Raw genomic sequence first — 144,179 nt, 5'->3', positions numbered from 1 at the left:
AAAACACAAGGTCAGTGAATGTAGGATCTTTTGACAAGTGAAAGGGGACTGGGGATCCGATGGGGAGAGGGGGTATTGAGTAGAAATTTCGATACTATATTATGTCATAATATTAATGTTTAATGGCTCATATTACTAAGTTATACTTTTATACGTAATTATTTTTTTTTCGCTTGATCGCTTCTCTCGCTGGCATAAAATCATTACAGATTATATTCCGATAGTAAAGTCATATACCCTACACTGTAAAAAATGAAGTGCTAATTTAGCACTTACAGTGCTTGTATAGTGACTGCACTAAGAGTGCTGATTTTCTAGTTTAAGTTTGAACTAGAAAATCAGCACTCGTAGTGCAGTCACTATACAAGCACTGTGAGTGCTAAATTAGCACTGTATTTCTTACAGTGTATGTACTTCCTTACTCATATTGTGTGATACGATTAAAATGCTGAACTTTACTACGTGCAATGGCGTTCTCACTCTCCTATTGCTTCGCTCCCTTACACACAAGACCCTCTCATTCCGATTTCTGGTCTCGTTCCTCCATTCCCTTGTCTATATTTAAACTTCCGTAAAAAGATTATGGTACAACAGATATGTCGTGAGAGGAAGAAAATTACAAACTAAAATTGAACATCTGCAACTTACCAATTTCATATTCAAATTTAATTCACTTGCTCCATCTACAAGAGAAAGAATGTAGGAGGGAACATTCAAACACGGGTCATTGCCTGCTGGATAAAGACGCAAAGATAAACATTTTTATACAATCATTTTATCAAACAAGTGGAGCGCCTCTGGCAGGCTCACCTGTATTACGCGAATCAAAATAGCACAAGTGCTGACTTTGAAAACTACTATAAAATAATTATTAACAAAAACATCATTCATATAATGATAGAATACCACATTCATTGACCCTAAATGACATTTGACCTTGATCATGTGCCCTAGGACTTGTCAGTGATAATTGATTACCCCTATGTCCACAATTCATAAACTATATAAAAAAAATGAAAATTATGACAGCAATTTAATAATTACCTCCAACATGGCCAATGTTCATTGACCTTAATGACCCTTTGACCTTGGTCATGTGACCTGAAACTCCACATGATGTTCAGTGATACTTGATTACTCTTGTGTCCAAGTTTTATGAACTAGACCAATACAATTTCAGAGTTATGATGATAATTCAACGTGGGAAGTGGTTCAGAAACTACCTCGTTAATCGTAAACAATTCGTAAGCATAAATGAACAAAATTCTTCTCTACAAAATGTTAACTAGGGTGTTCCCCAAGGCAGCCTCCTGGGCCCTCTTTTATTTATAATCTATATAAATGACATCCAGAACTCCTCTGAAATATTCTTATGTCCTTTTTGCAGATGATTCAAATGTACTCTACTCTCATCCTAACCCCGATATTTTAATTAATGTACTGAACACTGAACTGGATAAATTGGTACAATGGATTAGGGCTAACAAATTGTCAATTAATGTACAAAAAACGAAATGCATGCTTTTTAGCAATTCTTTAGAACAATTGCCATTTAATATTAAATTGGACAATATAGACATTGAAGTTGTTGCTACAACAAAATTTTTAGGTCTCATAATAGACAACAAATTATCTTGGAAAACACACATTGACTTTATATGTCGTACAATTTCACGCAATATTGGTGTTATCAACAAAGTTAAGTTTTTTCTTCCAACTTCCTCCCTAAAAATGCTTTATTCAACATTCATTTTACAGTATTCAAATTATGGAGCAATTGTTTGGGTAAATTCACACTCAACCTACCTAGATAGAATATTGCTTTTACAAAAGAAGGCATTGCGTGTTATTTTCAACTTGTCCTGGAGATCTCACACAGATGAGTTGTTTTTTAACAATAACATTCTAAAAATAAAAACACTGTACCAATATAACTTAGGTCAATTCATGTATCAGTTAGACAATAATATGTTACCACCCATATTTAACTCTTCATTTAACAAAAACAAAACTCTTCACAAATAAGAGTCCCACACGTCAATCAGATGAATTCCATTTACCACTACCCCGGACCATCCTTGCAAAATCAATTTTTACTTTTGAAGGCCCTAGACTCTAGTTAACTACTAATAATAACATCAAAGAATCACCAAGCCTTAATTCTTTCAAATATAAGTTCAAAAAATTTCCTCAAGATAACCATTGAATTTAATTCTTCATCACTCAAACTTTTGTATTTTTTAAAATCAAACATGATTATCATGTTACGTACACTTTTCCATCTCTTTCGTTTTCCTGTTGATCAGCGAGGTCCGTCTGTGAGTGCTGGGGCTGGATTCTGGAGACCTTTAATCTCTCTTTTTCTTATTTCCTTTTCTATTTTAATTTGCTCTATTTCCTTTTACTTTAACTGGTTCATGCTCAAGTTGTTATTTTGATTTTTATATGCTATGCAACTACAAGAATATTTATTAGGAGGCTGCACTCTACAAGCTCCGCTTTTTAGCAGCCTCCTCCATTTCCAACCTGATATGTAATAATCTTGAATATAATTTTTGTACAGGGATACTTGAAATATGTTTTGTTATTCATATGTCACAATGTACAAAACAAACTGTAATTGTTGAAAATGGAAATAAACGAAATGAAATGAAATGAAATACCCCAAAACTACCAAAGTTTATTGACCTTAAATGACCTTTGATCTTGGTCATGTGACCTGAAACTCACACAGGATTTTTAGTGATAGTTGATTACTCTTATGTCCAAGTTTTATGAACTAGACCATAACATTTCAGAGTTATGATGGTAATTCAACAAATACCCCCAAAATGGCCAAAGTTAATTGACCTTAAATGACCTTTGACCTTGGTCATGTAACCTGAAACTCGCACAGGATGTTCGGTGATACTTGATTACTCGTGTAGAAACTGTTTGTGGTGTTTTTAGCAAGTGAACGTGAAAAAATTGCGATATCAGATCAATTTCTTATGTATTGTATTTTTTTGCAATTTCTTTGGGGTTTTTATCTTTTGTTTTTCATTATTTTTCGATGAACTTTGTCGGGAACCCTTTTGAGATCATAAACAGCATAAAATAAATCCATTGAGACCAGCAAAGCTAAAAATGATCATACATTTATGATTTTTGGTTGAAAACACAATTTGCATTGACTTTGTACACGAAATCACGTTTTTGAGCAATTTTTGCTCTGACACGCACTAACAACATGTTGCGTTCTTTGTATTGGTTCGTGTATTGTATAAAAGCTATAGGCGTATCCCGCCACAAGCCTTAGCTTTTAGGGTATATGTCTTCTTCTTTAAACCTAACATGTACATATTTATATTTTTCATAACAAACTGATTTTTGTATGAATTTATGTTTACGAAAAATGTAGATATTTGTGAAATGGAAGAAAATAGATATTTATTCGAATGACATTTAATTGAATTGAAAATGTTGCGTAATTTCGGAACAGCGTACCCGGGCGTCACAAATTTGGTCTCAAAAGATGCGCAAGACTTGAAAATAAAAAGTCAGCGAGCGGCGCGGTCAAAAATTTCGCGCGGCGAAAATATTGCGCGAATCGTTGAGGGAGGGGGGGGGGGGAGCTCCGAGGCCCCCCGGCCAAGATAACCATCAGGGTAAGATTCGTCATTGCCCAATTAAATTCAACATTGTGCGCATACAATATCCCTCAAATCTTGCTACGATTTTGCCGAGTGATGGGGTAATGCTAAAATAAAAATAAAGGGAAGAGAGCAAGCGATGGAGGATATTTAGAAGAGGCAAAAAAATCCACTCAACTGAGAAAGGTGGCGCACTTTATTTTATTTAAAATGAATATTGGACTTTCCTGATTTCTTCATGAAGTGGCTCATAGCGTTTTTAAAATATAATTCTATAAAACTACCCCTACATTAACAGGTTTAGACTTATGGCCTTTTTATTGATAAAATGATAACAATTCACTTGGAAGTGTGAATTTAATCAATCTTCTATAAGAGTATAACACAATTCTTTAAACCGATCGTATGAGGGAGTTGGTAATTCGTATTTTTAGCACGCTTTTTTAAAGGAAAAATTATCATTAAAATAATCTTTATTTTCTAACATATTAACTACTCAAACTGGATAATGGATATTGTATTCGAAATAGGACTAATTTGCTTGAACGTTTGAACACGTTGGTTTTTAGCAATTACGGTATGTTTTGACAAGGAATTGATCGGTATGTTTGTCACACTCTACCCGGGTGTAGATTGATATAATTATATTTTTGCTCGGAAGATAAACAATAATTACAGTAGTCTTTGCATAAAGCCCCGTGGAGATTTAGGTAAAGATTACGTCTCTTGAACATCTTGAATATAGACATAAAGCGCTAAATTGGATGGCAAACTATTTTGCTTATATCACAAGTAAAGAAGAATATGTCACTTCTAAGAACCCTAATTAAATTAGAGCAAGTAGTTTGCACATGAAAGATAATTTCATTTGGAGCTATAATGATAACTTCAGCTAATTATCTAAAACTCTATCGGGTGATTCCATACGTGTCGTACGGGTCATTTCGAGAACATTTGACAGTTTTTCGACAAGAAAAACAAAAAATATTCCAGTAACTAAAGGTGATCATCAAGTACTATCAGAGTGTTAGGAAAACCAAGACTTAACATGACTTGAATTCACAGCATTTATAACACAGATTTAAAATATAATGTGTCGTACGGGACGCAGAAAAGTGTTTTTTTGGAAACCTCAAGTTTGTACTCTAAAGTCTGTGAGTTGGGCAGATAATTTTCATAAAAGCTGAACTCATAAACATTCATGAATAAATAAAGCAAATTAAAATTTTCGAGAACATTGTGGCGTACGGGACACTCAAAATGTGTCGTACGGACATCTCTAAATTGAAGCCTTACTTTCTTACTTAATGTCTCTTGGACTTCTTCAATCACTTTATTTGGACAATGAAAATTATAATCCTATCAAACTAAAGACATGTATTATGTTAGAAACCGCTATTGGCTGAATATTTCTGTCAATATATCATAAACAAAGTACTGTGTCGTACGGGACACTTGTGTGTTGTACAGGCACTTGCGCGTTGCACTGGACAGCCTGTATAAAACAATGAACTTTTTATCAATCAGAAAGGGAGCATTGCCCCTAAATTATTCCTTTTTAATGAAAAGCCTTAAGTAGTCATTCAGTTTTATGTACAATTGGGAGCAATATATCATCATTTTGTCACGATGGGAAATGTACAGTGCTTCACAGCATTTTTAATACTGTTTAAGAGCTTAAAAAACTTGAGGTTTTGTGTGAAGTTAAATTTTAGTGAATTAAGTGATGAGTTCCAATACACTAATTAAACAGTGTAAGAATGAGACTGTGTTTGTGTAAATTATGGAGCTAAAATGTTATGATTTTTCATATAAAATGTAAATACATGATATATGTCACAACTGTCACTTGTAATTCCACAAAATATTTAAATAAATGCGATTTTACTTTTTTTTCTTTTCTGCATTTCATGAAACTATATGGTTTGTCTTATTTTCAGATTTTTTAACAACATGGTTTGTCTTTTTTTCCAGATTATTTAACAACTTGAGAAAAGTAAGCAGTATCAATACTGTATATAAAAAATAGTGATCATCAAGGGAGGTCCAAATATATTTTTTTTAACATCTTATAATGATTTCACAATAGTATGCAAGAGGAAAACATCTTCCATGCTAGGGTTAATTAATTCTAAATGTTTTCTTTTCATGCTCAATTACAAAGAAATTAACCAGCTCTGACCAGTGAAAATCACCACTTTAGTTGAAGGGATTCACAAAAGAATAGGCCTACATGAAGTCAATTAAAATGGTTAGAATCACCTATTTCATGTTCTATGGAGATAAAAAATAAATACCTATTCAGTTCACTTAATGTCAAATCAATTACTTAAATTAAAATAGGCCTACTGTTAATAGTTTCTGAATCCAAATTCTGCAATGAAATGCAGCATATATTGTGTGTCGTAAGGGACATGTCCCGTACGACACAGTGTGTGTCGTACGGGACAACTTTAAATAGGACAATTATTGAAAAATGAAGGGCAGTAATTAGATCCTTATAGGATAAATCGATCACCCATGGGTCAAAGATAGAGAAACTGATATTGTAAGATTGCTTTATCAAAAATGAAAGTGTAGAAAAAACTTTTGCATTTTCATGTGTCGTACGGGACATTGCCAAAAATAGGTTCGTAAAAAAAATCAGTGCTGCCCCTATTATGGATCATGAAAATGTTGTAGATATTATTTGGAACCATCAATGATACATTATTCCATTGACCTGCAATATTTTCAATCTTCTCGTGCTTTGCCAATAATGGTTTCAAGCAGTGTTTGTACTTGTACTTTAATCAGCAAAATTATTAAAAATTGAAAATTTCATTGTTTCCCCCCAAAAAAAACTATATCTGACTTCACTTTTGGCTAAAACTCATAATTTTCATAAAATGTAGGTATCATAGTAAAATATTACACTGCTTATGACTTATTTAAAGCATGTTGAAATTTTTGCTATTTTTGAAGTTCTTTTGTGGAATCGCCCTACCACGGGACGAGGGGTGGGGCGAGGCGAGTGATTCCCCTTTAATCATCCAGAGATGAAAAGGGAATAGAAAGGGGGGGGGGAGAGAGAAACAATGCATGTTAATCAATATAACAATCAAAATATTAATCAATTATTAATTCTATAAAAAGTAACCTTTTAATGCAAAACGTTAATGTCACTTTATGTAGAATTTGAGATCCTAATCGTATACTTCCCTCTATTGATCAAACATGCACAGTTAGCCCGCTTTCAGAAGAACGTCAGAAGAACGGAGATCAAGAAGAAATTTTGTTCAGACTTTCTGTTGGCAATACAAAGATAGCTAAAAAGAAATGAAACAGGAAGACCGTGTTCATAGTTTTGAATTATTGCATTCATTTTTTTTAAATTAATAAAAATAAACACCCAAAACAGGATCATTTAAAATTAATCCTATTGTCATGAAGAGAGTCTTTAAGTGTTTGGAATTCACGGAACTGTGAAGAATAACAAGGGGAAAATAAAAAATATGATGAGAGATTGAAGATAAGATATAGGTGAAATCCGAGCCTTAATTCTGGAATCTCTAATTCATCAAAAAAAAACAACCAAAACACAAACAAACAAAAAGATTGCATGAAATTTTCTGCCTGTAGACATGTTTATGTTTTATGCGTATATGTGCACTGCAAAAACTCCGGTGTTGATTTAACACCAGCCCGGAATCTATACATGTCCACACCAGAAAAGCGTGAAACAACACCAGTTTGGTTTTGGTCTAACACCGGATAGGTGTTTATACAACACCAATTAGTATTAAAACAGCATTGGTTTGATTCCAAACTGGTGTTGTTTCAATACTTCTCTGGTGTGGACATAATAGATTCCGGGCTGGTGTTAAATCAACACCGGAGTTTTTGCAGTGTGCAGTAGATCACACACATCCGCAAACAACCCACATACACACATCTACACACCCTCTCACACATACACGCATACCCACCCACCCACCTGCACATACACACAAACATAATGAGAAATGGTGAGAGAGACGTATCATTTAGAGAATATTGTAAAATAGGAATCAGTTAATCACTCATTGACTTAAATACTTAATCAACCTAAAGAATACATTCGACGTCGTATACTACCATAGATATGTAATATATATTTGAGAGTGAAATAAATATCAAAATCAATCAAAACAATGTGTTCAAAATTCTTTTTCCCGTCGGAATTGGCCTGTTTTGATGCCATCTTTCAAACTTAACCACGAAATAACGGCATGTTTGTCCAATATCACATCCCTCCCTGGAGAAAAACCAAATTCAAAATTCTGTTCAATAAGATTAATCATTTTGAAACAACCTGTGGTGTTGTGTTTCCAGGCTGACGCTCTAATTTGGTGTAGGTTATTCAAAAATTAGATGATTATTCCCAATTTCTGATCACCTAGCCATGCCAGTAGGAAAGTGATACATCTTTGACCTTTTAATTTTATAATCTTGCCCAGACACAAGATATAACCCCGCGAATAAAATTCGAATGCAGAGGAACAACAACGCACACAAATATATTCATTTTCTTAGGCATCCATTATAGCTTGCCTGAAATGATATTTTTAAGTGTTCTTTAAAGTTATCTAGGTCACTCGAAAGACCAATGTAAGCTAAAACTCTTTGATGAAATAAAACAATTTACACAATCTTGAAAAAATTAAAAACCAACTACATGATAAATATCTTATCATGCTTTGTTGCTACTTACTGCATCACACCACGGAAGCTACTTCAATTTCATGTTTATTCAGCGACGTTGGGCAAGATTTTGTTATTACTTTCTTTAAGAGGAAGTCCAAAGAGTAAGAAGTCCCAATGCCCTTCATGAAGTAAAGTGAATAGTCATATTACCGACCGGAAACAGATCATGTTTCGTCGAACGATTTTGCCCCATGTCATTTCCTGCAAATTCTACTTTCCTTTTTAAATCTGAACTTTTACATTAAATTGAATTGAAAGATAAATATGAATTGACCTTTGGGTAAGAGAAAATGCTACATGCGAGCCCATAGAAAGTTGTTTTTTATTGCGGGAGGGGGGGGGGTGGATATTTTTAATGTTGTATGCAAATAAAAATGAAAATAAAAAAGAGAAACTACATCGCAATTGCTACAAGGAAAATTTTGACAAACAAACAATTTGAATAAAAATGCAGTTTTTCAATATTCCAATGGTCATAAATTGACCTAAAAAATTGCAACAAAAAGATCTAAAATGTAAACCAACAACATTGAAACAAACATACCAACAAAGCAAATAGGGAAAAATTGAATAATTTTAGAATAACATAAATAATACATTTTATCTTACTGTCAAGCCATATGCTTAAAATATTAGTCATTGGTGAGCTTATGCTATAATGTGTTTACGGTTTATCTTTTTTTTAGATAATAATTTTAAAACATTAATCGCAATAATGTTAAAGAATGTGACAGCTGCGCTTATATTTTTCATGTAATATAACATGAATTGTATCTTAATGAATGCAGAAGCAAGTAATGAATTGTGTGCAATTAATGAATGATATTTCAAATTTATTAGTTTGTTAGTGTACCGAATGATAAACATATCGTAACTGTGGGTATTATCTACAAAGAAATTATATTTATTTTGTTTTCGTAATCCTTAATACTATTTAACTATTCAAACGATACAGGGAAGTGTAAAAAGTGATAAAATCACGTCTTTCGATAAATAATGGCATGGTCAGAAACAATCATAGCGACAATTTTCATGAATTGAGGTGACTTATCTCTGGCGCCCTCAAGTGCCGACATTGTGCTCTGTTGTTGTAAATTTTGCGTATGAGTATTCATTTTCTTTCTCGTCTTGTTAAAAAAATATTTCCAAAATAGATAAATAAGAGATGGTCTTTAAAATGATCACTTGATTAGTGAGTTCAAGGAATTAAATTTGCAATATCTATCAAGACGAGACACATGTGAGATTTTTTTAATGATATTCCATAAATTCAAATAATACGAGGTCATTCGTCACACTCCTTCTGAAGTAGTTCCTTTTACTACTCACAAGTGCTTTGTAAGTTGTTTATACTTCTGGTTGATCGTGCTCATCTTACAGATTCTCATGTTTGTGATTTTCAATTGAAAACCTTTACTTGCATTTTTCATTTTTTAAACTTTTTTTTCCCCAAATAACTCAATATCCCTGAATGAATAGTTTATTCGATAATTAAAAAAATAATACTTTCAAGTTATTGTCACATAGAGCCTTAATTAAAAGAAATGCAAATTACGAAACCACTTTTTAGACATATTTTTTCAGGAAATAATCTTCGTTTGTACCTTACTGATATGCAGTCAATAAGAAAGTGTTCAAATTACCTTTTTTTTACAAAATGCAAAATACATTACCGAGAAAAACAGTTTAAATATCATCTAAGGAAAAAAAATTCAGAATTTAAAATTCAAAAGCAGGTATTTTAGATGGCATATTCCAAATCAATTCTCATCATTAAGCATCTACCTCAGGGTTTACATGGTTGACGCCAAGTGGAGGGAGTGGGGTGGGTATAACCACACGATAAGACAAAAAAAAAGAGCGAAAAAAGAGGAGTAGAATAAAAATAAGAAGTCTTTAACTGAGAAAAAATACGCCCTTTTTAGTTTGTCTTGCTCCTCTATCAAAATATCCTAGCGACGCCCTGATCACCGAATTCATTAATTGTCTGCCTAATTACAGCTCAGACTACTATCATTAAAAACAAACCATTATCACCACCGTCGATGTTTCTTCATCCATGATTAGTAACAGTTAATTGGATTTTATTATTGTTGTTTGGATAGTACTTTTTCTTAGAACATTTTCTTTAAAATCTGTATCTGTGCATGTTTCTCCACATTTCTGTTTCTTGTCATGCTTTAAATTCTCCCCAAGTTCTATGCTGGACCCATCGTTTCCTTATATCTCTAATGGGGACCAATATCTGAAAGCTTCTCAGAGAGTGTGTGTGTGATGGTGTGTGTGGGTGTGTGTGTGTGAGAGAGAGAGAGGGAGAGAGAGAGAGAGAGAGAGGGGGTATAGAGAGCGGGGGGGGGGAAGTCAGAGCATGACAAGATGGGAATGAGAAAGATATGTAGAAAGAAGGTGAGAAAGAGAGGGGGAGAGAGAAGAGAGAGAGGGAGAGAGAAGAAAAATAGAGAGGGGGAGAGAGAAAGGAAAAGATGGAGAGTATTGTGAAGCAACCTGCAATTATTACTCATTCCATACGCAGACCGTCACTGACCGGTGATTCATTATCCAGATCAAATTACACGATGTCAAAAGCGATACACCATCAAACCTCCATACCTACCAGTCTCTGTCATTATCCCCCCTTCCAACCCCACCCTGCATCACCATCATGATGGCTTTACCATTCTTCTTCGTTTTGTCGTCTATTCCCGTCTTCATGAGATGTGACGACCTGAGACGGCAGCGGCAATCTCTCGACAGCCCCGCCCATCGCTCCCGCGGTCGGCACTACCGACAAAGTGTCCTTGATGAAAGATGGCACAGCGGCTTTAGAAGAAATGATGAAAGGATAGTGAAGGAGATTGCGAAAGAGGAGGCGGGGGAAGAAGTGGGATAGAAAGTGGCGTATCTAGAGAGGGGCAAATGCCCCAGATGGCACTTCATTTTCATTAATTATCTTTTTTTTTCACAAGAGTAGGAACAATGGTTTACATTTAAAAATCAATATCATATTATGAGTTCAGTCCAAGTATTAGGAGAATATAAAGAAGAAAATGAGTGACATGACTTGTGATTACATACCAGAAAGGTGAATATGGATGGAATTTCATGTCGGACTTTATAGTTTTGGAAACATCACCCTTTGCAAGAACCAGTAATATATTTATAAAAAAACATGTTCATAGATAAAGTACATCGTTTGGATTGAGGTGGATCCAATATGGAGCGAGATGCAAGTGGATGGGGGACCGTGATAGGTGAAAGAGTATTATATTCTGTAAATACAAAAAAGCCCAAATAATTACGCCCTCGTAAGCAAAAAGAAGGGTTAAGCAAATTTGTTTGATAACAGTAACACCTTTATCACCTTGTACTTTCGGGGACGAAATATGACCCCCAAAAAACAGGCGTAAAGTCATTAGATGACTGCGACGTGGTTATATATGACTGAGTTATTTTTTGAGTGAAGAAACACAGTTTAGTCATGCATCAACATTTGAAGTTATTATGGGGAATGTGTAATAAAATTGCAGTCAGATGAAAAATCATCACCACACAAACGAGTTTTTTTTGTAAACAAGAAACACAACGAGAAACAAGATCGAATAGGGATTTCGAGTTGCTCCATTGGACCTTCGATAAAACAAAATTGTTGGGAATCATACATTCAAGCTAATATTTTCTGGACAAAAGGGAAAAAATTATGAAACAATGTCCCCACCTTAAATTATGGACCCCTCGCAGCCGTACAAATGCAAACCATAATTTGAAAATGGTCTAATCGGAGATTCGACAGTTTTCCGCTTGTCTGCAAATTGAAAATACAGATGCGGTATACTGTCTTAACGCATGACTGCAAACGGGATGAAATTTGATATCCTTAGATGAGAACGCCTTTTGTTTGCCACTCCGAAATCAGAACATGGGAAGCATGAAATCGAAATAAACTAATGTAACTATTGTAAGTCTATACTATTAAACATTTATGAAATATCATGAGTCATTATCATTATTATTAAGAACGCTTATCCTTTCATAACAGTTGATATATTTGAGTATGGAGGTATGTTTTTTTTGTATTATTTTTCATGCTGTTAGATTTAACACCGTCGGCGGAAATTGGTGATCAGGGTTCTTCACATATATATATATATATATATATGTGTGTGTGTGTGTGTGTGTGTGTGTGCGAGGGTGAGTGTGTGTGTGTGTGTGTATGTATAATGGTAACAGAGAAAGAAAGAGAGAGAGAGAGAGAGAGTGGGGGGGGGGGGGGTGAGGGAAACAGCGCGGGAAAGGTATATTTTCAGCCGTGACACGATGGTTTTCAGCAGAATAACGATGACCGTTTGGGATTCATGAGTGGTTGTTGAGTTATCTTGGAGACAGTCAATGACTGCCGACCGTCAAGCGTGACCCATCGATAGAAAGCACGGAGAGCTGACACGATAGAGTCATGACATTGAGGCAGGGACTCACCCCCCCCAGTCAATATTTCTTGCTGAAGTCTCGTAAAAAAAGCATGATTATCATGATTATCAGAGCAAAGTACTAAATCACCACTCACTGATAATGCGAGAAGGGTTGCCACAATACTTAGTATTGGAAAAGGGGTGGGGGCACCTATCCCAGTTCCTTCTCACTCCCGAGCTGGCATTTTAGCGTGGGGGTTAGGGCAGCACTCCTTCCCATCTCTTTATATTCTTTTCTGGCGACTCATGATAGAGAGCATGAAGACATGTGAAGAGGTGCCATGATACTTTACATCGGAGCAGGGGAGTGGGGAGGGGGTAGGACACCTTCCTATTCTCCTCCTTTCCTGATTCACTTACAAAAGGCAAGAGGAGTACAGTTGAAAAATAACTGGGCAACTGATCAGGTGGCTAGCCAATCACCTGGATGGGGAGGTTGGCCCCTCTGTTTTGTCTTTGTCCCACTACATGGGCACTTTGTCATTGCGCCAGTGTAGAGATACCTAGGCTAGAATTTGAATTGTCCCCAAAATTAATTTGCAGTGTTTGCGGATATAGTTATGTTTTGAACCCACCTGATCTAAGTGAGACGAATCATAACATGTCTTAATTAAGTTTAGAAAATCATTATGAAATTCTGGAAGAGGTCACAGAGCAGCTCCTACCCACTAAATGCCCAGTCCTTACTAATTGAGAAAACATATAATGTTGAAAATGTATTTGAACAAAGAAAATAATAATGTGGTTTTTAAATTGAAGTGGGTCATGATGCGAGTGAGGTCACCATTCTTTAATTGCATTACAAACACTGGGAATGTTTACTATATTGAATTTTGGAGGGTTGTTATAAACTTTTATGTCAACAAGGTGCTTTTAACCAAATCAACAATCACTTTTATTTTTTTGACCATCAAAGAATATGCGTTTATCTAAACTAAATAATGGACAAAGAACCACGTAAATTTGTTTTCCCTTCTCGCACTTTTTGAATTATTGACGGAAAGTCTGATACATTAGCTCTCCTGCATGAAAAATTTCGCGAAACGTGAGATATTACCCCGTTTCCTTTCCAAAAATGATGCGATACAAAGATTTTCAACGATTTCTTCCTGTGTTTGTCTTAGCAAGCGACACCGCTGTATAAACACCAACCAAGCAGGAACACTCAATGTTGATACATCGTTATACCTTTCCAATCATAATTGCCGTATAAACGGAGCCCTAGAATTTAGCAGGGGCTAACCAGTTCGTCATCATAACCCGATAAATCAAGTTTTCTTCGATCAGAGCGTTTCTGGTGGAATAATATAAAGAATCAAACACGAATCCATTTAGTCGTTTCCTCTATGCGTGAGCTTCAAAAGGGCTCCAGATTTCCCCTTCCCCTTTACCATATATATTTTCTGTTTAAAAGCGCAAATGCCGATTTTCCTTACACATATATTTTGAAGGCATTCGTCTGCAGCCAAACTTAAGTAAATGTTTGACTTTTTCTCGCATGATTCTCACTGCTAAATGTGTTTACTCACTCTCAACAAAAGATATATAGGAGATTCTCATGGCGACCCCGCATCTATCATCGATCCGAGCTCTTTCTTCCCCCTTTCTCGTTAGTGTCATATTTGGGACTCCGGTGTAATATCAAATAACGGACAACCAAATATTAGAATTATGATGAGAACACTATATTTATTGTAAACAGCCACCTATTCCGCTCTCCTTTCCCCTTCTCTCCCTAATACACAGTTGGCAGTCATCGCGATATGGTATATCTAAATTTGGAGAATTGTACCAAAAGGTTTATCTACTGACTCACTATCATCGGAAAAGGAGTCACAAACAAGCCCCCTCTGTGGAGAGTTTTTGTAGTGAAGGTAGAGTGAGATGTAGGTGCTACATTATGTATTGAGGCCAATTTAGGAATGCGAGTGGTGTAAGTTGATCAGAAGAGAAAGTCTTGCAATGTGCGCGGAAGTGCGAAGAGAAATGGAGCCGCGGTGGACGGGGAGACGGGGAAAGAGTTCGGAGGAAAATCCCGAAATTTCACCATGACTTTGCACAACTCACTTCTTATCGACAGACATGCAGAACGTTCTTAAAGCAGGGAAGTGGGAGTTTAAAAAAAATAAAGAAAATGAAAAAGGGGCAGAAATTATATGTTATTTTCTGAAACCATCATGTAAAATGTATCATAATTATTTTTTGCTTGCTCGCTTTCCTCGATCGGGACTTTTTTATGAGACATATCAGTTGTACCAACTAACTTTTAATCTAGTTATTTTCAACTACCTCTACGTCATACATTACAGCAAGACATAGAACACATGCAAGTAACAAAACACTTGACTCTATTGGATTCTATTAAAACTTACTCTCAATTACAAATTCAGCGTAAGCCCGAAAATCAAGCGTAATCATGGCAATGGGCTGTTATCATAATCGAACTCAATGACACATTCTCTGAGAATCATTAGGTTGGTTTATAAACAAACCAATCCATTTTGGTTGATTAAACAAAACCTTCATTTCAATCTTGAAGATTTTTTCTCATGCTTTAACCATATTCAGAAGTTACAAATTAATTACATTTAAAGGTCTACTTAGAAAACAAATTCAAATATAATAACGGAAAGTAATCTGTCTTAATAGATGATACTTTCATAAAAATTTCAATTAGTTCTTGTAATCTAAGATATTTTGAAATCCAAGCTTTCTCTTTCGACCTAACGATTATAAAACCCAGTTTTCGTTTTATCTCTCTAACGACCCTCGAGATAGAAACCTACAAACCTTCATCATACCTTTTCTTGACTTCTCCCTTGAAACAAAAGTCATGTCGGCATTGATGGAATCATTGGATGATGTATAATAGTCATCCATCAACGCGACGTCCCCATCGTGTTTTGGCCGTAATCGTACACCGTGGTCAAACACGGCGCGGTTGACGAAGGTCCCTTGTTTACAAACCAGGGTGAAATCCCCCCGCTTGGTGGGAGTCAAAGGAGATTGTTGGTGCGGATGGCCGTAAGAGTGAAATGACTTCTGGGACCAGAAGATTGTTCTCAAGAAAGATATCATTTTGTGAGATATTTTAATCAACGGAGGAACATGGTCGGGATATTGAGAGACAGAGAAGTAAACAGGCTGTGTGTTTGATCGATCTAACAGAAGCAACAAGCACCTACATTCCACATTTTTTCTCTATCTCTATCTCTCTCTAATGGTAGCCACGAAATCTTTTGAAAAAAAAGTTTTCAAGAATAAACACCAGAGGTTAGTTGCTGACTTCTACATACGTTCGATTAAAAATTGCAGATAGGTGCCATTTAGATTTCTGATGTTCAATTAAATTTGTAAGCATTAAAAAAACTAAGTGACATGTTGAAGCTTTTAATTATCATTCCTGTAATCACATTATTTTTTCAACTCTAAAATGCACATTACACGATATTGTATAATCATGAATAAAATGAAAATGAAAGCACATATAGACGAAGAGGCTTAACGGTAACAATGTATCTTTATTGAACATTATTGTGATTGGTCCCGAAAAGGACTAACCAGACTACACAAAATCTAATTTTGTCTTTGTTGCAATGATGAAAATGACACTGTATTAATTAAATACAGACCTACATGTATGTTGTTGGTGGCGAGAGTGGTATCATACCCTTCAACTAATGTATATACGATCGCATATCTAATACAAAAAATATAGGATAGAGCAATAAAGAACAGGTGAAAAGGTCTGAAAGTCCATTATCTAACCTTACATTAGGCTGTTAAGTCCTCATAAGCAGCTAACATGAATCCCTCTTACTATGATATTACTTATACATTCAGTTGTGTGAGGATGTGGGGTGGGTTGATGTAAGGTGGAGTGGGGTGGGTGGATGTTTGGGGGAGAATGTGATTTGTATCACTTCAGACATCAACTAAAAATGAGCGTTAGATATACATCAAAACCTTTCTGCGATATTTAGTAGACTGGACGGTTGCTATCTAAGGTAGATATGACGTCATTATTTTCCAGGATGTTTTGCTTCTATTTTATGATAATGGGCTTTCGATCGTTGGAATTTCGTTCATTTATTTATTTATTCAAATTTGTCTCTTGATATATTAATCAGTTGATTAATCAATTGACTTCTATATTAATTGATTGATTAATCGATTTATTATTTAATCATTTATTTATCATTATTATCATAGATTTATTTATTTCAAATTTGTCTATGCTATTTAAATTTTTCAAAATCAAAATATTCAATGGTTTATTTATGGTTTGATCAAACAATTGATTGCTTTTTTCTTTTCGTTTTTTTCTTTATTAGTTATTCATTTATAAAAAGATTTGATTTGATTTCATTCATTATTATTTTCATAATTTTTTATTCATTCATGATATTCATCATGATTATCTTTTGGCGGGGGTTGCCAATTCATTTAAAAATGCTGTAAGTACTCGTTCACTGGTCAACGTATAATATCTGAATATGAAAAGAAAGCCAGTGTATGTTTCCTAGGGAATGTTTCAGCCGTTGCCATATATGGTTGGATGAACATTTTTGATGAAGGGCGGAGAAGGTCGCTTTTCATCACTACCTTTATAACATATCAATTCATATTCTACTGTTTTTAATATGAATTATGATTTAGGAAGGCTCACATCAGTATGCAATCCATATTTTATAATGACAATTTTGATTATTTCAACGTATGCATGTATGCTTTCTTTTATTATAGAAACGAAAAATATCATGTCTTAGGTATTTCATAATGATCCTGTAGTAAGACGATTGAATCTGCTAAAATATTTTGCAAATTGTAGATACGAAGCAGATCAATGTTATCATTAGCTTAATTTAGGTCATCGATGTATATATGATGATGTGTATCTCTAAACGTGTAGTGACACAACTCTTTGGGAACCAGTACTGCTTAGCTTCACTTGACCTTCGATTAGATATATTAACACCTTTAAAGGTCATGTGATAAATGTAGGTCATGATGAATTAAACTGATGAGAGATATCAGGAGTTGGTGCCACGTGCCTGATAATATATAACCCGTTATCAATGACACTTGGTTGTCAATAAAGGCATCAGAATCCGTCATACCTTTAATTAAACCCTCTTATGTTACGGATAATATGGCTCCGGTGTTGGCTAACTTTTACAGCTTTTACGTCGGGTATACGGTGTGATAGAGGGGATATGCTCACGTGTTTTCATTAAGGCATAGCACGTCGGAGTGATGTGATATCTATTAATTATCTCAGTTACCAGTCTTTCCGCCTCGTTTGTGCACGATACGGGATTTGCATGACATGTGAATGAAAGAATCGAAAATAAATACTCATTGGGAAGCATAAACGACGGCGATCCTCTCCTCTCCGTCGAATAATGATCTGATAGCGACCATCTGTATTTCATGTTGTATCATGTTGATGGGGAAAATGGATCAAAACTGGGCTTGGGCGACACCTGCACCCAGTTAAACCAAGCCTTCCCGCCAACCAATACGAGATATGGATAAGGAGCAACGGATCTGTCTTCGGGGTATTTGGTGTGCTCATTGAAACAGAGATGATGAGCGGAGACGATTCTTTTCTCTTTGTCTCAATAACCTAGCAGTGGATATCATGCTTTCTTGCACACCGCATGATGTAACATGAAGACACCAAAGAGTAAAGTGGTCACCCCCGTAACCAAATCACAACACGGTTTCAAAGAGCGTTCCTACTCGTGGTTTGTTTCTCATATCTGTCCCCTCTTACAAATATCTTAATCATACACTAAAAAAGTGTTGCACTATGGTGACTGGCTTTAATTCTGAAGTCGGTTCATTGCGTAGTAAAAGTCTTGCAATTCAAGAATCAACTCATCATGTGTTTATCGATTTTTAGCATCATAATGTAGACTTGAAATAAATTAATTTCAGATAACAGAGTTGTTCTCGCCAGGGAAAGCGTGAACATCACAGCAAGCAAAGGTGTATGGACATAACGAGTTAAGGCCAAGTGAATACTTAATTAAACAGCGCACAGAGCGATGACGATTTGAAACCAGAATCTTCGTAGTAATTTTGAGGGGGAAATCACTCTTGCGTCTTTTTACGTTTTATCGTCTTCTTGTTAATTCTCTTACGGCCATGTTGAGGTAGAGTGTGTTGGCAAGCCACAGCAGACCCAGCTAGTGGCTAAAACCCCCCAACGATTATTCATCAGGCAATTCGATCCTCCTGGGGGAATTGGCCCGTTTTGCATCTGAAGACGGTGGCTGTTCATCAAGGCATTACCTTCGTCTACTTGCCTCATATTAAAGGGATCTTCGCATTGATTGGCCCAGGCTTGTGCTAATTTGAGATTGCTATTTCTGTAGCCAGCGAGCTCTATCGAATTTCTCGCAGTTGCTGTGGAAGTGACATCCGATGCCCACTGCACGGGACGCAGACAGAGACACACATCGCTTTGCAAAATAACCATTAATCATATCCCATTACTGGACTCGCTCTCTCTTTTCTCATCTCTCCATTTTCGTCCATGTCCCCCCCCCCTCTATTCTGTTCTTACCCATCCGAATGTCATCCTTAAAATTATATAAATCAGATAGAAAAAAACTAATTCTGAGCCATTCCTCACTTTCCCTCTACCAATGGCAGTTTGTATAATACAACGTTGTGACTAAAAGTAAGGGATTGGTTGTCAATGGTGAGAGAGGGGAGACTAAGCCTGCTTTAAAAAAGAAAGTTTGGTTGGAGAGCGCGTATCACTAAACTATTGACCTATCAGGTTGCCGCTCGTCGATGGCTGTTTGAAGCGATAGGGCGCCCCCGTCAGGGCTCGAGAGGGAGTCGATGACGAAAACCAGACGACCCGAGCCCGAAACACCGAATCCATTCCGTGCACAATTAGGCCGGACAAAAACAGGTGTAGTAAACAAAAACACTCATGAGGAAGAGATGAGACCCCCCGAACATAAAGAGGCTAATGGTTGGTCAATTATTTAGGTCATCAATTTAAGAAATTGGGCCAGGGCGGCGGAAGGAGGGGGATGGAAACAGGAGGTTGAAGCGACCCAGGTGGGGGATCACGTAACCTGTGTTTGACGCCTTATCCTGCTGAGCGTCAAGATAGTTACCCTCGTCCATCTAACTTCAGGGACCCCAATGTCTGCACGCCATCTCCTTCCCAATATCTCACCTTCCCCTTTTCAAAATGAGACTGGGGAACCAGCTTGGAGGGATAGTCTTCATTTTCTCATTTTTTTCATAGCCAGAAAGAAATCGGCGTAATGAAAGAATGAAGACTTTCTATTCTCATCAATCGCAAAGCATCCTAACGCAAATTGAAAGCCCGTTTTTCTATACTCTTATGACGTCGGGTGATATCTGGTGATACAGAATGGTAGAAACTCTCTAGTCGTGTAGAGCTGAGTTTTCCCCTCTGACACACCCCATAATTACTGCAAGAATCGTTATCCAGCCTATTTGGGTCAATGTAGGCAACTAGGTCGATGTATTGAGAACAAGGAGACACCACACTCATACCGCACCTATATCAGCTAGAAGCCACTATGACCTATGTTTGTCTAAATATCTATGCCAAGTACACAAACGTTCCAAACCCAAATATTCTCAAACATTGCTCTTAGCAAATTTACGTGGTGTTATTGCTCCTTCACACTTGCAAACGTAAAATAAGAATTGTCATATTCAATTGTCATAACAGGAGCAAACATTGCGCTGCGAATAGTATTGTATATTTAGCGTATCCTCGGCGAAACTGTCGATATGAATCATAATGTTCGACTCGTTTGAGGCCACACAACGTACCATTTTGAGGGAATAATTTATTCCAGTCGTTCCATCCATGTAATTTGTAATCAATTACAAAAAAGTTCGTTAATGACAACAAATTATTCTTTTAATATTGAAATGATTAAATAAAATCAAAACGTTTATCAGATATAATTTCTTCGACACTTAAAATCAGTACAACTAGTAAAAAATCAATTTTTGTTAAAATGTTACTATTCACCATCGTTTAGTTATACAATGATTCTAAATTATTAATATAAATGTTAATAAGTATACAATAATAACTACACGGTACCAAGAGGAATAAATTATTTGACACATAATATTTAGAAATTTAGGTGCAATAATTTTGTGTATTAGTTGCCAAATTATTCCTCTGTACACATTTTGTATTAACTTGGGATATTTCTTTTACAAGCAAAGCCAATCATTAATTTGCGTATTATTTAGTTATCACGCTCTATGCTTGTAGAGTACTTATACAATCGAGGGGGTGGGGTGCTGGTTAGGGAGGTTCTCATCGATTGGTTCAATATTTATCAAAAAACATCCCGTACACAGCTGTGACCATTTATCAAACATTTCCTAATAGTCTTATCTACCGTATGTTGTACTAACATTACTAATGTGTATTCATTTCACGTCTAAAGCGAACATTATTTTTAAATTTACTCAAGATGTGTATTTATTTCATTTCACGTCGAAAGTGAAAATTATTTTAAAATCTGTCCATGATGATTGGGTATCTTTTTGTACTTCACAGAACACACCAAATTACACATTTGTACTTAGATAATCCATGTCTCAAGTCGACATCACTGTATAAAATTGAATAACCAAACAGTTGTATTACATTTGAATAATTTTGCGATGAGGTATGACGGTCACCTTGTATTTGATTTCTCTTGAAACTTTATTTTCATTGAACTTTCAACATCAATTCAAAATATAAAACCGAAAAAGGACACCACAATTATCTATAAAATCTGAAATAATACCACGTGGAAAAAGCGGGGTGAATATATTTACCCCTGGTAAATATTTCCACATGAGCATCCATCTTTGCTCCCTATGTGTGTTTTAATGAAAAGCTCACATAGGAGGTTAACATACTTTTTCAGACCCTTTTTCTATTGTACACCTCTTTCTTAAAAAAACACTGGTTAACGAAACGTGATAGTATTGCATACCAATGACCATGATAACTCTATGATTGAGATAATCCCACTCTTTCTCAATGATTGGTAACATTTTACACTTAATGGGAGAGGTGTCACCATATTTTCCAAGTTAAATTGTACTCACTCTTTCATTTTCACTCGAAAAGGAGGGTTGTCCTCCATTTAAATCCATGAACATGTTGAACTAGTGGAGATTTTGCTCTTTTGTGAGTGGATTTTCAGCCATTTACAATTATTAATTCACTATACATTAATAATAATCATATTCTATTTTGATATAATATTTGAATGTTATTCATCACTTGACGTCATCTTGGGATTTGACGATGAATCTGCTCCCGAGGATGGAAAACAAATAAGTTTAATCATAAATTGATAAATAGGAAAATACATAGCTGTGTAATAAATGTTGAAGTATTATAAATATATTTTCGTAAAAAATTTGATTTTTAAAAATTAGATATACATAGTTACACAATTTCATCAATTTTCTTTTGTTTTGAAAATATTTCGATAAGTTAACTCCAATGATTTAATCAAATTTTCATCTGACGTCAAAGAAAGCTATAATCAAATTATAGAAAACTAACTATTTCGTATTCATATAATTGATGTAAAAAGATTATTTATTGTTAACCTAATCATTATTACAATTCATTAAAATTATGTGAATATACACATTTTGTTATACATAACATCGTTAAATGTCAAAGTTCGCCGTTCGTATCTCAGTTTTCTTAAACTTATTCCATATGCTTTTTGAAAATGTTTATGAGGCCCTTATGAAAAGAATAAACCTTGTATAACTACAAACAAAGAAACAAATAGAAAGTGTGGTTCATACTTTTTATTTTGCTTTTGACTTTTTGTTAAAATGATGAAAACCAAAAAAAAAATCTAAAATCGTTCTCATATGCGGGGATTTTGATCTCATATTGACACATGGTTAAGCCAATAGAAAGGCAAAGGTTTGATGCTATAAAGCTCGAATATTATTATTTAATTGTGAAATATGCTTAGACACTTATTATAGACCAGTTATTATTTTTAAGTAGATTTGTCTCTTGCATTTCAACTGAAACATTTCAAAAGTTTTACCTAAATCCATTTCTATTTTTCATGGGGTAAGATGTATTAATTCTTCATCGCAAATCTCTTTTATATTTTTCATCGTAAATCTGATTTATTTCTTGGTGTGCAATTTATTTATTTTTTATTATTTTATATCTACGGTATATAATATATGCATAACTATAATCTTTATTGTCTTATGGATGATGTAGTTACATTATGGGAAGTTGGGAAGATCAATAATCAGCAGTGATTCGGTTGGAAATTCGGTTGGCATGTCAAAATATCATGATATCCTTGGGAAAAGGTGATTGACCTTCAATTCAAAGCATTTTGCGAGCAATCAAAGCAATGCATAAATAAGGTATTTTCAGTATTTATAATTTGAATTTGATTTATAAATAACAAAAATTTCACAACCAGTTATGAGAAAGATCGACTGTGCATTAGATAATAAAGTTGTTATACACTTTTAAATAAAACAATTACTTTTCACGGCGATGAAAATTTTTGTTTAGTACATAATTAGATAAGCTTTTCAAGTGTTCCCCTGAAATACGGAGAAAAATAAATACAACAACATTGATATGCTGCTAAAATTTCTAATGAAAAAGTCATTTCATAGGAATAAAAATCAAAATATTCAGCGAGTTTCCTGACAGGGACATGACTCGGTAAATGCCATGACCTACCGATCTATCTGATTTTGGTTGTATTTTGGTCCACATCATCTTTTGGGCATGTTATGCTGTAGGTTAGGTGGTCTACTGCCAGAGTACGTTGCAGATGATCGTTCATTTAATCCTTGGCTTTCAAATTTTGATCGACTGCGTCAATTTTGAAGCCGCTTTCACTAAAATCGACACTCGAGAACCCTAGCAAATCCTTAAGTTATCGCCTCTCCACCCTTCTCAGGTTCAACGAAACCTTTTCAATATAAACTGCTAAAGAAACTTCTGCCTGGTAAGTTTAATGAAAACGAATACTATGAAAAAAGAGAAGAAAATTGAAAGAAAAGAAAAATAAAGATTTCAGAGAAAAGTATAGGTTCTTTTTAGCGGGGTGTTTTTGTGTGGATGCGATATTGTCATGGCACACCGCTCGCACGGGCTTTCCCCTTGCAACTTTCACCCTGCCGGGGTCAGGGGATATCGCCGAAAGAAAGGGTGGCAGGGAGAGCTACCCGTAGGTGTTTTTATAGGAGAAGGGATCATGCGACCAAACTATTATCGCTGCCTTTCTTCGTTTCTCCATCTCTCTTAGCTAAATCGATCAGACCCCGAAGGAAAAGTGAAGGATATTAAGAGAGAAGGGGGCGACAGATTGAGGCGAAGCTCCAAGGCAGATTTGCCAACCATCATTGCTTAATCGTCATTAGGAGAGTCTTCAGAAAGAGCCCCCGAGAAAGTGTAAGAGAACGCCGAGATTAACGCAGAAAAAAAAAGCGAAACAGAAATGGGAATTCAGTAAGAGTAAGTCCACAAAACTTTTTTTCTTTACTTAACGTTGTTAGTATTAATATTCCTAAGGTCATAAAAGGTATGTTTTAAAATACATTTGTTTTTCAATTTCCAGCGGATTAAAAAGCGATATCTTCGCCGTGTTAACTTTGACTCTCTGATTATTTGCTAAGCAAGTCTGTGTGAAGATATGACTGCTTGGGGGTCATCTTATTATGTTTGCTTTATACTGCTTGGTGAGACCTTCTAAGCCTGAGGTCTATTACGATATGTCACGTGTAGAATGTCGAAGATATATCATGTACCATCCCAACTTACAATCGGTTCAAACAATCCCGGCACAAAAATAAAAGAGTCGGCAAACCTCAAGACCGAATTTCCCTGTTCTCTCTTTACTCCCAGTTGCATTGCCCCCTTGGAATCTATTTCATAGAGATAAACCTATATCATAGTACTTGATGTTCTTTAAGGTTGGATTAATGCTGTAAAGAATCAATTAACACAACGCAGTAGCAAGTACAAATTAGACCTAATTGTAATCTTAATTAGAATGAAAAAATACGCTATTTTTAAGCAATTGCATATATATTATATTAGAGGGATCCAAGATATCAAGGGTAAATATCGGCGCGATATTAATCAAACCCGGCCAGGAGAGAAAGAAAAAAAAAACCAACCAGTTTATTAATGCGTTTGTTGTAATTGATACTAAATGAATGTGCAAAATATAAAAAATTAGCGACGAGAAACTAGAATAAAATTCATTAAACTTAATTTCGTTTAATCAAAAGATGCGCATTGTTTATGATCGATTAATTTTTCAAACGCACAGTATTGATATCCTTACCTTGCTTACGTTGTGTTTAAATTAAATCACATTTTGAGGGAAAAATAAGCCATGACAGCAAATTAGTAAAGAAAACTGTAAAATAACAATATACAAAAAAAATTGGTTTCCATCCGTATGTGGAATATCAAATAAGATATGATCGTTATTGAAACTTTCCCACACTTGTAAACCTGACTCACTAATCAAGTTATTTTTTTTTAACATTTCATCCACATGTCTTCGAATTCGTGATCATAAAAATGATAGTATAACATTTCATAAATATTCATAAATGAAAAAATAACAGTTGAAGTTACACAATTATTATTAGCCGTCATAATATTATCAACAGCTCATCAGACTTTTTTTATGTCTCTGGATTATTTCAATTAATATACCATAATACTTTATCATGAAAATGGTAAGCCACATTCGGAGTTGAATTAATGATGGGCTCACGTTTGTGGGGGAAAATACCTACGAGGAATCATTTCCAATAGAGGTATCGTTATCAAAACGGTTCTATGAGAAATTGTAACACAAAAAAAGGTAGTGAGATTACATCGCCAAATATCTATGTCAGATTTATACAAATTTGGGAACCACAAGACACACATTTTTTAAAATATTTAAATCTAATAGATAATCTTAATAGACAAAAAAAGTATAATGGGAATTGGATATATTTATTTTCGTATGCTGCAAGTTGGTGCTAGTATTATGGTGATATACACATCTATTGTTGATATTAATAATTTAATATTCCTCCTCAGAATCGTGTTTCATAATTTGTTTTCAAAGTGGTCGTTATATTCCAACAAAAATACATTTGTGCGGATAATTCAATTAAGAGTAAGGTACGAGCATTATGAATCCGATTTCAAACATAGAAAAAGAAAAACAGTGGGGAAACTCGTGTTTAAATATATCAGTATAATCGCGGTTCTCTTTTCGTCATACAAACACAGAATAAGATTTGTGAGTGTAACTCAGCGGCGTAAAGAGGCATCATATTAGTGGGGGCATGGTTTTTGATGGCGTAATAATTCTGATTTTAAAAAGGCAAGTGAGCGAAGTGAGTGAGCCAAGCTCGCCAAATCATGCGAAGGAGTTAGCATTGTTAAAAAGTCAAATCTACCAGAGGCGCAAGGAAATTTGATGGAAAGTATTACGTTGAAAAACAAAATGCAATTTATCCATTCGGTGATTTTTTTTAAATCAAATTGCGAAGATTAACAACTAATTTAATATTTTATAAATAAAAAAAATTGGGGTTATTAAGCTTCTCATTTTCATGTAGGTTAAATGTCTCAAAACCATCCACTTTTACATTTAATGAACGGAAAATATCTTAATTTTTGCGTCTCACCTTTATTCCGGTAGTTTTGTGCATTTATTTTTATATTATACCCATTAATCTCCTCCATAGTTAGTTAAAGTGTGGCATGCTAGAATCACGCCATCTTGATATCTTTTGAAATAATTTTTTACTGATTAAGGAAAATTATACAAAATAAAAACCGCCAAGTAGAGGGAGAATGAAAAGTTGAAGACGTAAATATATCACAAATGGCTTGTATTTCCAATCCTATTTTACAGCTTTGAGATGTTCAGAGGGGGATTAAAGTCCCGGGAAGTTACGGAGGAAATTTAAGCTCGGTGATCCATGTCCCTTGATCTCGAATTAAATCTAAGGATCAAATTGGGAATGAAATATCCTCCAATAATGTCACCAAGAACTCTGAAGAGGATTCAAGGCTGTTCTAGAATATTAGGCAAAGTCAAGGTTAATTCACCCCAACTCAATACGGGGTATTTAGTGTAGCAGGCAACCCAGAGACGATGGAATAGAATATATTCTCCGACCCTTGACCAAAACGAAAATCCGTACCGGGCTGGAGTGGGATGTAACCTCGCGATGTTTCCCAAGCTCGCTTCTTGCATTTCTCAACAGATTGAATAATAGCTTGATAAAATAAAATCCACCTCATATAACTTTCAGACATAGGAGAAAGGCAGTAATCCGGTCGGAAGTTGCTTTTTTTCTATTTGATTTTGCTTGAAATTACTTGATATTGATCGAGAAGGAGAATGAAGGGGAAAAATTAAATTGGCATACAATAAATAGAGTGGAAAAGAAGAGAGAGGGAGAGAGAGAGATAGTGTGGGTGTGTGTGAGTGTGTGAGAGAGGTTGTGTGTGGAGGAAGAGGGGATGAAAAAAGCTAATAAGACCTCAACGACTATTACTTTTACTACTACTACTCTTACTACTACTCCTACTACTACTTCTACTACTACTACTACTACTACTACTACTACTACTACTACTACTACTACTACTACTACTACTACTACTATTACTACTACTACTACTACTACTACTATACTACTACTACTACTACAACAACAATAAAACAACACCAACAACAATAACTACTTCTACTACTTCTACTACCACTACTACTACTTCTACTACTACTACTATTATTATTACTACTACTACTACTACTAATGCTACTGCTACTACTACTACTACTACTACTACTACTACTACTACTACTACCACTACTACTACTACAACAACAACTACTACTACTACTACTACCGCTACTACTACTATTACTACTATTACTATTACTACTACTACTACTACTACTACTACTGCTACTACTACTACTACTATTACTACTACTACTACTACTACTACTACTACTACTACTACTACTACTACTACTACTACTACTACTGCTACTGCTACTACTACTACTACTACTACTACTACTATTACTACTACTACTACAACAACAACAATAACTACTACTACTACTACTACTACTACTTCTACTACTACTACTTCTACTACTACTACTACTACTACTACTACTACTACTACTACTACTACTACTATACTATCACTCCTGTTATTGATGGTAAGAAAATAAAACGAGAAGAGAATGAACAAATGAGAGAATAAGAAGGTGAAGAAGAGGAGTAGAAAGGAATATGGAGAAGTTAACGATCAAGAATAGTATGCACCCCGAATAGGGAGAGGGGCTTAAACTTTATTTTCTTCATTTGATACTTTCAAATAAATCCACCAAATATATCTGTTCTCTTCTTCCATGCAAGATTTTGCACCTATTTAGAATAAATTTTAACGACAAAATACAAAACCCGTGAAATGTGATATCGACAATTCATCTGCGGCTTCAAGTTTTGTTTGAACTTTAGAGAAAATCGAGACTAACTTGTTTCCATAATTGAGAAAGTCACATGCATAAGCTGTTTACGGATCTACTTAAGTAACACTGAAAAACAACAACGAATTCAATCTACCACATACGTTGAATCCAAGGACATAGATTAGTAACGCAAATAATTATAATTCTATTTATTACATTTTGGTTCGCAAATTTGATCAAAATTGATCAAACGTTATTTTGTGTTCTATGAACATGGGAAATATAACGAGTATGTATTACTGGAAGTAAACATATTCGGCTATTACATAGATTTTGAAGCGAAAGTTTAAAAGCATTACTTATTGCCAGGTAGCACTTGATTTGAATTAAGGACCTGTGGGTTCTGAGAAAATTTCCATTTCTACTGAGTTATAGCAAGTGTCAAAACAGGCAAAATATAATGGGAGTTTACGTTATCAAAAGTATCACCCTGCGAAGGCAAAAGCAATAAACATGTAGAGATTTATACGTATCTATTGTTATGGTTGTGTATATGCATTATCTGCGCAGAAGCCATTCATACAAAAGTTTGGGAATCTATAGAGATGTATGCATTGAGTTTTACGTTCTACAATTCAATGAAAATTATCTTGAATAAAATTGAAAGTGATCTTTTTGTTTATTTATGTTACATTATTTTTTTCTCGGTCGGGGGGGGGGGGTGAGTCTTCTTAATTCAGTATAGAATACCCAAGGTGCTTGCATTTTCAGGTCAGTTCGTGTTCACTTACCTCCAAATGAAAATTCGTTCATTGTTTATCAAAACAAGTTATTCATTTATCAGTTTTGTCTGAATGATGAAAACAGTATTATCGAATTGAAAACATAGTTACGATACTAGCAATCGGGCGCCACCCCGACCTCGAGTTATACGAGTAGGCCTATATCACATGTTTGCATTTGAATAGTTGAAAGACATCTATCTTTCTCTGTACAACTTTAGCTTGAGTTTATTTCTTTTTCTTGCCCCTATTTTACCTCTTCTTTATTTTTTTCAATTATAAGGTAAGGTAGAAGTTGCGATCTATATCAGAAATCGGTAGGGATTCTATTCGTTTTAAAGACGCGTTTCATAACTACCCGGAGGGCTAAATGGGTGATCGCCTTGCCCCGTTAGAACTCTCCCGTATCTCTCCTATATTGAGTTATGTATCAACCTGCCCTTAAATTGAGCAAACTCTATCGATGTCTCCGACTATTTCTACCATCAGAGCCTCGCTACAGGTGTTGACTATAGCGTTATCCATACCTTCTGATCTCCTCTGTCTTTTACTTTTATCTCTCTTCTTTCCCTCTTGTTCTTGCTATTGCTTGGAAGAGGTGCCGAGGTATAGCTTTTACCTAGCCCTGGGCGACGCCGCCGCCACCTCTACAAATTACACTGGCATTCTCTCACCATTTGCTACGTTTTCCATACCAGTAATTGATCCATGGCCCGGAACAACGCGATGCAGTGATGCAATTAAACCAGTGTTGGTAAATACGTTAATTTTTACTTAACGGAAAAGTGATATGTAACACGTAGTGTTTGTTTGCAAAGTCCTTTTTCCTCCTTACCCGGCAATTTAATAGCAATATTTCAACGCAAACGCGCGCGAGCATATCGACCCGCGTCAATGGGCGCGCGTTCTCAATTCCTGCGTGCGGGATGATGAAACGAGCCTTCATAATTTGAAAAACGAGCTTTCTTTGTAGCCTTCTTTATGCAGTGTAAAATATGAGTAGAAAACCAGTCAATATTTTGATATCTCACCTAACCTGATTTCTAATCGCGTGGAGTACTTGATGATTCAATCACAGATATCTTCATTTGAAATAATTTGATATTGTGATGCTCAATTTCGCGGGAATAAGGAACGGATCGATGCAAAAAACACTTTCTCTAAAGGAAACCGCAAACCATTCAAACGGTATCTAAAACAAATTAGCTTTACACAAGCTGGAATATATTCTCATATCTCATATTTTCAAGTAAATTGGGATGCAAATTATGTATGGATGCACTTGAAGTAATGGGATACAAACCTCTATATTGATGAATAGGCACAAAATGATACAGGAATATGATTGAATTGATCTAAAATATCAGTTTCTTGTTTTTTAATTTAAGGATCAATACCGTTACTTTGGAATATTACATACTTTCCTTGCAATTATTATTGTAGCTGGAAAATGAGTCTTGGACCAATGTTTACTAAAATATAACTGTTCTTTGTTTTGCCTGAAAGAGAAACGACTCATCTCTTAAAAATACTTCATTTGTTTACGTATAAAATAAATCGGCAATTTTTTACGCACCACAGATCCAACGTAGTACTGCTTCTTAAATGACCTCTATTATTGGCTCATGATTAACAAATGCATTTCAAACAAAAATAATGAATAGATTGATATCATATGATCTAATTTAAATTCTAATTTCTTCTTTGGCAATTTAAAATAGAGGGAAAAAATCGATGACACTTCATGGGGCATTATTTTGTTGCAATCATGAACAACGAATCAAATAATTGTCATTAATCTGAAAATTTAACAAGTTCATAAATCACCATGTTGCCTAATTGGTTTTCGCCCAATTTTCAAATTTGTCGTAGAAATGGGGCTAATACTACGAAGTGCTACTTCTGATTTTGCAACTGATACCTTAGGTGTGTGTGTGTGGGTGTGTATTGTAGGGGAAAGAGTGTGTTCTAAGTTAGGCACTTTTTCAAATGTTATAGTACTGATTCAAATATTTTTCTCATGTTGCATATTATTCATCTGTTTTGGTCATTTTTTTTTGGGGGGGGGGTAGGGAGTGGAATCAACAAAAAATATTACCTTAAAAAAATTATTTGTGTTAGACCGTCACATTTCTAAGACTGATCCCTTTTGTGTGCTCACGATAATATCCTTTTAATAATAAAATAACACTAAAACATAGGATGGACACAATTGTACACACTCTTAACTCTAAAGAGATAAAGAGGCAGAAAGGGAGGAAGGAATAAAAAGAGGGGAACAGTTGGATGGGATTATGCAATATTGAACGCTTTTCAGAAAGAAACAAAACCGAGTGATACCCTCGTGAACTAGAACACACGTGACTGCGCGCATCCAATCAGAGCTAATCATTTGACTAGGATCTTGTAGTTGAAACACACTGCAAGTCACTTCCACCAAAGTTCATATTAACTTCACAGATAAAACCTGTTAACTCCAGAGATCAGCGAAACGCAGAACAGCACCTCATGTTGGATCATGTTGATGGAAAGTCTAGTCAATATCACGTGATTAACTTTCAACAAATAAGAAAGAAGCATTCTTAGTATGTCGAATATAAACATGAAAAAAATATGAAGACATGCCCGGTTACCAATATTTCGTTTATATTGTCAAATAAAGTCAGTAGCGGTTTCAATTACTGATTTTTTTTTTACCAATCATAGACCGAGAATCATAGTGAAAGATAGATAATGTAATTATCACATTCTTATCCTACAGTCCACTTCCCTGGTCACACTGGCGGAACAGTCTCCGGGCCGATAGAAGTTATAACGTTATTACCAATGAATAACCATAGGTCGGTTTGGAATCGGTTTCGTTGGTGTGAAAGTAGCATAAGTCATAAAACATATGACATGGGTAAGATATATATTTCTATATTAATCGTATGACAATATTCATGTTCATTTTAATTACTTTTTACAAGAGACGTTAAGACATTTCATAAACGAAACAAGATTACCTTTTTTATCGTATTGGATTATCCGTTGAAATATACACTTTGCGTGGATTATTTCACAGATATGTTATCTGTTTAATTTCGTTTTTATTTTTGTGGAAACATAGCAGCATTGTAAACATATATAACTTTAACATAATAACAAATATAAATGGAATAAGAATCAGTGTAAATTGAAATGAAAACGTGCTGCTCCCTAAGATGTTGAAAAAAATAGAAGTATTATTTATTGCGAATTTTGGTGTCACAAACAGTGTAAACATTAATGATTTTTTTTTCTCATTGGAACAAATATGTGTAATTTTAAGGTAGTTTTAAAACCATCCTTTAATAAAAAAATCAATTAACACCCTTTCTCTTTAAAAGAAAAGTAAAGAAGGGGTGGACCGCAGTATTGAAATCAGTGCCAAGAAAATTAGCAGGGCGTACCTTGTTATTCTATCGGTTTTAAGAGGAAACCGCAGGCCGCTATACCCACCCGCATCATTTAACATGTAATTGTGCTCTTATCATACTGGACCAATAATCTTTCATATTTTCCACCCGTTTGGATCAGCATGTAATGCCATTATTTCTATAACTCACCTTAGAGGGAAATCCCGTCTACTATTTCAAAAAGACACATTAACATTCATCATATTCAGTAAATAGGAGCTTAGGACGCTACCAAATTCGTCTCAATTTCATGGTTTTTCTTCTACTCTCTCTTATATACTGTGCTTCGTTCCTTGAGGGCTAGATTTCTCTCTCTTTCTTCCCACACACGCAAAGCCATTGGGTTCTATATCACTTCAATGATTAACAGACATTGACACTCGCAACTGCTAAATTCCGATATTTTACCGAGCGATATTGGACCAAGTAAAGCCAAATGAAATTGGAGGAGGTTTAATAAACACATGGAGTAAGAATCCTCAACTAGCAAATGGCCAGGCTTTTAATTCAATTTGTTAGGGCCTGGCTCGGTGGCATCATAGTAGATAATATCAGTTCAGTTTGTTATGTGTAAAACTACTGAAGCGGCAAACATCATCCTAACTCTGTGAATTTCCCGAAATGCATCGCGGAATGAAGAAAATTCGAGAACCAACTTTGTTTTTCTAAAGTTCAGTATTCAGACGAATGAGGATCAGCTCTAGTGTTACATTCCCATTTACAAAAATTATCTTTATAAATTATATATCTCGTCAACGTAAGTTTCTATATACTGCAATTGAGAAATGGACAATTTCATTTTGTTATTATTTCCTAAAATGGATGCATGATTGTATAACATTAAGGGGAAGAAGAAGATTATGAAGAAGAACAACAACAGCAAAGTCACATATCTGACTTTGCACCAATGCGTGGAGTAGCAATCATTTTTTAGTTCCCATTCTGTCTGCCAAATTCTATGACCCTTTTGAGACACCATAGTCAAGAAGGTGAACGGCCTCTCGTTCTCCAGAATCACTCGTTGAGACTGTCCTTTGTATGTTTCCATTAACGTTTTTTTTTTTACTCCGCGCGGAAATGTGTGCGTGTGCAAGTGCGCGCTTAATGTGTGAGGAATGAAAGAATTGCTGGTCAGAAAGAATAAACGATAAGGAATGAAAGTGTGTGCGCGTGGGAGGGTCGTATATAAAGATGATGGGAGAAGAGAGAGAGAGGGGGGGGGGGGGGGTACAGTTAGAATGAGGTGTAGAGAGAGTGTGGGCGTGTGTGATGAGAGTGCGTAGTTAATTGCCGGTAACCGTATATAATATGTACTGTGTTCGTTTAAAGAAAGAGATAGGGAAGATAGGGTAAGAGGAGCAGAAGGGAGAGAGTGATAGAGAGAACGAATGAAGGATGTATTAATATAATGTAATGTATGCGTGTGTGTGTGTGGGAGGGTGGGTGTATGGGGGTGTGTGTGCGTGAATTTGAGAGTAATCATAATCAAGTGATTACATGACTCGACTGGAAACACGAGTTCAATATGCTTGATACCTGCTTTTTAATACATGGCTCATTTATCTTACATTCAATAATTACTCGCAATGGCAGAAAGAAGCTGCTGAAAACTACAAATCTAATAAAAGAGAGCCAATGGAGTAAATTAGAGAGTCAAAGGGGGCCTAAGCTTTCGATCCTAGCAGAATCTTCGTCGGCGACGAAGATTCTGTTAGGATCGAAAGCTTATGCCCCTTTTGACTCTTCAATAATTACTCGTAATATGCATTTGCCATACTTTTTTTGTTAAATAAAAAAGTATTATATGATGATACAACCCCATTATCCAAAGTATATAGTTTGGTGAAACTCGAACACCAACAAAACTGACTCCAAACCAAGCAACTATATGCCATTGGCAATAATATAACAGTTTTAAGCGGTTCTGGGGTTGGTTTCGTTAGTGTGTCTGTGACAATGAAGAATCTTAAATCGCTGATGATAACTTGTATACAGATGGGATAAATTGATTATTATGTTCATCATATTATTTAGCAATTCCTTCAGTTTCTCAGGTCCATTTGATACACTACACGTTAAGATTTTGAAATACGAAATTCTGATATTGTTGTGATTGCAACATGATGAGGAATACATTTATAAAAAAAAATAATAATCACCCGAGATGCAGCAACTCGACAACGTAATAATTCAACGATTTTGACAAGTGAGTTTCTATTGAAAAAATAAGTTTATACATTTATACATTTATGAAATTTGAATATAAAGCCTATCTACATCACTTCATTACGTCATCAAAACAATCTTTGTTGGAGATTTAAAATATCCTACTCTTGATAATGATACTTCCTTTTACCCCCCCCCCCCGAAAAAAAAGTTCTGCATCTTTTTGACTGTACATCGATTCATTTTACCCGAGAAACAGTTTATCTGAGATGAATTAAAGGATGATACTAATTTTTACTTGTAAACAAAATTGATGAAAATTTGCAATTCAGCGTTAGTGGATATCGATGGAAAAGGGAGGAGGCAATTAAAAGGGATAAAGACTACTACTACTACTTCTACTATAAAAACAAATACTACTACTACTACTACTACTACTACTACTACTACTACTACTACTACTACTACTACTACTACTACTACTACTATTACTACTACTACTCCTACTACCATGACTACTACTACTACTACTACTACTACTTCTACGACTACTTCTATTATGTATTTAGTTCAGGTGTCGTGAATAGAAATTTACAAACCATATGTATATTTACTATTTACAATAGCATAAACCTTACACATCATCGCAGTTGTCATAGTCCTTTCAAGGAAGACGTTCAACCTTTTCATGTTTTTCAGCTCCTATCCTCGGGACTCCGGCACCCTTCATGCCTTTCCAATTTTACATCAATGTGAGCTCGCGCTTCCAACGTTAGTAAGAATAACATAAAGTGCCTCATTTTGAGCCTATATCAGTTGTTCTCTGGATGGCGCCCGCGGCAGAACCCAACGCCGAAATACGGGCTCAATAGAAACCAATTGACGTTAATACAATAAACGCCGAAAAACCGACTATTCAACGAAAGCTGGGGGAAAAATAACGTGGTGGCACCTCAAAACAAAGGCCTCTCCTTACAATTGTCAATCATTCTGATTTCATTTACTTTATCTTTCTCTCTCCTCCAGTCTCCTATTCTTTTTCTCTCCTTATTTCACACTATGCCTCAAACATTGCTACTGTTGAATTTCTTTCAAAGCCCTCAATGTCCCTCTCTGGCAATAAGTGTTGAATTATTGGGCCATATTGGGAATGGTTTGGATATACACGAGCTAAAACTCTTTCTCACACCCTACCCCACCCACGGAAAAAAACTCCACGGTTCATGCCCTCTGGAAACTACAACTTTGCCTTTCAAGAATATGTAGGCCTAGTATTACTCTGTTTCATTTTATATTTCTTGAATATCAGTTATATTTCTATGACTTTGTCATCTGAACTCCATCTGACATTATGTTTGGATCTCTAGCCCCGGTAAATCCTACAAACTGCTACCATTCCAAACACCTAGTCTGGTGTTCATTTCTCAAAAAACTAAGAGTATAGAACCTTCTTAAATCCCTCGACTCAAAGATCACCCTTTCCTTCAAGCAGTGTCTTTCATCTCCCTTTCTCCAACTCTTTTCACAACCTAACAAGAAATGAAATCCATATGCTCTAATCTTTCCTAGATTTTCATATTGTATTTCAAGAAAGCAATAGAAAGATACAGCGATAAACAGATAAAATACAAAAGACTCAAAGGGCAAGATTGAAATTACTGCCCCAGATCGTGAAATTCCTTTAAAGACGGTATCATTCGAATTCATCAACAGGATAAGAAGTATAATTGTATACATATACCAGGGATATCCATATATCAGAATCCACTTAGAGATATTACAAATTGCAGTTACATTGTAGGATTCCCCTTAAAAAGCTTTTCAATGCGCCCCGTCACTCCGAACAATTTACTGAATGACGATAGCACAGATTAAGTTAGCGGATTGTTAACATTATCCTCACCTAAAAGTTTGGACTAAGTTGGTGTATTGTAATCGTATTTATCCTACCCATGTCAATCAAGATCAAGTGCCCTGTGATTCGGGCCATTTGCCATTGAAAGTGAGGGGGAAAATGTGAGCCAAATCTGCGGTTATTTTCCATTCTTGCAGCGAAAGTGAAAACCTAGAGCCCGATTTATATACCTATCCATTTTGAATTTCCCTTCATTTCTGTTCTCGCTCTCTCTAACATTCTTCTCTGTCTTATATTTCTCTCTTTTATTTTCCATCTCTTTTTGTCTCCTCTCGTTTGCTCTCTTTCCTTCTCATCTTTCCTCGTTCCCCTCTCTTCGTCTTAATTTAGCCCCTCGTCTACCCCTCTCCCCTAAAAGTTACCTATACTCGTGCGACAATCGTCATCCACGCTGTATTCGCGACAGACGCGAAACACTTCTCCTTTCAGGCATGCATTGCAAATTTTGGTCACTTTAAATATCTTGTTTTCATTCGAAAGGTCCGAAATCTTCTGGGAAATAAGAGCCGGTCCAGCCTGAAAAAGCTTTTAGGTGATATCTCTATAAAGACTGCTTTTCCAAAATACAGCGATTCAAAAGAAGCACGACGACTTCATTACTAGGCAAACATCTTCTATTGCTTCTATTACAGATCAGGTTTTAAATGCAATGAAAAAAAAGAAGATACGAACTACTAGAATTCCCATGGTATGAAATTAGTGCTGCCGTAACGTTTTCAGCAAAATCAAAGGAACGATTACGTTTCAAATAATTGCACTATTACCCCTTTTATAACATACAAATATACTGCATACCGGACAGGCGAATTTAGTCAAATGGAAAAAAAAAGAAGTTTATCACTCTTTTATCAACAAGTTCTCTTGTATCTGTTCAAATCTTAACCGGTTGAAGACTAGTCGATATACTATAACACACAAACCAAATATACACCAGCAAGCATGCATGTCGGATAGTCTCGAACGGGTTAATGCTATCTGAGCTAAGATATTCAATTGATTGACATGTATATACCCTATATATTTTATGATTTCATACAAGTTATTCTACATCAAGGTAGACATGGTAGCATCACATAAAACACTTTTTTGGTCATGGTGGTATATTCTTTTTTATTTTTGATATGTATATATATTCATCCTGATATGAATGAGAAAATGATGGAATTAAAGATACGGATGGCATTTGGTTGTCACCTTAAAGCTACATTACAAAATGCAATGCAAAATGTATTCATCAACGCAGAGTGTACCACCCCCCCCCCTCCACACACACACTCACACAAATAATGGTATATGCTTAATGATGTTCAACCAGACGGCAAATCTTCTATGACTAATCCTAGACTAATCCATCTTGGGGAAAAATATAAAAAGAAGCCATCAAAAACACGAATACTAGTAGTAAAGGGAACCGATAAAATGCAGAATGTCACAATCAAAATGAAACATCAACTCGAGTCATGAACATTTCTTTCATGATCTGCTTAGATAGTTTTTTTTTTTCAAGTTTGCAACAATTTGATCGTGTAGTATATAATGCATACTCAGGAAAGTGTTGAAACAGGACAAATTGTACTATAAAAAAAGCTGAAGGAGGCAATAAATACATTTTCTGAAAGGAATTATTCAATTATAAGATGCACTTGCAGAAGAATGCTAAATAAGGATAACGGACGCTGATCGGACATAAAAGGAGCGGTTTCAATAAGAGCAACTATCTGATACGAGAATGGGAACTTATAAGAAGGCATAGAAGCATTTATTAACAGATGAAAGGGACGCTGAACACGTTCGTAAGGGTGATTTTTTTTCTTGGGCAAGAAGGGGTACTGTTTAGTGCTTCAAACAGTCTGGGGGCACTGTGCCCCCTGCCTCCACCCGGATCACCAACCTTGGAATGACTCGTAGATTTGCAAAAAAAAACTTGAAATAAAATCAAATGAAATTTTTAAATCATCATTCAATCTTAAGAATTGAATTCATAATGTGACAAATAAGACAATTTTCTGATTTTGTGGTATAAGTCTATTTTTATAAGGATAACAACATGCATCAATATAAAAATTGACATTTGTACTAATGAAATTTTGATAACTTTTAAACGTGATCCGGCCCCATAAGTAAGGGGCCACGGAAAGTGGGGGGAGGACTGGTCAGGCAAAAAATCACAATCAGATGGTAATTTTTACGTTTTTGCACACGGTTTTGGAAAAAAAAAGTGTGGGGGCCGAAGCTCACCCCGCCCCCCCCCCCCCTCGGTTCCGCCGTCCCTGTACGCGTCTTCATAATACGATTTAATAATCTCATTTTCCTTTCTTGAATCTGGCTTTTATTTATTCAAATATGAAAAAAATAATGTTTAGATACAGTATATATATTGAAACAATTTTTGGCAGAAACAAAACAAATGTAGTGTACTGTTACTACAACAAACACTTATAGGGCCTATATGTAGATATTTTCTTGATATCTATGTTTCTAAAACAAAAATCCTCTTTCAATTCTATATCAAACTACTACAAAGTTCCTCCATGTTATTTTTATAACTTTTTAAGGTAGAAGGGTACACAATTCAATACAAAAGAATCTAATAATAATTAAAAGCCTTTTACCATCATTTTATTTGTTATAGAATTATACTCACTTAAAATTCAAATTAGTGTTATGTTTTCTTTAATACTGCTGTTTGATGCCATCGCAAAATGTAATGTTATCATACCATGATTTTGCGATGATTTACGAAGTATATTTATATTTTCTGACTATCGACAATGAAGACTCATGGAATGAACAACTTTTTATTCATGTGCTGAATTTTCAAACAGACAGAAATCAAGAGTTATTCTGGTTATAATTTGTAAAAAGAGCACATTTGATCTCAGATTTAAAAAAAATTGTCAAATTCTATAATAGGAATGTTTACCATTTGTTTATGTACAAATATGAAAATGATTTATGAAATTTATATTGATGTCCCAGTTTAGTATATTGAATGAAGTACGGAATAAAAACAAAAACTAGTTCTGTTTATGGTGACTAAGGAACAAAATGAACTTTATTTATCCTTGCAAGTTGAATCTTGTCAAAATTTGTCAAATCCAGTCTTAATATTTCTCTTACCAACATTTTTGCCACCCTAGATCTTATATTTCACAATTATTGCACTAATGAAACCTCTCTAATTTCAAAATTTGTGTGGTTTTCTGGCACAGTTGTAATATTTTTTCTGACACAATTTTCTTTCATCATTGTCATCTTTAATGAATGCTCGGTTGATTCGTTGCACGAATGCAGCGATTGAGCAAAACGTGTCCGATTTCACCATCTTCTTTTGGTGGGTTTGGTTACGTGTCCGTCTAACTGGTCAACGACCTCGGGTCATTTTCCCACCCCAGCATTTTGGCAGTCCGCTTGAGGATCGATACCAGTCCAGTTGAGCTTCACCGGATATACAAATGAAATTTCTTCCACATTTTGCCAACTCTTCGCTACCCCTCAGCTTCTTTTTAAATATCGTATCTTAGTTTAGGTTTGTTGTTGATGTTATTGTAAAAAGAATAGTCAGTCATGTTTATGAGAGGTTTAGAGTACTACGTGATTAAGGTACGTGATGACCTTCAAGTTGATGTGTCTGCTGATCTTACTAGAACTTGACCCATTCTCCAGCAGTGTGGGGCTGAAATACTGTACTTTAAGGTGATGACCTGTGCAGTTTAATGAGATTGGGTGGGACACTTCATCCCCATTTATTCATTTATGAAAAACCAAAATGTGTTTTCAATGGCTGAAGAAATATTAGCGAGCTGCCCGAAGCGCCTACGCGGTGTGATGATAGGAAATGGTCACAAAGTGCGCGTTTTCTCGTTTCATGTTCGTGTACTACGAAATTATGTCGAAAATGCCCAAGGACGACCGTTGCAGCGAAATCTATAGCGAAAGACAGCCATGTCCGCTCCGGTGAGCAGGAATGAGTGCGCCGTCGGACTCTGATTTGAGTACCTGAAAGCCACAAGAAGTCATCTAACGAAGACAATGGCGTTCTAGCGGTCATTGGCATGAACTCATTTGCATAACCTGTACCAATTATTTTCGGCGAACAGGTTGACCCTTGATTGCTTGTTCTTAATTATAAAACTTAGCATTCCAATAAGTGTCTTCAATTTTCAGACTGAAATTGCTGATTTTCACTTAATACATTCAAAGCATCTGCATTTTTTTTTCAATTATCTTTCTTAACGCCGCTGGCTTCCAAATTTCCATGTATCTTTAAATGTAGTTTCTAGAGTATAATGATCACTAATGTAGGCTGTAGTATATAAATAATTTTCAAATACATCCTTCAATATAAGAGTATTTGATTAAATGGTGGGGCATGACATAAAAAGATCAAATTGATAATTTTGATAATAATTGCAATTGTTTATTACATGGTTTACCATAGAGTTAGTTCATACATAAACTAAATTTAAGTGATTTTTCTGTTCTACCTTACACTGTATGTTACATGCCCGTGAATGATGTATTACATATTGATATCTAACATGATAGAGGATATGTATTTAGCGCCTTTGAAATTGCAAAATGCTAGTCAATAAGAAGTATTAAAAAAAAATGTACCAAATATTCGCTTCATTCAATGGAGCAAAAAAGTAAGAGAAAGAGGTTTGGTAGAATTATGAATAGGATAGAGAGAGGGAAAGAGAAATATGGAAAGGTAGAGAAAGGTTGAAGAGTGAGGGGGAGAGAGGGGGAGGGCAGACACAGAGAGAAATATATAGAGAGGGGGGAGACATGACGAAGAGAAGAATGCAAGAAGGTGAATGACTGAAATATGAAACGTAATAAATTTGTCCTGACAACACACGCAAGTTTTTTTTCGTCACTTTTCACTTTTTTCTTTAATTCAATGTTTAATTCGCAAATCATATATTATGGGTAGAAATGCTGGTATACTCGATGAATATGTAATCCATGATAGCATGATGAACAAGTATCAATAACAATATTTATGATAAGGCAAGAAAATACTTTTAACAATTTCTAAGGGCTTTTCTTTCATGATTTACGGCGACTTTCAACGCTTGTAAAAACCGACAAAACATATACGCGGAATCCGATTTCGGATAACGTGTCCAAATAATTTATTGAGGTAATAACTGCTGAACTAATCAGCGTGCTTGAGTACTAAGGGGTGTAAAACAAAGAGGAAATAGAACAGATCAAATTTTCAACCATATTCATTATTAACGATCATGTGATGATGTTTTTAACAGTCTATTTATTGTAGTATTAAAAGATAACTTCTAGAATGAGAAAACAGGATTTATATTTATTGTTTTGATACTTATAGAAAAACAATTTCAGTGAAAATAAATCATGGTTAAAAAGAACAATGAAATGCTGCAACCTTCTGATTTGTGAGTCATCACTGATTTTTGGAACAATTACCGAAGAGCAGTTATTTCATTCATCGCTTTATCATTGAGTCAAAACACGTTTTTTTTAATGTGAATCAAACAATCCAATTCTTCATCGAATTTTTTAAAAAATGTCAATACTCGAACTTGAATCCCTTCGTTCCCCATGTCTATCTCATAATATATTGAAGCACTCATATCGGGTATGAGCTTCTCCGAACATACTTTGATAAAAATGAACTACATTAAGCAAATCAAGATTAAGACGGGCTGATAAAAAACAATCTGGAAAAAAGATAATGATGATGATGATAATACGAGCCTTAAATTTTTCCTGTACCATCAATGAAAAGAGAATGTCTAAGTGTAGATCAAATCATGTTAAACTACACACCGCAACGCAAACGATACACTCTTAAAAATGTTGGGCAAGGTACTGTTCACACAATAATTGGTTAAAACTTTATCCAATTCTGGGTAATTTTAAACCAATAATGTGTGCTTTGGGTGAAAACTACACAGTATTGGTTAAAAACTACCCACAGTTGGATAAAATTTTTAATCAATTGTTATGTGGACAGTATGTTGCCCAACATTCTAAGAGTGTATGAAAAAACTGGCTTCGGGTTCCGATATTCATGCATGAATGGTAAAAAAACATTATTTGGTGTAAGCAAAAGGACCAAGAGAGAATACTTGTTTACAGAAATCAGAGTTATCAAAGTTAGAATTAGCTCGAAGATAGCATTTCACCAATGCTTGTTTCATGTGCATCTGCTTTTCATTTCGTGTCAAATTCCTGTAAGTGACATTTTACTTTCCAAGACCTTGTTAATCGAAACTTGTTTTATTTGAGTATAGATTTGTTTCTTCGCTTTTTTATTATTTATTTCATGTCTTCAGTGTCCAAATCCAATTATCTTCTCAATCCACCTCGTCGAATGGTGATAAAATACAAGCCTTTGTGTCAGAAAATATTAACTAAATTACAAATGATGGACATATGACAGGGAAGGTATCTCTGAAGAAGAAAACAAGAAAAAAGGAAAGTTATGGATTAGATTGCTTTCACTCCGCTTCTCACTCAGTACACGTCGATTGCAAGTGATTAGCTCGCATCTTCGTCTAATTCTCTACGTGATAAAACTGCGATGTGACCGCTTATCGTCAGCATCGCGATTTATCAACGACATAATGAATACACGGGATCCGTTTCAGACAGGCATTACAGAATCATTCACCAGTTCGGTTTGAGATTCGTAATCAGGCAACAATTCATTCCCAAATCGACCAGAACAAGGCGTACCCATTGGTGCCGATGATGAAAAACCGACAGAAAAAACGAATGCATGGGACTAAAACAACCATGACCTGCCATGACCAGCGTCACTGAAGATGCGCAAAGTAGAAGCGGTCGAAGCAAGGTGTAGAAGGACGTTGCCATTTTGAGATGTATTTTGTTTCTAATTCGCCTGGATGTGAGCAAGATGCCTATCTGATGTTAGAATAAAGCAAGTTTCGATTGATTCTTATCAACGGTATTGAAGTGTGAATTGCCAGCCTGTGAAATGTTAGCCCTTCGGGGGCCGCTGGGTGAAGGCCCGCTGTAATTTTCGATCGATAAAAGATGACCGTTTTACAAATGGCCTTGAATGTCGAAAATTCCAAAACCAGAAACCACACTCAATGTCAATCAAAGAGCATCGAACAGTTACTTTATTCAACATCTTGAATGTATCCATCAAACAGAAATCAAACCAAAAAGTAGTGTTTTTATCATTTTATCATTAAATCACCCCTACGAAACAATGTGGATCTTGCAGTTCTTACGAATCAAGTTCACTGATGCGAATCTTGTGACAGGGGAGTGATCGTGATACCCCAATCCGCCAAGGATATAACATACATGTATAACACCTTTTCATAGTTCTATATGGCTTAGCCTGAACATGACGCCATTGGTTTTCCACCGGCATCTGAACTTGAGGGTATTTTCGGGTGAATTTAGCTTCTGATCAGCACCAGATGGTAGGCTTGAAATCCTCCGTTGTCCTGGGACGAAACACGACACGACACATAATTTCAGAAAATTGTTACAATAGCTAGGGGGTCGGCCGCCGGACTATTTTCTTTATGTCCTACCAAAGTGTACACATTATCCATTAATCCTAACTTCCGCCTTTAGGATCTTTTCGTAACTCTTCTTCCCTTAGTAGTTGGCTTGTTTTACCGGGGTAGGGGAGGGGTGTGGGGGTAACAAGTTGTTCCCATTTCTCCAGATCTTTCTTCATGGAATCTATTTTTTCTTTGCTCTTGGTCCCAATAACTCCCATCAATGGATAGGTGAGGTTGAAGAGGATGGTTTTAATCTTGGCATCTGATTTAAGGTGGTGATACAATTGATTTTATCGGATCAAACCTGTATCAGTTCAGTCTATTTTGCAGATCCCTTTTTTTCATTATCCGACGTCTGAGGAGGAATAAAGAGTTCCAGGCATAGGACTCGAGATAGTCCTGGAACATTGGGATTGAGAGGGTTGATATTTGATTGGCATGGATATGTTGTCAGAGCGTGATATATTCCGGGTCTTCCTGAGCGGTTATGCCATTTTACTTGTAACGAGATACCATCAGCAAAGACGTATGCTGCAAAATTTCAGGGAGTTTTCTGTTAGATATGCGTGTAAACCAATATGCTGTCCGAACTTCCCCTTCCACGAGACGCGCGCGAAAACCCACATGGGGATATGACGATCAGACCAAGCAAAATCGAGGGTAAAAATCATCATTGGTGAACGCCCAACCAATTTATTTCGGAATTGGCTGGAAGGGAAAATAAGGTGTCCATTAGTTTAAAGGCTCTTAACAAGTTTAAATAGATGCTGCCGGAATAAAGCGCGTTAAATCTCGGCATATTAATTGCATCAACAAGAGCGTACTCGTTCACGCACGAATGTCCGAAAAACAGCGTATATTTTCGCTCAGATATTTTTTGCTGAAGGCGCAGAGTGTTTCCGTCATACACTAATCTGGTCCGGGAGATGACTATATATTTTGATAATAGTTGTTTCTATGTAGCAGAGGCTGATTGTTTTGCAAGATTACGCATTGGTAATAACATTAGAGTATATCGCTCTTAGCTATCCCTACGTATACCTCCACAAGCTGGAATCAAAATGTCCGCGCGGAGGACTGGTATCGTATTTCGCGGTATTCGCCATCAGCGATAGCGTGCTCAAGATGTTCATGGGAAGTGGTTGGGAAGGGTCGTTTCTCCTAGAAGTGGGCGTCGGCCGGGCTTTAGAAGAAAGAACTAGAAACAAAATGGCTTCGTAACACTTTTGGCCTAGTGGTGACGAGTTACCAAACTGTCACTCTTGAGTGACACTTTGGAAACCATAGATCCATTCATACTAACCACACGCATCCACCGCACTCTGCAGATGTTGTACTTCACGCTATTCACTTGTAGAAAACATAATCTTTTTATATAAAAAAATGAAGCGGTTTAATTCAATATGAATTTGTTTTTTCATACAGGACATCTAACATAATAATGTGTAGAAATTTAAATCAAGACAGAAGAAAACCAACACAACTAAGAAATAGAAAAGGTGACTTACAGGAAACAACGACGATATCTCCACCACCAACAACAACAACAATGACAGCCATGAAAGCAAGAGCAATAAAAAAAAATCGGTATAAACAACGAGTCCTTGAAATGATTCGAATTTTACATGGTTACATTTGTTTTTCTTCATAATCTATCTAAATGCATATGTTTTCATAAGTTAAGTAAGTTAACAAAATTAAGCATACAAACCAGGCAAATTTAAATGGAATCATGCACTCTAAAAACATTGAGTAAAATTTCATCCAATATTGGGCAGAAAGGGAACATGCATTTTTGCTGGGTTGTTTCTTTACCCCATATAGTGGAGCGTCGTGGCCCAGTGGATTAGTCTCCGGACTTTGAAACAGAGGGTCGTGGGCTCAAATCCCAGCCATGGCGTAATTTCCTTCAGTAAGGAATTCATCCACAGTGTGCTGCACTCGACCCAGGTGAGGTAAATGGGTACCGGCAGGAAGTAATTCCTCAAAAAGATGTGTGCACATTAATAGGTAGCCTAGCTTAGCCGGGTAATAATAATAGCAGGGCCCGCTGGGAGAACAGTTTTCGGATCTGAAGTGGCTACCCTGGTTAGATATAGACCGTTATTATTATTATCATTATTATTATCATATTGGGCTATTTCAACACAACATTGCGTAAAATTTACAAAATATAATTTTTTTTACCCAACCAACATGCTTGTTCCCATTTTACCCAATACTGGGTAAACATTTTTTTTAGAGTGTGAGCACAGAAGATAAAAGAGAGTAATGCATTATTAATTATTCGATTTTCACAACAGCGATTAAATCACCAAATGTGAGTGCGGCTTACAACCAGGTATTCTTTGTAATTGTATTTGTGATAATGCACTTACATCTACTTTAGATATTAAAGTCTTAGAATTTCATTTATAGCTAAATTGTCAAATATTTTTACACCTGGATGTATATAAATGTGTGTTACCATAAATCATTCTGAAACTCTTCAAATTCTTGAAAACTATATAATCATATTTTGTAAATAATACCTAAGCAATCTCTGTGTTATCAGCTATTTTAGATTTTATACCCCGCTAGTTTGATTCAGCGGGAATGACAACAGCAAAATTCAAATATTCCTAAACACGCCTACCCATATAATGTTGAATGTTAAAGGAACAAATAGTGACTCTATGCTAGCATGTAAGATCCCGAGCTTGAATATCAAACACTCTGGATTTAATCTGATAATAATTGAATTCATCAAATCCAAAGTGATATTATTCAAATGACATTTTGAAAAATGTGACTTGTTCAATGGTTCATTGTAGCTTCTAAGAAAGGAAGAGGTCGTTCCTAAGGGGGGGGGGGGCATTTATCGAATTATTTTCCAATTTGATATTTACTTTCATAGCGTTTTATAGTTTTTCAGTGTACAATAAGCCAGATCTTTACCTTGATTTATCATGCTATCTTCATTATTATTTTTGTTTATAAAACAGTCGTCAAAAATTCATTCATGGCCATAATCAATGATAAGTAAGGAAATGCTTCCCCTTTTCAGCATCTTCCCAACTTCTCTGTACTTTTATTTTAGAAAAGTTTAATCATTTTGATTTAAGCTATCATCAAATCATGCGTTCCTTCAGATAAAGCAAACTAAGATACAGGACACAAAATGAAAGATTTGATTACTCTTTAGATGATTTTGGTATGTATCACCATTATTCATTCAATATATCACACAGTTAAATGGTAAGTATGAAATCCTTTAGTCTTTGAACCCGCGTCTTAATCTTAGGGTGCTGGTCACACGATCCGCTAGTTACAATGACCATGGTGACTGCTATTCGGGAAGACCACTGGTCATAACTTGCCCATTCCCTCCTAGAGGGTCCTTAGTAATAAAACGGTAATGAGAACCATTATTCCCGAGTGTTGGCATGGTTGGATAGAGAAGAGACAAAAATACATATTGACTAGGTAATGCAGATACTTCCTACAAAATTAATTCAAAACTTTGTTGGAATTAATTCATTTTGCCGTCAAGATGTGTTTTAAATCGTTAGAAATGATATCCATTATCTGAAATCGGGTGCTGTTTTCATTAAACTGGTCAGAGTTGCTAAAATAGAGTTGCATAAAATAATTTGGTGGTCACAATTCATAAGAAACACTTTTCATTATACAGAATGAGGGAAGCTAGTCATAATGCGAGAAGTGAGTCTTTATTCGTAATGTGAGTAAAGGGTCGCTATTCATAATCAGAGAAGATGGTCGCTTGATAGTCTGATTAGTTTTTTGTCTCACCTGCATAGTAGAATGAGACTATATAGGCGCCGCTTTTCCGACGGCGGCGGCGGCGTCAACACCAAATCTTAACCGAAGGTTAAGTTTTTGAAATGACAGCATAACTTAGAAAGTATATAAACCTAGTTCATGAAACTTGGCCATAAGGTTAATCAAGTATTACTAAACATCCTGCCTGAGTTTCATGTCACATGACTTAGATCAAAGGTCATTTAGGGTCAATGAACTTGGACCATGTTGGGGGAATCAACATCAAAATCTTAACCTAAGGTTAAGTTTTTGAAATGTCATCACAACTTAGAAAATATATGGACCTAGTTCATGAAATTTGAACATAAGGTTAATCAAGTATTACTAAACATCCTGCATGAGTTTCACGTCACATGATCAAGGTCAAAGGTCATTTAGGGTCAATGAACTTTGGCCAAATTGGGGGTATATGTTGAATTACCATCATAACTTTGAAAGTTTATGGATCTGATTCATGAAACATGAACATAATAATAATCAAGTATCACTGAACATCCTGTGGAAGTTTCAAGTCACATGATTAAGGTCAAAGGTCATGTAAGGTCAATGAACTTTGGCCATGTTGGGGGTATTTGTTGAATTACCATCATATCTCTGTAAGTGTATTGGTCTAGTTCATAAAACGTGGACATAAGAGTAACCAAGTATCACTGAACATCTTGTGCGAGTTTCAGGTCACATGACCAAGGTCAATGGACATTGGCCATGTTGGGGGTATTTGTTGAATTACCATCATATCTGTGTAAGTGTATTGATCTAGTTCATAAAACTTGGACATAAGAGTCAAGTATCACTGAACATCTCATGCGAGTTTCAGGTCACATGACCAAAGTTAAGGTCATTTAAGGTCTTTGAACTTTGGCCATTTTAGAGGTAATTATTAGATTGCTGTCATAACTTTCAAAGTCTATAGATATAGTGTATAAAATTTGGATATAGGGGTAATCAAGTATAACTGACAAGTTTTAGGTCACATGATCAAGGTCGAATATTAATGAACGTAGTATTGTATCATTATATTTATGGTGTTTTTCGTGAATAATTATTTTATAGTAGTTTTCAAAGTCAGCACTGCTGCTATATTGAATCGCGTGATGCAGGTGAGACCGCCAGAGGCATTCCACTTGTTCATGAATAGCGATCCTCTTATTTGATAATGGAAAATTACAATCTTTGCCGATCATTACCAGCTAATCTGTCCGTCGGTTATTACTAGGGACTCTTGCGATAAATGACCTTTATTCATAGGCGGCGGATAACCTTTTTTTTTTGGCTTGTCAAAAAATGTTGGTATTCCCTCCCTGAAATTTTGGTTAATAACCTTTTTTTTTGCTTGTCAAAAATTTTTGGTGGTCCCCTAAAATTTTTGGCTTCCGCCGCCATGCCTTTATTAATATTGAGCCATTTTTTCTGTCACGACAAGCGGCCCCTGTGACTGGTAGTTCCCCCCCCCCCTTATTCTAAGATGGTTTTATGAAACATTTTCTCAATGATTTCCACTGAAAGATGTTCAAAGCTACTGAAATCTATCTCACCAACATAAAAACTTGCCACCAAAAATGACTGACATGACTTCACTTGCAACACTTCAAGCTTCATCAAAAAATCTTTCAATTTTGAGTTAAGGATAGCGGCAGTAAACTGTTTTATGTTATGTTCATATCATCCAACAAAATGTCATTGGAGGTGGGGAAATGTCGATCGTCCTCTAAACGAAGATGACCCTTTCAACTTTTCTTTCTTAATTGTCCATAAACCGAACAGTATACCTGCCAACATCTTAATGGACTTGCCAATAAAATCAATTAGGGTTGAAACTGACTAACGCGAAACAGGACCAGCATCGAAACAAACCTGTGGGACTGAAGTCAAGCATTCCTAATTATTCCTTGCATTATAAAGACGTTTTGGGGTGGTGAAAACTAGCCATTAGTTGTAGTGTAAGGCTATGAGTGGACCGCTTCTACTTGTCAATAACTTATACAGTCTGTTGAAGAGATTCTTACGAGCATTTAAAGGTATGTTATACTACCTTCCAATTTGATTTGATGCAAGTCTCTTCGGTTTAACGGAAATTGTTATCTAATTGGACTTTTTGATTGCTCCAAATACGAACACATTTTAGCAATAGTCTAATCATTCGGAAAATGGTGACTGATGATAATGTCGAGTCATTCTTTGAAGTACTTATATGAGTAGACGTCAAAAACTCGACCTGTTTTTAAATTGACGTTTGTCGTCCAGAAACAATTAAAATCAATATGCTCTCTCCGCTCAAGAAACTTATGTTATATATTTTCCCATTGAATGTGATACCTGTGAGTCAAAAGACGGTTTGATTGAACTCTGATTATGATTAAGTTTGACAATCAACATGGCTTGAAAAGTTTTACCGGTTGTCGTACTTTAAGGCATCTCAGCCTACATCTCTGCGTGTGAGATTACAGTGGAAGCCTGGAGATCACGAAGGGTGAAAGCCGAGTGGAGTATTTACCACATGAATCGGCCACGGGTCAACGCCGGCGACGAGCGCGGTTTCGAGAGGGAGCATGGTTCGGGTTTCCACCGTTAAGGCTCGGGTTGGACACGGGTCGGCGACATCGCAGCTTCATTTTCAAGCCCCTCTCATTGAAGAACGCGTAGAGGGGTGGCGAATAGGGGGAGGATATAGGGAGTCAACGAACGAGCTCTCCCCCATTCCATGTTTTACAGAGAAATACAACTCATATTCTATCCGCGAGGCGCTGTGCTTGACACTTCGCTTGCTTAATTTTTATGCCAATGTTCTCCTATCAGGTTTTGAAAAAGATCTTTCCGTACCAAGATTCAAAGTCTCCCAATCAGCATATTAACATGACTGTTTACCCTGAATATAATAGAGCTGATATTACGTGCTTTTTACATACTTTACATTCATAGATGGTTTAAAAAAAATGTTCTTGGATAATTAACATTTTCACACAATGACAAACAAAACTTTTGTAATTGAATTGGCTTGCCTCGGCAGAGTCTGCTTATTGAAGGTAAATAATTAGAAGACAAATCTTACTTTTAAACTAAATGAGTTTAACATAATCTAACGAGTAAGAACACTGAGCGCGCCTGATACCCCTTATTCAGTCCCCAACCCCCTGATTTTTCTTCGACCTAGATGATTAAGAGGTCATTATAGAGCATTTATCGGGGTAAGCTATTGGTCAGAATCTTCGATTTGGCGTCTGATCCTCTTGTTCTTCAAGTACCTCTGAATTTTTTTCACCTAACATAGAGGTTAATGCTGGACTTTCCTGCTTTCTCAATTATCCCAGATTTACTATGTAAATGTGTTATGGATCATTCTTTGTATATACTTACACAATAGCAAATGGACGGCCACGCCCATTTCATGTATTTCCTTTACATATAGGAATAGAACCATGTATAGGATAAAAATGGACTTATAATTTCATGATATTTCTAAGACATTTCTTACCCAAAATCGAATAAAGTAATATTGTTGAAATAATAATGATGATGATGATGATGATGATTATGATAATAATAGTAATAATATAATAGTAATAATGATGATAATTATGATAATAATAATAATGATAATAAAAAATATCAAACACACACCTCCCCCAGAACTATGCATAGTTTTGACCACCGAAAACGTATAATGTTCAGTTTATCACCGTAATTATGGCTATATTCAGTGGCTTCTATTTGCGCTATGTAAATTGATCAAAACACATGCGACATGTAAAGATACAGATAAAAATACAAAAGCAGAGTAGAAATTCAGTACTGAATTTCAATCGTGTTTATAATACTGCAAACATAATTTAATAACAATTGTATTAGCATGATTAGGGTGATACAAACGTGCTGATCAAAGCAGGGACATGAGAGGGAGATGGGATGTCGATTGTTGCATATGCAATTAGTTTTCTTTAAAAAAAAAGCGGCCTGGTGTGTGGGTGTGTGTGCGCATGAGTGAGGGTAGATGTGCGTGTGTGTCCGCCAACGTGTGGGTGTGGGTGTTGGGGGAATTGGGAGGGATGGTGTTATGTGAACATGTTCACAGATCCAAACTCCACGCGAGGATTATGGGTGTCTTAACATCAAGTATATTCGCACCTGTGCGATTAGGAGAATGTTGTCTCACATAGCACGTAGGCCAGATGGGGTTTGGTGCGGGATATTTATTTTGTAACACATCTTTGGGATTCCCTTCCCCAGTTTAAATCTTCACATGGTTACATGTTGTTTTTAAACCGCTCTTCATCCATCTTCCCCATCACTCTGGCCCATTTTCTTTTATTTTGAAGAGGTGTTTGTCATGACCTCCCCTGTAGAGTTTGTCCAAACATGAGACCAGGTAGCTCTCAGGGATTTTGAGGTGTGTCCTCAGATGAGGGATGGAATTCATTCCCATGACCAACCTGACAATGGGGTATAGATTTTCAGTATTTTCCCTATCGTACTGTTTTCCCCCTAATTGTAATGCTGGATCAACTAGTTCCCGCGATGTTGCTCGATCATTTAGAGTGGGCGGGGCATTTCAACTTTTACGTTAAAAACACAAAAAATATTCCAAATTATAGTTGAAAGGCAATGCATACGAGGGATATTTTCATGCTTGAAATTATGCTATAGTTAGATTGCAAAGTGAGCCCATTGTCACCGCTCTATGACGCTTAAACCCCTCAATCATGTTAATAAGTTGGATACACGTTGCAAACTTTAGATTGTTACTGTACAAAATCATATCCTTAAACTCCTTTTCACAATACAATTGGACGCAATAAATAACTTTTCTACTTTCTTTGTTCTTCTAATTTTATTGTGGGTCATCAGTGCCGATTATTTTGCATGTCATGTCATCATAATTATTGTAAATATTGTCCGATTTCAGGGCCTTCGGGAAAAAAAATCTTCACCCCAAATCAGTACATATAACACCCCTAAGATAAAAGTAAAAGTGAAATAAAATAAAACAAAAACAATGACAGAACCTAAGTGTTTTTTTTAACACCAATGATTAAATAATACCAAAGGCTGCAAAAATTTTCAGAATGGCAGTTCGAAACCAATCTTGAAAAAGACATTTGTTCAATTAATATAATATCCATTGAATATAAGATCTTTCTTTTCGTAGCATTTGTATCATGGATAAGATTACCGGAATTACTTTATTGTCTTACGATACTTTAACAAATTAAGAATTAATCTGTATCATCATATACCCAGTTGGTAATTCCAAGTTTGATGTTGACTTTTATTCATGTAAACGCACATTCATGCATTTGGTATCAGAGTTGTACGCTATTACGTTAGAGTGATTCATGCTCTTAATATCAGCACTAACCGCACATTGGGAATGAGGTACATTTAATTTTTTTAAATAATTATGGTATCGAGAATCACATCAACATCAACGGAATAGCCTAATCTATAAAAAAAAGAAGTAAGGATCATGGGAAAATAAGATATGTGAGAAGATTCCCTCTGCACTAAAGTACATTGATTGCTCATCAAAGAAAAGTTTTATGTAATCAATCAGTGTTTCATGTATAGAATGTTTGACATAACAAAATAACTGTAAGCACTTGATTAAGAACTTTCTTGGTATTTCCAAGATTATACAGAATTATATTCATCAAAATTTCACTAAGATCTTTGTATGCAGGAAAGGATTTATTTTGCAGTTAACATTTAGCATTTCTATACAAATTTTCACATCATATTGATGTAGTTCAAAGAGATACTAATTTAGGTAGGGTCATTCCACTCAAATTGCCATTCATGAGATACAAAGAAAAAAACCAAATAAATTTGAAATATTAGTTGTACTTATAACATTCATAACGGAAAGAATTGTAAAATGGGAAACATGAGTGTCGAAATCATAGGCACACTGAAAATGTATGATTTACCCATGTTCATTATGTTCATAAGATATTGATAGTTTAAATAAAAGTGCATTATATAACTTATATGTGTTTTTTTTTTTTTTTTGGGGGGGGGGGGTTGATTTGATTTTTATTTTGTAAAAACCGTATGTTCAACATGTTAAGGGAATTTTTTCTGGAAATTTTTTAATTTGTTGCGAGTAAAAAGCGATAATAAATGTAATTTAATAACTATAAAATTCCTGATGTATATTAAATATATTGTTGATTCATAACACCTAACAATTATAATCATGATTTGCTCTTTGAAAATGGAAACTATCTAGAAAATCATATATATATATATATATATATATATATGTAGTATACATTCTCCCATACATTTGTATACATTCTCCCATACGTGTACTGTATCAAAGCAATAGCTTTGATCCAGCTGAGGCATGGCGGCTTGTCATTGTTCAAAACCCACCTTCACCCGACAAAGGAAATTATAATTGGTATGGTGTCGAAAATCTGTCTATCTGACGGTCAATCGGATCGGGGTCGCCCTAGCCACTAACCCGTCTCTGTGGTCTAGTGGTTAAGGCACCGGCGTTCAAAGCTGGGGGCCCGGGTTCGATTCCCGGCAGAGACATTTTTTCGGCATCACCAATTTTTCCAAAAGGGTAGATAGCTCTGGGGAACCTTGATTTAAGCTACGCCTACCATTGTTCTCTTCATCCATTTCTTTCACACAATATTCAAATAAAAGAGTTGCCAAAGCTGTAGTACATGTATAACTTCACACACATATATATATATGTATATATATATCACATCCATGAGATTATTTAGAAAACGAATTGAAAAAATGAAACTACAAAGAGTTAAAGTATTCTGCAATCATGTCAACGCAGAATTGTATATTCAAGTTATATATATATATATATATATATATATATATATATATATATATATATATATATATATATATATATATATATATATATATATATATATATACATACATTATCTACTTGTTCTAGGGCCCGCTTTAAAAAATGAATTAGTAAAATTCACACCTTGTTTCGTGACAAAATTGTGAAGAAAAAAATGATTTCAAATCACCTTTTAACAAGCAGTACCATAAATTATTTGTATTTTTCACTGAAAGTTAAACCTAATATTAAGCCAATTTAAGTATCTCGTAAAGAGCTTGAAATGAAAAGATTGAAAATCATTATAATATTACATAAGAAAAAAGTGAGCAACAGATAATAGGAATGGAAATATATTTAAATGATAAAATGTGGTAATTTTACTCTCTTGTATTGTATTAAAATTACTTATTGGATTGATTTGCAAACAAAATGTCAACGGAAAGTGTTTGAATCAGGAGTGTGATTTCATAAATAACAAATTAAAAAAAAATCTATGACATGCTTGATGAAAGATGATTGCCAATTGAAATATGTTACACAACTATACATAAACACGAAGCAGCGAATAGATATTTTTTAAACATACTTATGAATTTTTGTTAATTTTCAACGTCTTATTGTGTTGGTGTTGCACGCATGATGCACTACAAAACTCATTAGGTTATGTGGATATAATATCGTGCACAAAAATCAGCCACCTCCAAATATTTGCTCAGAATTCGTTGCCTAAAGAGAAAATAAATTTTGCATATTTCCCCCTTTGTTATGCAGACTCAATTCAGTAGCACGCTCGTGCTTATATTCACGTCACATCAGTGAGATTTCAACAATTATGTCTTGTCCATTGAACCCAGGCTTCCATTTTTTTTCTACACCAAATAAACCTCCCGTGCTCCTAGCACTTCCTCGGGAAACTGCCGGGGGCACTTTTTGCCCATAGCTGGGGCTGCCATTCACCCCTAAAGCCGCAGTCGTCTGTATCTAGAAGGGAGAGATTATTCTCTACAAAGATTCCGTCTCCTTGGCTACGAGGGTTTTTTCTCGGTAAGTAGGGATAAACATAAATCAAAAGTTAAAAATGCAATCATAATGATATTTCTTGCTTCAGTGTCCCAGCCTTGTAAATGAAATAGAATAGATTATTCATTGCTACCGATCATAGCGTCCAATATATGTTTGTGGAAGCCAGTTTACGATTCAAGTCATTTTTACGCTTACCAAGTCACTATTTTGGCGTCTTTTGTGCTAAAAAAAATCTACCCAGAGGAAAATATAGATTGTGTACCTTTACAGTGAAACGAAATCGCCCTCTTATTTCATTTCAAGTAGAAATTTGCAATATTCCAAGAGAAGTTGAATGTCAACCAATCGCTATCGGTTTTAATGGTCGCGCTATCTTCAGTAGATATTGACTGAGTATTTTTTTAATTTCGTCTAATTCGGATAACAAGAACTGTAAACCTGTGTTTAGTTGATTTAATTGATAGAGAGTGATATGATAAGGCATCATGGTAATTATAATGAAGACAATGATTGGATTGTTTGAACAACACGTTTAAACAGCAAGTTAACGACCATGATTGATCCGCTTTTAAAATGCAAAGGGTTATGCTCCTTTTCGTTTTTTGTAACGGTATGTTATTGATCCCATGTAAAGAAATGTAATATATTTAAACTATAAAACACAGATTTTAAGAAAAAAATAGTAATCATCGGTTTATTTGTCATGATCTCTAAAAGCATTGATATAACACCAGTGAAATGTAACGAAACAATTGCCATGCCAATCATAATAACATTTCATCCATGTTTATCGATGATTTTATTACCAAGGCCATTGAGTCTATCCTTATATCCCCAATCATGATTAAGTTGGTTTGTATGATACTTTGATGAAGTATGAATGTAGTTTGAAGAATTGAGTGAGGTGGGTGGGCTACAATACGGTAAACTCATGCTACATTTTGATGCAGCCGCGTACCACATGGCTTCGCCTGCTGAGTGCTGTGCCGTTGGGTCGGGGAAGACCTTACCCCGCTTCCACCTCTTTCAAGGACCATTCCGCGGCCTTTTAACCTCTCGTGGCTACCTCCGGCTGAAAATCATATTTCTTTTCCGCTCACCCTCTTTTAATTTGGTCTTTTGAGTTTTTATTTCATTTCGTGCTGTCGGAATATTATCCTCATTACCTTGACATTGTTTTCCTGACAAATAAAAAAGGAGAAACATCAATGTTTGGTCGTACACGTTTCTTCAACTTCAATGGAAATATAATTTTTAACAGGTTTTGATACAAATCTTGGTTAATCTATCTGATAATGTTTAACTCGTCTTGCCTCTGATTTCAATCTCTATATCTGATGATAACATGACCTCTCTTTTCAGTCCTGGCTTATCATGTCTTTCTTTGCATGAAAACAATTTTTAGTATTTTGAGTCGTAACTGCATGTTGATGCCCAATTTCCAAAACTATTCGGGTAAACTGAGGAGAAATGTCTCGGTGTTCAATTCATTTATTCAAAATAATATTTCATATTTTGCGTTCAAGCTCCGCTGTGCTGAAAACAAGTTTTTGCTTAACTTTGTGTATGATACAAAACCATGACTCATTTGGGAAAGGTTTAAATGCACCAGGGCAACGTGTAATGTTAATTCTGCTCATAGCATTGGTGTGGAACACTGGTTTCATTTTACACGAGGGCGAAATAATGAAATATATGAGAGGGACCGTCTTCAATACATTGAAGAGATCCCCTAAGCATGATTTGAAATAAATTCATATGTATTACAACGTTTGCATAAAGTCGATCATTCATTTGGGTGCAGTTATTCTTTCCATTTTCTTTTTATATTTCAAGATTTATTTTTGCAATTAATATTCGTCAGTTCCTTAACGGGCGTAGGTTCTTGAAGTCAGCATACATTTCTCTAGAGATAGATATACACAGGTCAAAAAACCTTTTTGTTCTTTGCGCTGCTTTATGTTCCTTTATTAGATGAGATACGATACAAAGCCACTAAACTTCTTTAAGTGTTCGAAGATGTTCTTAGCTGTTATTTCTTAAGTTATCCTGCGGATCACTGCTCCGATGACACTGAACTATTTGATCAAGAATGAGTTCGGTGAACAGGTTGACCCTTTCCCTTCCTTTACCCCGATTAGGATTTATTCCCTTTTAAAGGATGGAGAATAGTTCTATAATTCATCAATTCAAACCTAATGACCCGAACCTTCAAATCTCACCCGAGTGATATGCAACACACATAGCTTCAGAGAGTCATCGACGGATTAAGAAGCTTTCATGGGTATCTGCAAGTAAAATGGTTATCTGACCGAACCTGAATTGCTCTGCAGGATCAACTCTTGTAGTTATCCGGGCAGGCATTAATAAATCGTTCTTAGGAATGAGTCTGTCAACAAACCCAGAGAAAGCGAATTTACGAGATATAGGTGATTAAAAGTAAAGAAAACAAAAAACCCACCAAGCTACCACAGAACGCGAATCATTTCTATGATTATTATTTTGTATGAGATTTGACACCCACTGAGGCCCCAACTTAAAGCCACTACGGGAAATTATAAAAGCGTGCTCAGGCAAAATATGCAATCACATTTCTTATTTTGGTCATCATTTTGAAATATTCGTTGATGATTATTGCATGGGTGTGAAGGGAAAAGAGGGGGAAGAGATGCTTGATGTTTGTCTTGTCTGGTCGCGCGGAGCGAAGCAAGGGTTGGAAAATGAATTGGGAGACACGCCATTGGTTCCTGATGGGGCATCGAAAAAGACGCCATAATAACTGACTTTACCACTGGGGCGTTTTTACCATGCCATCATCCTGATAATTTGAGTGGATACCTATCATGGTTTACTTCCTCCTTAATTGCGGTTTCATGCCCGCAGAGATTGCCGGTGGCGCGGGTGGACGGTACCCGATCGAAAGCATCAACTTTCAGCAACAAAATATGTATTGGCCTACATTCGTCATATTGTTGGAGCCATTCCCCGGGAATAAAACCACGTGACCCATGGCCTTTGGAAATCGCCAGATTACGGAGACTGACCTCTGTTATCCAGGCAGTTTGGAAACTGATTCTCGTGACAATGTGAATGTCATGTAATCACCTCTACTCCAATGCACACCTGACTAGGATGTCACGATCTTGAATCAAATCCTTATCTTCTCATGCCAATCTTAGGGACTACAGATACCTCATGTTTCCCGCTCTTAATTCACTCCGATACAAAAGTTGTAATTAAGTCCGGAATCTTACATGTAACATAAGCAAACTTGGGTCAAAGCAAACTGCATAGTTTGTGGATTTCTCGATTTGGAAAATTAACTTCGACCAGCCTGGCTTGGAGAGCTCAGCCGAGTCACCAGATTTTGTGTCAGTCTCTGCATCGCTACAAGCAATGCTTCAAGACACGGCACCCACTCGCGTACGCCCAAAATACACATCTCAAACATACGACCGTTCATGGTCTTACGCAGACACACGAACGGAAGTAGTAGGTACTTGCCGAACCCGGATGAGTTTCCTAATTCTACCCCCATGTCTTCATTTTGGAAAACATCCCTCCCCTGAAATCACATGTTCTTTCCGGCCCACCTCTAGATCAATTAACACTTGGGGCAAATCGTTTTAATAAAAACCAAGAAGAAATCAATCTTGTGTAAACGGTGTATCTTACGAGTCCTCTGGCTAATTGCTTGAACAAACTTTGAGTAACGAAAAATAAAAGAAGGCATGTTTAGAGTTTGGCGCCATTTAAGGGTAGCTCCGTCCGCTGATTGGACGAAACTTTACGATCGCCGATCAATGGCGTACGTCTGTGTGGCGATACCCGGGTGACATATAACCCTGAGATTTCTTCAAGAATTGGGGTTTGTAAGGGGTGTACCGACCATTCTAAGTTTTACATTTCCAACAATTTTATTAATTATTGATCTTGAGATTTTGTACTCCGAAAAACGAGAGAATTGACACCGATGAAGATCGAGGCCGAGAGATAGAGAAACATATTGATGCCATCGGAAGAAGGGAAGGGAGGGGGTGAAACAAGAAAGAGAGAGAGAGACAGAAATGGAGATACAGAGGGGGAGAGAGGGAGAGAGAGAGAGAGAATGAAGAGTGTAGTTACGAAACGCGGCTACTATTAAATTGGCTGTGTACATGATAGTTTAATTGTCGAGTGTCGTGAGTATGGTTTCTCATAACTACCAGACTACTACAATATTACGGGTCGTGTGGTCTAGTGGATAGAGCATAGGACTCATGACTACAAGGTTGTGAGTTCAAATCCCCGATCTGCCATCGTTTCCACTTTGATAAAAAGACCCGAGAGTAATATCTGCCGTCTATAAGGTCAGCCAATATGCCTGATTTAACTTTAATATAGGTACAATGTTTCTTACGTAAGTTACCATACACAGAAATGTTGTCACAGAACATGTAACAGCAATTGTTTTCGGTGTAACATGATTAAAGAGCTAGCTAATACACTAGAGGCCAGTAGCTCAACAATAATTGAATTGAATTTGAACATTGTAAAATAATAGCTATTATTAATTATAGGTCTGCTAAAGGGTGCAATCAACTTTCTTTCAAGATAAATATTACAAAAACAAATACAAAATAAAATAAAATTACTCCCGTAGGTTTGTTTGTTGACTTTAAACATGAGGTTATGACGCTAATTACAATAATCTTGAAAAACAAACGCTCTTAATAAGCGTTTAACTATCACAATTTGTTACGATGACTCGCCTCAGTTAATGTAGTATGAAAAGCATACTTAATCACGACATGATTTTTGTTTATTCATGTAATTGTAATGGACAAAGCATTGTCAACGATTATGACGCAATTAATAAAACCGAATAAAAAAGTATGTAATCAACCTACCTCTTGCTATCCTATACCTTCAGCATAAAATATTAACATAAGTTAACTTACGTCAACTTAAACAGAAGAAAGACTAAACGTTACAAAACAAATGCCATACAAATTCCGAAACATATTTCAAGGGACATTTACATATGATTTTATAGAAAACTCTGAGCTCTCATTCAGGACACGTCTTGGAAAGTACTTAGTTGGCATTTGACTTTGAAATCCCTACAAACCAAACCGTACGCATATTCACGTACGATCTGGTAAAAATATGGCGAAAATTATCGGGCCAAAAGCTGTAAAACAAACAGATATAATTTTAAAATAGAGGTGAAAATATTTCAACCCTGAAAGGCTCTTTTCATGTAGCAATTTTTGGTCAAAAAGTTTTAGCTGAAGGCGGTCTGCGCTCCGAAGTTGACTTTTCATTTTGGCAGATTTAAGTTCTGATACTCGCTCACTCTCTGCAGTTATATTTTCTCCCCATCTCCACACACACACACACACTCACATACACCCTCTCCCACACACTTTCTCTCTCTTTCTCTTCGTCTCACACCCCCTCTCTCCATTTTCTTTCTCTCTTAAACTCTCACCCTTTCTGTTGATTTCTTCCTTCTTTCAATATTTCTTTTTCTTTACACCCCCTCCGCCCTCACCCCTCTTCGGCCGGCCAGGGATTGTAAAGACCGTAGCTCTGTATGGCTTAAGGTCGTTTTAGAGGTTAGGAACCCTAACTGGCACGCATGAACTGGTGTTTCTTTTCTCTGGGTTCATGAGCATTGATGCATGGTCCTCTTATTCCCCCTCAAAGCATTCGTAAATATTCCACAAGTCTTGCTCCATTGACGAGTGTAAGAAATGCTGCTGGCTATTTAAACAGGTAATGACGCTGTTTGAATCGACTCGAAATTCCCCATTTTCCCTCTCTCACACTTCTTTTTTTCTTTACGTACAATGGTAAATCTATAATCCTCCTTTTCCATGCGTTTTTGACAGCTTTGGGGAATAATTTTGACACGATGTGGCATTTGCTTGGCAGTAATAATTAACTTAGTCGATTATCGTCGTCTTCGAAGTTTATAGTGATCTATCATTCTCACCCACTTCATGGATCACTTTTAACTTTAAATGGATTTAAGTTTCCGGTTATTATGACAATTAATGTTCCATGCGTCAAACTCAAAGCATACAGTTAATCAATCAACTGCTCTTTGGGGCATTGTTAAGAATTGTAAAATATTGTATTCAATGATGTATGGATAAATCCAATTTGTCTGCGATTGTCTTCAATAGTATGCAATGATAAATGAATTACAAATCCCCGATTTCAACCTCAGCCGCTAACGATGGATATAGCATGTCTATAAACATGTTAAATAAAAAAAAGGATGGAAGTGAGGGTGGGGGTCTGAGAAGTGTATCTATGAACACTGTGGAAGGAACAGAAGGCTTTCAAATTTTGGCATGCTTTTCACCTCATAAACTATTATGCGATAGTTTGGATGGTAACCATCAATATATGGATAGAGCTATGAGCACAATATACAATCGCTCCAATTTTTCTTATCTGTTACAAATAGTTTTCTAAAGATACTCTAACAAGAACGTTTTGTCTCTGTTTTCGAGTAATCGTTCAGCAAGACGTTAATTTACTCTAGACACTCTTCACCCAGGTGTTAAATAGGCAACCAGTATGATGTGAAAAAACGCTGTCACATGCTTAGCATTAAAAAAAAATCAATTTGAGGTCATCATCTCTGGCTAAAATGCTATGCCGGGAGTGGAGAAGGCGCATACATTATGTGCCGACAAGCAATAATTCAATGACTGGGGAAATAATATATCTGCAAAACACTTAAAATCTTAGCTTAACTTGGAACTGTTCCAAATCTTTAAAAAAGAACAATTTTTTTGTAACGGTCATAAATGTTGTTATCTGCATAATCACTCCTTTATATTTTTGATGAAATTTACGTTATGGTGAAAATTCATGTTTACTTATTGAATATCCAATTGAACAATTGACATGCTTGAAACAACGAACAAAAACAACCAAACAAATCCCAAATACAATCCGTTTAAAGATTAATATGGCACAATCTCTGGGATCGAAAATTATTCCATATTGTACATGACAAGGATGATAAAACCATAAAAAGAACTATGACAAGTGGTTAACTTTTCACGGCAGTTTGAGAGGGGAAAAGAAGAAAAAAAATCATAAGGAAAGCTAGGTCCCTTGCTGTAGCTCCTGACTATAAAATTTATAAATTACATCACATTCTTCATGTACTTGCTGTCACGATTTTAGAATTAATTTTTTCTTATAAGCAAATTGAGAATCGGTTTGGTTAAAGAAAATGCCACTTTCAGACAGACCCAAACCGTTTCTTCTGTATGTGGTTGAACTCGTTAAATAATCGGAATGTAGTAAAATTATCCTTTATTCTGAATTGATTCATCAAAACTTTGCGGCCTTTTGATTTCCCACTCTTTTTTTCAAACGCCCAATTAACACAGGGGCTTATGCCATCAATATCACCATCTGATCTGACTGATTTCTAACCATTCCTCACAGTGAGTATACGGTGTGTATTTTATGCGTTATGTTCTCACAATCTAAAAACTCCATCAAAAGCTATCATCGGAGATTGCCACTTGATATGTTTTCATATTTATCTTCCTCGCTTCTTTCACCGATCGTTCGTCGATTGGAAAATAGTTTCGTTTGAGAAACGAAAATGAAGTGGGTCCCGGTGAGATAGAGGAAAAGGAATGCCGTTTAACCCAAGTCTCTAATCCCTCGAAAATGAATAAGGGTATATCACGTGATGTCTTATGGAAGGGGGAGGGTAAAAAGTATACAGAAAACGATATATATTTTTTTTACAAACTATATAACTTTTTCTGTGGTTCGTTCTTGATAGTTTCTTAGAATACACGGGAATAGTTTACCGTATATTTTGATACTTTTGAAATATCATGTCGAACGGAAGGCATAAAATAACGTGTACCTTATATTAGGAAAAATAATAATCGTATAATAAAATGTTGTGCATGAATGGACACTAATTTTACTGAATCTAAAAGGGAATGCATATAATGATGGAATCTTTGTTTTTCACTGATTTCACGTCACCTGTATGGATGAATAAATGGGTGGTTAGGGTGTGATTCGAGGCCTACCCTGTCCATCGACATCCATAAACCGCCACCACCGTTCATTGTCAAGGCAGACCATAGAAAGGTTTTTTTTATTTCCCTCTCCGCCTCACCCTTGAAATGTCTAGTTTCAATCGTGGTAAAATCAAAGGCAACCCGATATTATGATTTGCTGTGTTGATGACAGGTAGGCTTAAGCCATATTCCTAGCACCCAATGCTCCCAATCCCTTCTTCACTTTATCATGAGCTCAGGGGCTTGATGCGGCGTAGCCTGGCTCTATAATCTGGTAAGAGGGTGGGGGCGTTCATCGTCTTCATCATCAATTCAATTTTTAGAAAAGATTCTGCCATAAAGGAAGCAGCAAAGACTCCAAACTTCGACAGGAAATCATCAATGCAGAATGCATTTTCGCAAAACCTCTTCCAAATATTCCCCACCAAATTGAATCATAGCCTTCTTGATTGGGGAATTTGATTGACGAACGTGTTGCTGTCTTCTTTATCCTTCCCAACCCTCCTTATTGTATATCGTTATGCGGGCGTCAATCGGTCGACGATATAGAGTTAGACCACAAAACGCATACACAAGAAAGAGAATTTTGTGGTTTAGGCATCTGTTGAAGAAGAGGTGTTCTGTTTGAAATAAAATAAAAATAACTTGTAATTTGAGTACATGCTTGCGTGGTCAATGATGAAAATATATAAAGTGAAACTTAAAGAAATACATCGAAATCACTTCCATTTCGATTTTATTTTATGATTTTCAAATGTTTTTAGTATAGACACAGATCAAATCTAAAAGAGAAACAAAAGCATTTTTGTAATGTCAAATTCACGCTTGTACCATTTCACGATAAAGAGATCACTTTCCGTTTTAATATTACCTCATGCAAATCGTATATTGGTAATTCGATGGTCAGGTCATTATTTGACGAAATATATTGAAGGACATGGGCTTTGTGTGAGTCATCTCCGGGGTTTAGCTTACAGAGCTTAAACTATATATTTCAGCCGAGGATGCAGGTTCGAATCCCAGTTACGCCTTCATCCTTATCAATATCATGAATATCATCAATACACTGTGATAATAATCGTTATCTCATTATCAATGTTGTCACCGTAACTTTTATCACCAATACCACAATTTCCACCAATATGATCATGATCATCATCATTTGTATCATCTTAAATGACGTAGTGAACCAAAATATTTTAGGTCGAAATCGAAGTGATTTTACTTTTTTAAGTGAAAATCTCATCCTCGGATAGATTTTTACATAATCATTAGAGAAGTATCAAATTTAACTTTTTTTCTTTCTTTTTCTTCATTTTGATTATTTTGATTATTTATTTCGTCGTGAAACGTTTTTGGGCCCCATTATCCCCTTTATACGCAAGTGATCATTATCATCGTCATCATCATCATTATCATCATCATCGTCGTCGTCGTCATTGCCATCCTCTTCCTCTTCCTCCTCATCATCACCATCATCACCATTATCCTCAATCTAAATATCTATGTGAACATGGTGAAAGTCTGCCAATCAGATTATTTTGCTGTACTGTTGCTATTCATATCTATTTTTCTACTCCATTGTCTTCATCTTCCCACCACGCCTAATGGCAATCTTTACTCTTTACATCTCCAGTTCTAGTCGACGTCGTGGTCGTTTTACCGTCGTCATCACTTTCGTGATATTTACCATTCCTATCAATCATCGAAGTTCTATTCCAATTCTTATTCCTCTCTACTAAGGACAGGATCTTCATATAGTGATTTGATACGATCTTAAGATTAATAAAATAGTTTAAAATTATAATATTTCTATTCCACTTTCTTCCGATAGAAGGTTAGTGATGTCAGTATCTAACAGTGAATGATCATATAAAGTCATATAGATGTATTACCTTCATCGTAACATTACGGTCAATTCTTAGACGACAGGATTCTAGGAAACAAAACGTAGATTATTATTTTTTATTTAAAAGAATTACGAATTAACCAATTCCATTGCAAGCATGAATGTACATGTATCGTAAATTCTCCAAATAAATAAATCTGGATGAAACAATCTATTATATGTCTATTTATCAAATTGTAGGTCACTGACCAAAAGGTTAACATATACACAATGGTGATTGTGGTGAATTGTTAATTTTTGTTTGAATGGTTTCTGGTTATAAAACATTTTACCATAAACAGATAAAGTAGGTGTTTTAATAATCACTCTTTATTTTAAAGCAAATTCAACCATGCAGAATACCGTTCATTCCCTAAAACAATGAAAGTTACATGACTATCATAACCTCGTATAGTTAGAGCAAAATAGGGGATGTCTTATAAATCAGAAAGTATAAGTTATTGGAGGCTTTATGTAGCAGTCGACATTACTTTTATGTTGTTCATGTAATCTTATTTTTCCCTCTTCTTCTCAAGTTTCATACGCATATGCAATTTTTGTATGTACGATATTGTCTTTGATTCCAACATCATTAAAAAAACCAACCCAATCACGATCAAGCATTGTGTAATCATCCCTGGTGTAACTAGTTTTAAAAGTACCAGCATGACAGATTCGTGTGTCACAAATGGATATAAATCTTAGCAATTCAATGATTTAGAATATTATTAACCAAGCGATGTATGATTTAGGAGTTTGTATCAAAAATATGGTTCGATTGCTTAACAAAATTTCGTAATTGAAACTGTATTTTACAAAAAGTTTACAGTAGCATTAGAGACAATAAAAGTCAGTGTAACATCAATTCAACGGGCAATGGAAACCTTATAAATCATAGCTTTGAGTACTAGTACCTTGAAAATTATAATCATAATACACACCAAAAGGGGAAAATAGTGTACTTCTGTAGATATATGATATATTCTACTCTGTATAACATTTTCCTTCTTATATTTCATGGCCAAATTGTAAATAATTTGAATCATTTCTCATCCGAGTTATGGAATTACAATGCTTACATTAAAAACGCTGCTTCAAGTTTGTTTAGAAGATACAGAACCTTAAACAATGTTAACAATATTATTTAATCAATGTGTTATGAAATTCCTAATGTAAAAAAGAGAACTGTCTGTGTTTTCAAACAAACCACTTTTCTATGTATGCGTGGGTAAATTTAGGAAATATATCGCTGTGAAAATATTCGCTTATTGCGAATGAATTTCCTTCAAACCAGAAGACAGGTCGTTACATCAAGGAGAGAGAAGAGTTGCAAACATTAAAAAAAATACTCCGATCACTAGCATTTCGCCATAATGTCACCCCTTGGAATATGCATGTATATATCAATAATATATTCGTCGTCCACAGTTCGCTTGTAGTTTTATATTTTGCTATCTTATAATGCTACCTAAATGACTTTAGGTGAAAGTGATTGAATACGAATTATATCATTTCCTTATTAAAACAACATCTAGTCCTCAAATCTCTTATGACAGAAAACTCCATTGAAAACTCTCACCCATAAGGAAATCAACCGTACAAAACACATATTGAAGAATATAAACAAACTTTATAACGTATATGATTTTTTTAATGAAATGACCGCTAGCTTGAAATAGATTTGTCATGTTTGTATCCTCGATTGTTGTGGGTAGACTTTTGACCCTTTAAATATACTTGGCAGACTATTACTGCCCCATGTCCCTCATGGTCTAACTTCTCGTGACATTCGTAAAAACGAGTGAGATATGTTCTGTTTCCATGGTAACCATGGTTGACGGGCTGGCATTGTTTTTGATTGGCAGAATAAAGTAAGCCTGATGTCGGCAGGACCACATCTGCCAGTCTATATCTCAAGTAAGAGCGAGTGCCTCTCTTCGCGTCGCCCCGAAAACGCTGGGGTCCCCATCCGTCAGCGCTAGCACCGAGGGGTCAGTAAGTAATACCAGTACGGGTTCACCAAGCTGATGGATGCAGAATTGGTTCGAAACCCGATATCGCTCACTGGAAATACTAAGCACCATTCATGAGCTCTCTCTCCAAGAAAAATAGTAAAAATAAAAGAAGAGAGAGAAAGAAAAAAATGAATGAAAGAAAATAAAACAGAGAGAGAAAGAACTCTGGGATTAAGGATTTTGATAGGAGTTTGGTTGACAGAGAGTATAGGGTAAGGAGAGAGGGTGGCGAGTGAACCCTGGTTCACCGTTTGGGGATTTAGAAACCGGTGCTAATTGCTTACACCTTTACACCGATCTGTATACTGGGGTCTCTACCCGATATACTATGAGACCCAGAACCATGGGAGTATACGATATTTTAGTTGTGATGAAGCATAATCCATACCATTCCATAGACACGATTTTCACCTATTTGACATCATTGATTGCCCTATCGTGTCCGCCCATATGTCATGCCCCAAATAGATATCTTCAATTTCTTGCCCCTTTTTTTTTCATTACGTTCCAGATCTATGTGAAACAGGAGCCTGGGTATATCATGCAAATATCATTGCATTATCTTGTTGTGTGAGAACGGTGTAAAAGGAGAAAAAGAATGGAAGTGCTAAAATATGGAGCTGACTTCCAACAAACAAAATTTCACTTGGGACTGGCTGAGAGTGAGTGTGAATGAATAAGGATGATGAAGTTGACTCTCTTTAGATTACGAGAAGCAAACTGTCCATTATCCACATCCATTTTTGTCTTTTTGGAATACCGCCCCCAACGACACGTTTCACCTTAAGCACGTCATTATTTTGTCACGATGAAGGCAAGACGTCCCATTTCTCCAGACGTAAATAGCAGGGCTAGTGACGTTTACGACTAGTGTAAGGTGCTAAAATAATACGAAATATCTTATTTTATAACAAATTACTTCGTTATTGTTACGGTTATTTATGTATGAAAATCATGATTGATCATTTCCCTTACTTCACAATCAATGTCGTGATGTACGCCCTTAATTTGAGAAAACATGAAGCGCAATCTATCAGCTAAAAATCTTTGTGGAAAAGAAAGAGACAAATTATATTGTTAAAAAAATACAAACCAATACCACATTGTAATGACAAAGCATCGTGTCATTTTGTTCTGTAAGTTCTTTGAAATGACTCCATTTCTTTTCCTATTCTCCCAAATCTTTCTTTATAAAAGCATCATTCGAAGAGAAATATGCCCCTTCCACATTAAAATTGTCAAAATCGCAATGCTTACAATAAAAACAAGTTTTATATAAATTTCCAGAAAGGAAACTTAATAATCAATAGGTCTCTTTCCTTTGTATTAAGTTGAATTCTTAAGTTTTCTTAAAGAAGTAAAATCGAATTTCTTTCTTTTGTCAACCTCATGTGGTGAAAACTTTACCTTTATAAAGTTGTATACATGATGTTTTTGTATCGTTTCAATTCATAATTAGGTAATTGGTGAGACATTACAATTTTCATTTGTTTAAATTTACAAATTTCTATTGCGAGTTTCTTTTATAAAACACTTTCAAAACCTTAACAGGCAGATTTCAAGAATAAATCATTGACTGAGGTTGGCATTTTATTATTTTTCAAAAACAATCAAAATCATCTGCAGCCTCTATTGGCAATCTTAGACAAGGAGTCATTGAGTAAACAATTAATTTTTTTCACTTCCTCCTACAAGGATTTTTTTTTTTAGCTTTGTTAATACCAGACAAAAATATTTTTGTGAAAAAATGAATGAAAGAATCGAATGTCGCTTTAGAAGATCATGATATTTTGAACATACATGTATGTCATATTTACCCATGAGGTATGATTGAAAAAGAAAATCATACGAGGGCATGAAAAGGCTTGTATAGGACAATATAGGCCAATGATATTTTAAACGTTACAGAGAACAGTAAAACAATTGAATATGACCTCATGTAATTATTGGGTCTATATACGTTTTTTTTACATTTTTTTGTCTTGTTTGACTATTTTATTTTTGTATTTTGTTTTACTGTGCAGTGAAAGTGAGCGTAGAAAATAGAACAAGAAGCTTGAATTGCATGTGAACCGCAGTTGAAGTAATTTCGATTCAATTATTTCCCCTCAAACGCTCACCGTGACCTCTAAGTAGACATGAATATACCTGGATATTTTAGAGGTAAACGTCTCTCATGGTTAACTTGAAATTCCCAAACCGAGAAAGTTCAAGAGGAAAACCACACAGCTTTTTAAAGTTTACGGCCCGACTCGAGAGCTGTATCGACACAACGGCCCCTAGCGCTTTACATCGCTCAAGAACCCTCGAATAGGTCTCAGCTTCCCTATCAGTCCCACGTACCGAGTTTGTAGTGGGGTACTTCTCCCCTGCCTCGGCGGGATCGGGCTACGTGAATAAGACCCCGCGTTGCGCCACGACGAGCCGCCTGGAGTACCGACTCGTTTCCGTTCGGGTCGGTCTGGGATAAAACCGCGGTAAAATGAGCTATATCAATGGACTAGATAAACATATAATATCTCTTAGCTCCGTAAGCATGACTCTTGATCAGGCAACAATACACCTAGAGTGATACAGGTAGAAGACACTGATATTTCATGGGATGAAAAGTCAGGAACTCGGTGCCTATGAACGATATACCCACTCCATTCTCTAAAAAGGTGTGTTAAGCCGCGATGGTTGATAACGCCTCAGTTCTTTTACTGGTCATCTTAAAAAGCAAAGCTTTAGGCTATGCTACCGATATTTCTTTTGTTCATCATTACTCCTCACTGTACATGATGACTCTTCAACAAGTAAATGGAGATTATTCTCCCGAAACCAAAGCATGTATATGATGCAGAGAATGCCCAAGTGCTTCCGATACAGTTTGTGCAAACAGAAAGCGAAGACAACAACATCTTTATCACTCACGCATGCCTATGCTATCGAACCATCATAGTAAAAAAAACAATGAGACCTTTCAGAAAAAGCTCCATGAATTTTAGTATTGCACACTTTAAAAAAATTATATTTCATACATTATAAAGTAATATAAAATATGCCAAAAGTATAGGAAGTAAATAAGATCCCATTTACAAAATATTGCGGTGCCCTATAATAGTTAACGTGGACAGATTACATATTTAATGTGATGTGAATTCACTGTTTAAGTTAGATGTATACTTATACTTGATTCTTTCCAACAGTGTAAAGTTATGTTATTGGGATTAAAAGAAAACTATACTAAAAGTCCAATAATTCATTACTGTATATGCTACTTTTTTTTATCTGTTATTCAATATAAGCATATAGGCTGACTTGAACTGTAAAAATTATCACAATATTATCGTTTGGTCTTTGAAAGTTTATAAAAAGTATAGTAACTATCTTATTCAAACTTCAGACAAAAATACTATCGAGGCATCTAGGAATTGATAAATTATAACAACCTACATCAAATCATTATCTCTTGAATTAGATTGATAATACGTTTTTAATTTGACTGTAGAAGTCCAAAACAAACCTGACAATCATTATTTTCTGGTATTTAATTGATCAGTTACCAGTTTTTCTCAATGTTAAATCTCCTGAATGTATGCAAAATACAATTGATTTTTACTATAATTTCATGAAGTGTTCTTATAATTTATAGTCAGATATATTATGCACTACATATTTTGAAGGACATTAATAAAAACATGAATAAAAAATATTTCGGAATATGTAGAATGAACACAAGAATGAACGCTGAAAAACTTTCTTAACAAAACTTCCTGATTGCAACTATGGTAATGTTTCTGTTCACATATTTCCATCTCCGTTTACAATCTAAATTTATCAGAACGCCTTTCCATTTGATATCATTTTACATCTAATTAAAATGAATCCAAAGCAATTTATTGCATTACGTTAGTGAAAACTATTCTATTTGCATTCATGTTCAATCATGTCTTCCGTCATGACCATTATAACCAAAAACGTGGTTTGCAAACCACATTGACTATACACAACCACAAGAATTGTCATCTTTGGACATTTACTTTCTCTGTCTGCAGTCAAAGGAAGAGAAAGAAAGGCCATTGGGGAATGCATCTGTGAGATCTCTGTCGAACTGGTAATATTTTCTGATGTTATCGTGTCAAAAACTGAGAAGAAACAAACCATGGTGGATCGTTCCACGCTGTGAGAGCAGAGGTACCCTAGCTTGAAGGCAAGCCTGTAAAAATCAACCCCTTTCTGCTTCCAAATTTTGATGTTTTACGATCCACACACGCGCTCCTGCAACGACTGCTTCTCTCAGTAGATTTGCGAAGATCATACATTTTCTGAGATATAGAAAAACGAAAAAAAAAAACCAGAAACAAAGTAATGATTTATCTGTATTATATCGCCAAAGTCAGCACGAATTTCTCGTTCAAAACGCTGTGACGAGCAATATGCTTTGAACGATTAATGGAAAGTTTGTCCGGTATTGATGTGTATCATTATGATCAAAGCAAATTTCAAATAATTAATCATTTCACAATCCGTTTTATTTTTTAAACTGCTATGAGACATGCGAAAACTGTATACATTTTAGAAACCGTTTTTTATTTTTTTTTCTTCAAATTGTTCATAAACAATCTGCACTTGTCTTTTATCATGTTTATACTGAGAAATACTAATAATGGAAGACTGGGATTGAATAAAATCAATCGATTTTATTCTTAAGTATAGTACAGGAAGTAAGAGGCGTTAATCATGTTAAGACAAGATTGAAACCATAAAATGAAAACACTGCTGTTTTTCATACTTGAACATCATTATGGAAGGATCTATAACCCATCTCAAGCGATGCAATGGTTGGAAACAAATCTCACATAACGCCTTCATTTTGGTCGAATAAAAAGGACAATTTAATTATCAAATGGACTTTCGCAATGTCCTTTTACAAGTTTATTGGAGACATGTAAGGGTTTCCCGCAATTTGGAGAAGATTATAATAGCTGTCGAGGATGAGATATGTATATATCAAAAAAATGAATGGTTTGAAAGAAGCAACCATTCGTGGAAAGCGAAAGTGGTTCAGTTTACATCTTGATGGGCGGTACAGAGAGTAGATGTAATCCAAACGGTGTCATCTCGCTCGTTATGAGTCGTCAAAATCATCATAATCATTTCTGACAAATTTGAGGACATTATGTTATTGCTGCGCTACCATGGGCACAATATGAAATGGATCCCCTACCAACATGTATTCTCAAGTCATTATGATCAAGAAGTTGTTGCATGAAACATTCCCGGACGGGTATAGGTGGATAGGAATGTCCGTCTCCATGTATTTTGTCAGTATTATGACGATTCATTTATAGCCGTATCCAATAAAAAGAGCCCAAGACATAAAAGCCATGTTTGTGTCGTATAAAAAAAAAGTAATTTCATACAAAGCAGCCAAACCTTGAACATCAAGTCATCCGATAGCCCCATCCCCAGTACGGTAGTTTCCCTTTCTTCGAAAAAGACAAACAAACCAAACAAATCCTTCAAATCGTCCATTGTTATCTATTTGAAAATTCTAGTCGAAAATAGTCACGATCGCATGTACACGCGTGTTATATTCCTCTTGAACATCGGTTAGTGAACTCCGAGAATTATCTGGAATTACATTTTCATATGAATTTCCATCTTCAAGATCAATTATTTACATTGATGCGTGCCCATTCTATTCTAGAGCTTGGAAATTCACATTTTTCATATTTCGATATAAAAAAAAACCCATTTGCAATACATAATATGCCCACGTCAACTTATACATGGCAGTCATGAATTTGACCCATCGTGTACGACGTTCGGTGAAATACAGAAAATTACAATAATGATAAAAGTTAATGAAATGCGCTCAGGAATCATTTCAACAACTTTCTAAAATGTAAATCCAATTCTTAAGATTAGTTAGTAGAAATTTATAATAGGACTGCATAGTATTCAAGTTGGGAATAGAAAAACAAAAATCTAAAGATGTATCAATTAAAATAGAATGAAAGGAGAATGTGTAGTTACCGCAAGTTAGTAATCGTTTGATCCCGAAGGGATAACTTCATATCGGTCAAATACTGCTCTAAATTTGCAAGTTTTTTTTTATTATTGTGCTTTCCCACTCGGATTCATTGAAAAAAATTAACCATAGAGACCATTTTTGTGCAAATACAATATAGACAGATAATATTTGATGCAATTCATCAAAAATACTTATGACTTGTTTAGATTGAAATGATTCAGACCTTTTTTGCGATATGAAGGCGGAAAACGGAAACAGGGGGGAAAGGAAGAAGGGATTTGGAATCTTACAAAATCTAATAGAAACCAGCAAGAAAATATGGTCAGTTTGAAAGAAATATTTATTACAACTATCAAAAGAGGAAGAAAATATATAAAAACAGGGGAAATATAACAGGAAATAACAAAACAAAATGATAATTTAAGAAGGCGGGATTCATGACGTGGCAAAGGTATTTTTGCGATCGCAGACTATGGTCAGACTTCGGAGATGGTTATTAACGATGTAAAGGAAATTAGACACAGATGGACGACATCTTGTTGATTTTAATACCATTTCTCATCAAATACGATTAGATCTGATTTTTTCTGGCCGTCAATGAGCTTGAGAAGTTTGACCGATTTCGCGGTCTTGTTTTTGTCAACCTGGACGTTTTGCATTACAATGCTTGAAGTCATAAACATCGACGGAAACATTTTCTACGATTTATGCAGTCTTGTGATGATTTAGCAAATCTTAATGATACAGCAAATATGAATTGATATAGCAAAATCAATAATTAGAAGATAAACATACACATGATTAAAATGATTTTTAGTAATTGTGTAACGGTTTATATGACGAGAAACGCCCCCACTTAAACAAATATTTTGGGTATTTTTGTAAAGATTTACTTTCGCACTCAGCATTCTCAGATCATACAGACGAGAACATGGAGAACAGATGAGTAAGAATGGTTGCTATTTTAAAAAGTGTTCAAATGCTTAAAAGGATATTATACGCGGCGCTATCAATATATTTAAATAGACCATCTTTGACAATGGTCTATTTTACTGATTTGAATTTATTTACCGATTAATTTTAAAAATGCACAAAAACCCGATATTTTGGCATTCAGATATTCTCACGATTCTTTTATCACCTCCTCAGTAAAATAAAAAAGATTTTACATTCAAGGATTGGGTTTCTTTTCACAAGCAGCAAAGGCATAACATATTGTGAAAAATTCGGCGATGCTAGATTGATATGTATAAACAAAAAAAATGGCGAAAGTAAAACCAGCAAGACTGCTTTTACACCCGTTTACAGGACCTAATGCATAATTTTAAGATTATAAACTACGCGGAGATTATAAACTACCGATGCTAAATAAATATCTCAGTAACATGCACAGTTCTTCGTTTTCTTTTCTTGGGGCCTTTTTAATCTTCTCTACATATCGTAATCACAAAGGAAATTAACTTCCGCTGGAATCAAATGTCAATTGATTACACTCAGATCAAATTCATAATTAATACATTACACGAATGGGCACTATCTTATATCAATATCGTGAATCTGATACGCCCTTTTTTAATTCATGTAGTGAAAGCATTGCAAAATGCATATAAGTTGTTGAAAGAGTTCAGTTGATTTAATAAAAATAAAATTCTCGAGATTTCACCTTTGTAAGTGGATAAGGTGAACACCCTGAGATGTTTCCGGCTACATTTTCTATACCACCGCCGCAACCACCACCTCGCACCACTACCATCATGACCATCGATTCCCTTGAACATAGTGACCTTACAAGATTTACAGGGGAAGCTTGGCCTACAAAGAAAATGACAAAACAAGTATCATTTGGCAGAAAATATTTTGAAGAGCTATACGAGTTTCCTTCTCGAGTCAATGATATCTTGAAAAGCTTCCGTCCGTTTTGTGATCATGAACTCGTCTTTGAAGGGATGTCTTAACATAGAATTGTAATACAAAATAACAAACTGCATATCCTCTTAGATCGATACTTTTTTTGATGTTTTGGCATGTTTTCTGTCTTTTTTGGGGGGTTGTTTGTTGCTTAAAACAGCATGAGGAATCTCCTCCCGGAAGAAAGAAGGAGGAAAAAACAACCATTTTATGGTTAAGATTATATCCTCTCTAGTAAGTTTAACTGCATAAAATATGAAAGTATTGTTCCGGGAAAACAACCTCTTTAAAGGCTTTGCCCTTTGGAGGGTTTAGGTCTCTTCAGAATTTCCTCCTCTGATACCGCGTAACTTGCCATGCATCATCGCTACGTTGTCTAAAATATAATCTACATACAAATTACTTTCATAATAAGGGAAAAATCAAATGATAATTTTACATGTGTCTTCTTTGATCATATTTGAATTTTAGAGTGAAAGAATGGATAAAAAATCATTAAAATGACCCATGGTGATGAGTAAAAAGAAAAACTTTATTTAATGTTCTAAAATTTTATGTAACAAATTATTGAAGTCACGTCGAAGTTGCCAATAATAGCAAAAATACAAATTCTCTCTTTGATTCATGAATTATGATAAAGAGAAATAATATAAACTATAAAAAATAAAAAAAAATAATAATAATAACAATATATAAACTTGTAGAGCGCATAAACTATTCCATAAAGTTTATATTCTACTGCGGTTTATGGGACTCCTAAAATGCTTGTTAGTAATTAAATAGATGTGTTTAGAGCTTTGATTTAAAGGACAGGTCCACCCCAACAAAAAGTTGATTCAAATAAAAAGAGAAAAATCCAATAAGCATAACACTGAAAATTTCATCAAAATCGGATGTAAAATAAGAAAGTTATGACATTTTAAAGTTTCGCTTAATTTCACAAAACAGTTATATTCACATCATTGTCAGTATGCACATGAGGAGACTGATGACATCACTCACTATTTATTTTGTATTTTATTATGTGAAGTATGAAATATTCGAATTTTCTCCCTGTTGTCGTGTGAAACAACGATTACTTCCTCTCTGAACATGTGCAATTAGCATTGTTTGATACTATATGGTTCAATCAAGTTGGTCCTTATTGTCAAATCTGTAAAAAAATGAAATATTGTATCATTCAAACAATAAAAAAACAAAAGAAATAGTGAGTGAGGGACATCATGGACTGTCTTATTTGCATGCCACTGAGTTGTGCATATCACTGTTTGTGAAAAATAAGCGAAATTTTAAAATGTCATAACTTTCTTATTTTACATCCGATTTTGATGAAATTTTCAGCATAATGCATATCTGATTTTTCTTTATTTATTCAAATCAACATTTTTCTGGGGTGAACTTGACCGTTAAAGTTGTTTACGGATGGTGCTGTCCAAATCTACTAGGAATACAGAAAGTATACATTTGCTGTATTTAATACACCATGGCCTATGGTTGGTCCTTCCAAATACCGGTCATGAAACTATATTAGAAATTGAAAATAAAATACAAACAAAATAAAAACAAGCACATAAACAGTGCATTACTGGTATTTGATACTGATTGTAGATTGGTGGAGATTTTGGTATTTCATTTCATCAACGTTTTGAACAATGAGGCACACTGATTTGATTTCGTCATTATTTTACACCGTGATTTTAATTATTACGTCACACTCTCTACTCGGTTCAACAGCCATAGACACCAGTTTGATTTATGCCTCACGATAAGGGAAAGCTCAACCAACCGCATCTTTAATTTACAGGCGCCATAATGAGATACTGGTGTGTACCAGGAATCTTAATGACATACAACCCTTTGTTCTGCGTTAAAACAAAGGAGCGTGCACCCGCAACTTTATACGTTTACTTTCCAGCTATACGGTACCCCGCCCTACCCCTCCTCTCTCTTCCCCACTCTCTCTCTCCTTCTCTCACTCTCCCCTTCTCTCTCTTCCTCCTCCATGGAGTAAACTTTTATGAAATCCCGGGAGATGGAGTGGGAGGTATACTTCCCTGGTTGAATCAAATGCTTTGTACTTTATCACAGACCTCGCGCCCGAGATATACAGAGTTTATGGTCGATTAGCACAATTGGTCAGTCACAATAATAATATCACAGTGTGAGTTATATTGCCTAACGCCCGTCTGGTCGGTCATTCTTTGTATGTGGCAAATCAGGAGGAAAATATCAGGTCGCCAATCGTGAATGATCTCCAGTCCTTACTCCATTCAAAATTGATGATGGTCATCGGGGTGTATTTTGTTAAGCATTATTGAGGATAATTATTGTTAAATTAATTTCATGCGTAAAACGTATAATGTAGAAAGTGTCATAATTTTAAACGTAATTCTTTCTTCGCTCTGAATTGTTTTACTTTTAATTTCTTCTGTCTTTTCCATTAATTCATTTTACTATTTAAATACACCGCTGACCTAATTTCAAATCATAATTGAACCACTACTAAAAAGATAAATCCAAAACATAAATCTCTCTGTATTCACCCAAAGAGCATCTGACGATACAGTTTTTTGCTCTTTCAACTCTCATGAAAATCATCTGGTGAACCGGGTATTAAACATGTGAGAGTGACATAATCTATAGTCAAATTCAGTCATAAATAAGTCAATGGTTAAAATCTTTGTTGAGCCCCCCCCCAAAAAAAAAAAAATAAAATAAAGAAAAGAAAAGAAAATGGTAATTTGTAAACATCTTCAGTTCAATAAAGGCCATATACTGTTCGGCGTTGCTTAGCAAATGTGATGTACACCGTATTACAAAATTCTCCTGCGTTTAACATTATATAAAACCGTTAAAAGAATGAGCATGCAGAATGATGAGAATGTTGATGCACTTATATTATTATTTCATTATGATTTATCAAAAGACAATCATAGTTACATGCATGATAAATTACAATATCGATTATAGGCCTATGTTATTATTGACGAATTGAACTGTGGGAAGACATGACCTTTCTTTACATGGCCCATCCAAGCTCACATCGTGCTATGTTGGCAGCATGCATAATTTTTCCATTATTTCCAAACATAATTCTCCTGGCAATGTTCCGTATAGGAAACTACAGTTCCTATTTTGACACTTACAGTTCAACATCATTATCAATATCCGTAAGATCAAAATATGATAATATATTATTACTACTACTCTACACGACTACCACTATTACTACTATCTTACTATTTCTGCCAAAAGGAGGAGTAGTAGTAGTAGTATAGTTTCATTAGTGCATTTTCTACTGATGCTGTTTGTAGTATTTTACAAGCCGCCTAGTATCATTATGTTTATGATCATTATGATTATTCTTAACATAATTATAATTTTAATTATTGCTATTGTTCTAAAAGAATTCGTCTCAAATCGGGTGTCTTGTGATTCTTAACCAAGACGGGCTTTTATGAATCGGCTACAAGCGGTTATTTGCTCAATCGCTAAAACTGTATGCTCTTTTCTTTATAAATGCTAGTAGCTTTTATGTGGTGAAATGTATGTGACCTTGAGTTAACACTGTATTTTATGAAAGCAGCTCTTATTAACATGTTTTACCATGAGAAAGGTGTGCCATGTATGGTTTCTTGGTATGTTTTCTGTTCCCAAGCTATTTTAGAAGCCAGCCCTAAGAAAGTTTTCTGTCAATGGCCGGGACGAACCCACTTACCCTTCCAATCCATTATGGTTTGCCAGTGGCAATGTTTATTCGCTAGAGTAGAGAAGGTTTAGAGACAGCCCAAAAGATTCACATTTCCCCCACAAAAACCCTTTCGCTGCTCTGATCACAGCGTTAAACAAAATCTGACCCCAATGTACCTGAAATGCCTCGTTGAACGATTGATAATATTCAGATGAAAGATGGGAGACAGGGATTATTGCAGAGAAGAATAAGAAGTTGGCAGTAACATATTTTGCCTCGCACAGGAATATGAATTGACTTGCAATTTCATGGGGGTGAGTTATGGTTGAAAATATGAGTTCTGCTGCCATCACTTGCCGGGGGATGAGCATGATATTTACGATTGTTAATAAAGATAAGTGATCATCTGTGATATATTGTTTTCTAACGTGACTTTTTGTGTTTTCTCTCGGTTATTTCTTCCAATTTGCAACAGTTACTGAATTTTTGACGGGGATCGTCGAGTAGCCTCGTTTACCAGTGCCTTGCAAGAAATCAGGCCCAGAGGAGAGGTTGAACAAAGGAGTTAGGGCAAGATTGTGCCGGTGGTAGGCAAGGAAATGGAAGGCTAGCTCTAGTCCCCACCCCGTACCGTGTCGGGTTACATTGATTGACGTCGTTCCCATAGAGAGTAAATCCTGGTCTGCCCTTATCACGGGCCAGCGACCGCGCCGCGGGATTTCGACCAATCACGGAGAGCGACAGTAAAAGGCACGGTATGTGCCTCGCACTGTCAGTCACTGGATAGTCAGAGGCACTTGAAACACCGTCAAAACAAGGGCTCGTCGTGTCGCGCGCAACCTCCTCACTATACACGCGCATTGTTCAACGAAGCCAAAGAGTCGCATCATCCTCTTCAGCCGCCACTGTCTTGCCTTCATCTTCATCCAGAGCAGGACTCATCATCTTATCCTTGCCACGGACTTGGGCCCGGTAAATTCACCGGTCTCTTCAGCCATCTCTTCGCCACCATGCTCCCGTCCTTTGGTTTTACTCAAGAGCAGGTTGCCTGCGTCTGCGAAGTTCTCCAACAGTCCGGCAACATCGAGAGACTTGGCCGATTTCTCTGGTCACTACCTGCCTGTGAGCATCTCCACAAAAATGAAAGTGTTCTCAAAGCCAAGGCGATTGTTGCCTTCCACCGCGGAAATTTCCGGGAACTTTATAAAATCCTCGAGAGCAATAATTTCTCACCGCATAACCACCCGAAACTACAGGCTCTCTGGCTGAAAGCACATTACATCGAAGCGGAGAAACTTCGGGGACGGCCCCTGGGTGCTGTTGGAAAATACAGGGTCCGAAGAAAGTTCCCTCTTCCTCGAACCATCTGGGATGGAGAGGAGACTAGTTATTGCTTCAAGGAGAAATCGAGAAGTATATTAAGAGAATGGTACTCCCACAACCCTTACCCTTCTCCAAGGGAGAAAAGAGAGCTGGCAGAAGCAACAGGACTGACGACCACGCAAGTCAGCAATTGGTTTAAAAATCGACGACAGCGAGATCGAGCAGCGGAGGCAAAAGAAAGGTAGGTTTATAATTTCAATAACAATTTTCATTTTATTATTAAGGATGTTTGATAAAGATTCATCTCTTTAATATCACCTTGTATACGTCGTCACCAAGCGAGCTATATAGCTATGGAATATTTGTAAATTAAATGGCAAAGTATGGATAAATAAACTCAGAGACTTGTATATATCATTCGAATATCAATAACTGCGATAAACAACAATTCGACGAAATTCTGGTCGCGAGAATGAAAGTGTTGAAAGCAGCAGGTATTCTGCAGACAACCACCGAACGTCTCACCCGACAGCCGGGGGTGAGTCGGTCACCGGCACACGCTCCCGAGCTGTCACGCACCCCTGCTGGTGTTATTGCTAAAGAGTGGCTATTTACCGTCCCTCAGTATTACTAGGTGGTCTAGGGTCAAATGAAAATATCCCTTTTTTCGAACAGAGTCATGGCAATATATTTATTATTATTATTATTCATTGATATATATTCCCTATTTAAACAATTCCCCAAATACTTCTACAATCTTAAATGTCAACAAATGCAAGTTGTGTATTATTCTCACTCCGGGTTCTCATTCAAAAGCGTCGATACATTAGTGTGGAAGTGAATTCCGGGCATGAAAGCACTTTATTTCCTCCCTTTTATATTCTTCGTTGCTTTAAACGTTTTAAAACCAAAAACAATGACGGAATTTACTTTTCAGTCGTGTCACAACCGGAAGATTTAGTTCAAATTACACTGGAATGAAGTAGGCAAATTATAAATAGCTTGCTCCGTCATTGCAAGGTGAAACCTAGAAAGCGGCTCCAAGTCCCAGGACAAATTATTCGCTCTAAGGTGCTATTTTACACCCCTGGCCAATTCAGTAAATTTTATGTTTTATCAGAGATCAGGAATGAAATTAGTTTTGACTGCAATATGGGGGTAATTAAATTCTAAGATGCATTGTATATGATGTTTGAAATTATTCTGGAATAATTTAGCTTGATATAAAACTGCGTATGGAAATTTTGATTTGGCGAAGAATGATGTCATAAGTTATGTTCATTGTAAATCACATTAGCATCGTTGGGAGAAAGAGGAGAGAGAGAGAGAGAGAGAGAGAGAGGAGGAGAGAGAGAGAGAAAAAAATGTCATGAAAGTCATGTATCTAACCGTATGTCGTGCCATATATGCATGACCAGAAAATCATTACGTTTATTTGCGACTACATAGTATTTTAAAAGGGATTTGTAAAACTACTAAGTAAATTACTGTAAAATAATATAATGAAAAATAAATAAAATGTTGTCAAACATGTATGCGGATGATGCGTTGAAAGTAATTGTACTTTATTCTCTTGAAGAAAAGTGTGAGAATGTATCTTTATAACACATGTTATGAACTGTTGAATAAATGTATTGGTTTGAATTTACAATGCTATCTTTACAATTCAAATTGCAAGAAAAGGTAGCAAATTGTCCTCAAAATACACGTAAGATGGGTAACATTATTTTAATGATGTATGAGCTGTAATTATTTGGATCGTTTTCAATGGATATCCGCTTTGGTTTTCTCATACTTTTAAACTCCAGGGAGAATGCTGAACAAGAGAGCAAAACTAAAATGGCTACACCTAGTACAAGTTCAGAAGAGGACCTGCCTATGAATGGGAAAGAAAATTTGGGCGAGACGACGTCGGTAGATATGGGCGTAAATCACATGGGGCACGTGGGGCACCATCATCCTCATCATAGTCATGGTCATCAACACAGCCACGTCCACCCGCATAGCCACGGCCACGGCCATAGCCATAGCCATAGCCATAGCCACCCCCATCCTCACAGTCACGGACCCGCCGGTCTGATGATGAGCGAACTGAGTAAAACGGGTTACGGAATCACGAACTTACCACCCGGCGCTGCCGAGGCGGCCGCCCAAGCTCTCGCACCGGTCAACGCCGCCGATTCGGTGCTGCAAAACTCCATCCAAAACTCTATGCTGCCTCACATGGCCAATAACCTGGTGGATATGGGGTAAGCTAAAACAAACTGAGAGAGACCTACTGGCCAAGTGAGTGCGTGGTTCGAATTATTTTGAGATGATTGTGCGTGGTGTTTGATGATGGACACTGCTAGGACTTAGCATACACTGGACGACCATCAGTCAAAATGAAAAACATGAACAAAACATGACGTGTGCAGCTAGATTTTCCGCTTTATAAGCGCCGACTTCATCCTACTTGCAGAATGAAAGGAGAACTATCTTTATAGACTGACAAGAGAGATTTGCTTTACTGAAAATATTTGTATTATAGTACACAAACAATTCCTAAGACGATTATCTGAAGTGAGGGTATGAGAAGAAAATAAAGGACAAAATGATTTTTTTTAACTGTATCTTATTTGTGCTCTTCACGACTGCGTGAGACATGTTAGTTCTCGTACCAAGTTTTAGTGAAGATGAGGTTCTGGTTTTGACATTTCGTTGTCATTGGAAAGATATTTGAATTCAAATCAGATTTATATAGCTTGAAAATTGTTATGTGAAAGATGTCTGCTTCTTCTGCAATATATGGACTGCTGTTTTATGATATGGATGTTTTTGCTATTATTGGACAAAACCTAAATGTACATTGATATTATTGTCCAGTTCCTTCATTCAAGAAGACATGAAACCTCAGAAAATATCAAATCTAATGTGATCCAAAATTATGTAAACAATGTTTTCAAGATATTTATTTCCATTTTGTTACTTTTCAAAGATGACAAGGTAGTTTTTTTGCGAAAAACTCCCAAATTATTTTAATCGTGCTTGTTTCATTTTTTGTAGAAGAGAAAAAAAAATCGACTCGCTAAGCGAAAATAAAGAGGTTAAGACATTTCAAATGATGGAAGATATTTTTCTTGTGCTTCTCTTTTTCAGTTTGCTTGTATTTTTTGTCGGTTGTGTGTTAAGCCGATGCCCTCGGGAGTTACTCGATCGATCACAAAACCACACTCGGAACTGATTATCCCAAAGACGATATTACTCTTGCACAATATTGGCACATGGGAAAAATGACAAGATAAAATTGATGTCAAAATGTGAACACGAAAAAAAATAGAGAGATAATTTATTGCATTTCACCACAATAATAGAGGGAGGGTGAAAAAATATATATTTTTAAATTTCCATTGTTAATGCAAGGGTTGACAGTGCTTCTAAATTAGATATCAACAATTTACAACTTGTGGTTGGATAGATAAATCTTGTCAATATTGCGAATTTAATGAGTTTAATATCATGGGCAGGCGAGAAATTGATTAATCGTCAACCGAGGATCGATGCTGGCATCTTTCCTACTTTGATCATGTTGATGGGCGATAGACTAGGATGTTATTAAATTCTGGAGTGCATGAAGTGATTTTTTTTTCTGGATGGTGCTGTGGTTTCTTAAATTGATTGTTTGTTGTTGGAAGTGTTTTCTGAACTGGAATGATCGTATACATTTTGAAAGATGTTTAAAGTGAGAAACATTGCACAAAGTTAGAAGGAGCAAATTATATATATTTAAAAGAAAATAAAAAACACACACCTGCGTTCTCAATTCGAATGTTTGTAGTGTCAGTAATGTCAAATGAAAGTTATGAAGCTTGAGACAGAAGGTTCCTTGTCAGTCATTACTTTTTATTGACATAATAATTTTGTTTATTTTCCTATTAGTTAAAACTTCCCATAGTTTCATTCATTATAATCTTGAAATTTAAGGAGAAAAATGATACAAATTTGATAAAATATAATAAAACAAATAGTACTCTTCTATTGCATGCGTGTAATGGTGTTAAAAGTCCTGGAAATAGGTATGAATTATTTTCTTTGTGACGTAATTCATATTTGAATGCCTTAAATTTTGATATTATTTCTAGAATCAAGTTTGAATTTTGCTCCTTTGACATTTATGCAATGCTTGCTCGTTAACAATATTGAGTGACAATTACGGGCAACTTAAAATTAACCAAAACGTACAGCCATGACAACTTCTGGTTTGTTTGATAAAAAATATATATATAAGTTAAGTAACTTTATTTTGAATCATTTGAGAGTGATATTATTTTGGCAAAACAATGTTGGAAGAAAGAAAAAGTAGACCTATGCATTTGTTCTATTTTGAAACAACTCGTAAATAGAGTTATGTCTTTGGTTAATTTTAAAAAGCAATATTGTCTGTCCCTGTATGTGTCATTTGGTTCAGTGGCTTGCTGTTGTCGAAATGGTGACTTGAATACAAAAGTGAGTGGTAATAAGTCTCTTTGAACCATGACCAGTTATGATTATGACGTGTGTATTTTAATCGATTCCTTTCAAAAGGGGACAAGTCCATTTTCAAGAAAATGCATGTATATTTCACACCTGACATCATATCAGTTGTAATTGTTATTGGGTTATGTTAGTGCTTTTGAGAGGTAGTAGGACACTGACAATAAACATATAAAAAATGACCTCATGATAACAATTATTCGTGAATTTGAATTTCTTTTATATAATTTAGAAAACTAAGGTCACAAAAAATTGACAATGATTTGTTCAATAATCGTGAAAAATATTGTCTAGAGGTAATATTTTCATTACATTTTCATATTTAAATCTATCTTTGTAATTCTTACTTTGGGACTAGGCTCGATTTTGAAAGGAAACGAAAAATATATTGTATGTTCTGCATGTGAATTGTGACTATGATGGTTGTTTCCCTCACATTTATAATATTATCGGTGTGCCATAATCTTACAGGTGTCCATGATATATCTGCCGTCAATTTTATTATCATTTTGTTAGATAGCTCCAGTCTTCACCCCAGTAATTCGCATATTGTTAACACTACAAAAAGAAAAGACACGTCTCTCCACCCCAACATTTCAATATCAATTTGCACGAGGAAAGAAATTGATGATCATTTTTTATTTTAGCATATCGGTTGATGAAGTGCCTTATATCTAATTAGATAAAACTAACACTACCGCCAATGTTTTCATTTCAAATCCATTCACAATTTGTAAACAATCTAAAACAGTTCATCGATTTTCTGAAACTATAATGGCATAGATAGGCATCCTATTAATCGATATAATTTTTTTGATATTCTAACGACGCCGTCCTACCGCTGAAAGGCTAGAAGTCACACTTTTTCCCTGTCTGTATTCCATTACTGATTTCTCTTTCACATATTCTTCCATTTTGCCTCATGCTGGTCAGTTTTCACAAAAAGGGGATTACCCCTTTTTCCAGCTGCCAAAGGCTACGTGTGTTCATGTGTGCTGAAATATAGCGAATATATGAAGGAGGAAAGGGGGAAGAGAGGGCTTGTATTTTTGGTTTTTTAGCACTGGGTCTACACACTCTCTTCTACATCTCCAGTTACATGCCTCAGTCCTAGGTTAGAGAGTTTGGCCACTGAATGAAATCGACTCCTTTAGCATAACCAACCAAAAATTGGGTTAAATCACGAATATCTACTTGGTGTTCCTAGGACTCCCCTCTCCAGAAAATAATCCCCACTCTTGATTGGCTTTCGGGGCAATTTTTCCCGATTAATTGAACTAATCCCTGACGTGGAGGGCGTCCCGCTTGTAATCTTTCCCTACTATCTCGCTTCATTTATTTTGTCTCTCCCTGTCGCTTAAAATGCCTCCAACCCTCTCTGCCATTTTGCAGTTCCCGAGAATAATCCCAATGCATGCTCATTTCTTCATAAATATGGTATTTACAGTATCCTTTCACATTAAAGTTCCTTTGTTACAAGGAAACTATAATTTCATTACTATGTGATAGAAAATTATGTACTAAATGATTTAATTGCACTATCTATATACTTCCCAAAATATTGTTTATTTATTTTTTTATCGATATGCATCTGATAACGTTTTTGGTCATTGACTTTTTACCTATTAGTCATTTAATCATCATTTTATGGACAAATCCCAAGTATATTTTAAATAAACTCATGTTTATGTCAACCCATCACCAACTTGTAAAATAGATAAACCAGTTATTGTTTACAAAATGTAATCAAATTGCCATTTTGCATTATCTTTAGTTTAGTCAAATACACGAATATATGAATAGATGAATAAATACATTTATCAGCAATAAACTTGAGATGATGATTACTATGATTGTGATTATGGAGATAAACATAATCATAATCATGATAATAATAATAATAATAACAATAATGATAATAATGGTAATAATAACAAAAACCACACCAACAATAACAACAATAATTATAATAATAATGAAAGTGATACTGATGATGATAATGATAATAATAATGATAAATTATAATAACAATAATTGTAATAATGATAATGATAACAATGATGGATATAGTTATATGACAAAATTATAATTATCATGAGAAATAGCTCCCAATATCGCAACGCCAGATAGGTGCATGAAGAGCTAAATAATGTTACATGAGACGAGCAACTCATTATTATTACTATTACAGATAATACAACCATAACATAAACATAAACCATAAACATTATGTTGAGATATATATTAACCCAAACTTACAACCAAAAAATATATATATATATGATACATCATACATTATTTTTTTATTTGTTAATGTAATTGTTATCTTGATGTAATAATGTTAATTAAATCAATTCATTGATTTATTCAATGACTGCAATAATATCTAACTTCATATTAAATTCTATTTTGCGAAATGCAACGACATGTACCACAGGTTTTAATAGTTATCCGTTTTAAATATCAATTTAACAACAAAAACTAGGAAGCATGATGTCTTTCCTCCTCATGTTATGTATAGCAGTCCTGTAGTGCAATTATCTATCCAAATGCAATTTTCTGTTTTTAAGTTCATAAAATCCGTATACATGCATGTCTTTATCAAATTGTATGGATTTGTCATTTTATAACGAGTACTAGTACGAATATGTTCATTAGTGATTATTTTTTTAAGTTCAAATGGGTCTATAAAACTACCATTTCGACGACATAAGCACCAAATATTCTTATATATTTTCTAGAGGGGCGGGGTATTATTTTACCTAAATTTATAACAGAAATAAGTATTATTAATATAGTTGGGGACAATTTATTCAATTAAAAGAACACCTGCGTATAATGTTTATTGCAAATCGGGATGACTGTAATGCCAAATTTGGAGTGATAACACTGTAAAAATTAAGTGATTTAAATTATTTTTGAATAATTAGCTAAACGAAAATATTCATTTATTTTTTGGCAATTTTCGGATGAAGTATTTACATATCATTGGTATGTGTGTGTGTGTGTGTGTGTGTGTGTGGGGGGGGGTAATTCTTCAATCTTAAAAGTCAATGATAGTGTATGGTTCATGGATATATTTTTGGGCTATTTTTTGGTTTCATAAATTATACATTTCTGAGCTGCAAAATATTTGTTTGTTTTTATCTTCAATTAATTTTATCGGGTAAAGATGCAGGGGGGTTTATGGAAGAAATATTAAAGGGAAACTTTTTGGAGCATGCTTGAGCAAAATTAGCTTTTCTAGGAAATAAGATAAAGGGAAATACGAATCGATGTTTTGTGAGCAATGAGAATTTGTGTTTAATTCAGGTTTTCACGCCTTTCTTGTAGTACGAAGCCTGTCAACAAACCGCATTCTACAACCAACGGAACCCCCAGTGAGAGATATACACTAAAGACATTCCAAATTCAACATCGCAATAAACCTAACGATTCCAGAACATTGTCTCTCTCTAGCATTTCCCTTCAATAATTAACAATCCCTGAAGAAGAAGACAAAAATTAATGAAAACGAGAAATGGTACATTTCTCGGTGATTTGCTGAAGGATAAAGGAACAAATAGTAGAAACGTTTGCGTTAAGTGCTTGTTGCTTTATGATTTTCATCGATCTGGCCTGTCACGGAGGACGATGATTGAACGTAAGACAAAAAGTAAACTCAATTGGGTCCAATTGAACGTGCTAAAGCGTAATTATCTTTATTTGATAGTTTAAACACTCGTGAGCTCAAACTATATTAATGTTTGTTATCAATAGATGTTACTTCGATCAAGAGGGACCTGCGTTCGATAAAGGCTGATTTTGGAATTTCCGCAGAACATGCGCTAACAATATTTGCTTTAAAAAAGAGGGAGGCTGAAATCAGAATAGAGCCCGTATATTTGAAATTAAAACTGAATGTCATTTTTTTTCTCTCTCTCTTTGGTATGTTCGCCACGGAGCCCTTTGTAGTACTCATTTATACAATGACACAATCGAACTTCAAGTTGAAAAGTGTGAGGGGAAAATAAACGACGACTGTGGTGAAGAAACTGGTCAATATTTGGGCTGTGCACCTATTATAACAGTGTGGAAAGAGACTGCTGGCTTGGGTATGTAGGCTGCGTCAAAGGCGATGGAACGTGAGTTACATACTACATACTATGGGATAGTCACGTATTATGCCCAACATGTGGTTGATGTGTACTGCCCATCAACACTCACCTCAGAATTATGCTCCCATTTTTAAATGAAAGCAAACATAATATATTAGAATATTAATATTCGCTACAATGTAACTTAAAAGTGGTTGCATTATTAATACTCGATATACATTTAATGGGAGACTGATGTTAAAGTGATTTTAGACCATAGCGAATAATAATAAAGATGATATACAGTAACAAATTGCATAAGGTTTATACCCAAATTTTGTTCACGGATGAATATTGGGCGCCGCCATTTTGTTCCCTTATACCTACATTTTGAACAGAGGGAAAATGCAAGCATATCCTCCCTATTCCATTATAACGTAACTCTCCTCGTCTATATGTCGACAGTGCTATACCCGCTCTTATGGCCAGAGCCCTCCTTCTTCCTTATTCCATTTTTTTTTCTCTTTCTGGCGGGCTCTTAGCACTAAGCATTTCTTTTATAGAGAACGTGAATTTCCTGTGAGCTGCGGAATTATAAAAGTCTGTAAAGAATGCACTAGGGCGAAGCTCACACAGGGACCCCCTCAATATGAGCAATATACTATTCATATACATCGAGCGAAATGAATTAGATGAAAACTGGATGCATACAGCATGGAAGGGTTTGTACCGTAGGATTTTTTTTACAATGAGCACAAGAGAAACATACAGATTCTCGTAATTTCATTCGAGTTGTATGAATATTTCACTAATTGAAATCAATCCACAGATTTTCATTTCTGAGTAAAAATGGTATGATTTATAATTAATTATATCATGCTATCATACTACATAATTAAGATATCACTGAAGGAGAAATTAGTAAAGTTACAACTTTAAGTACAATATATTTATTCTGCACCTCGTTGGGGTTAACATAATTGTAGTCATTGTAATTTTGAAAATTAATCATTTACACTTTAAAAGATCAACATAAATTTATAACCAGCATTCCCATCGTCATCATCATCTTAATTTTTATCAGTGTATACTCGGCATATGCATAATTTTGTTATATTGTTTATATTATGAGTATTGTTATTATTGATATTTTCAATAAGATTATCATTGTTCTTATCATAATAATGATGGTGGTGGTATAAACAAAATCAACAGCAATACAAAAATGATAATGATAGTAAAAACAACAACAACAATATCAATAGTAATAATAATAATAATAACAATATTAGTGGTCGTAGTAGTAGTAGTAGTAGTTGTTGTTGTTGTAGTAGTAGTAGTAGTAGTAGTAGTAGTAGTAGTATAGTAGTATTACTACTAGTAGTAGAAGTAGTAATTACTACCATCATCACCAATTCAATTCAATACAATTCTTTGTTTAATTTCCATTCAAACCTAATGCAAGTAATAAAATAAAGCATTATGGAAATGAGGGTGTTTCACTAAAAGCAATATCAGTACTTAACTTTAACGAATTTACTTTATCAATTTTCATAGGAAACATGAGGACAATACAGACAGACATAAAAACAATCACTTTGAAATATCTTTAATTACTGTTAATACAGATACTGCTTCACCGCCAGCCTTATTTCAATGGCTCTAATGTATATGTCCAAAATTCATGTACGATCTTATTGGTACCATATTGTTTACTGACATAATTCATGTTATAACAAATTGAGGGCTGAACTTTATGTGTTGATTTGAATAAATAAACTTATACATACCCCCAAAAAAAAGATAGAGAGAGAGGGGAAAAGCATTAGTTATTAAAAATTATTAGATATAAATCGTTAAGCATTCTTTATCAAAAAAATAAATATTTCTTGAAATACTGATGATCAAAACACGGGTTGAATGTAAAATAGCGCATTTATATTTGGTTTGATAGGTTTGCCTATTATTGATATATCATATTATCTCAATCATTTAGATCTTTAATATCTATACAAAATGTATGAAGTATTTCATCCTTATTTTTTTAAATATTTTTTTACAGTATGGCTTCTTAAGGTCCTCCAAATTTCAAATGGAGTCATAATATGTAGGCCCGATTGTATTCAAAGAGCAACGAGTTTTATGCTATGAGAACCGCCAGTTCAATTTGTCAACAGATTACAATGTGTAAACAAAATCATTAGTTTAGTCAGTATTTGATGAAATTGTAATTGTAGTGGATTGTTTAATAGTATTCTTAGCACTCAAATCGACTTGCTACTTCGTTGAATACCCATTTGTCATTTGCTTTGGTCGAAGTGGTCAGTTGTATTCCTTTAAACACATAATGAAGATGTTACAAAGGCAAACGGGGACAATGAGTAACGTGTGATCTTGGCATCATATATCTGATAGTAATGATTTTTTCGTCACCACTCAGGGACACACAGGGATTCACCCGTGTAGACTTTCACGTGTCTTTGTTACGCAGGCAAATGACAACTGTAAGAGTTCTTCGAATTATAAATTGAATTCCGTTTACAGCATGTGTATATCCAACCTATATGAATCACGGGTAGTATACATCTCCCCGTCCAAAATTGGTACCAATTTCAAGGTATTCGATAGCAGTATTTGCTGATAAATCGGCAGCCCAAATATTTCTCTCTTTTGTCCGAGGTTTCTTAGGGTGGCAACCCCTAAGTAACCTTGAGCCTTAGACGCCGCCAGTACCGCTATTGTCAAGAATCCCTCACGAAATACTTGGCCAAAAGTGTCAACAAAAGCTCTTGCATTTGAAGGGTCTAGATGTTTACACCTCCAAACTGTTTTCTTCTCTTTTCCTTCTGCTCCCTCGGTCTCTCCTTCTTCCAACCCTTATATTTTTTCTCATGAAGAAGGATTTCCAGCTTTAGAAAGTGGTGACGATTTCAGTCTCTCCTCATCCTTCTCTGCAAATGTATTTCTCGAAATTTTGTTTTATTTCATGATAGTTATAATGATGGCCGATGCCTTCGTTCGTCGCTTGAACACGGCTATTGGTGCCATTTATTTTGTTATACGAATTCATTTTTCCTAAAATCAAGGATTAAGGATGACGAATAATTTTCACTCTTTATTTTGAAAATTCACTGAGACAAATATTATGACTGATTTATTTTAAAAGAAGGAAATGATAAAGGAAGTTTGGTATTGACTCGGATTACGGATATGTCAATAATGTAGTGACATTTTGGATAACACGACTTGTTATCTTCGTGTCATCGTCATTGTCATCAAGAGAATTATCTAGAACCCTAGCTCTTTGAACCATCAAACTTTTGGGTGTCTTATTGAACATGAATACAAAAAATATAACGATTTTCTAATAAAAAATTAGATATTCACCAAAGATAAAAATATCTATACAGTCATGATAATGCTTGCCTCACAACTGGCTCTCCATCTTTAAACAAATATTATCGCCGTCGAGGATTAGCCATGACTTATCTTAACTTACCATAATTTTGCCCCTTACGACTTTTTGAATAATATGACATATTATTAAAGAGTAATATATTCAAATATTTTCTTCAATGTAGGGCCTATTGTGGTTGATTTTGCCAATCCATTGCCTTGTGTATTTCGGGGGAAATAGATTTTGAGAGATGGAAATCAAGTCACTGCTTTCGAGCCTAAGGAAGACCTGAAGGCTACAGTAAAACTATTCCAATGATTTGGTCATAATACTGACCGTAATTGATTACTTGTGGAAAATGGGTTTTCTTTGATTGATTTCTCTATGCCCGTGTTGCGGTTGCTAACGTAGCGTGAAAATTGACTCCATTTTCCCCACAATATCAGAATCTAGACACATTTTCTTTAACCGGCCAACGCGCGCCACGAACGCCGATACGATAAAACCAACTTGCTCTTAATAATGTGGGCATTCCTGAGCCCCTATTTTAATTCCTTTTTACCCCTTTTCGGTCCATTAATTCTGTTGTGATTAGAAGGGGTTTTAAACGCATGACTGACGACATAAAAATATTATCACAATGGTGGTATTGTTGAGCGCACGTACCCCAGGACTTTAAGTATAGCCGAGACCGGTTTCGAAATTCACTCCCAGAGCATGGGGTATAAACTGCATCACGTCTGCATCACCCCATGTCTAAGGTAGATGGGGAGGATGGATACATGACGGGCATCGAACGGAATCCCAGCGGAGCATCAGGCCGCTTCTCTCCCGCGTCGATTCTCTCGGGTATTGCCCATCGCACCTCAGGTTCTCTACCCTAAAATGCCAATGTAACGTGGTTTTCTTGACATGATGTAGCGGTGGTTGGTTACACTCGTGTCAGGCGGCTAAAGATGGCCCGATTTGTCAAGTTTTCTCTCCCTTGGTTTTGAATTCCGTGACGCATCGCAGAGATTGGGATTTGCTTCTAACGTACTCGGACCGAAGGATGATCCCTATCTGAACAACAGGCGATCATGTTTCGACGAACGAACCTTCATCAAAATACCCACCTTCTTCTCCAAATTGATGAATTTATGAAAACTAATGATCAAAGAAGGAGGTTTCTTCGCCTTCAATGCATGCTCCATCACGACAAAATTTGCAAAATATTTACTGGGAGATTTGACCTCGTGATGGGTTACCGAAGAAAAAAAAATCCTCGCTTGGAATGTCCATGCCTTCTCACTTTATCGTATATATTCGACTCTAACCTTCCAATTTCCTTAGTTTTCTTTTACCATGGAATCTTTCAACCATTACTATTGGCAAGAGACAAAAAGTCTGTATAAAAATCACAAGCCTAATTACAAATACATTTGTAATACTTATTTATCGGTTTTTATCGCTATTCTAATGTACAGACGAAAGTCTGAATGAAGATACAAAAGTTAAATTTGGAATTCGTCGCCGATTGTTATTGTATCTGTACTTATAAGTAATTCATGTGTATCTATACCAGAACATTAATAAATCACATATTGATGAATACGTGAATACACGAGAAGAGAGTTACATAAAGCTGATAAGTATAGGCGATAGTGAACAGCAGAAAATAATTTTACCTCAACACGTTTATGTCCAATGCTAATTACAAAAGTCTAAATTTGATCAAAGTGACTGTAAAACAAAAGTTTTATGTATTTTCTCAAACACCCTTCTTTAATCCCGTTTCATCAAGACTGAACTTGCCATGACTGTAATATTAGATGAAAACAAAGAGAAATATAAAACCGGCATACCATGCATTTTTGTGCATTCCTAATATAACTGTGGATAGTAATTAAAAGTATTACTAGGATTTGCCGTCTAGTATTACGAACCTTGTATTTGCCAGGGCACAACATGACAAAAATGCCCTGTAAATAACTTATTATTGGGCTCATGAGGGCTCAGTTGGTGTGGTACCTTAGTTTTTAACTAAAAGGGCTATCATGTTGTAATACATGTAGATAAATAAAAAAATATAACATAATTAAAAAAACAAAGACTAGTAGGTAATGTAATATATTAGAAATTCATACAATATGAAAAAAATGTTATTTGTTTTCTGCATTGTATTATAATGTCATATAACGAAAAAAAAACAAATGTAATGTAAATTTATATGATACATATAATATGACATAATACTAGGATTTAATAAGATTTTATGAATATATAAATGTATCATTTGTAGTGACAGTAGGACGCATTCCAAGGAGGTGCAGGGTAAGAATAGATAGCAAATAAAATCATTTATGTATATTTTTTATTGTGATCAAGGAAATGAAGAAGTAACAAACACACATTTATAATGAATTCAATTGCAATTGATTGATATTCTTTACATTTCATGGGTAGGCCTGTATCTTTCGACAGCTTTTTAGTATATGGGGTTTCAGTGACATTATTAAGTAATAGTTGATTATTCCTAGGTTCCCAGACATGAAAGTAGCAAGACATACTGTAACTACATCCCTTGCATTATGTATAACCAATATCAGATAGACCAATTCAACACGTGTGTATCTATGATCTGAGCTATAGTAGTTTTACACACTGTTACAATACTCATTCGATCATTGATCCAAATACTCATAGGCCTACAACTGAGTTTATACCAGTTTACGTCTTGTGCATATAGGCCCTACCTACCAAACAAAATAAGTGGTTTCAAATTTCAGGAAAGGATCAAGAGACCTTGGAAAGAGATACCAGCATTTAAGTCCAATACTTTACGATTTCGAGTCGACAAGGATGTTAAGGTCCATAAGCCTCCTCGTGACATGACTTTCTACACGGGACATGGACGAATATAGGGGCATAAAATTATAATCAGTGTATTCTTTGTGTACGATCGGCCATTAAATGTATAGTTCTTGAATCATATTTTCTAAAATAAGCATTTTTTTTAAGGTAAAATTTGAATGGAAATTTAATCACAATACGCGCTCGACAACGCCAACTGTGTCCACTCGCATATTATCTTCAGAATGGCAACACCTTTTGTTTCAGAATATACCCAAGGCATATCAAATGTCTGTCATAAACCATGGACCTATAAACTCAGGTGTCTTACTAGCCGAAACCTGAGTTAGCACAGTGCTAACCCCTCTCATCATGTTTCTTATTCTCACATGATATAGCCAGGGTTTAAAGGTTATGTTTTTATCTCTCTCATCAGGTCAAGACTGTAATATGTGTACAACATATTATACATATATATTTTATCAAACGAAATGTTAAATACTATTTATTTATTCATTGTAGATGAAGAAAGCGTTTGTAAATTTTGTTCAATGGAACAGTGGTAGCCTTGAAAAAAACCCTATGAAAAATATGTATTTTTATTTTGTCGTCATCGGGAAAAATGTCTGACATTGCAGTGACCTCAAACAAATTTGTTTTGCTGATTCTTTTTTTTAATTCAGTTTCTTTATAAGGCTTCACCTCCTGACAAATGTGATGAAAACACTGTAATAAAGAATCGTCACCGTTTGCTATTTTTGCGCACAGTAAGAGTGTGTGTAGGGGAGGAGGTAGCACACTATGCTTATACGGTTATTTGAAATATCATGACCAGTGATCATTTATCATATTATCCATCATAACTATGTATATGTCTGCAATACTGTTACCCTGGAAAGCTCAACAGATGCTCATAAGTAACAAGGTACTAAAATGGCAATTTAAGATATGAAAACATGGAATAACAGCCATTTGAATTTTGTGCGGGCGGAAAGAAGCTCCCATCTGCCGTGTACCCCTATTTCGATCGTGTTTATCACTGCTGATAAGACCATAATACCATAAAGGCATGAAGGCTGGTGGAAATTAATTTTTTTTAAACCGTTTGTAATGATGTTAAGAGTATTGTAAATACATTTTAACAGCCAATAGTGATTTGCAAATGAATTATAAATATGGGGGTCAAAACTGAATATTCGAACAGGCAATATATACTTCATGCTATCTCGTACATACTTAAAACTATATGCAACGGCTCGGACAGTACTCGTGCAATCTACGATATATTATTGAATGTGAATCGAAATTCTGTATAATCCCGAATGAGAAAAGGTTTTATTGAAACTACAAAAATTGGAAAAAAAAGGGTTTTTAAACAACGAAAGTGGTTTGGGAAAATGCACCAGTCACTTGAATCAAAATTAAAGTCATTATACACACATACACCGACCCACACACACACACACCCTCACCCACCCACACCCATATATATATATATATATATGTATATATATTTATTAATCCTTCTATCCTTCTATGTTGAATATAAGTCAAGTTCTTGCACTGTTGTGTGCAAAAATGATTTTAAATCTGTAAGTCATATATCATGGATTTTGCATTTGCATTAGTTCTTGCACTGTTGTGTGCAAAAATTATTTTAAATCTATAAATCATATATCATGGATTTTGCATTTGCATTAAAATGTATTTTTATTTATAATTGATTGTTGTATCAAATTTACAAATGAAATATACGACAGAATGATACCTTCTAATATTCATACTTACCTATGGAACACATAATACCAGATGTGATCAGTGTTATGTACCATCAAGAAGGTGCCCAATTTCACTTGTCTTGCCAGAGTGGGTGTCATATCGAAATCTTATTACATCATTGAAATAAACATAGCAACTTCAAATTGTGGCATTTCTTTGCAGTATAGAACGCGATTTTTCACTCGCGAATGGATGTAAATTCACACATTTATCATGAATAACAACACAACTTTGATTATTTTGTTTGACATTATTTTACATACGATATTCAATATAATACTATGCATGTACATTCCATACACACACGCACATTATACATACACATATATACACGGACATTTACTTCACATATATATAACATTATATACACGATGAAAATCATCATAAAACAGTAAGATTAAGAAATGTGTGCATTATGTTTGATTCAGGTTACTGATGCATTTATTTTCCACTATTTCCCCCCTCTCTCGTTGTGGAAAATTCTGTTTATAAGTCTTTGGGTGAATATTAGTCACCTACCATTATCATATACTATAGCAAAGCTCTACGTGCCATAATAGCGCATGGGGCTGGATGTAGGGCCACATGCTGGCTTTGAAAACCCCTGTGTGACAAATGCTCTTTCTCTGGATGTGTTCTAAAGCCACATGTGTACACTGGCAGAGCCGGCAAGGGCCCCCGATGATTTTCTTGCTGTAAGTATTTAGTTACTATGTCACCAAAGCTGTATCATTACTTACCCATTTACCGTGTCAATAACGTGGAGACGAGGCATTGTTCACCTGGTAAGAAATAAGCCAAAGTTTGGCGTGGTTCGAAAAACAGAAAAGAAAAAGAAGAGAAGAGGAAAGAAATGTATAGAAGAGAAGAAATAATGATTGAAAGAAAGAAAGTAAGAAAGAAATAAAGAGAGAGGAGGAGGGATAGGGGGGGGGGGGGAGAATGAATAATCGAAATTGAAAGGGTTGCCGAACCTATTGACATAAGGTAAGGGGAATACATGATTATGTATTTGTGACGCCGCTGATTGCCGAGGAAAAGACAAGTCCTCATAATTTTAGGGGTTATATTTTGATATGAAATCATGAATACTTTTTTTACGACAGTAAATTCATTTTCGGTGATCATTTTCGGTGAAATCTTGGGAAACATCATCTTCTTTAATTTGTAAACAAAATTACTCTTATGTGTTTAAGATCTCATGCTCGATCTGAAATGAAAATCATAAGTCAGAAAAAATAAATTGTTTACAAATTATAATTTCTCCTATTAAAGCCTCTTTATTTACTATCATCTTCTATAGATATCCATCAAAATATATCAACAAATATACTATCTCTGTGTCAAGAATCGATGTTTATTGATGCAAGAATAATACAGAATTGCTCTTTTTTAGATACAAAGTGATCTTTTAACATAATTTTGTGCTGTAGAATAGACCTGATTTATATACATTTTGATAAAACAATTGATAATGTATTGAGAACTTTGGCATAAATTATGACGACCCTTTGACATGTTTGGTCATATTGGCAAAATGGTATGTAGGGGTTATTTTTCATTCTTTTCTTCCTTATGAACATATTCGTGGCATGAATGCTGTAAACATTTTAAAAAGTATGCTAAAGTTACAAAATACTTTTCGTTATTTGTATATATATCATAGAAATGGATTATAAGGTTGCATTCTGAATAAATATGTATTCAATATGGATGTGTCATATTGCATTAAAAAAGCATGATGTATAGGTACACATTATCCGAGGCAACTATCTTAATTGCTAAGGTAATCAGTATCTTTGGGTTGTCATACTCATATTCTCATATTGTCATATTTTCACCGATTTTTATTCGTTTTTGTATTAGATGATTTGTTTTCTCATAAAGTATTTATTCTTTGTAAAGAAATAATATTATGATGTTTCTAATAAAAAAACCGTCTACATTGGTTAATGGCAAGTCTAGTACAATTATTACTATATATTCATTTTTAGCAAAGATTATGATAAAAGTATAAGAAATTATCTCACACTTCATTTCACCATCTTCAGATTTGCACATGATTCCTGTTCACCTGCATCTCCACGAAATAACAAATAAAAACAATTTTTATTTGTTTTTATATAAGTCCTTCAAATTGAGAACATATCCATTAATATTTTGACGAATGTAAGGCCAGGATAACTGTTTGCATGGGACACTCATATCACATGGCCTCCGTGGCCTAAATGGTCTATGTATTTTGAAGGTAAACATAGTGTATCGGGATTAGAAAACTATATCATTCGTAACAAAATTTATATCTGAATAGGTATATAAGAATGTAAAAAAAGGATGGAGCGAGAGAACAAGTAAAGGGATTATCAGAAAAAAAATATTAAACTAATGCTCCTTCAACCGATTTTTCTCACGACGACGACGACGACATTGAAGACGATGTGAAGACTCGTTAAATGCTTTCGCCATGAACTCGTCTCAAAGCCGAAGTCTATACATCTCCAATACAGTTTTCATGAATGTTGGTGTGGTTACCATTGTTATCGTCTTCATCACTGACTTCGACTGTAATTTATCATATTTTGATCCATATATCTCGTCATTATCCCGTACATCTTCACAACACAGCTGTAATAAGGTGGTAACTAACAGAATATAGGAGAGAAATGACACAGAATGCTCTTTCATATATAGTTGTTGGCTTTTTTAAAATTTGTTTTCAAAAAGTAAAGAATTTTGTCAGTTTGCAAATGATCTTTTTTTCATAATGATTAATTACTAATTTGTTCTCGATACACTCATATTCCACCTGCCAACCACGCAATTAAAAACGATACAATGGTAAGTTATTATCCATTTTGGATATAGTTTTATTTGTTTCTCTTATATATATATATATATATATATATATATATATATATATATATATATATATATATATATATATATATATATATGATGCCTACCTGTAAAATGTTTTAGGGAGAACAAGGATTGAAAAGATGGCCGATCGATGTGTGATGTCCAACTCGCAACACAACCTAAAGGTCCCTTTCTGAGGAGACTGTTTTCCGGAATGAATATTTATCACGCAAGAGAGCGTTGTTGATGGTGACTAAGAAGAGAACAATGAAGCCCAGATTCACAGATATTTGCATTTTCAAATGCAACTTCTTTGACCATCTTGCCGTGTGACCCCCGATATTTTGTCGTCAAGCGTGCTGGTGAAGTCTTCTCTCTATACATCCATCCAACATGTCTCATGTTCGAGATGTTTTTTCTGACCACGATCGTACAGTCTGAAGAAGCGGTTTCATGCAGTAAGTCACCATCTTTCCTTTTAAAATCTTTACTTAGGGAACATTTAGCGACCTTTTGGAGAAGAAAAGAGTGGCTAGAACAGGCTGAATACATTAAAAAATGTATGAATCATAACTATATATTTTGATACGGTTTCATACCGGAATATTTTCCAAATTCCCTTCCACTGTAAAAAAAAAATATATTTGTATAAAAGTAATTATGTGTCCAACCAACATTGGAAATTTCTTTTGGGCATTTTTATTTATCCAGTGTGATGAAAATTTTGCACATTCTAAAGTAATTGCTGCTTATTTTTATCCTTACTGGACAATATGCTTCCCGCGTTGGGTGAAATACTGCCTCAAATTGATTGGACACACAATTACCCTCGTGGTGGTAAAAATTGTACCCAATATTTTTTTTACAGTGTAGGACAATGTATTTTTTTCTCATTATCAGAAACGTCTGCACCAGGAATTTTAAGTATAACATTATATTTTAGAAGGGGTTTATTGTTTAAATATTCCATTGTTATATTTTTGAAATTGATATCTATGAAAATAAGTACGTATGATCTGATTAAGCATATATTGTATACCGGTACTTCTGTAGTAGCTTCTATGCTTGCTTTCGTAATGGTTTGAATTTTCTCTCTTTTCTTTTTGTGTGAGTCCCCTAATTTATACACAATAAATAACAAAAAATGCCGGAGTTGTACAAATCAAAATAACGGCAGACTTTAATTAACTTTGTGTGGCGTTGATGTTTCATTAAAGATAGTGTTATTGTTTAAATGTCAATACTGTTTGCAACTATGAAATATTCAATTTTTAGCTTTCTCACCCTACCCCTGTGTGTACCATGTCAAATTGCATTAACGTCTTAGGCCTATATTACTGTAGGCTTATATGATATAAAATAATCAAAGTAAGATAGCGGAGAGAATGCAAAATGTCATTTTGACCAACCTATTTTGGCTTACATGCGCGGGAGTTTCGATCAATGTTTTCCTGTACTCATCTTAACGGGATCTTAATGTGTGGTTTATTATACTTTGGGTTTTTTTTACCTAAAAACTGAGTTGACAAATAAAAGCATATTTGGGTAAACCTCGTCCAAAAACAGCCGTCAAAACCAGGATTTCTCTATTTTCATTCGTTACCGAGTCCTGAATATTAAATTAAATAGGTTGATTTATGCGCATTGATCCACCCTTTATATTCCACATACCAACTCCTATGAAATCTACTGCTGATGAAGAAGGATACCTGTTCAGTTCATCATAAATTCTGAAGATCAAACACAAAGCAATTTCATGTCACAACAACAAATAACCTCACACAAGCCAACAACTTTTTACTTCCCAGACCTGCAGACATAAATCAGTAATATGTGGAAAAAACATATAGGCCAAAACAAACCCGAGAGTCTACAGGTGGACATGTTTTATAGACCAATTAATGTCATAATGCATTCTTACCAGAAAGCATCAAGCACACACTGATCAGTAGATGGTCCACACCCCTTTCTATTGGACGTATGGTGCAGCCACACCCACCCTTTATTACCCCTAAATGGGAGTCTATTGTTGGTTAAAGTGAACATGTGCCGCGGCGGTAGTAAGTTCTCAGCTCGGCGATAGTGCTCAACACGTTGTACCTACATATTTTCTCTTATTCTTGCAATATTTTATTCTTCATTTCTCTAAGTTATAAAAAGGGTGATGAAAACACTATAAGAGGATAACTGTTAGAAAGGGTATGTGAATTAAATAACTGTGATATACGCTTATCATGTATGTCTTATTGATAAATATTATACATATTATTGACAATTATCCACAAGGATGACAAGAATATTTCATTTAGATTAGCCGGAAGGTCAGCCGATAGATAAATATCAACGTGGATTTTTATCTGATCACAATACCCTTTTACAACTGGAATTTGCTCTTGTGCTATGGAGATTGCAATGTAGGCGGAACAAAGTTACAGCAGCATTCAGTTTCCGAGTTAAAAATTCAGTGTATCGTAATGAAGATGTCAAACGGTATTAGTTAACAGATAATACATATTTTACTTTATTTTTGTTCAGAAAATGCGAAATTAGGTGTAAATGTATTGTTTCAGTTTCCACATTGCGTTTGAAGAATACAACAATATTCTAATGATCCATGTGTACACAATTTGCCTTTTATCTGCCTTGATAAATGTCATACCATATGCAAGAATAAAATTCACCATTAACAGGAATGATAAATGATATAAGTTGCGTTTTAAGACTTAATGGCTTTGTAAACATTGCCAGGAATGACTCTCGCAAATTGAGTATCTGTTGGGTCGTTGAGTCTGGTCATATGATTCATCATACGGTTTGTGGTTTTTCCATACATGCCATATTCCTTCAGCGAACACGATTGCTAAGAATGAATACAATTTCGAGAAAAAATAATCGTGAAGTAAGTCCATGTTTAAACCAATGTAAGAAACTTCGATGTTGCAACTAATCTCCGTAAAAATTGTTTGGCCGAACATTTGATGATGGGAAGATGGGTTTATGTTTTGTGTCCAAACATCTGATACTATATCGGTTATTGAACCTTGAATACTAATGACAATATTAAATTCTTAATCCAAAACTCATGTACACAGGAGAACGCCATCATGGAATATGTGCTTGATATTCCAGGTATAGCAAGGGAAATGCATGGAACAATTTTCGTTAAATATATACTGTATGTTTCTTATTTGCAAAGACATAGTTTATTTAATTAGAATAGTTCAGTGTGGCCTGGTGTGATGCAAATATACAAAGATATATTGATGAAGTGGATCCTTGTTTAATATTTCGTTTCAGTTGGGCTCATCACAGATGTATGAATTACAAGAATATATCTATGTTATATTTCTTAGTTATTCAACAACCGCGAATCATTAATTCTTACTATATTTTTCAAATAAAGATTACATTATCTTGACTCGATCTTTATTTCATTTGATAACGATGTTAAATTTATATTCATTTTTTTTCCAATTCTTATATGGAACTGAGTGTGCTTAGAATAGAGCTAGTTAGTGAAAGCGGGTATCTTGATTAAAAATAGACATGATTTTATAGTACTGATTGTTAAACTGATTAATATATATTTGTTAGATTAAATCTATACAGTGATTATGAAGTCAATGTATAAACAACAATGAAATGGTGTACATGTATATCAATGCTACGTTGATCAGAAAATACAAGTGAAATAAACGTGAATATCAAATTCATATAATGTCATTTTATCATGAAATTCATTTACTTTTCAAATTTCGTCTCCAAAGCTCCTGTTAAGCAAATATTTCATAGACATATTATGTGTTTAAGGTGTTGCCCTGTATATGCATATGGCAACGGCCTGCCATATAATTTATATTTTAGTCTAGAACGCTGTGGGGAGGTGTGGATTTCACTTTTTGCCACGGCATCTGTTCGAGACTGATGATATGTAAATACACAGACTCATTTTCACAAAATTTCTCATAATGATTAAAGGTTCCGGGGGACAGAATACACTTATACACGTATGCAACGTTGCATAATAAATGTGTCTATAGTACCTCCTTTGAAGTTTCAGAGATTTTCTGCTCTTTCGCTTAATATAGACTGCTATTATAGTGTTCATTACAAATCATTGCAATGAATAAGGCCATACTGCTTGTCTAAACGCATTCCGTTAATTCCCGATTTATTTTGGCACAAATTTTAAACCGAAATTATCATGGTGGTATATATTGTATTTCATTATCAAGTTTAAGGGTAACATCCTTCCTTCTCTTAATTATTTTTGCCTGTTGGGGTATAAATATATATGTGCTTTTAAAGACCGTGTTATAAGAGATAATATTGTTTTAGAATAGATTTCGTTTTGGTTGCAAGGACCGCTATAATGTATAAAGTCTTGTTCCGAAAATTAGCTCTATCACAAAATGTTGAGCACTTTATTATGCCATGAGAACGTTAAGTCGGAAATTGAGTGAACTGGGGGCTTCATTTTTTCTCTTTTTTTTAGTGTACATAAAGGGGAAATAAGGAAATATCAAAACAAAAATAAATAAGTCTTTACACACTTTGTTATACGTTGGAAAATGAACACATTTCTATAATTCGTATAAAGCTTGAATATTTTCTTTCGTTTCCTCCGATACATAACGACATCGTGGCCCTTCAGGTTCATTGTAATGCTGTAAAACTCTGGTCGCACCATTCAACACAGATTGAAACTTACTCTTTTGAAATCTATGGGGATACATTTTTTGAATAACCAAAGTGTTTTTGAGGGGAGGGAAAGAGTGGAAGATGCGAAAGAAACCATTGGTAGATATGAAACACGATAGCATTCTGCCTTTATAAAACAAAGCTCATGTGGAGTTGAGCAATTCACAAGAGGAAGTTGAAGCATATGGGTATCGGGTTTTCTACGGGTTCAAATGTCTCGTCTGAATTATTCCCCCATTTTTGCCCTGTAAAACAGAAATTGTTCGGAAGTTAATTAGGACAGAGTGACATAAATTGTGGACATGTACAAAAAATTGTAAGAAAAAAAAAGAGTATCGAAAGTGAGAAATCTGTGCAGCGATAACACATAGCTTATTATGCTGTGCTCTCTTTTTTATATGCAGTAGTATCATTGGGTTTTATTGTTTCTGTTAAAAATTGTTGTTATATTGAATGATGCGTTGTGTACATTTCGGCCTCCTAGATTTATCCATATCTTAAAGTATTTCAGACCATGAGAAGTTTGTCTCTGTGTAAGCATGGACTTGGTGTAAGCATATGATATCGGATGCCCTTCTCCTAGATTCATTCATGTATTTTAGGTCATGGTAAGTGTATTAGTATTTTCATCCTGATGTTTCATCGACTGTAGGTGGTGACCTTTGAACTCGAGGAGGAGGCCGTGAGCATGACCTCGATGGAAGTAGGCCCTCTCTCGGTGATGTGATGTCAGAGGGAATGTCCGTCTTGATAGCCAGTTTCAGCTTGCCCGGATGAGCGCAAAATAAACAATTTACCTCATCAATGACGTCGCATGCAGACGCTCAACTAAATTTCGAGATAAAAGTTTCGAAAGCAGGTAAGAACCCTATTTTCCCCATATTTGTGCTATTACTTTCCTTCCTCAGCTTATATTGCCCTAATCCCTGTCTTCTGAATCCTCTTGATGAAAAGAAATAATCATGAGACTCGGGGACGGTTATTACAATTTGGGGTTGACCGGGACAAAGGATATGGCTGTTAAGCCTAGGAAATCAAAAGTTTTGGCTTCATGTCAATTCATATCGACTTCAACATTGTAATGGGTGACCAAAATAGGTAAACCGGGAAGGGGAGGGTGGGGAGGGGAATGATAATTACCTCGTTTACCCTATTATATCTTCTTTCTATCACTGTTACCCCCTTGCCCTCATCTTTACCATTTGGATTTTTTGCGGTCATTTATCAACTCGTAGATCAATGAACTTGTAAGGCAGAGTCTGGACACATTGACACGATTTTTTAAATTGAGCGAATCGGATGAGGGTTTTTAGTGGTTAGGAATGATCTTACCAGTTTTGTACCCACAATCAATATGAATTTGTTTGTATTTTACTGTCAAGAGATTTCGAAACTCGCCATTTCATATGAAAGCATCATCTCAATCTGAAAATTAGTCAATTCAAAGATAACCCTTTATACATGGATTTGATTTTGTCATTCAATGCATATATTGAATATCTAATTAATTACCACAGTATGTTTTACATGAATTTGTAATTATTGTGCTTGATTTATTGTTAAATATATATAAACAAAAAAATAGTAATAACAAAAACACTGTCATCTCGGTGATTAAAAAAAACATTTTTTTTTATTTTATAAAGCTTTAAACGAGCTTGTAGATTTTGTCACCTCATTATTCGTTATCAACCCACCTCAGATTTAAAGACCAACTTTACTGCCCCCTCTCGGTTAGCAGACAATTCCAAACTTCCCTCTGCTCTTTCTGGATATGCCATGTGAAGCTAGCCACTAGTTTCGTTCGAGTGCAATCAATTCCAAGTTCCTTTCACATCTGGACAATGCCGCCCCCATTTACGCCTGATGCTAATTTCCTCCAATTTACACCTCCTTGAAACAAAACAAGAGAAGAAAACGACGTCGAAAGAAAGGAAATAGGCATGTAGGAGAGACAGAAGAGCGAGGTGGAGTGAGAGGAGTAAGATGAAGGAATAGAGCCTGGATGTAATGTAATGATGCATGAAGATATACCATTTGCGGCGTGCAGTTCCATAGAGACAGCGAGAGAGAGAGAGAGAGAGAGAAAGGGAGGGAGAGAGTTAGAGCATCTCTTAAAACCTGATATCTCATGTTAGTCACATTGATCGGGTCGAGGTGTCGCCATGCTCGATACTCTTTTGAGAAAATCTTTAGATTTCTAGTGAATAAACATGAGTCCTGTAGATCGAACTTTGAATGGACCCATGCTATTCTTTTCTTTCCTTCTCTTTCCATACCTCCTCCTCTTTCTCCAACGTTTAGCTGCCATGTAATGTCAGACCTGAAAATATCTCCTCCGTCCGTCTCCTTGCATTGGCTCTGTAACAAGCTGAGATTTTTGTCCTCCCTCTCTTTCGGAGCAGACGGTTAGATTGAGCGAGTTTCGATTTGCCCTGCTTGTCCAAGAGCTGCTGTGGGAATGAGATGCTGCTCATGGGTCATCAACGGAGCAGCGAATTGGGACTTCTCATGTGTACTCCTAACGTTGTCTTTAAACAGCTCCGATATTGACATAAAACAGATGACAAGCAGTCTCAACAGCTAATACACAAAACATATCAAATCACTATTAAATCATACTAATTTTCATACTTAACCGGAGCGTCTGATTAAAAAAATTGTAAATATTATATAATTATGATAAATAATTATAAATCATAAATGAATATTAATTTTTCATAATAGTTATTCATTTCATTGTTCATATAATTTCGTTAAATTAAGATAATGTTTATACACTTTTCAATATATTTTGTTGACGAATATTTAAATGTGGTCTTTTTTGTGTTTTGTTTTCAAGCACTCATTGGGCAAAAAAATATCTCATCATGGGCCTGGTTCATGAAATAAAATGGGTGACAATTGCGGAAATAAGCACTTCACAATACTGGGTCCCCGTATTCATTGAAGATGTTGGATAAATTTTGAAGTGCACTCACGCTGTGCATGGAAAAGATGGGTCTGTTATTAGGTAGATAGAAAACAAAAATCTGCCGGTTTGCGCGTCAGGCTCGTTCCAAAACAATAATAATATAAACGACACATTTACCAGGTGTCTGTGAGAGATATAAATATAATGAAAATAAAATATATTATGAAATTAGATGATGTGGGATAGAAAAGGAATTGATGAATGTGTAAATAAATACATAACAAAAACAAATCAGCGAATGAATAAAACATTTACGATAATCTGGGACTGCTGCATAAACAAAATATTATTTTATGTTCGCTCATCATTATGATATTTGTGATACTGGACTATACAGTGCCCCTTGCTAGTTTGTTTTCTACTATTCACAACATACTTGTTTCAGTTTGAAACTCATAGAATAATAAATAATTATTGTCATCTTGTCCGTGTGGGTGTTTTAATGTTAATCGTGACATATTGTTAATTGAAAGGGGTACAACGAGTGAGATTAATTTCATAAACAAAACATAACTCTAAAATAATATCGTTATAAGGAAATAACACTCTTAAAAGTTCAACTGTGTTATTGCGAAGTATATTTCATTACAGGAAGGAAATCTAACCAAATATTCCCATATATTTTCTACGTATGAACAATGTGATTGAATTTCATAAAGAGAATTATTTTGACGGAGGGCTGTGTTTATACGGGACTAGGGAATCAGAGTAATAAATAATCTTTCCACTTGATATAACATCAAATCATTTGTTCCATTCTTTATTGCAACATGTGAATAGCATTATGTGTAAAGAAGAAAGAGTAGTATGAAAATATAGTTAATCACAGTAGCTAGCCATGCAGGCCCTATTTGAAAACATGGTAAAGCTCATTGATTTGTATTTATTCCCGAAATACTATTTATATCAGGTCGATTTCATGAAATAATGCATCTCAACGAGGTGAGAACTGTTGGATGTGAATTAAAATTCTTCTTAAATACTGCGTAACACTAAACGCGCAATTCAAGTTCAAGATCAAGTTTTTATTTTCATTTCCATCATTAACATTATAAACAAATACAAATCAAACATATATTATATATATAAACAAAACAATCGCATTATTGGTTCCATAAAGCGCGTCACTTTAGCATGTTTAGTATGATTTGACCAATCCGGTTGTTTGTTGTAAACCGTTCTAAATCGTGGTAAGTATGGATTTAAGTTTTACTTAAGTCATGCTTAAATTAATTGAGTGTGACATATTTTTTTGTTTTAACTATAAATGAAATTACACAATGATATATATCGCGTTGAATCTTAAGGCAGAGCATAGTTAACTGAAAGATCTTGAGATTAAAACCGAATTAAACGAACGTATAAACTCAGCTGGCTGAACATAATCGCCATTGCCGTGATTAAAGTATCTACCACCGCCAAAGGGATGTGATGGGTGATATAATCATTCAGAGTATGTCCTTGGATATATTTCATATCAGGGGAAAGTACCTCATGTGACAAGGGTCACTATCATTAATACCACTTATGTATTCGTTGCATCGCTTGCTAGTGTCCATTTACAACAGTTAAAGGTAATCCTGTCAATTTCTGATCACAAATACTTTACGAAGTTTGTGATTAAGTAGTGGTATGAAGACATTTCTTTAATCGAAAATTAGGAAACCATTTTTAAAAATTTACTGAATAAAAAAAGAAAATATTCTTGCACTTTAAAGTGTATTTTGGTTATGGTTAATTCGAATGGAATTTTATCCAAAATGTATTATTTAGCCTGAAGTATAGACCATGACAATTAAAAACATTTTTATTCAGATTTACAGGCAGATCAGTCATTAATGTGATTCAGATTCAAAATTTAATATATGTAGATTTTATGTATAGAATTTGATAACATAGTTAAAGGAGAGTACCGATATAATATATTTATACCCATATACTTCTCATTTCCTGATAATCTACTCTTAAAAATTTGTGATATGAGTGGTTAAGGTTTGAAATGATTTATTTTGATATCAGAAATATATCAGTGTACGGGGTTTAGCTTACACTTTATGAAATATTGGGAGTTACATACGTTTCTTAATTGAATTTAATATAATTTCAAATAGATACTGACTAACATGGGAAGGGTAGGGATCTACCAGATTTGTTCATTTGTCACTGTCATGACTGTAGCATAATGCGACACAATTAAGGCAAGTTTTAAAGTCACTTATGGTTAGTGTATAATCAAAGATTTACATTGATAGATAATAAAGGGTTCAACAAATTATAATCCATAAATATAAATTGCAGATCTCCAACGTTTCTACCGAAGCAGCATCATCCTCTTTCTCTCTTTCTCATTCTCTCTCCCCCTCTCCTCTAACCTTTATCTTCTCTCTTAATTGCTAATGTGAATGTTTCTTGTTTGTTTTGTTTTTTCTTGTCTAGTGTGTCCTGTCTTATCCTCCTTTGTACACCGTCTTTGATTTTTTTGTTTTGCTTTACTTTTATTATTTTCCGTCTTGTCTATGCTCTATCTGTATCTTAGGTTTGTTTATTTTTTCTATACCAGGGTATGATATATTGTCATAATTGTATGAATTTTTCGCACATAGTATTCTTTTTTTATTATTCTATAGAACCTTGTTAATAACTATTTGTATTTGATATATCTAAATCAGTTATTCATTGCATGGGACTCACATAAACAATCGATGCTTTCCAATGGGCATGGTCCGTTCCCTTTTTTCATTTCTGTTATTCATATTCTGCTTTTTACTTACCTTATTATTCTATTTGAGTTTGAAATGAAGAAGAATAAAATCAATCAATCAATCAATCAGCCAATCGACCAATCTATCTATCTATCTATCTATCTATCAATCGATCAATCAATCAATCAGTCAATCAATCAATCAATCAATCAATCAGTCTTGCAGATGTCTATGTATAGTTCCATACTCTTTGACATTTTCGTCCAAAATATAAACTTATTTTTCATTTGGACAAATGAAAAAAAAAAGTTATATGTAATTATTGTATTATTTGATCTATTTTTTAACAACACTTTGACATTATCTGGTCTCTTCCTCGTCTTTTGTGAGTGAAATCCTCCCAACACGTAGATTCAAATAATCCTAAGGATTTTTTTTTCAATTTTATACAAGATGATTACAAACAAATACTGATTTAAAGGAGTAAGGGATTGGATAAATGAGGTAAGGTTTATGGTGAAAAATTTCGAAAGTATTAGAAGAATTATAACATTTTAAGGAACTGTTTCAAGAGAATACGTAGGAAAACGAAATATAATTTATCAATGATGATCGTCCCCCAAAATGGCTGTTTCCTGGCGAGACTCATTAGCAGGATCATATTTAGCTAAGACGTTGATTAATGTTACTTGCTGCATGACAAAGAAACACTATCTAACCACACCTAAATAATGGAATCTTCAGGTCAAATTACATCATTTCTTTCTCCTCTTTCGTATTAGATTTGAGACGTCTCTTTCAGTTGGATGTGTCATTGACAAATGACTTGTTTGATGTTTGAAAATCATAAAGATGTCGTCATAGTAAAAAGGGGGAAAATCATTTTGTGGTAATCTTCTTCATTTGGTTTTTTTCTCCCGATTTTTGCAGTAACTCTACATAGGAATATATTAGAGGACTATTGTTTTTATAACTCTAAGAAAGCGGGAGAAGTTATAAAGAAATAACTAATTGATTGCTATTTTGACAAGAGTCCTCTTGATTCCAATTTGTTAGGATTCATCAATTTCTTTATTTTACCATGTTAATTATGACATCGAATCAACAATCCATTACAGCATTGAGGTCTAAGAACAACGAGTTTCAAATAGTGGAAACGTTTCCCTATTTCCATTCCTCCCTTTCTTGAGTCGCTCCTGATGTTCAGGTCATCGTGTTTTATTTAGGATTAAAATCGACGACAAAATGGCAGTTGTCCAATCGAGATCATCACTGCAAGCGCATTGTGAACAAAAACTGACCACTGGCCAATCAGAAGTGTTGATTTAAATTTGTAGTTGATCGTAAACTCTTGTGTTACGGACCCCTGATTGGGTTAACATTGGATTGGGATGCTGACAGGAGGAGGTGTTACTAGATTCGAGCTTTAGACAAGGGCTTCCAAATAACTACACACTTGCTGTTCAATGACAACCTACAATACGTGGACCGTCTTCCATTAAAAGCATTAGTTCCTTATACACTTAAAAAAACCTTGTTTTTAATGCCATTATCTTTGAATAACCTAGGTATGTAAAGTTTTCATTTGCCCGATGTTTATTTGTTGAAGCTTATGTCCTTCAAATTTGGTTTAGACACACAATATTATGATTTTACGATATTAGGTGTGGAACTTAATGGGAAGTGTTTTAACTAAATTGTGTCATTTTTGTCATTTGATCCCATAAGTGTTTCGTCCTTTTCCCTTGTACAATGTATACCTCTGTTAATAGTCAATTACATGTGCAGCAGGGCAGATGTAAATAAAAACTAGCATTTAACATCATATTCAACACCGGTGGCGTATTTAGGGAGAAAAACAGCACCCGGAGCTATTCAAATTGAGCCCCTTCCAACGGCCGAAAAATGCTAAAATCGGACCCCTTCAAATAACTTGGCTAATTTTGAAATCGCGGCGTTCCAGTGGTTGTTGATCACATTAAAAACTTTCTTACTTCCTTCTTTTATTATGTTTTCCCTTTCTTACGTTTGTCCTTTTGCTCTACCTGAAAGCTGCGAACCAAGATGCAAGATACAATATAAGTGGCAACCCTAAATTCGCCACGTTTATATCATTGTTTATATTCTGCTTTTATTGATTTTAGAATGACAATCAGAAAAATATGTACATATCATTGGTAATTCTTCTGTGACTGGTTAAAATATAAAATATTGATATATTTTTCCTTGGGGAATCAAAACTGATTGTGAACTTGTGCAGGCAAAAATAACGCAGCATCTTACTTATATAATGAAATGGTAATGAGGGATGTCGTTGCTATTGTTGTAACAAAGATCATCAAATCGCATTTTTCTTCCATTTTTTATTCGACCTATTAGGAAACCACCGTGGAACACTCCCACCTCATGATATTCCTAGAAGCTAACCTTAACCTTCATCATCCTTCACTCCACGCTTATATGTTTCTCTCCTACATCATCAGCGCGAATGTGTTCGTCGTCAATTCTTCATCCACCAAAGCTCATCATTCAACAGAGACTGCCATGTAGACCAGCTTTAACCCGAACTTGATGGCCAGTTTCCTCGACGAGGGGTATCTCTGCCAAGGGTTAACTCAGCTTCATGCATCTATACTACCTATGATGCTTAAAATAAAAGTAATCATTCTGCCTTATGTACAAATACAACAAGTTAGAACATGATTATTCAACATACTGCAATGAATATATATCTCCCAGTTGAACTTTTATCTATAGTCCAACTAACTAATCGACACGACTGGCATAGTAACTAGCAGAACGGCCACCATCATGTCAATAGCTGATGAATAATTAAACAGCACTATTACATGACTACCAACTAGTTGATTCAACGATTGAATACCATGAATACTTACTTACCCTATAAGCATAATCATAAATCATCTATCCAGTCTTAAGTAAAAATATATATGTATATAAGCCGACTAATGAGTTAGTACTTTAAACAGTAGGCAATAAATTAACTCGCAATTAGCCATTATAAAAAAAACTTACCAAAGTGGATTCATCCAAAGACAGCGGAGTCAAAGAGTGCATGCACTGCTCTGTGGTTCCTAAGTTCAAACATATTCTCGTTTCATACGTGCTTTTTCTTCCTCGATATTTACTCGTGGGTGCTGTTGTGTAAATAAAGCATTTATAGTCTAAATATGAAGGAGAGAATAATGTAGAGAATCAACACCCATAGATAGTGAAGGAAGATTTGAATAGTTTAATTTACACGAGCAAATTTTTCACCCGCCAAGTGGGGCAATCGTAATTTGTCGCATGACAGTTGAGACAAACCAAAAAAGTACAGTTTTATTAATCATATCAAGTGGATATGCATGCGGTAAAAAGGGTATGTTTGTACAATTCCCAAAATGAAACCGTCATTTTTTGGTATTCTTTGGTGGTCAGTGGCAGTTCAAACCGATGGTCAGAAGAGTGGGTAAGCAGGAGACGTAGACATGACAAGAAGATTTGCTGAGTGAGGTATCACAGGTTCGTTATACACAGCAGGTTGTACCTTACCATCATGAAACATATCGTGTTTGGTTATCGAGAATTTCATTTGAGGGTGATCTAGGGGTCGATTTAAAGGTAAATGACGCATGGGAGATTTCACTATAATGCTTTTTCATTTATATTATTCATGCATTATAAACTGTTTTTACTTTCAACTTATATTTATATGAATTTAACCATAGTTCTGCGATCATGATAAATATCAATAATGTTGAAATATTATTTGTATTCCTATGTCAAAAACTTTACTAAAGAGGGTATATTCAGATTCGTTAGTCTTATCAAGTGAATTACTCATAGAAAGTATTTTGGCAATGGTAAGACATTTTCGTTGATGTGTATAGTTTGTACATGTTTGAAATAAGAAAACTACTTTTCTGGAAATACCGAATGAAACACTTTTTGGAAACATATTGTTGAAATATAGTGTACCATAGATGAGACTCGTACAAGAGTCTGTTCAAAGACCGCAAAATCATGTACCCTAATATATTTCGTACTTTCTAGAAGTCAAATTCTACTGAAGAGAAGAGACAACTATTAGAAACTAATCAACGTCTAGAATGGTTAGAAATTGCTTTCAGGATCTATTGAGCAACCGGGCCAGCGCTGAACACCTTTTTTTCGGAAGGTGTGGTGTAGTGTATTACTTTTATATTGATATACCATATCTTATTAAACATCAATTTGATTCTTGTAATATAAATATTCTTACGAAATTGTATATAACTTCTTGATAAAATATTTAATGATGTTTTTGTCAATGGGTTCTTATGATCTCTTCAGCTATGGCACTTATAATGTAATAATTTGGGTATGTGTGTATGTATGGGGGAAGGGACGATTGTTCCGAGTTCGTGTGTATTGGGTGCGAGCGCGCGCGCGCGTGTGTGTGTGTGTGTGTGGAGGGGAGGGGGAGGGTGGGTGCGTGAGTGTACGCACATAATATGGTACAGCTTGGCAGAAGGAGATGTTCAAGAGAGCACAGTTCCAACATGTTTCTCCAACTTTGAAATGTAATGAAATTCCGTAGTTTATCATGATTAAAACATCTCAGCAGCTTTCTTAACTGAGTTTAGCCATTAGGAAGGATCTTCTTTCTCAACGGTTAAGACCACGTGACACTCATATCAAGAGAAGGAAGAAGCCTCTACGCCATAGCCGAGACGAATTTCACTAATTGATAAGTTACGGTTACTCGGACGCCACTAGCCCATGCTGTAAAGAAAGATAACATGAGGAAAACTGAGAGAGAGAGAGATGCGATGGAAAGTAAAGAGATGGAGGGAATGTGAATGAATGGATGTGGATGAAGCATGCCTTTAAGGGTTAGAGGAAGGTTTTGGTGGGCCTAGGGGCAAATTCTCGCCTGGAGGGTTGATGACAGGCTGTATGAACGTGTCCAAAGCATCCCCTCACTCCTACGGGTGACGATTGTCCGGTCTGGTAAAGCGATCGTGGCCCTATCTACCTCGATTCAGGTTTCATATTTTTGCCGAGCCCTGTATCCTCTTACCTCAGGCCTGTTCTCTTAAGATAGCCCACTCGTTTTCCTTCATCTTTTAAAGATACAACGATGAATAGGAAGATTAATCTTACGTGAGAGTACAAAGAGCATTTTGTAATTTGCAATTATCATTACATTTTTAAATTATAATTATCATGAGCCACAAAGGTTTCGTTTTCTCTATCACTGGTGGTGGTTTTGTGCCCTGACAGTGCATAGAACTGTTTGAATAGTTTGCTGAGTTGTACATGGGTTTATTTTAATATCCATTAAGTGACTCTATTATGACGAAAGACGTGATCAGGAAGACCCATCTCGAAAGATTGTCGCATCAATAGCAGGATTTCCGAGTGTAGACTTTTGCACTCCTTATCCATTTTAAACTGTCAAACTACCAGATCAAGCCATGCTTTATAATGTTGGAATAATGCCATTTTGATATCTCTTTCCTCCTTCATATCTTTCCCGAATGTGTTATTACATTGCTTGAAGAAAATGAACATAATTTGAAAGATGTACTGAAATATAATAAAAATTCATGATTAGTTTAAAAGATAGATAATGACTTTTTTTTGGTTAATTGTAAGTTCCCTTGATTATGTTCTTTTATCAAGTTTAAAATTATTCTAGTTTTATGAACAATCCCCTCTTGTTGGTATTTGAGTGACATGTGGGTAAGAACTGAAATAATCTTAACTCTTATTCTTGAATTTCATAATTTCCCAAGATAATGGCTACGATGTATTTTGTCAAAGTACATGCCTGTTATCGGGCAAACCATAACTGCTTATGGTAGTAGGATTTTCGGGTGTTGTTCTTTTCATTTTGTTATGCTGGATTTAAAAAAAATCAACTAAATGTTCGTGTCTTTAGTCCCTGTATTACCTTTACCCCATTGATAGAAGTAATAACGACATGCGGTATCTATGATTTTGATACTTTAGAATAACAATGTTTTTTCCCCCAAATGCCGATGGCAAATGCAATGATTACATGTATATCGTATTATTAACAGTTCATCCTTTTAAGGGGTTATGGAAATAATATTTCTTCTGCTCTCTGTGAAAAAATCTGATTTCGCAATTTGTCCTTAGATATAAAAAAAAAATATGAAAAGATCTTTAGAAAAAAAACAGACCTCCCTGTTATTAGATTGCAGGTATGGAAGGGAAATATTCATTCCACGTATATAACTATCATGGCTTTAGTATCATGTTTTAATTAAATCCATGCAGTTGTATTGTTCTGGCTTTCGGCCAGTATTTTGTAGTGGTCAGAACCGGACACTGTGATAGTCTTTATTGTCCGAAGTATCATATTGTTTATTCATCATTATATTTATTGCATTTACCTCCCACATTTCGAGTAAGAAAGTAATTATCATCATAAATAAGATAATGAATAGTCTTGTTAATTCCACTTATATCTCTTGACCAAAGCAGTGTCGAGAAATATCAATAATAGGGAAATCCTTTATCGTATTTTTTTCTTGCAACATAATTATTCTCTTAATACGAGCCATATGACCAGTCTGGTTCCAATTTCTGGCCGAACGCCAATGTTGTGTAATCATGGTAATGGTCAAGCGAATGCATCCGTCTGGTAATGTTTAATATCAATCAACAGTATCTAAGCGTATTTTTAAATAAACCAATTGTTTTTTTGCATTTTTTTTTCAAATCCATTCGTATCAAAAATTCAGGTATTATCATGACCGTAGTCCTTCCATTCAAATTATGCATGTGACGTAATGTAATCTTGTATTAATGAAATTATTTTTATATCGTAACAAACACAGAAACGATGATCATATTCTGCGTTTCTTACTCAGCTCAAAGCAAACTGTGCCCTCGCCTGAGAGTGGATGTGCCTAAATGTAAATCTACAGGTAGCTAGCTCATTATGTTAGGAAATGCTGGAGAGTAATGCATGCATTTATTCTGACCAATTCTGCTATGTTGACCGGTGTGTTTGAGGCACTATTCGATCTTGACCTTGCTTCGACGAAAGGTGACCTACATAAGCACAGCCACGTTCAGTTCGATGATTCCGAGTAGTTTGCAGAGTACCGCAATTCCCAGTGCATCGCTCGTCCATCGATTGTCGTAGGGAGGAGCAACGGAATATTTTCATATTTTGTGCATGCTGTCATCCCACTTGGTAAGTATGTGGCTAATAGGGCATTTTGGGTAAGCTCAATTTCAGAAAAGTGTGGAAATGCGTTTCGATAAGCAACTATCTTGTTAAATTCTGTGTCAATATTGGGTCTGATTTGGCCGAAAGTTATTTATGCTGCCCGTTTGTACATTGGGGCCTCGAGCAAACATCGGCAAAACGAAGCAAGGCGGAAAATTATACATTTTGTGCGCCCATGGCAAGTTTATAATATCCGTATGTGAGAGAGAAAATCTTGCTTAGCAACGCGTCTCAAGAATGGCGGATTTGGAGAGGGGGATAGTAGTAGTTGCGTACTCTCATCGAAGCAACAGCAGGCACTCACTCATCTTCACAAACCTCTTTCATTCCCTCAGGTAAAGTTATCATCGTCCGCCGAGGGAAAGAGGCCTTTCCCGGTCACAGCTAAACTACTCCAGTCCTACACCCTCATTTCGCAATTTTTCATTTCAAGTAATCATCGCCCGCGCGGCGTTGTTGGGCGCACGGGCATTCTTGTTTCCTCCAGTGGTCCAGCGGGCGAGTCCTGAGGGACCGCGGGATGAGGGTTCGGTCGTGCTCGATGAGCTTTATTGCTTGATCACCTTTATCAAGAAAATATCTTGCCAGTTGGTGAATCGATTAGCTTCCTCCGAATTACATATAAGGAATTGTATGGCCGACGGGGAAGTTGTTATTAAAATTTGAACGACAACATCGGAGCGGTTGATGCAGTAGTTATGCTCTATGGACATGAACGTTGTCCTATCACTGCACAAACATTCCGCCATTCTCAAGGGCAGATAGGGGGTCGATTTTTAGATACTTTTCAGGGGGTATTGGTCTTTCAATATCACACGTGACTCAGGTTTTAATATCAGCCCAATTTCTTTGTCTTATGTGGGAGTGTTACTTGAAGAAAAAAGGGGCAACTTAAGACCGTCGGGTCGTGATTTGCATGCACTAGTCACGGGCTCCCACATAGATTAGTGACGTTGTGCTACCATGATTCATTGGGAATGCGTTCTGCCTGATACGGTTTCATTCAAATGGCCGTGAAGTGAAAGAAATATGATAGGCCTGTATTTATAACCGAGCATTTCGCACCCAGTTCATGCTTGTGTGCCATTGATAATTTGGAAAAATACTCGGGGGATGATGAAGGTGTTTGAGTTATTGTGTTAATTCTCTTTCTCATTTATAGTTCGTAGACCAATGGAGCTCTCACATATTCAGGAAATCACCGTTATAATTAAGACTTATCTTATTAAGAAATATAGTCAAAAGGGTCCATCTGGAAAGCGATGCAATTAAAGTTTATTATGTTTATCAAAATATTGTAGGCTAAATTGGGCAAGAAATATAGCTTACGATAGGGATATAGATATATTTTAGGCAATACAATGTTGTACCATAATATATTAACCATGAGAATAAGTTTATCTCATGAGTTGAAATGCATATACGCAAAAGTCATATTTTGCCACTCCCGTTTTCCCCTCACATTAAAAAAACATAAGCTATTTTTTAAAGAATATGGATAATAGTCATAGCAGATGGATCACAGAATAAAACAGAATCGCTGACTTTATCGAGACAATACAAAAATATTTATTAAAGGGGAAGTTCACCCTGATAAAAATACAGTAAATTAGCAACACAAAAAACAACAAAAACAGAATCGTTGAATTCATCGAAACAATGCAATAGTTTTATTGGTAAAGGATTGAGGAAAATGTATAAAAAAAATAAAAAGATGGTCGAATTTTAATTTTTGACATATAACTTCACAAATTAATGAAATGTTATTTTCTCAGAAAATTGAAAATATTTTTTCATTAAATCAACAGACAAATCATTTCACACTCTCTCCTGAAAGAAATGAAAAATAGTAGTTTTAAACTTTAGACCTGAATTTTTCCCTATTTGTTTTCATTTTTTTCTAAATCAATAAACTTTGAATTCGAATTTGAATTTAGATTGAATGTAATCAAAACATTTGATTTTCTACAATTTTCTTTTTCTATGTCTAAGGTCATCTTAGGAGGAATTTGAATCTACTTTTGCGAAGGAAACAAATGATCCCCCAAAATAATCTATTAGTTTAAATACTGAACATCCCAACCAATTATTCCGTATTCTACGACATGCATCAATATCACTATATGTTCGTATAGTGCTTTGCTGCTGTTTATTAAAATAGAATGATTCATCGTCATAACGACTGGCGTGCGAAGAATACGATTTCGTCAATTTTGATCAAACATTACATGCATTGGAATTGACTTATACACTCTTTATGTTTCCGTCCGATTGGTACATGGTTTGTTACTTAATGTTGGTCTTTAGACATATGATTTGATGAGTTTAAGCATGGCATAGTATTAAAAGTCATTCGATATGATTTTATATCCATAGAGCGACTGGTTTAAGAGACAAACCAGGTTATGACATGACATGTGTCTTAAAGGAGAGCAATCTCATCTTCAAAATATCCATGCGAAGAATGCTTACGATTTCTGGGATTAAGTCTTCCATAGCCTGTCACTCACATTGACAGCGACACAAACTCCACTTGATCGAGAACCCGATCCAGGGATGAATGCATTTAGCAAACAAAAATCATAAAGTGAAGGTTTAATTCGAGGTATTTATCTGGATAGTTATGTCATCGATATACTACGGGGTAGGTTTGATGAGCCAGCCAGTGTGTCGCTGCTGTCAAGGTCAGAGGAGAGTCTCGAAGCCAAACCCTATAAATAGACCTCTGAACTTGAGCTTATTGATATGACATTTGAATTTGAGCCCCTCACATCATACCTGCGTTCATAAATGAGAAAGGAGGGCATGGATTGTTAAATTTTCTCCCTAAAACACTGAAAATAATCAATGATTATCTTTAAAAAAACTAATATATAATGGAAAGGAAATTATTGTCACGTTAAAAATTCGCAAACAATTTTTTACTGTGTGGAGAATATTCAAAATCACTTAACTGAATACTGAAATATATTTTGAAGCTTTTGTTTGCTTTTGCTGTCTACTGTAGACTAGACTTCAAAATATTGTATAAAACCAATCCGTACAAATTAAATGCGGTTTACTCTATAAATTGAAGACCTTTCTTGGTATTTTTTTATTGTAATATTATGGATGTAATATAAAAAAATATATATGAAACGTCTAATTATGATGAAAGATTTGTCAACTCACGAACGAGTCAGTTGACAATAGAGTACCGTGAAATCTGTACATCAGTATGAGCACCCTACGACGTGAACATGATTACTAGCTTGACATGGCTTCCGAAAATGTGATTAAAAATTGCGAGTTTTATCTCCTAATCAGAGTCAATCATAAAAAAATGGAATTTCCGATGAATTAAATTGTAAGTTAAAACTCTATCTATGCTTTTGGCAGCTGCTTCCGTCCGGATGATTATCGTAAACTATCCCAAATTTAATTTATCGTTTATTAAGAGTGCCATGTTACTTCATCATTGCATAGCTTCTTATGCAATTGCACTAATACTGAATATTTGAAAAAATATGAAATGAAAATTATACTATATGAACTGATCCCAGAAAGGTTTAGACTAGAAGAACTGTCAAATGAATTTTGAAAAAACGGAATGACGATGTTAAAGTACTTAGAGAACTTAGAGATATGATATGTATAATCATATAATAGATTAGTATGATGATTTTTTTTCGGTAAGTCGCATTTATAGCATTATTGATTTTGTTCCTTAAAGCATGTAATGTAATATACTGCAAATTAATTAGATATACATTTGTATTGTAATAAACGATGCATATACATGTATATCTCGTTATTATAATTCGGGTAATTTCGATTTTATCTGTCTTATCAATGTAAAACGTTAATTTTGTTTGAAATATCTCACATCGAACCCTTTGATGTTTGAAGTTTCAAACAAAAATGGTGGAACAAAATAATTATTGTCTGTTTGCTCTTGACATGTATCCAAAAGAGCAATTCCGAAATCATAGATGAAATTAATCATAACTGTGAAATTCTGTCTAATGTATAACATTCAAAAACGTATTTGCAAAGAAAATCTTTTCTACTTCAGGGTCTCTGATTAGATAGTTACATCATATTTTTATTTAATTGTTTACCCCTGACAATGAAAACGAAGTATCGTTTTTAAGGGAGGTTAATAAAGGAAAGGATAAAAACACCCAATCCTCGTAAATGGCACGGTCCGTTGGTTGAGTCAGATATTGTGGTCTTGGGTCTTGTTCAAAAGGTTGTCATTGAAACGGGTCAACGGCAAGGTCGTCAAGGGGGCTTCCTCCATCGGCGGGATTGTCGAGTTCCTCCAGTTCACTTTTTATTGCACGCATTTTGCCAGTCTGTGAAAACAACATGGATGCATCAATACCTGATAAAAGGGGGTAAATCCATACCAACCGTTTTCGGGGTATTCGTAATTTCCTCCCTTGTCTGCATGCTAAATACGTCTGGGGAAAGAGACTGGTCGTAAAATGAAAATGAAGCCATGTTGGATGTGACTCCGGCGATTGTCTTTGATTTCATAATGACGCAAACGGCAGAGGATGAAGTTATTATATTTCCATTTCGCGAGAACAAGCAACTTGGCTCCTTTTGTAAATTTGCTATTAAAAATGGGAGACAAAATGGCTTAAGCAAACTTGATTTGCGAATGATAGTTGGTTATGACACGTAATGAGCTTCAAGAGAATTGCGGTGAGAATGTCTAATTATGAGTGGCGGGAAGTTCTCACTGAATTCCCCCGAGACATAGGAGAGAACAAGAAAAGTAAGTCTAAAAGTGCGCATGCGTAAGAACTTTTGTTTTATAATGGCCTATATGATTTCAAAGTTGATATTATTTTTGGCGATATAAAAGTTCCCTTTTTTCTTCTCATTTTATCTTCTTTGTATGTCAATTTTTAGATGAAGACGTGACAACATTTATTGATAAACAAGTACTTCCTAGCATCTTGGATTTGCGTGTGTGAATTAAATCATTATCATCATCAATGTTATTTTCCACACAATATGTCAGCATCTTGAAAATAACCAAATGCTTTATTGGTGACAATGCCCAATGAATAATGACTAAGTTCAATGTCCTGAACAGTATATAGTTTACTTTTTCATGTTCCTATCTGGGTTGTACAGTATATGTCTTTCCGTCGATCAAGTCATGTTTTATTACAGGAATGTGTGCACACCCTCACAAAAAGCATACTTTTTATATCAAAACGAAATATTCCATCAAAATAAACTGGGATTTCGCCTGTCAATTTGCTTGTAAATTTTATGAATATAAATTCGTTACAAAAATAATGGGGATTGACAAAATCTTACCCGAACGCCCTTGACTGTAAAAGCGTTACGCAATTATATTTTCAGTTATTAATCCTTGTTGATACCAGACGTGCTTATTTACACTTAGAGACTAATCGTCTTTAACTTATGTGTGTAATGCACTTGCTTGTTATCATACCATTGAGATCACCTAACCAGGATCGTAGACGACTGGGCCTATTTTTCGCTTCTGAAAGATTCCTTAGTGTCAGATAGCTCCTCCGTTTTCCAACCTCCTGACCTCGCACCGTGACTGAGGTGATGCAGGAAGACCACGGCAATGCCGCCTCACAGAATTGGAAAATGCGTCCGAATTAAATCCAATAAACGATGGACTCACAAAAACAAAAGACTAATATGTATACCCGTTGGGCTTCACAGCCAGACGATGGGGAGGCCTAGTTCTGCCGAGTTGAATTTAGCCAGATGTGCGTGGCACTGAAGAGACACACCACTCCGCCCCTCATGACTTGGTAACTGTGCACGAACTAGTAGGTAGTTTGCTTGTTTTGTCTATATCAAATTTTGAGGTATGTTTTCTTTATTCAATTCAATAGTCATGCCTGTAATGGTGGTAGTGGAAAATATGACAGAACATATGCCTCTTGAGAGGAGATTATTGATGAAGAGGAGATGGTTTCATTTAATAAATTTGATAATTTGATAAAATTGTTTCTTTAATTCATTTTTAGCTATGATTGTAAAAATATATTTGTTAATTTGTATATCGGCCATGTTATCTTTAAGTGGTAATAGTACATTGAAATACCACAAAAAATGTATTGTGTCTACATTAATATCAGTTGGGGGAATATTGATATACGAAATACAAGTGAAAACTAAAGTAATTATAATCACGTGTTTTGTTGTTGCTATGTTGACTTATATACCATTCTCAGTATAGTGCGAATGAAAATAATACCCCTTGGATATTAACTCCCCCTTTTAAGAATTTCTGTCTCTCTTTTTTAAAGGACATTTTTTGAAATAATTACAACCAATTTTCGAAAAACGTCGTCACCATAATTACAATTTTTTTCAGTATTTTTACCTCTTTAAATTCTCCTGGCTTTATCCAACCCAAAGAGTCCATATTTTTTCTTTCTCATCTTAAAAAATTGTTTAACAGTCATTTTTTAACCAAGTACCTATAATGAGGATCTTATTGACATTGTATGAGCGGAGTTCGACATAATGAACGTATAATCTTTTGTAATGCCAGGGATTATGCACAATATACATATGATTGGTGATAGATCGAACCTTCTTCCCTTTGTTTTATTACTCAAATTGTTAGATCTAAATAAAGTAAATTTAACACTTCTCATTTTCATATTTTTATTATTTTATGTTAGTTGCACATCATCATGACTGACAATTGTCATTTGAACGTAAAAAGTCGAAGAAATGAATAAATAAATTCGATAATATAGGAATGCGCCACCACACGTTGGTATGATGCTGAGATGATGTCTCCTTGTTCAGCTAAATACATATATATTAACAAATCGTTTGGTTCCCATGGATACCGTTATTTTTACTACAAACATCAAAGGATCAAATTTTGAATCCTTTATTAATCGTGAAATACGAAACTCCTAAACAGACAGGGCCAGGTTAGATTTCATTTTTTCCCCCAATTTATGCTTCACATTTCATTTCATTTCGTTTTTTGTGTGCATATAGTAACTTTGCTTTGTACACTTTGAAATAATTATCTATCCTCTGTCTACATATTTTCAATAAAAACACACGCGCAAAGTAAATCCCAAACTGAGATGACCACAAAAGGTGAAATACATTTTTTTTGCTATGGTACTCAAGTCTTTAACGATCTACTGACTAACTACACATTCTGTTTTTAGAGCTTTTACACGCACACGGTAATTCGAAACGTTTGTTTGCTACCATGGCTATTATAATATAGAGTAAAGAAAATATCTATATACCATTCAGACATCAGTGTAAGCTGACCTCAAAAAGCGTTATTATGAGAATAACGAATTGCTGGTCAGCCCCTACTAAAGGGGGGGGGGGTGGGTGCAGGAATTACTACCCTCAAGAAATACTTCAGAAATTAACAATAAAAATTTAAATAATTTAATTGGATTATATAAACATGAATAAAAAAATAGAAATAAAAATGATACACAGAAAACGAATGAATGAATAAATGAATGAGTGGACACGATAAACAAAACAACAGCACAAATAAATAGGTATTCTGTTGAACAATCAAATGAATGATTATTCACGTACCGTCGCTGAATATGAAACATGAATATAAACTTGATGACTTTCAATTTTCAATATTGATAAAGGACAGTTGTCCATTCTCTTTACAAATTTTTAATTATCATCACAGGAATCCCGTATTAAATATATTTTCCTTCAAGCTTGAAATGCACTTTTAGTATTCAAAAATATTATTTTGATATATAAATTTGTTTACGTGCCCTTCGAAATTGTGCTTCTTTTGAATTCCTAGTTTTATATAACATGTATAATGGAACATAAATTAAAATGTACTAAAAGTGTTGGAGAGGCATCAGGCCATTGCCTCCTCCCTTCCGCTTTGAAAGCTATACAAATATAATTGTAGTGAAAAATGTAGGGCATACGCAAGCGAAGACATTTTTTCATCATTAATTTTAAATCATCTTCATTCTGGAGTGAAGACCTATTTTTTTCTGAACCGAAATACCCCCCCCCCCGAAATCCTTATTCCGCCCCATGTTAATGACTTACAGAATAGTAGACACTTTGAACAGAGCATGAAAGACAATTTGTTTTGACATATCTTCTGCCTATGTATAGATTTTAGCGAGTGCTGTATCTAGTAAATCTCGTTGGGGGGGGGGACAAAATATAAATAGAATCAAATGTTGATTCTGATTTCTAATTAAATGATGTTAGCATAGTATGAAGAGGTGAATTAATATCCTCCCTTCGCTGCCTGTTTGCTCCCAGTTAAGACAAGGTAAACAAGTTTGACAATTGAAAATCAGATGCAATCATTAGATAATCGCGGAAGAGTACCTAATTCCTTGAGATATTAAATCAACATAATTATATAGTGTAGCCTAGAAAAAAATAATAAAAACGGTCTCTTACTACAGCGATAAATAAAGATAAGTTTAATTAATATAGCTTACTTTTAGACAGCCATAATGTAACTTATTATACATATTAATTCAAGACCATGGAAACAATCACAGAGTTTAATAGCGTAGTCATAAAATAGACGGATGAGATGAAATCAGCTTTTACCCTTGTATGGTATAACATAGAAAAAAAGTAAAAACTAGTCTTTTTAGATTGCTGCGACGCATATGAAACCAAATAGATACATGTACAATTTTTATATCACCTTTTCATTCACCAGTATTTGGCTGGAGGGCAGGAAATGGCGCTATCTGTAATCACATATATGAATCTGATGTTTCCGAATAATAACAAATTCAGAGTAATCGAATTTCCGCTGAACGCTCATTGTAGACTTCATTCATACCAAAGTGTCTTTCACGCAGTTGTCCATTTATTTTCACTTCACACCAAAAGGATAAACTTTGGTAGACCAGAGACGATGAAACGTTTTGGGGGGCTTCAGTGAAAAGACGTAATTATTTATTCTCTTTAGTGCTCAGCAAATCATCGTGACTATATGACGGGTGGAAAGTTATCGTGGGTCTATTTTTGTTTATAAAATAAGGGAGGCGATGAGTGTGAACGAGATGCTTGGGAGGGATTAATTTCTGGAATTCATTTCTTTTTTGGGGGGATCTCATTTTGCAAAGAAACTGTCCCAGTTCTGTTAACGTCTAACAACAGCACATGTTGAGTATTTCACCGGTATCATAGACATGAATAAGTTCCTGAATACTCCGCAGAATGAAGGAAAAAATTAACATCCTTTTCATCTTTATATTTAACCTATATTGATCTAACTTATATTGATCTAGTTTCCCAAAAAACTTGTATTTGAAATTGAAAAAGGTATTAATTAAAAAACCATATGGCAGCCCAAAGCTGAACTGGGTGGAATAAAATAAATAGAAATGTATTACACACACCAACCATGCCAACCCAGATTCTCCCACAAAATCGTATTGACATGAAATCCACAATTTTGGAGTTTTATCAACAAAACAAGAAAATGAAAATCATGGGGGGCATTAGAATCCCTTATCATTTACAAAGGATCTCTCTAAACGAGACAGTGTACATTTTAAGTCTTCGAGAGGCGTAGACTCGCTTTTATTAGTTACTGGCGTTTGCCAGTGGCCAGACGAGGTCCTTTTCTTTCTGGCCGGCAATTTGGAAGATCAAGCAAGGATAATGATAAATGGAATCAGAGGAAAGAAAGGAGTGACATACATATAAATCAAACGTCAATGGGAGAAATTATACAAAATATAGAACTGCTTTGTTGGCGAAAGATTGATTCTGTCATCGGCATATTTCTACGCAACATGTCCCGTGTTCCAATTTCGTCAGAACATTGCAAACTACGAATTATGAATCTTCATTTAATATGAATCTCTAAACATTCTGATTGGAAATAATTTTCTCGTAATATTTTCACTTTCCTAATTGACATTAAACTTCGGGCTAATTAAAAAAATAAAGTAAAACAATGTGAAAATGCGGCACAATTGGCTGAATTTATGTTTATTGCAGTCATGCCACCTTTCACTCCATTAATACATACATCCACTCATACACACATACAGTACATAATACAATCACGCAGTTACATATATTTTAATAAGTATTAAGTCAATGAGCCAAAGTTATATATTAACATGAATATTGCAATGTCGCTTTATAATTTATTATCTCAAGTTCAGAATTTCTTTCTTCAATTGGCAACAATGCATTAACAAGTCAGTATCACTCATTACTATAAGTTGGATTTTGTTTCTATATCAGTATATCAACTGTTATAAAGTAAATATAGTTTAGATGATCGTACGGATTACTGTTATAATGTAAGTGATGGTTATTAAAAATAATATTCTGTACTTCGAGAATTTTCTCACAAATCGTTTGTGGAAAAGCAGATCTGAAACAGATCGTGTAGAGGAAGAAATTGATAGACAGATAAATAGATGTGTGGATGGATGGAGAGATTTATAGATAGAGAGAGAGAGGGGGGGGGGGAGATTGAGATTTTGACGCTCTCTGCATATACCATCATGCACACATCTCCAATGCATCATAAATGTGTATCACTGTGCGGCGCCATTAATCGTATCACGTGACAGAAGGCACCTCTGTTCTGATTCCTGACTAGTGAAGATGGTTCTGTGTCTGACGTCACAACCGGGAATTTCCTTTTTCATTCATTCATTCATTCCTTTCGACGGAATATCAACGGTTGTAACGGGTATCTTGCTTGATCTTTGTTATTGAATAATTGAGAGCACAATAAAATGATTGGGTCAATAGATTCAGGAGCGGTATTTTTCAGTTGACATAGTGATTTTTTTTCTACATCATGTTTATTTCAGGATTGTGATATTATCTAGTATACATTGATTTAATGTGCGAAAAATAGAGAGACAGAGAGTGGTGAGGGAGACAGGTGTCAATACACACACACACACACACACCTTCGCCCTCACACACACACACACACCCTCTCTCCCACACACACACATATGTATATAGTGAAATATATTTTCCGAGAGCTGATAAACACTGTCGGTCACTCATAAGCTACGACCGTCTCATAGCCCATTTATTGCACTTATATGTACATGTATATATACATATTTAAAAGGGGAGGGGTATGGCATATTCCAAATACCAATATACAGATAATGATATGGATGAGAAAAAAATAGAAAATACCGATTCATAATGATAGATGAATATGAAATTTTACACCTGAGATAAAAGAAAAGCAAAATCAGGAGCAAAATAATGTTAAAGCCTTTATATTCCACTATTTTGGATCGACGTCTTTAAAGAAGAAGAAGGCTCCTCCTCTCCATGCAAAGACAAAAAGCTAATCTCTACCGAGAATAAATCTGAAATCTCTCAACTGAAGACCTTGGGGCCATCTTGTATCTGTGCTCCGAGTGAAGGGCTCTGACTTGGCCATCAAGATAAATAATTCATGTATTTGCCCCAGAATACAGCTATCGAAAAATGAAAGAGGGAACTCCTCTCTCGAATATAGAAATAATGCAAGAATAGTGGAGAAATAAAAGCTGGGATTTTCAAATGCAAGAAAAGATGTGTTTGAATCTTATATCCCCAAGGTTTACATATGGGTTAATATATATGCTGACATAACATCTCATATTCAGGGAAATATATAAGGTAGTAGTTGTTCTCCGCCCCATGAAAAATTAAGATTGCTTTTTTTTAACAGATGTGAAACAACACGTCTAGCCTCCTACCGTAATTCTGCCTGTTATTTGCCAGATATTTTTTGGGCTAGGGAGAGAGAGTTCAGTTTTTACCAAATGCAAATTTCATTGAAATAGCTTGACGTGAAAAAAAAAGGAGTAAGTGATACGCTGGCATTTCTAATATTCCGATATAATTTTTTTTTATAAGTCAACAAGTGTTTAGGCTAAGACTCTATCGATTTAGCCCGATGCGAATGATACGAAAGTGATTGCGGATTGACCCATTATAAGCGCCAGTATCAAATGAGAGGATTGTGCTTTTTAAAATTTTAAAAGGGATCACCACAGGCCCATGATACCACGGAGCGTAATATACTTAATTGAACATTCTCAGAAGAAGAGGGGGGGGGGGGATTTTCACTGGATTTATCATGGTAGCAGGCACAGTGCGAATATATATCACCCATCTAATTATCCTTGGATACATTTTTATATTAAGAGTATACATTGAGAGGTTGGCCTCTTCGGTTCTTCTGTTGACATCCACAGTTCTCCCTGGTGGGAAAAGATGAAACCCGACACCAGGACCGTGCACATCTCCGCATCCCTTCCAGTTGCCAATTAGAGATAAACGTCGCAGGATTGTCCTAAGCCTAATAATGAACCGCCTGATTGCGGAGGCGCATCGGGGCCAGAGGAGCAGGCAGAGAAAATTGGCAACCTCTCAAAAATATTCCTTGATTACAGAACCTCGTCTGGAGACCTGTTTCCCCTTCCATCCCCCGTCGGCCATTTGCCCGTCAATTTTTTATTGAAATGATCGAGGTCTGGAGGATGGAGGGAGGTACGGGAGGATGGGGGAAGAGGAGAGGGGAGTATTGGGGGTAAGGATTGTTTAATATTGAAGCAAAGACTCGAAGCGCGTGATTTATGCTCCGCAGTTCATTGCCTGCTAGAAGCGCTGACAAATTACGAACTGTGTGTGACAGCTTTGAAACCTGATCCCATCGTCCTGCTCACTTCGTTCATTTTTTTCAATCTCTCCTCTAAATGTAAGGCCAACATGTACATAGAATAGCCACTACGAGCCACCAAATATATAAATGCCGCATTATGGCGTGTGCTATGTGTTCTCGATCTGAATTAAGTGCTCCACTGACGTGAAAAGAGCAAGAGAGGAGAGGGTTATAGTAAATGTCACCTTGGAAACCGCCAGAAATTAGTATGCAGGGCTGTTTTGAGAAGCGAACTCTCGTCTGTTTGTGAGGACCCTCGCTCGAAAAGCGAGCACGTTCTCCAAACAGGTAATTGTGAACGTTTTGATAGTGAGGTCATTCTCCGACCTACAGCTCCCTCGACTACTCCTTACAACAATATCAACGGTAAGGTGATATCAGCGGTAGAAGCAGCGAAAAAAAGGGAGAGGGTGAGAGGAAAGCATTCACACTCAGGAATACATTTAACGCCACTCGATCTCACGTAACAGAACAGCACACGTGTAGATGGGCATCTATACCTACCTTCTCAAGTTTGCCACTTTTCAACTTTCTCTCCTTTCTTGTCAGGTCGTTTCGAATGGAAAAAAATGTATAGAGAAGGAAAAACCGTGCAAGAAGAAAGCTATGATAAATAGAGACGTAGAAATGAGCTGTCGGGATTGCATTTCAGATTGATATTATTTCATCTGCTGGATATGTCGATGAAATCTGAATGGAGAATTTGAGCAATTGTCTAGAAGAAAGAAGAAGCTTGAAAGTGCCGCAGGGCAGAGGGGCAAAAACAATTCAGAACGCACAATTCTGCACAAAGGCAAGATGTAATATCGCTTTCAGTTGCAAAGACGCCAAGGTAGTACAGCTATCTTGAGTTTGACGATCTATGGTTGCAAAACTTTATTTCACTTATTTAAAAAGAAAGAACCTTCCTCTAATAATACTACACTACAGATGGCTTACCATAATGAAATGGAAACATTATCATTATGCAACAATTTCTGCTGACATTCATATTCAGTATCAATTGAAATTTAAATTTGTTTTTGCGATATAAATGTATATATTACACACGGACATGGGTCATTATGCGACTAAATCATATTTTATATCCATAAGTAGTAAATTACTTGACTCTGGGGCTTATTATGACAAGAAACCTGAACCATTAACAATGGATGAGCATATTTCAAATTCGTAAGTACAGTTAGCATCATTTCAAAAGTTTCTACCATTCCAAACTTTGCATCGTCTCAATAAAGACTAAATTCCCCGAACAAAAAAATGTTTTCTAGCGCTTAACAGTGCTATTGATACACAGTGTGGATAAGCATCCATAATATGTGGAATGATGAGATCCGCCTTCTACCATGTGCATGAAATTCCAAACTGTGACTAGCCCTCATACATCATCTATCTATAATGATTCGCGAAACACGGAAACGTACACTTAAATTCATTAATTTGCGAACTGAAACAAACCATTCCACCCTTTTCTTTACCGACCTCGCTGATTTATTCTGGTTTGCCTCCGTCTTCAATATTGCAAGCTTTGAAGAGCTATTAGCAGAAGAACCGCCAGAAGGAGTAAAGACGGATCAAGGATGATTTTACCGGGAGCAGCTGGGAGCTAGTGAAGTGAAGAGACCGTTAGATAAGTGCCATCAGACCTGCTTGTGCGAATAAGCCACTTGGTGAAGAATAACTGCCTTTGAGATAAATGAATAAAATATGACAAATGGGAGGGGCGAGCAGCAAATTAGAATCATAAGTATGATGTATGTAAGGCCTAATGTAAACGAAAAAATTAAGGAAAAATAATGAATGAAGAGTAAATGTCTATATATGTTAGAGTACAAGGTAATCTTCCGTTTCCCCCTGTTTTTATATACTTTACATTTGGAAAAGTGAAGAAAATTATATAATTTGATTTAAAGCCACAAGTTATTCAATACTTCATAAAGCGAAACAAAATAAAGAATGAAATGCATGTACATGTGTATTTGTATTTGTATTTATTTATTTTCCGAAATTCACAATAAAAAAATAAACATGAATGTACAAATGAACATATAAAAGCAAAGTATAAAAGAATAACAAATTAGAACAGATATATACAAAAAAAAATATGAGATAGACATGATAAATAGTGAAATCGGAAGGACACCCAGTTCAGCTCTGCCCATAGACAGTACTGTTCTTCCATGGGGTCCAATGATTAAAACACAAGTTATTAAGAAAATTGTTACAAAAATCTCTTAGAGCATAAGGGGGAAATAGGGGACATGGGGGGGGGGGGGTTCCAGTATCAAATTCAAAATACTTCATAGATCAGGGAGGAAGGCATTGAGCCTATGTAAGAATACTTTGAGACTACAAGGGACCTTTAGATTTGCAGGGAGATTATTGAATTGAGAAGCACCTCTGTACGAGAAGGAACGTTTACAATAATTTGTTTTAGGTTTTGCTAATATTAAATTTCCATGGGACCTGAGAGAATAATTATACTGGCTACTAGTATGTTGGAAAAATACTTTTAAATATTGAGGAGCAAGTTCATTTAAGGCCTTAAAGACCATTGTATTTAGATGACAACAACGTCTGGTTGATAAGGTTTTCCAACCTAAACGAACATGTAACTCACGTATAGACACGTGACTGTATGGACTTATTCCTAATATACTTCTGCATGCTCTGTTTTGAAGTTTCTGCAATGGCTCGATGTATTTTGCACATGCTGAACCATGTACTATATCACCATAATCAAATATAGGGAGGATAATGGCATTGTACACAATTTTCAAATTTTTCTGATCAATATAGTGACGCAGTCGGGCTAATAATGTGTATAAAATAATTTATCAAAACACAAGTCAAATAAGCATTTTGCATTTATACATAAAACACGACATAAAAAATTATCAAAATGTAATAAGAGAGCATCGCAGAATTGGGAAATTTTTGCATGAAATCGTAAAAAAAAACACTTTCCCATTATAAATTGAATTATTCAGAAATATAGCACATTTACAAAATACACACGAACACACTCGTTTACGCAGGAAAATGAGGACCCATTTTTCAGAAAAGTTATGTACTATATTATAGGGACTTTTGAGTCAGTACGAATTTATTTTACTATGCAACCGAAGAATAAATCGAGGACTTAATAAGTTTGTACCCCTATACCCACCAGTACAAGATTTGAGACCATTTGACATTGCCCGCAAACCGATGACGTAATCGCTTCGCCGTCCTCATTCTGAATGTGAAATTCGTGTTTCGATTGCCAGAGTAGAGGTGTACGTTTGTATACACAAACACACACCCTCACACACACATCCCATACACACACAACAGATAAAGTTTAATTTAAAAAACACGTACACCTTTTCACACATGTATGTTTTGGCATGTCATTCTGTATCCTAGGTCCAGTATAGTATAATGATTTAAAACACACACACACCTTCACATGTTCACCCACCCAAACACCATGTTTTCCGACGGTTCAAAATTTTAAAGATATATTTATTATAGGACAAACCAGGAAAATTTATTTTTTTATGTAGATATATTTTTACATCTTAAAAGAATTGTTGATGTATAGTTTGTTCTGTGGAATGATAGGAATGTGGGCCCGTTTTATTTAGAAAGATGAATACAAATATGAAGCTTCGGGTTATACTGTAGTAATAATAGTTTTAATATCATATTTGTCTGATAATTTGTCGCATAATTTATTGCATATTATGGTAAAACGTCGATTTAATATCTTACGGTATGTTTGCTAGCTATTCAGTTTGAGTTCAATCATTATTTTTCTATTTTTTCCTACAAAAACCTCTCTAAATGCAAAGGAGCTAATCTGGTCCCTAATCACAGTCCTCTCAGAGTGAGATGAGGGATCAACCCTGATTGAATGATATTTAAATCTTTCAAGAGGGCATTTTACCTTTTTGGGGAGTGAAAGTGTGCATCTGTTTACCACTATCACTCTCAATAAGGTAAACATTCACTCTTTAAAGATTGAATTATCATTCCTTCAAGACTGATCCCTCATCTCACCCTGAGAGGAGTGTGATTAGCGACCAGCTCAGCTCCTTTGCAGTTAGAGAGTAAAAGTACCAATGTAACAAAATATACTGAATACAGTAAGTTTGATGAAGTCTTCGTGTATGTTTTATTCTTCGTTTCTGACATTTTGGAATTTTAAATGTGTATATATATATATATATAAATATATATGTATATATATATGTATATATATATATATATATATATATATATATATATATATATATATATATATATATATATATACATATATATAATACAACCATGTCTTTTTTTTTACATTCTTTTTGCAGAAGAAAATAAATAAATCAAATCAAATAAATAAAATAAATGAAGAAAAAAAATATGAGATAGAAATAAGTTACATATATATATATATATATTATGTATATATATATATATATATATATATATAATGTGATGACAAGTTTACTTGTACCAAACGCTCTTGAGGTGTGAGTATGAAACATATTGTGATGAGGCCAACTCAAAAGATGACGCAGGACACCATTTTAGCTTTAGCTTTCGTCTTTAATAAGACTTCGTCAGAAGCGTCTGCAAATATAAGGAGATACAACATCCAAGTTTCTCTTGCACATCAGTGAATTATCATTAAATTAAATATATTCCATAATCTCATTAGAAAGATGAATAAATAAATTAATTGATAAATAACAAATAATTAATTCGAATTAATTATTTGTTATTTATCAATCAATTAATTTATTCATTCATTCATCTTTCTAATGAGATTATGGAATATATTTAACTTAATGATAATTCACTGATGTGCAAGAGAAACTTGGATGTTGTATCTCCTTATATTTGCAGACGCTTCTGACGAAGTCTTATTAAAGACGAAATCTAAAGCTGAAATGGTGTCCTGCGTCATCTTTTGAGTTGGCCTCATCACATTATATATATATATATATATATATATATATATATATATATATATATATATATATATATATATATATATATATATATACAACCATGTCAGTTTTTTACATTCTTTTTGCAGAAGAAAAAAAAATAAAGCAAATCAAAATTCTTTTCAGAAAGATTTATCTGGCAAATCGGATACCTAAGAAAAACTTTGTTAGGAAGAAGGTATTTATAGAAAACTTCGTATATTGGAGAAAAGGCTTTCATCTATGATATTTACACACTTAACATGTTGAATATTGTAATATTATTGATGGGATGTATACATAAGAAATACACAAAATATTATACGACAACATGCAAGTTTAGGTATCAATATCAATTTCCCAATTGAAAGTGTCTATTTCGTCACAAATGTCATTTTTCACGGAAATAAAAGAAAAATCATGGAGTGTTAGGCCACCATTTGGCAACCTGTTAGTGTTTCGACTACGTAAATATGCAATTAATTCAGAAAAAGGCAAAACACTTGGTTATGCTTACATTATGAATGAATGTGTAGTAAAATCTGCTTTTATTTCATTTGGTTTCCATTTGATCAAGATTTACATCCATCCACTTTTTACAATCAAAATGGAATTATGCGACATAAATAAAATGCGTTATCCATGTCTTCCTTGAATGCTCTTTATCCAATGTTCATCTTGCGAAGATTCCCAGCAGACGGCATCTGGCCTTTAAGTAAACATTTACAAAGACAAGAGAGTTTGAGCAAGAATATGGAGGTGAATCAAGACACACGTAATTATATATGACATCGCCTTCCTTATTCATTCAATACACTTATTAACAAATAGATTATTCGCTGAAGTGCAGGTTGGAAATGGAGCAACGCAGTTCGGATATAGGCGCTATTTCTCTACCACAGTGACAGCTGCAACGCATCCTCAAAACCTATTTGATGACATGTGTATCCATTAATTTTACAATTGTTGCAATAAACAGAGCGGAACGAACACTCTATCCGTTTGGTCTCATTTAAGAGTTTTATCTTTCTTTTTTTCAATAGCGTCCTATTTGCGAAGCAAGAATTTAATAGAGTTTATTTATTCCAAAAATAGTGTTTAAGTTAAAAGATATTTTCCTTTTTTTATTTATGGATAAAAAGAAATCATTGGCTGCCTGCTCTCCTTATGAACCCTACTAAATAAGGCTAGACAGGATAACATGACTTTTCGAAAAAAATGATATTTATGTCAGAGAGTTCCAGAATTGATTCCCAAACCTCTCCGTCTATCCGGGTTTGCATCAACCATAGGAAGATGTTTGTATAAATGTTTTTCTTTATTTTGCGCATGGATACGAATCTGAATGGTTTGTGCTTTACCTTATCTTCATCGTATGATTGACGTTTGATGCAGAATCAGGGGATGATTCTAATAATCATCATCGATGACCCACTTTTTACAAACGATAACACACTTGTATCATCTCTCCAGAGTGTTCTTGCTCAAACCATTTTGCCAGGATTTGGCCAAAATTTACTTTGATATCATCTTGGATCTTTGTAAAACATTCATGTCGTTCGACATGTGAAGTGAAATCAAATGTGATGCTAAATCAATGACTCAAATAAAACTGGGTCATGCTATCCATATGAATAAATGCGACAGTATCATTTGTAATTCTTCGCTTTATGATTTTTAAGAATAATCATACATTTATGGTTTTGGTTGAAAAAAAAAAGATTGACTTTGTACAAAAAAAATCACGTTTTTTAGCAATTTTGCGTGTTTCATGCACTTACAATATATTGCTTAATTTCTGAACGGCGTACCCGGGCGTCGGAAATTCGGTCTTAAATGATACGCAAGACTGGGGTGTCAAATTTACCCCCGTTAAGTTAGGTTTAACCGATTTTGATGGAATAGCTTCTCTCAGTTCTATATTTTCATCAAAATTGTTTTTTTCCCCCGTATTTCATTAACTAAAACTATAATTAGCATTTCACTTTGGTAGATTGTGCATGTAATATCTACCAAACCAGGCAATCATTTGTCATGTTTTTTTTACTAAAATTGTCATCATGGATTGTGAGGTTATTATACAAGGGTTGCATGTCGCCCTTTTCTTTATGGGGGGGGGGCAGTTAGTACGGAAATATTAATGTTCGATCAGAAAAAAACCCTGTAGATGATGATAGTCCTTTACTGACTAAGAACCATCTGTCTTCTTATAGTACAGGGGGTATTAAAGCAAAAATTTGCACGTGTAAAAGGCTCTTCGGACACTGATGTGTCATCCTAATCGTCAAATACATGTTTGAATCGTAGCCTAAGAGTTCAAGACAAATGCCAAGATATAGTCAGATATCGTTTCCTATAGAAGAAGGAACTTGGTGTCTCTTCAAATAACTCCACACAATTGTTTTTTATCGACTCAGACTAAACTCAATAAAAATAGTGATCGAACTAGGGCAAAGACGCGAGAATATAATAGAAAATGATAGCTTTTAGGAGTATCTGTTGGTGACAAGGGTCGATTGGACCCATAAATCACAAGCCTTAACTTCCCCATTGGTGATGGATCGGAATCTTATTCGATCGGAAAGACCAGGTCTCACGAAGAATCCCAGCTAAGATTTGTAACTCGATATTTTTTTCTATTTAGTTAAGACCCCCTGTTTTCAGAAATTTCTTATTTTAGTCTCATTCTACGCAATTAAGAGAGTTCTTTATTCATGGCATAGGATTGCCTTCCTCCTCTTTCCTTTCGATGATATTAGAAAAAGTAAACCCGATCTCAAGTGATGAAATGAGACGAAAACGTGCGCTATAGACTGAAAACGTTTTATTTTTGTTAATTTGGGAAGGTAGGGGTTACATGTCATAAGATATGTTCATTCGATTCAGTTTGTTTTAATCGAAATCTATCAAAATAAAGCATAAGAAGCTGCGAAGGGAAATGTGCAATCATCCCGGCATCCACGACTGGGGGCGTTCTCTCCCTACCTGTGACTGAGCTAAAGGAATACTAGTATCACTCATATAAGTTTCTTTTTCTTACTGTTTTAAGCCGATTGGTATGTCATCAATATTACACAAAGTATTGCGTTTCCCCTCGCGGTCCGGACCGGCTTCTATTTAATCGCTGGCGGAAGGATATTGTTTCCTTGTAATTATTATCTTTCTCTTGGTGAGATGCGTAGCTTCCTCTTCGGACTGCAAACAGTGGCCAGGGTGACCTCGTGTATCGACTAGCCCAGGTCCACCTGTTGCCCTCAAGGTACTGACCATGGGATTTTTTCAGCCAAACATTAGCATAAATGGTGTATTGATTGGAAAATCACAAGTCATGAACGACAAGCGGCTAAAACAGGGCACGATATCATTCATTACATAAGAACAATACCAGCTTGACCAAGGGGTGAAAGAACAGCATTTGAAAATTTGCTGTAATTTCCTTTAACAACAATATCAACAAGAACAAGAACAATGACAGTAATAATAATAATAATAATGATGATGGTAATGATGATAATAAGTCTGATGCAATATAGGAAAAGTTAACATTGCAATTAACTTTAGTTTAGGATCTTTGTAGCAAATTTTACAGCATCGTTGTTTTTTAATAAGACTTTGACGTTGCTTCATAGAGTGAAAAGCAATAACATTACTATTGATACCCTTACCTTTTAGCAATGTTTTTTCAGGGTTAGCCACCCTTTATGATTCTCCAAAGATTAAGATCAATTAAAATAAGTTTCGATATTGTTTTTTTTTTTCGGATGTCTTCGGCTATCCAGATAAATATCATGCCCGTCGAATTCGAGTATGATAGTACAGAGGAAATTAAAATTGCACGATTATCATCTCATCTGACAATTTGGATACGGAACATCTTAAATTTATAATTACCAACTACAACAACAATGATACATTTAGGATAACGTTTATCGGTAATGAAATTAATAACGACGGGATAAATGACTTGCGGTTACCATAGAAACCTATATCTATAAAGTTATTATTCAATGCTAATGCCCGGGAAGACTCAGGTAAGCAAACTTCATTTTAGGGAAAAGATACAATCTGTAGATCAGCGACTAGTATGCAAAAATTAGGATGCCTTATCGGACCAGGGAGACATTTAAGCAAACCTTAGCCGGTCGATAAAAGTGTCAGTGGGCGCCGTCAATTTTTTTTTCGAAAGATTCAATTCAAATTGGCAGTGTCATTTGAAACAAAACGATAGTTTAATTTCTAGTTTTGTTCTGACAGGCTGCCATCGAATACGCTATTCCGACTGATGGAGAGATAATAGTAATACTTTCGAATCCTCAGGAAATTAATTGAGTAAACAAATTTGGCCGATGACGGTTCTTTACCTTGTGAAATGGTAGCTTAGAGAAGAGAGAGTCCCATTAATTTTCCCTTCGCTAAGAAAGGCAGCCAAAGTTCAACCTCCCACATTTCCATTAATATATTGTTCTTATCAAGTATTTTATTTCATAATTAGGGACTAGAAGATAATTATAGTTAAAGTTCCATTCATTTTCTTTAGACCGTCAGTACACACTCTCAATCGTCTTTTGAATACGGATAATTATTATATAGGGAGTACTATAATAAAATGTAATAGTGTGAAATAATGTGCCTGACAGATATATTATAACAATGACTATTGTTGTTATTATCATCATTGTTATTTACTATTGTAATTCATTAAATTTATTGTCAATATCATTGTTATGTATAATAATTTGTATAGGCCTACCTCTATTCTATTTATCACTAGCGGGAATCGAATTTCCTTTTATTTGAAAATAGATCAATTAAATTCAATGTATATTTATTCACTATTACCATTATTGCTAACATTATTTTTATTTTCCTTATAGTAATGTTTAATGTTATTATTATTTGTACTATTGTTTGGATTGTTACTCTCACAATATCATTATTATCATCGTTTCTTTTCAAAGTCGTGTGATAAACTGAATAGGCTACAACTTGCTGAATGAGGTGTAGTAATTCAAACACCTGGGTATACTGTATCCGCATCATATGCGTCCCCATCCTCACGATCATTCTTATGAGCAGATTAGCAGGTATATTTTTATAGTAATGGTATTTATACATATGATTGGTTCTCACAGTCAATTTGTCGAAATGAGAGCAAACCATATAGTGACGAACAGTCTTGCATACCAGGGTGACGATGTGACGTAAAATGACAACCAAGAGTGCTAAGCGAACTACGACATGTACGATGTGCTTAATTTTAGAATTGGGGATTGTGAAACTCTAGTATAATAATGCATATAATCATCCACATAAGCATGTTTTGGAACTGGAAGATATTTGAACCCTCAGTGGCTTAAATGTATCTTCTAATAATGGGTGACTAAATTTCACACGTAATGAACGAATATAGGGCAAAGAAATCCAAGAGAAAGTCTTCGGACTATCATCGAGTCCATCATCTGCCAAAGCTTCAGACATCCACATAATATTTCTATACAGATTTAGTTAAACTGTTAAACTTGTTAGGGTTAAACATTCTCTTCTCCATGTTAAGAGCAATGTTGGCAACACATATAGGGTATATGGATTAAGGAATACCAGGGTGATGACGAAGGGAATGGGGGAAGGTGTTAGAACTCCTGTTATCCTGACCTCTTAAGTCTGCCATGTCCCTGGAAGCTACACTATTGTTGCACATTACTCACACCCGTGGGCCACAAAGAATTGACAGTAAGGAACAAAAGCCGAGGAGAAAATGTTTTACTCCTGGGTGCAAGTAACTGGGCTCAATGGGAGAGAAAAAATAGAAATCCATAGATAGGATAAGTAGGTATTGTTTGCGTTGTTGAACGACCATTTAAAGGACTGGTGAAAGAGAAAACGGCGATGGCTGGCGTGATGAGGGGACGTGACCGAGGATAGATGCCCTGAGAGCTATTCAATGGAGTGTGTTTGCTGTGAGCTGGTGTATTGATGCGCGTGTGGTTCTGGCCGCGGTTGCGGGTGAAAGAGGGGGCTAGCCTATGGGCAGGGTGCATTCGGGCCTGTTACAGAAGAATTTGTAGGAAAAGTAGTTTTTGATGGACGTCTCGTATTGCTGCTTTGCCACAAAGAAACGGTTAGCAACAAGAATAGGGGATATGTTTAGAAAAGTTTAAGGTCGCTCTAAGTTTTAAATACACCAGGTGTGTGGAGCTGGCAGCTTATGTCAACCATCGCGGTTTCACGAATAGGTCTCGATGTTTCTCTAAACCGCCGAGACGTTTATTTACCCTTGACAATGGTATGGAAATTGAGGTCTACTTTCCTCTTTGCCCGCTCTTTTTCATCTCGCATGGTTTAAGCGCTAAATGCAGAATTTGTTTCAGACAGAACCCTTTAGGAGAAGAAAGCAAGACCAGATTGCTAATGGCTAAGCCATTGGATCTCCACATAGGAGAGTCAAAAACGTTTGGTGGTGGTCCAAGATGGCAGTGCTTGGAGCTTGTAGGGCGAGAGAAAGAATCATAGCGTGTGAGGCCCGAGGATCGGCACAGAGGTAAGACGATTATATGGAAGAGGGACTGTGAGGAATTAAAAGTGAAATCTGGTGTGGGTGTAAACTCTATTATCCCTCACGTCTGACAAAAGTTTTCAATCGTATTTCATTACAGTGGGCCAAGACGGCGCGCCCCCTAAAGCACTTGATAATATTAATCTAATTCGCGCACTTTAAACTGTCATGCTTTGGATTTTGCGTAGACCCGCCTATTGACATCGTGTGTTAGTGCATTCTGTCATAGATCATCTTGGCGAAATGAGGTACACTTGTAGACCAACTCATGGTGCGCGCGTCTGTCATCAGATTTTCAGCATCTCGTCAAGATCACTCCAAAATAACGCCTACATATGGTTCTTATCGACCCGGTCCAACTTCCAACCACTTTTCTTGAGCAATTTCGGTATTTTTTTTTCTCCAGGGCGATGTATGACAAATAAATCCTATTGGACTTTCACCATGGAATTAATGTCAATGGTGTGTGGAAGAGAGTTAAACATAAAACACTACGAACATGTCACGGACAATCTGTGTTTATATTGGCCAATTTATTCAAGTAATGGTAAAGCAATTTCCCCAAAACAGCTGATTTCAATTCAAAAGTTTTTGATTGGTCTGCCGAATAGAAATAATGTTCTCGAATTCAAGGGATTTGGCAATTTTATATTGAATATGATAAATAACTAGATCATTATTTCGTAAATGAAATTTTGCGATTTCATTTCACTCTGATCATTTTGCCCTCAACAGCTCTAGTTCTCTGCATAATTATGTTATAAAAACTGGATGGTAAAGAACATCAATTTGATAATAATGATAATGATGATGATAATAATGATAATGATAATAATAACAACAATGATGATAATAATAATGATAAGTAGTAATGATAATAAGTCACAACATATTGTTTGAAAAAGAATAAAGTGCTATCAAACGTAGCACTTGTATTAGCAGAACCAGAAGCAAAATCGCTTTGGTCAAGTTACGCTCAAGGCACGCGCATTACCCGTTTTAACGAATTACATCACACGCATTAACTATTATGCGCTTTTGGCATATGCGTATGAGTCTCACTTATCACTATGTGAAACTGATCCTGATCATGCTTATTTAAATATTTTGATAACCCTATCCTTTAACTACTTTACTAACTGTATCCCAATAATGGTGGCGAAATATGTAAATAATAAATGGCAAACGATCAGTATTAATTAGGAATGGTCCCTTCATAAAGGTGTGCAGTAATTAAATAAATCATTTTATTGATTGTGTTACCAGATTTAATATATTTATATAAGCCGCTTCTCAAATGCTTCGATTAGTATAGCATTTTGTATGATCCCTATGCACATAATGTATTACCATTGGTAAACCATCATTTGATAATCTATGCTATGAGTCATTCTCCAGGCATTTTCTTCTTTGTTGAAAAAATATCTTTGTTTTGCTTTCCTAAAAGATGTTGAATATACTCCGAACGAAGCTAATGAGTTATCTTTCCCCGACCATCATCATGATAATGAAACTCATCGATGATCATCTTTTTTTTTCTGCGTTCTCCTGCGAGAACACCGTACAACCCCACCCTCTCTCGCAGAAATCTTCGCACACACCTTGCCTCTCATTGCTTTCCTGTTGCTGTCAATCCCTGCTCCTGTAGATTACTCGTTAAGCCCAGAACGCCTCTTGTAGTGCTTTACCAAAAACACCCGGGAGGCAAATCCATTCCTTTATTCCTTCTTTCATGTTATATTTCACCAACTCCTCTTTGAAGTGTTGAAAAATGTCCATAATGGCTGCCATTTTCAAAATTGCTGTGATATTCATACCATGACGAAAAACTACAATTCGTTTTTTTTAATTAAATTTAGAAAAAAGTAATTTAAAAAATGTGATATTTAAAGGGTTTACAATATTTCATATCATCATTAAGCATTGCTCCTTCAATAAACTTTCTTTAAATAGACGAGACGATTATGCATGAATCATTATGTTACAATGAATTCTGTGGTCAGGCGGTGTTGGCGTCGTTTTCCAGTTAGTAGGTACCTAGATCATATTAGGAGTGTAGCATGCCCGTGTAATTTTCGATAACATTTACATGGGGAATTTTTTAAAGGCCTA

General features: G+C 35.2%; 1 protein-coding gene across 3 annotated transcripts; it reads left to right on the top strand.

The window, feature by feature from the left end:
* Positions 1 to 23,966: 23,966 nt before the first annotated feature.
* LOC129264798 (homeobox protein six1-like) lies at positions 23,967 to 83,870 on the top strand. Of its 3 annotated transcripts, XM_064102167.1 has the most exons (4): positions 24,100 to 24,368; positions 68,337 to 68,487; positions 79,919 to 81,007; positions 82,575 to 83,870. In XM_064102167.1, the coding sequence occupies exons 3-4, from the start codon at positions 80,454 to 80,456 to the stop codon at positions 83,017 to 83,019; spliced, it is 999 nt and encodes a 332-aa protein (XP_063958237.1). In that variant the 5' UTR covers positions 24,100 to 24,368; positions 68,337 to 68,487; positions 79,919 to 80,453; the 3' UTR covers positions 83,020 to 83,870. The 3 variants fall into 3 exon arrangements, with proteins under 3 accessions (XP_063958235.1, XP_063958237.1, XP_063958236.1); XM_064102165.1 differs by lacking the exon at positions 68,337 to 68,487 and having other exon boundaries at positions 23,967 to 24,368; XM_064102166.1 differs by lacking the exons at positions 24,100 to 24,368; positions 68,337 to 68,487 and adding an exon at positions 79,593 to 79,757.
* The last annotated feature ends 60,309 nt before the right edge of the window (positions 83,871 to 144,179 follow it).

The sequence above is a fragment of the Lytechinus pictus genome, chromosome 7 (assembly GCF_037042905.1).
Source record: "Lytechinus pictus isolate F3 Inbred chromosome 7, Lp3.0, whole genome shotgun sequence".
Taxonomy (NCBI): domain Eukaryota; kingdom Metazoa; phylum Echinodermata; class Echinoidea; order Temnopleuroida; family Toxopneustidae; genus Lytechinus; species Lytechinus pictus.
This window is presented reverse-complemented; position numbering and strand designations above follow the sequence as displayed.

Bases quoted from the DNA above. Each gene is read 5' to 3' on its own strand.
- LOC129264798 (XM_064102165.1), top strand. From the start codon at position 80,454: ATGCTCCCGTCCTTTGGTTTTACTCAAGAGCAGGTTGCCTGCGTCTGC. The intron at 81,008-82,574 runs GTAGGTTTATAA...TTTAAACTCCAG, and splicing joins GCAGCGGAGGCAAAAGAAAG to GGAGAATGCTGAACAAGAGA.